The sequence below is a fragment of the Anas platyrhynchos genome, chromosome 37, assembly GCF_047663525.1.
Source record: "Anas platyrhynchos isolate ZD024472 breed Pekin duck chromosome 37, IASCAAS_PekinDuck_T2T, whole genome shotgun sequence".
Taxonomy (NCBI): Eukaryota; Metazoa; Chordata; class Aves; order Anseriformes; family Anatidae; genus Anas; species Anas platyrhynchos.
Genome location: NC_092625.1, coordinates 594,177 through 738,355, shown reverse-complemented (window position 1 = coordinate 738,355; position 144,179 = coordinate 594,177). Strand labels below are relative to the sequence as shown.

The 144,179-nt window shown below is 42.8% G+C and overlaps 1 long non-coding RNA gene across 1 annotated transcript; it reads left to right on the top strand.

Annotated features, from left to right (window-relative positions):
• The first annotated feature begins 134,543 nt into the window (after positions 1 to 134,543).
• On the top strand, positions 134,544 to 136,018 carry LOC140001061 (uncharacterized). The gene is made up of 3 exons (XR_011806229.1): positions 134,544 to 134,608; positions 135,236 to 135,371; positions 135,500 to 136,018. It is a non-coding gene; the product is annotated as an uncharacterized lncRNA (long non-coding RNA).
• Positions 136,019 to 144,179: the final 8,161 nt, after the last annotated feature.

Sequence of the window (144,179 nt, the reverse complement as noted above, 5' to 3'; positions counted from 1 at the left end):
ACAGGTTTACGTGTTTTATTCTATCACTACTTTATGTTTGGTCACCTCTAGACAAGTTACTTAAACTTACTTTATATCATAAGTTGAAAATGTTTAAGTGGAATTATTGTATTTCACCCCAAATTACAAATACAAATGTATTATTTGTAATTCACCCAAAATGTCATGGGGGTACTGTGGTATTTGAAAAAATTGGATCTGATCCCATGCCAGTATCCTGTGATTGGGTGATTGGCAGTTGTCACCAGTGGGATGTGTTTCTAAAGCTTTAAACAATCTGTAAAGATACTGGTATCTGTCATTCATTCACATACCTGTTTTTTAATACTGCTGCTTTTTAGAAAGTTTTTTTGTTTTGTTTTGTTTTAATACTTAACTACGTAACTGTGCAAAATGTGGCATGATGCAACGAGACAGACAAAATCATAATGAAGAGCAAATATTTTCAGTATAGATACCAGAATGGAAATGTTCCTTAGGTGGTCCATCATCTACAAGTTTTCAGCTTCTGCTGATACCTGGACTGTGGGAACTGGGTGGCGCTCCATGGAGGAGCACACAGGAGCTGCTGCTATTTTTTGCTTGACTATTTCGTTAGGGGTTTGCAGGGCCTTGTTCTCCCCGTGGGTTCTCTCCCTAGAGCTGCCACATATTTGGAGTCTTATATCTACTGATCGTACAGGGCATTACTGTATCAGAGGTCAAACCGCCTTACCTGCTGGTACCACATACCTACCATCTGCAAAGGTAAAACTCTGTGTGTTTGTTTTTTCCCCTAAGGGCTTCTTTTGCAAAGAAGAATGTGATTTTGATAACCGGTGTAGTCTTGTACAAAAGGTAAGAGTGGGAACTTAGCATCTCGATTTGTTCTTTATAAAGTCTGGTTTTTATTGTCTGTTTTTTGTAAAATTTTCCTTTGCATTTTCCTTTGTATACAAATTGTATGAGCCATAGAGAAGAATGCATTAAAGCATCAGGGTAAGGCAATACTACTGAATTGCTAATTGGAAATTGTTCAGCACTTTACCAGCCACAAACCCTGCCAGTTGGAAAATGGGTGTAAACATCCACACTTGAAGGTGTTACTGGGTGACACTTGCTTTTAACTTCTAATTCTCACTAAATGACTAAGGTTTAACTGCCATATTGTAGTGATGTATCAATGATTTGCTTCCTGATCCTTTTTTATTGTTTGACATAATAGATTGCGTGTTCTAATTATGACTGTTAGTCCCTGCTATCTTAAAGATCTGATTCTGTAAGTGCTGCAGGCCTCTAGCTCCTGCTGATCTAGGGAGAACAGAAGGTGCTGGCTGCCACAGGAAACAGACTTGAGGATGTTTCTGCATGCAGCTGTTAAGCTAAGCACCAGACGTCTGAATGTAAAGTACCATCAACCTCTAAGGGCATTTATTTAAAAAAAAAAAATCATCTAAGGAAAACAGTTTGTAAATAACTGAAATACAGGACAGAAGGTAACTTCTCTTTGAAGAGGAATAGCGTTTGGCTTCAGGAACACCTTTTTTCCTGACCAAAACCTGTCCTTCAAAATCTGATGCGTTTTTTTTTTTTTTTTCCCCTTTGGAGGAGCTGATAGATCTGTCTTTTGTGCTATTGATCAACAGAAAACTTGAGGAGAGTTCTATGCAAGCAACTTTCTTTTAAAAAGCAGAAAATATTGTACATTCCTAGTGTGCTTGCTACCTGTAAACAAAATTACAGGTTTGCAGATATCAAAGCTGATATCAAAAGATGATAAGACTGATAATTTGTAGTACAGTTCAAGAGATCTGTCTTCCAGATGTGTTTTAACTAGGGATGTATTACAGAGACCATGGTGCTTGGATTTCACAGTATGTCTGTATAAAGACTTTTTTTTCCTGATGGACATGCGTAATTAAAAAACACTTTCAATTAAGCAGACACGTTTTGTGTTTGAAGCGTCCCCCGAGCCAGCTTTTAAAATGAAAGCATTCTGTCCTCAGGAGATTCTAAAGCAGCAGAGTCTACGGATGTTTGAGCTGGTCCAGAAGCACCCGCCACACTGGCCTCCTTTCATACCTCCAACAAAACCAGAAGTGACAACCACAGGAGCAGGTAAGGCACCGATTAAAAGCCTAATTGTGCAATGTTATGTTCCTCGTTAGCAAATAAAAGAATAATCACAGGTAGAATAACTATCCTTTGTGAGTGTCAAGCAATATATAGCAGGCATGTATCCAAACAAGCCATACAATTGCTAGCACAGATTTTTTTTTTTCACTCTTACAAAGTACTTTTCTGGAATGCGTCTTTCAAAGTTTTTTTTTTTAAGTGAACAAAATCAGGCATGTCTTTAGAAGCATTTTTTTCTTTATCTTTTTTTACAGAACTCATTGAATCTACTGACAAGCTATTTGAATTGGAAGAAGAATTTGAAATCCTGAGTGTGTGAAGGAAACTGTGGTGACTCTTCTGAGTGTTGAATATATTGGTAATATTATTGCATTGACTTAAACAGCCATGTTAGCCCCGAAGTGCCTGAAATTATGGATAACAGAGCACAGAAATCTAGTAGCATCCAAAACTCCAAGGGCAGTTTAACACACAAGCTTCCCCGGGTGGAAAGGCAGTAAGAGATCTTGTGATAAGATGCTTAAAGGGAATCTCTTTTTAACGTACCTTACCTGGAGACAAACGGGCCTTTGAGATTAAGGCAAAAATACATGTATCACTGGGCACCATGTTTGGAGAAAGGGATAACCCAAATGGATATTTCTTGCTCTCATATAATAATGCAATAGTTTAGTTCTTCAAGCAAAACAGTCTTCAGTTCAGGAGGATGTTTACTTCTGTTCCCTCCTGTGGGCTGCGTCATAGGAAAAATACATTGTCTTGTTTAAAAGATTGACTGGATCAGGAGAAAATTGTTTCCTTGTTAAATATTTTAACATGTATTTGAGCAACCAGACTTTATTACAAAAATGTTTCTGTAAAAGGAACTATGTCTAATGGACACATTTTGCAATAGCCTTCCTGTTTCTGGGAGACCTCAAGAGGAACAGGAGCCTCAAATAGTTGATACAGATCACAACCACTGTTATAGTTATGGTATATTTCACCTTGACCTTAAAATTCAAATGATTAAAACTTAGGTTATTTCTTTCCGAGTTAAAACGAGTCAAAGGTGGTTTAACTGTACCTTATTTATTTTAGAATAGATTTACACAAGTTTCTCTGTTACAGCACTTTATCTGTGCATCTAATAAATTTCTTAAGCTTTTCTTAGGTTGTATGCTGCTATGTTTGGTTAATTTGTGTGAACTAAATATAAACCAGGTTATCTTAAAACTTAATATAGAAGCGTACACAGATTACTGAATTGTTGCTTTTTGACTTCTTGCCTTTTGAAATCTGTTTTGGTAGAAGTGCCTTAACCCTGCAGGTTTATCAGAACAGCCTGGGCAGTTTTATTTCTAAGGCAGAGAATCTCTCTCTAGTAGCCATAAGAAAAACAGTTCAGAATAAAGAAAGGCAAAGATTTTTAATCCATGCTGAAGTTCCTTTTCACTACCAGACAGTCCCCCTTGTGGTCATGTTGTCATGCTAGTGTAGTGAACATGAACTGCAGACTTTCATCTTCACCAATAAATGACAACATAGAGAAATACTGAATATTGTCTCCTCTCACTTGCACCTCTCGATCAGGGCCACTGTTTTTTCAAACAAAAGAGTTAACGAGATCCTATTGCATCTTGTTTAATGTTTATTAACTACAGTTTGGAAACCACAAACGTAGAAAAAAAATATCATTTCCTTATTTTATTAAAACATATATAAAACATATAAAAAACATATATAATATATATATATAACACATATTGTGTTGTAAAGCACACAATTCCCTACCAATGACAACAAAAACATCATCTAATTGAGCATGCAGTTTTCATTAACCTGTTTTTTGTTTCTTTTTTTTTTTTACAAATACCCAACAACACATACACATGTGTTGTGTTGTGTTTTTTTCCATCATTTCTCACTGAAGCAATACCCATCCCGTATCAGATCTGTGTCATTACTCTAATTTTTATTTCTAATGTACTTGAAAAACTTCTTAACTCTATTGATTGCAACAGTGGACTTTTTTCCCTCCGATCTTAACTCCATTTATCAATTACTTATTCTCTTAAAATCCTGCTTTTAAGAGATGGTTGGGTATTCACCATCTCTCACTCTTATTTATAGATTTTCTATTCTTTTTCAGTAGTTCAGCCCTAGTCAACATGGAGGTGTCATGTATTTGGCAATTTTATTTATGGTAGCAGTCCCCTCCCCTCCCCTCCCCTCCCCTCCCCTCCCCTCCCCTCCCCTCCCCTCCCCTCCCCTCCCCTCCCCTCCCCTCCCCTATCCTACCCTCTTTTGATTATCTCCCCAATTTTGCCTCCCCTCCCCTCCCCCCCATCCCCTCCCCTCCCCTCCCGTCTCCTCCCCTCCCCTACACCCCCTCCCCTATTCTCCCTGTCCCTATACTCTGCTACACTCCCCTCCCCTATACTACCCTACACACTCCTACACTCCCCTCCCCTATCCTACCCTAAACTCCCGTTCGCTACACTACCCTACATTACCCTATGCCCCCCTCCCCTACACTCTCCTACACTCCCCTCCCGTATCCTACCCTACACTCCCCTAAACTCCGATCCCCTACACTACCCTATACTCTCCTATGCTCCCCTCCCCTCTAACACGCTACACTACGCTATGCTACCCTACCCTACCCTACCCTACCCTACCCTACCCTACTCTACCCTACCCTACCCTACCCTACCCTACCCTACCCTACCCTACCCTACCCTACCCTACCCTACCCTACCCTACCCTATATTATCCTATCCTATCCTATCCTATCCTATCCTATCCTATCCTATCCTATCCTATCCTATCCTATCCTATCCTATCCTATCCTACCCTCCCCCTGCCCTCCCCTCCCCTGCCCTCCCTTCCTTTTATTCCCTCCCCTTCCCTCCCCTCTTGTCTTCTTCTCTCCACTCTTCTTTCTTTCGGGTAACTTCAAATCGCTTCAGTCGTTCTCATAGCTCCTGTCCCTGGCTGATTCACGGGAACCCATCAGCAGCAACCAGAAGCGCTCCAGCTGCTGTGTCACTGGTCGAGCAACAGTCTCCAACTGGGAATCGCTGACTTCGTTGTGTGGCTCAGACAGGTGCCTTGCAGTTCCACCGTGGCCTGGACGTTTCCTCTTGCTGTGTCCCCACCTACAGCGCACTTCTGCTTAGAAGCAGCAGCAGGCTTTGCAAGATGTCCCACTCCTTCCATTTTCAGCGGTTTAGCTTGGCTAGCCGGGTGGTGTCTGTCAATAGAAGACAACAACGAGATTTGGGTTAGAAACAGCTAACTGAGTAGTTCCTTCGCACAAGGGCAAGGAATATCTACCCCTTCCTACTGGAGGCTGCAGTGTCAGAGATAATGACGGGTCCTTCCGAGAGCTTTGAAATATCCCTTGGGGATGCTGAGTCCAGAGGACCAGAGCAAACCTGTCTAAAGTACACCGTGGAATCACTCGGAATGACTTCCTAGCAGAAGCATGTGTCTGATACGGCTTCAGCTGCTTGCAGTGTTCTTCTTCACCTCATACCTAAATTCAGATGAGAGATCTCAATGAAGATGGAAAGGTTGAGAAATAGAGAAATCACTGATGTGCTTTGAGAACTTCTAAGGACTGAGTACTGCATCAATCCCATGTTGTAACATTAAGGATTGGTTAGAAAAGCAAACGTTAAAAACAAGGAAAGGGGAAGAACAAGTAAGCTTTCTTAAAGTATCTATTCTATTTAAGGTATCTTTAAAGAAGTAAATAAGTACTGAAATATATGTGCAGATAGAGAGAGAGAGAGAGAGAGAGAGAGAGAGAGATACAGAAACCTAAGAGTCTGCTGTGCAGGTTAGCTTCTTGCTCTCTTTTCTAAAAGTCACAGTGAATGCAGCATCTGTGTGCGTTACAAGCATTACCCTCAGTCCAGCACAGGTACACACGAGAGGTCAGCCTGTAGGTTGCGGAGGCAAAGCAACTGCTCTGGTTGGATATGAAGAGCCAAGACAGAAGTTGCTGTCAGGGAAAAGATACACAGAGGGGATGAAAAAGACGGAGTGTGCTTCCGACCTTCACAACTTCTAAGCAAGCGGAGATGAGGTTGTGGAAGAAGCAAATAAGCTGTTGATCTAGAAGCAGCCTGAAGATTGTCCTTAAGCAGGGCCTTGCATTCTTCATTTTTACAGCATTGCTTGCCTTCAAGTGCACGACGATGATTTTATGAACTTTCTACCACTACAGAAATGCACCGGATTCTTTCACAAAACTTACGGGTGGTACTTGGCAATATTGGTCAGCATTCTCTATTTCCTTCTTCATCTCAATTCTCTTTTGGCCTGTGAAGCTTTCCAGATCAGAGGAGAAGATCCACGGTAATACGGAGCTTTGGATACTGCAAAGGAAATGAAGAATCCTACTGACAACTCTTTTCAACCTCGCCTGCAAGCATCACAGAAAAGAACACCGAAAGAACACCGCTTTATCATGGGAAGCATAAATTGGAGCATAGGTGTCCTATAGCTGAAGCGAGGTGAAGCAGGTTCCACACAAGGTGAAGGAGCACACCCATAAGCATTTCCGTAAAGCCGTGTTTTCAAACAAAGGGTTAAGATTTAGATTTTCTTACAAGTGAAGAATGAAGAAATAAAAGAAAAAGAAAATTACCAGGACATCCAGTTTTCCTCTAGCTTGCTTTGCTTCTTTCCGAATCTGAGTCTGGAGTGACAGTCAGGGAGCAGCGTTGTGCAGAAATGCCAAAGCCTCCCCAGCTGGTTGTACCTTCATCAGCAAGGGCTTTGATACTGCTGCCTCCTCAGCAACATCAGCCATTTCCGAGGAAAGCTGGTGTCCATCAGGTCAAATAGGAATGGGAAATCCCTCTTGCCACAACTTCACACTCACACCAGAGTTGGCAGGACAGGCCGATGGACAGAGAAGCGTCTGCAAGAGTGTTAGAAAACAGACTTTAGATTTCCGTCAACCCAGGAAGAATTACTTGCTCATCCCTTCAAAGTGAACTCTGAGTAGAAGGAGGGGATCCCAAGCTGCATTCCTGACATCTATGCTGCAAAGTCATCCAATGGGACATGTTACTGGACCAGCCTGTTACGAACAGAAACAGGACTTTGAGGTTATGCTGTTGGATTAGAATTAAGCTCAAAGAGTTAGTCCTTTGACGTGTTTTTGTTTGCAAGTGTTTTCACTGCTTCCCAGACAATGTCTCCAGCAAGCTAGCTGCTTGCTTCATTTGTTCTGTTCTGTTCTGTTCTTTTTGATTCTGTTTTGTTTTGTTTTCTCAGCCAGGATTCTTAGAGAAATGAGATTAAAGTGATCATATTGTATGTCCACCCATCCCTCCCTCCCCTTCGCTTGTCCAGAGCTTTTACCTCGTCCAGCAGCTTGAATGAACTCGGTCCTAGGCGCAGTTGTGTCCAAGCCATTCTGTTCCTAGACGTGTTGTGAGAACAGACAGCTAAGTAGTGGGGAGAGGACGTGCTGCTGTCTGCAGTGTGACCTCAGCGCTTACCAAACAGTAGGGAATACACAGAGAAGGGCCTTAGGAGAACTTCAAGCCCCAGATACGTTTTATGTGGAAACCATATTTCCCAAGATAACACTGGACGCAACTGCATAATCAAAAGGGATTCATTTCTTGGTTCATTCAACTCCTAGGTTTTAGTTTTAAAACATGTCTGTCTTGGCTTAAAGCACTCTTCCAATCTCTATTTCCAGTTCCTAGGATTTCCTGAAATAGGGAATCCCATTTTTTTCTTTGTACACTCTCCCAGCCTCTTTGTTTTCCTCTCCCCAAGAAACTTAGCACTGCTCTCTTCATACTTGACAACTAGATATGGAGCTGTATCAGCCAGAAGGAAGTTTCCTTCACACTTTCTGCTTCTTACGGTATCTGGGCTCTTACCTTTACACTTACTCACCCTTCCTACATTAGCACAAAGAAAGCTGTTTGGGAGATCTGATGTCTTGTTTTCCAGAAACTGCCCTGAATCACCTTTACGAGAGCTGTCCCACGCTGCGAGCACAAGTCTTGCAGTCTGGCCAGATATTTGCCTTCTAAGTCAATAACCAAATCTGTTACAAAGGTAAGAACATGTAATTAATGGAAAGGAAATCCTTTTATCCTTTTATTTTGATCCAAATTCACTTTTTTTTTTTTTTTTTTTTTTTTTTTTCTAGACCAAGAATGAATCGTGGAGAACCACCAAAACTCAGGTGAGAAATGAAATGACAAATGTTAAAGTCAGGCAGCTTGCCCACTGCCATTGCTACCCTGAAAGCAGATGGAGTGCATCTTCATACGCCACAGCCTGAGACACTAGTCGACAGGCCAGCCCGTGTGAGGAAGTCCATTGCTGCCTGAATTTTAACATGACAGGGGGACTCTTAAGCCTCTTGTTTATGCTTTAGTACTTGCGGTCTATGGGAGGACACTCCACAGCACACTCTTCTCTGTCTCCCCTTATTTGTTGATCGTCTGTAGGAAGAAGAGAACGTGCAGAGGCCCTCACCCGTACATTGGGTCTGTTCTCACTCTGTGCAGCTCCATCATTGAGCAAAGTACCAACCTTGAGGCTTCTGTAAGGACTTGACACAAACTACAGAATACTACAATGAAGCATTCACAACAAAACCACATTTTTTTCCTCAGCCAAGCATCAAAACACTTACAGAAGGGCATGGTCCCTCTCTGTGCACCTCAAGGGGAGATCCACAAATCCTCACGTGGTTTCATCGCATCCAGCACCCTTCTCTGTGCCTCCCAGCTAAACGTGCACAGAGGCAGCTGTTGCCAAAGTGCTGTGGTGACACAATTCAGTTCTGTTTCTGAAGTCATCACCGCAGGCGCCTCCCAGTGACGGCACAACACTCTCTGTTGCTAATGCGTCTGTCTCAGAAACAGCTAGGGAAGTACCACTATGCCCAAACTGACTTGAATTAGAGTAGTTCCCAAATTGTTCTCTGCTCCCCTACATCTGTGGAAGGTGGGTGATCAATCTTTTCCTTGAGAAAGGACTACAGAGCAAAAGAGCTTGATTCTGAGACGTTGCCCGTCCTTGTAGAGCAGTTCACCTTTGATTTGCATGTCAGAAAAAAGAAGGTGAAATCAACAATTCCCTTCCTCTGAGCTGGGAATAGGAAAGAAGCCCAATTCTCCAGGAAGCCTTCAAAAGGAAACTCTGCATTTCTTTGTTAAACACCTTGTTTAATTTCTTGAAAGAAATCTTTCCCAGGACTTTGCAACTGCGGTGGTTCAAAGCGGGTGGGCAGCCGAGTCCCACCACGGCCGCTCTCTCACTCCCCCTCCTCAAAGGGAAAGGGGGAGAAAATACGATGCAAAGGGCTCCAGGGCTGAGATAAGGACAGGGCGATGGCTCAACAAGTATCGTGACGGGCAAAGCAGACTCAGCAGAGTGACCCTCAGGGTCCCTCCCTGCCCCTGCTCCCCGTGGGGTCCCTCCCATGGGATGCCGCCCTTCCCCAGCTGATCCCACACGGGCTGCCCACAGGCAGCAGCTCCTCAAGCACTGCTCCCACACGGCTCCGTCCCACGGGCTCCATCCATCCATCCATCCCCCAGGAGCAAACTGCTCCAGCACGGCTCCCCCACGGCTGGGCGGCAGCTCCCCCCAGCCCCCCTGCTCCTGCGGGGGCTCCTCTCCATGGCTGCAGCTGCGGCCCGGGGCCTGCTCCTGCGGGGGCTCTCCACAGGCCGCAGCCTCCTCCAGGCCACAGCCACCTGCTCCACCGGGGGCTCCTCCACCCACAGGGGGGCAGCAGCGTGGAGATCTGCTCCATGTGGGACCCATGGGTGCAGGGGGACAGCCTGCTCCACCAGGGGCCTCTCCCTGCACAGCCCGCAGGGGAACTGCTGCTGTGAGCCTGGAGCACCTCCTGCCTCCTGCTGCACTCACCTTGGGGGCTGCAGGGCTGCTTCTCACTCCTTGCTCTTCCAGCTTCTGTTGTGCAGCAGTATTTCCCCCTGCTTACATCTGCTCTCCCAGAGGTGCAAACAACATCGCTTATTGGCTCAGCTCTGGCAAGCGCCGGGGCCCTTTTGGAGCTATCTGGAGCTGGCTGTTGTCTGGATTGTTCTCACAGACGCCATCCCTGCAGGCCCCTGCTACCAAACCCTTGCCACGTAAATCCGATCGAAGTGTATGCAGCAATTACAAAGCCGCTGTGCTTTGGGCTGTCACGATCCTTCTGCAAGTGCAGGGGAGGTGCAGGGTTGCTTTGCATTTCCAAAAGGAGGAAGAAAGCCTCCAACCCCACTGGACCTCAGCCACTTGCAGGATCCAAGCAACGCTCCCCACTTTCAGTTATCTCCCTCCCATGCACACAGTGGGAGCAAGGTTGAACAAGCACATTTTTGAAAATGTTTATCTTAATGAAGAATAAAAGAAGTCTACAACACCCAATCCCTCTGTGCACCCAAGGCAAAAATCGTGGACTATTCTGCCTCAACACTATTTTCAGACCCAATTTGTCAAGTCATCTAGCAGAGGATTTCTCTCTTGTTCACTCACTAGCTTAGTAGAGCACCAGTTTACATAGGTGCTGGAGCAGATTCCTCAACCATCTGAAGGGACTTGATCCCAGAAAAGTTCAAAACTGCAGATGACTCATGATTTTGTGGTGAAGCATCTATTAAATGAGAGCTGTTCCGCTTAGGGCACAGTGAGACAGTGTGAGAAGAACCCTGTATCTCACTGATTGAGGCTTTATAACTCTACAGAATTGTCAGTCAACAATAAATGGAAAGTGCAGGAGATATGTTCTTTCTTCCTCCTTTCCCTGCCATACATTAGCAGAGAGATTGTGGTGGGATATAGGTTCAGAGCCTCACAGAAGAAGGATTTGAACCCAGGCTCTCCACAGTCTGCACCACTGCCTTCCTGATGGCTTTTGACTATTTTATTTTATTTTATTTTATTTTATTTTATTTTATTTTATTTTATTTTATTTTATTTTATTTTATTTTATTAGTATTATTATTCTTCTTTTTCTGGGTGGTGTCTAAGTCTTGGGGGGAAGAACAAACTGTGGGAGGAGGGAATGCTACTACTGTCTGTGACAGTGGTGATTTCTGGACAGTGTTAGCAACAGAGCTTCTGCAGAGAAGAGAAAATGCCAGGCAGTCTCTGTTGGTATTCCATGTACTGAGTACTGAGTGCAGTTTTGGGCTCCACAGTATAAGAAAAAGACATAAACCTGTTAGAGAGTGTCGAAAGAAGGGCAACAAACAAGAGGGTCTCTTTTAACAGGGGGATTGAGGTTTGTGGCAAAGTTTTGGTAGCAATTTAGGGGCTGCACTGTGCTGGACACAGCAACAGACGCACCATAAGCCAAAGTCAGACAATAAGCCAAGGTGTGTTTACGTGTGGTTTACTGTGGTTTAACGTGGTTTACGTATAGAAGAAAGTTTTCGCCTATTGGTGAGTATACTGCAGATTTGCTGCATTGTTCTAAATTAAATAGCAAGATAAGTGATGGCATCGTAGGCTGGGAAAATATTTCTAGAGTATCAGCGCATTTTGAGCATCATTTTAACTGTTTATGCAAACATGAAGATTATTAAAATCAGTGTTTATTTATGTCTGTATGTAAACAGGTGATCATGTTGTATAGCATGCAGTAAATGGTTTGTGAATGCTGCTTGAAGAATGAAAAGAGTAAGTCAGCTCCACAAGGAATAAATGAATTTTGTTTATTTGTGCAATGCAGAGATTAGAATTAGACCAACAGCATGGAACCAAAGTCTTGCTGTGTGCCTTTTATCTGTAGGACAGTTCATGGAGGCTTCAGCAGCCCTATCTGTTTTCTAGCACTCTGAAATGTCCTCTGTGGTGCTGCACCCAGTTGAAAGCCTGCACTGATTGTGCTGAACTTTCCTAACAGGAGGCACGGGTCCTTCGTCGGACGCTGGCTGGGGATGTATGCTGCGATGCGGGCAGATGATGCTGGCCCAAGCACTGATCTGCAGACACTTAGGGAGAGGTGAGTGCTGGTCCTGAGGGAACTTCGGTATTGTCTGCAGACGCTTCTTCGTAAGTACTCCATTAAAAGCACAAACCCTGAATTTATTAGTGAGACTTTCTTTGATGCCCTGGTAACAGTTCCTAATGAATCAATTCATATTCAGCTGGGTGAAATCATCCCAGCCTGAAGCAGAGAAATAGGCATAGAAGGAGAACAAATGGGGAATCCTGTCGCCATTATTTTATAAAGCTTTTAGTGTAACACCCAAGTTGAGGCCAAGGGAAAACCTGCCACCGTGGGACAGTGCTCTTACCCTTCTCTTCACTACTCACTTGTCAGCAGCACGAGGTCCAAACCCCCCTGGTGCAAGCTCTTAAGCATGCATGTCACATCCCAGGATGCTGCCAGTGGAGTGTTTGGACTTTCTGTATGGATCTTATGTTGTTATTTAATGGGTGCTTAGAAATCCAACAAGGTCTAAACACAGCCTGTACTTTTAAATAATCTTGGAAGCTCAGAGATACTGGAATGGCTATCAACACGCAGCATGATCCGTCAGAATATGTTTGCAGTTGATGTTTTTGTTTTGTTTTATTTTCCCTGTTTTTACAATCTAGCCTATGATGATAAAGGGCAGCTTGATGATAAATAACAAGCTTGGAATTCTAGGAGCTCTACACAAAATGTAAATATTCGAGATGAATTGAAATGTCTTTTAACATCTCATTATAAAGCTTTCTGCTGTCTAGACATTTGATCAGTGTAATGAAAACGTCACCATTTTTTATTCTATATCAATTTTTCCTTTCAGATTGGCAATGGGAAAAACACAAAAAACAACCAGAAGAATATCACAGAATCCTACAATGCTTTCTCGACAGGAAGGCTTGCTGTTATTCAATCCACCAGATGGGTAAGAACAAACATAAACTTTCAGGTTTTTTCCACTGAAATTTCTACTGTGTTGAATCACTAATTTGCAGTATGTTAATTCATAATTTTAAAAAGTGGATGTGAAGACAAGGTGTATGCTTATACAAAAATAAAAAGGTATGCAGATGGGCGCAAAGACTAGTAGTACAGAAACATTCCCTGAGACCTAAATAAAGCCATGTACTAGAATGTAGCTCTTGATAAACTCTGTAAGCCTTGGGTACCAGAGTCAGTAATGTTAGAATAGACAGTCTTGTAGCTTATTGCTGTAATTTGTAATAAAGGGCACTAACATTTGTTAACTTGTAATTCTCATTGTAGTTTAGAAGCCTTTTGTTTATTAAAGAAACTGGCACTCCCTAAGTTTTGAAAAGAGCATAGATTGAGAAAATAATTGTTATTGCTAAATACAGATTGCAGTTACTCTAGAATGTTTGACAGTCACAGTATTTACTGTATATTGTTCCCACATTCTTTATGGTCTCATTTTTCTTTGATTTTGTGTACGTGTGTCTTTTTTTCACTATGAAAACAGCACAGGTGGGTGTTGGAGAGGGGAAGTCAATTGGAGAATGGTTTGGACCAAATACAGTTGCTCAAGTACTAAAGTAAGTGAGATCATACCAGTCTCATTCAGAACGTACTCCCCTGGGGCAGCCAAGAGAAGGCCCAGGCAGAGTTTTGAAGGCTGCATCTCCCCCTGTCCCACAGTCAGGAATGTACTTGCCATCTATTTACAAGTGCAGCATGGAGTGTCATGCCACAGCTCGGTGTGCAGGTACTGAGTTGGGAATGGGTGACCTCTAAATTTTAATAAAGGAAGAGCCTGAGGAGAAGAAACTGCAGGAAAGTCTCCTGCTACGCCGTCTGCATGCCCTCACCAGTCACACCACAGATGTATATTCCTTTCTGCACAGTGGCACAGCTCTGGCAGGTCGAGAGTGCCACCGTGTAGGTCGGAGTGGTGGTGTGAAACATCAGAGAGAAGCCATCTCGGCTGAGGAGGGAACTGAGCTGCAATTCCTCCCTTTCTGAGCAGCAGTTCTGCCAGCAAGGCTACTGGATAAAGATGGGCAGCTCCTCATAGTCTGGGAGCCACACTGAAAGGAACTGAGGCTGCTCAGTTCTCCAGGGGTACGTGGAGGTGTCTTACCTCAGGCAGGGGCTAGGCTACAGGTCCTGCGAGCTCAGCAGCAAGTCTTTGACACCCTGGAACAGGCACATGATCTGAAGAGGGAGGGGAGCTGAAGCATGCCCTGGACTCCAGATCTTTCATGGCCAAGTTTTTCATGGTGAAACGCTCACCCCCATTTCTTTCTGGCTTATTTGAAACAGCTAATTCTGCCAGTGCAGCTTAAGAGTGTAGCTCCCTTCCGCAAAGGTTTGGATTTTGCAGAAGTGGACATAAAACTGTGTGCTGCTGTCTCCCACTGAAGTTTAGGTGCCCCAAACCCTTAGCTGATTTAGCTTTTAACGCCCCATTTCTGCTGTGCACGCAGGCTCAGGCAGAAGTAATTCCACTGAATTCAGTGGAATTTCTTAAGCAAAAAGTAATCTGCAAAACTGGCATAGGAATTTTTTTCTTTTCCAGATGAGAAAAGACACAATTGGGCAAGAACCCATTGCAGAGACTGTTGAGTGCAATAAAAAGTAATAAACTTGATGTAGTTGAACTGTTACTGTCACTGCACTTAGCAGTAAGACAAAACAGTTTGCACATGGTGTAGCGCATATGTTTTTCCTGGTACCACTCAGTACCTATTTTTCTAAAGATATTAAACATTTAATGTTTAAAGTTTTCTTTTTCTTACATGGAGACTTTAAAAAATGCAGAAAGGATGTTTTTTCTTAAGAAAAAAAAAAATAAATAAATGGTTCTGAGTGTAAAGCTACCCTTTTGATCCAACTAGTTTATATTAATTAGTACCTTAATGTTTTCTAGGAAGCTTGCTTTATTTGATGAATGGAATTCATTAGCAGTTTATGTATCTATGGGCAATACGGTGGTCATTGAAGACATCAGGAAGTGACACCTCATCAGTTTTCTGGTAACAGTTTCTGATTTGACTCCATTTGCCAGCATGTATCTAAACATGAACAAATACTTGGGGGGGCATGGGTTTGTCTTGCAAGGGTAAGAAGAGGGAAGAAGGACATACAAACTCAGTTGTGTTTTTTTGATCCCTGATGCCAACTTCGTGCTCACATCACTGGATGTGAAGAGCTCCTTGAAGAATTTCTACTGTCATCATTGCTGCCATTTCATTTCTCTGGCGTTTTATAGGCAAAGCTTGACACTATTAATAACATTAATAGGACATGTCACTGCAGTCTTAAATTGTCATCCCCCAATCATTGATCTAACGTCTCACTTGGACGTGCCAGCACATACTGTCTGCTAGAATTACTTCTACTAAATAGCTGTAATTGCCATGCCCGGCTCGTTTTGTCTTGGGTGCCCTATAAAGATCCCTGGCAAACTAGCTTAATTCACTACTGAGAGGAAGATCTGCTTTGTGTTCCTCTGTGCGTTGACTGATTTCTAGTTTTATTCCCGCAGAAAAAATGTGCTGGTCCCCTCCTCAGAGCAGCAGCGCGTCCCACAGCAGTGCACATTTGCACAGAAGTGCTCTTGGCCGAAGCAAGAAGGCAGGAGGACTCTGCACAGGCTGGAAAGCCCTCTTGCTTATTATACCTCTACGACTAGGGATAAATCACATAAATCCCGTATATATTGATGCATTTAAAGTAAGGTTTTCTTTCAGTTCATTGCTCGTTACTGTCAAATAAGTTTGGGTATCTGTGATGTCAGTAAAGAAATGAATGACAATTTCCTTTATTCCTTTTGAACTCCTAGGAATGCTTTAAGATGCCACAGTCTTTGGGAGCATTAGGAGGGAAACCAAATAATGCCTTTTATTTCATAGGATTTTTAGGTAAGGAAAAAAGAAACTTATTCCAAATGTGCAGATGATCAAAAGAGAACATTTTTTGAAGGGGAAATAGTAAGGGGTCTAAGCGTGAACCTCTAGAAGTAAAGAAAGATGAGAATAGAATAAAATAAATGAAGAAGCATATCTAAAAGAGTTTAGAAACAGTATGAGATGATCCTTAACAGGAGCAGAAAGTTAACAGCAAAGCTAGGTGTAAAAATAAGTGATGACATCAACAAGAGCAACATACTGAGAATAGCTGATAGCATTTGACAAGTGTATTGGTCAAATGTCACTTTTATTTTCTTGTATTTCAAAACTGTTTCTGATAGCAGTATCTTTTTCACCTTTTGCATACCTTCTGTTATTAAGTATTGCTCTAATTAATTTAAAATGCATTCCTTCAGATTTCACCCCACTTTGGGCCAAAATTTTGCAACCCTATTTTGTCCTTTTGTAAAACCTAACCTGTTTTAGTTAGGCTTTTTTGTTCCAATTTCTGAATGAATGCCTAATGGGATTACAGATTGCATCTGTGAACATCCTGTACCTTTTAATCTGTCAAATGTTAGTGTTTACAACACTTGAGATTTAAAAAAAAAAAAAAAAAAAAAAGTACTGGATCTCACATGGAAAAATAAAAGTATGCGACAAAGATAGAACATAACCAACCAAAAAATTACAGTAATAGGTGACAATAGGAAGTTATACTAAATACCCTGTGGGAAACGCTGTGTCTAAACCTTCCGATTCTCTTAAAGAATCCCTAGCTGGAAAGTCTAGATTATACTGACTGCGATGGCAATCTAATTTCTATTTTACAGTTCTGGACCAAGTGCTTATTAATGTCACTTGCTTATTTTTAACATACGGCTTTTACCCATCCAGGCAATGAGCTGATCTATCTGGACCCTCACACCACTCAAAGCTTTGTAGATTCAGAAGAAAATGGCACGGTTGACGATGAGAGTTTCCACTGCCAGGAAGCCCCACATAGAATGAAGATCATGAATTTGGACCCTTCAGTAGCTTTAGTAAGTGTCAGGAAATCTTGAATGCATGTACTTTATCTCAAAGTAATGTCTCTCTACATTGGTAAGGGCAGCAATGCATCTCCTTGAACAGAACCAAGATCACAAAGCTGTCTTCTGTGATCAACACATAGTAGTTTGTACATAACTACATGGAGAATCTTAGGGCAAGTGGGGAGCTGTCTGTACTGTAGGGAGCTCGCTTTGTTTTCTTTACTGAGCAGCTTTTACTTCTTTCAAGAGGCATTATAATGGTCAGAGCAAGGAACTGAAACAGGTTTACGTGTTTTATTCTATCACTACTTTATGTTTGGTCACCTCTAGACAAGTTACTTAAACTTACTTTATATCATAAGTTGAAAATGTTTAAGTGGAATTATTGTATTTCACCCCAAATTACAAATACAAATGTATTATTTGTAATTCACCCAAAATGTCATGGGGGTACTGTGGTATTTGAAAAAGTTGGATCTGATCCCATGCCAGTATCCTGTGATTGGGTGATTGGCAGTTGTCACCAGTGGGATGTGTTTCTAAAGCTTTAAACAATCTGTAAAGATACCGGTATCTGTCATTCATTCACATACCTGTTTTTTAATACTGCTGCTTTTTAGAAAGTTTTTTTGTTTTGTTTTAATACTTAACTACGTAACTGTGCAAAATGTGGCATGATGCAACGAGACAGACAAAATCATAATGAAGAGCAAATATTTTCAGTATAGATACCAGAATGGAAATGTTCCTTAGGTGGTCCATCATCTACAAGTTTTCAGCTTCTGCTGATACCTGGACTGTGGGAACTGGGTGGCGCTCCATGGAGGAGCACACAGGAGCTGCTGCTATTTTTTGCTTGACTATTTCGTTAGGGGTTTGCAGGGCCTTGTTCTCCCCGTGGGTTCTCTCCCTAGAGCTGCCACATATTTGGAGTCTTATATCTACTGATCGTACAGGGCATTACTGTATCAGAGGTCAAACCGCCTTACCTGCTGGTACCACATACCTACCATCTGCAAAGGTAAAACTCTGTGTGTTTGTTTTTTCCCCTAAGGGCTTCTTTTGCAAAGAAGAATGTGATTTTGATAACCGGTGTAGTCTTGTACAAAAGGTAAGAGTGGGAACTTAGCATCTCGATTTGTTCTTTATAAAGTCTGGTTTTTATTGTCTGTTTTTTGTAAAATTTTCCTTTGCATTTTCCTTTGTATACAAATTGTATGAGCCATAGAGAAGAATGCATTAAAGCATCAGGGTAAGGCAATACTACTGAATTGCTAATTGGAAATTGTTCAGCACTTTACCAGCCACAAACCCTGCCAGTTGGAAAATGGGTGTAAACATCCACACTTGAAGGTGTTACTGGGTGACACTTGCTTTTAACTTCTAATTCTCACTAAATGACTAAGGTTTAACTGCCATATTGTAGTGATGTATCAATGATTTGCTTCCTGATCCTTTTTTATTGTTTGACATAATAGATTGCGTGTTCTAATTATGACTGTTAGTCCCTGCTATCTTAAAGATCTGATTCTGTAAGTGCTGCAGGCCTCTAGCTCCTGCTGATCTAGGGAGAACAGAAGGTGCTGGCTGCCACAGGAAACAGACTTGAGGATGTTTCTGCATGCAGCTGTTAAGCTAAGCACCAGACGTCTGAATGTAAAGTACCATCAACCTCTAAGGGCATTTATTAAAAAAAAAAAATCATCTAAGGAAAACAGTTTGTAAATAACTGAAATACAGGACAGAAGGTAACTTCTCTTTGAAGAGGAATAGCGTTTGGCTTCAGGAACACCTTTTTTCCTGACCAAAACCTGTCCTTCAAAATCTGATGCGTTTTTTTTTTTTTTTTTCCCCTTTGGAGGAGCTGATAGATCTGTCTTTTGTGCTATTGATCAACAGAAAACTTGAGGAGAGTTCTATGCAAGCAACTTTCTTTTAAAAAGCAGAAAATATTGTACATTCCTAGTGTGCTTGCTACCTGTAAACAAAATTACAGGTTTGCAGATATCAAAGCTGATATCAAAAGATGATAAGACTGATAATTTGTAGTACAGTTCAAGAGATCTGTCTTCCAGATGTGTTTTAACTAGGGATGTATTACAGAGACCATGGTGCTTGGATTTCACAGTATGTCTGTATAAAGACCTTTTTTTCCTGATGGACATGCGTAATTAAAAAACACTTTCAATTAAGCAGACACGTTTTGTGTTTGAAGCGTCCCCCGAGCCAGCTTTTAAAATGAAAGCATTCTGTCCTCAGGAGATTCTAAAGCAGCAGAGTCTACGGATGTTTGAGCTGGTCCAGAAGCACCCGCCACACTGGCCTCCTTTCATACCTCCAACAAAACCAGAAGTGACAACCACAGGAGCAGGTAAGGCACCGATTAAAAGCCTAATTGTGCAATGTTATGTTCCTCGTTAGCAAATAAAAGAATAATCACAGGTAGAATAACTATCCTTTGTGAGTGTCAAGCAATATATAGCAGGCATGTATCCAAACAAGCCATACAATTGCTAGCACAGATTTTTTTTTTTCACTCTTACAAAGTACTTTTCTGGAATGCGTCTTTCAAAGTTTTTTTTTTTAAGTGAACAAAATCAGGCATGTCTTTAGAAGCATTTTTTTCTTTATCTTTTTTTACAGAACTCATTGAATCTACTGACAAGCTATTTGAATTGGAAGAAGAATTTGAAATCCTGAGTGTGTGAAGGAAACTGTGGTGACTCTTCTGAGTGTTGAATATATTGGTAATATTATTGCATTGACTTAAACAGCCATGTTAGCCCCGAAGTGCCTGAAATTATGGATAACAGAGCACAGAAATCTAGTAGCATCCAAAACTCCAAGGGCAGTCTAACACACAAGCTTCCCCGGGTGGAAAGGCAGTAAGAGATCTTGTGATAAGATGCTTAAAGGGAATCTCTTTTTAACGTACCTTACCTGGAGACAAACGGGCCTTTGAGATTAAGGCAAAAATACATGTATCACTGGGCACCATGTTTGGAGAAAGGGATAACCCAAATGGATATTTCTTGCTCTCATATAATAATGCAATAGTTTAGTTCTTCAAGCAAAACAGTCTTCAGTTCAGGAGGATGTTTACTTCTGTTCCCTCCTGTGGGCTGCGTCATAGGAAAAATACATTGTCTTGTTTAAAAGATTGACTGGATCAGGAGAAAATTGTTTCCTTGTTAAATATTTTAACATGTATTTGAGCAACCAGACTTTATTACAAAAATGTTTCTGTAAAAGGAACTATGTCTAATGGACACATTTTGCAATAGCCTTCCTGTTTCTGGGAGACCTCAAGAGGAACAGGAGCCTCAAATAGTTGATACAGATCACAACCACTGTTATAGTTATGGTATATTTCACCTTGACCTTAAAATTCAAATGATTAAAACTTAGGTTATTTCTTTCCGAGTTAAAACGAGTCAAAGGTGGTTTAACTGTACCTTATTTATTTTAGAATAGATTTACACAAGTTTCTCTGTTACAGCACTTTATCTGTGCATCTAATAAATTTCTTAAGCTTTTCTTAGGTTGTATGCTGCTATGTTTGGTTAATTTGTGTGAACTAAATATAAACCAGGTGATCTTAAAACTTAATATAGAAGCGTACACAGATTACTGAATTGTTGCTTTTTGACTTCTTGCCTTTTGAAATCTGTTTTGGTAGAAGTGCCTTAACCCTGCAGGTTTATCAGAACAGCCTGGGCAGTTTTATTTCTAAGGCAGAGAATCTCTCTCTAGCAGCCATAAGAAAAACAGTTCAGAATAAAGAAAGGCAAAGATTTTTAATCCATGCTGAAGTTCCTTTTCACTACCAGACAGTCCCCCTTGTGGTCATGTTGTCATGCTAGTGTCATGAACATGAACTGCAGACTTTCATCTTCACCAATAAATGACAACATAGAGAAATACTGAATATTGTCTCCTCTCACTTGCACCTCTCGATCAGGGCCACTGTTTTTTCAAACAAAAGAGCTAACGAGATCCTATTGCATCTTGTTTAATGTTTATTAACTACAGTTTGGAAACCACAAACGTAGAAAAAAAATATCATTTCCTTATTTTATTAAAACATATATAAAACATATATAATATATATATATAACACATATTGTGTTGTAAAGCCCACAATTCCATACCAATGACAACAAAAAAATCATCTAATTGAGCATGCAGTTTTCATTAACCTGTTTTTTGTTTCTTTTTTTTTTTTTACAAATACCCAACAACACATACACATGTGTTGTGTTGTGTTTTTTTCCATCATTTCTCACTGAAGCAATACCCATCCCGTATCAGATCTGTGTCATTACTCTAATTTTTGTTCCTAATGTACTTGAAAAACTTCTTAACTCTATTGATTGCAACAGTGGACTTTTTTCCCTCCGATCTTAACTCCATTTATCAATTACTTATTCTCTTAAAATCCTGCTTTTAAGAGATGGTTGGGTATTCACCATCTCTCACTTTTATTTATAGATTTTCTTTTCTTTTTCAGTAGTTCAGCCCTAGTCAACTCGGAGGTGGGCAGCAGCAGCTTCTATGGAGCAGCTATGCTGGAAAAAAAAAAAAAAAAAAGTTGAGCCTTGAGGGAAAAGGAAGGTGGGAGAGCCAGATGGGGCAAGAGGAAGGGAGGTGGTTTGACCAGGACACCTTGAGGGTCTGGGAAGAGAAGAAATGGATGGGTGCTTAAGAAATGAGCAGCATCACAGCCTACATACGGAAGAATTGTGACGAGCAGTTTAGAAATGTGAGCGATTGGTGGTCTTGTGTTGATCGGCAGCTGTGCTCCATGGTTATAGCTGTAATTTCAGCAGGTTACTGTGTAAGCCGCATGTTGCCACTTCCTTGATCAAGGCAATGCTGTTCAGTTGCAGGGAAGAGGGGCAAGACTCAGGGAAGAAACGGAACGGAGAAAACTCTACACTGTGGATATGCACACGTAGCCATAAAATCAGTGCTGGACAGAAAGAGAGAAAGAGAGACAGACAGACAGAGAGACAGAACGAAAGGAGGGAAGGAAGGAAGGAAGGAAGGAAGGAAGGAAGGAAGGAAGGAAGGAAGGAAGGAAGGAAGGAAGGAAGGAAGGAAGGAAGGAAGGAAGGAAGGAAGGAAGGAAGGAAGGAAGGGAGGGAGGGAGGGAGGGAGGAAGGTAAAGGGAGAAAGAAGGAATACCCCACACTCATAAAAGTGAGAAAGATCTAGGTGTAAAATTACGTAAAAGAAAGACAACTGTCATGTTGTGGTCTGATAGTTTCTGGGAGAAAGCAGAAACCCAGCAATTCTGTCTTTCCTACTCCTCCAAACCATTTCCGTTGACAACTCTGAATGCTTCCAGCTAGAAAAAAAAAGGAAGAATGAAGTGGAGGGCTCCTTGCCATCACTGTATTTCTGGAGCAGATTTCTGGATAGTCCCCGCAGCCAGCTGTAGGGCCTGTGCCAGGCTTGGAGTGGCTGCAGGGAACATGCCAGGGGCTCGAGGTGCTGCAGGGAACATGCCAGGGGCTGGAGGGGCTGCAGGGCGAGTGACACGGGTTTGAGGGGCCTCAGGTCCCAGCGCAGTGGTTGAAGTCGATGCAGGGAACATCAGAGTTGTTGGAGGGGCTGCAGGTAAAATGCCAGGGGTTGCGGGGGCTGCAGGGTGCTGAGTCACAGCTTTGCATCAGGTCAAGACGCATTTTCCTAGAACCATCCATTTCCTCCTGAAGGGGCTGAATAGCATGGAACGGTCTTCAAAATGCACAGAGCAGACCCCAGCAAACGTAGGGATGCTGCTAGCAAGTAGGGAACTTTTTTGTTGATGTTGTTAACATTGTTTCACGACAATAGATGCAAACATGTATCTTGAGTTGAGGGCAAAGGTTACCTTGGATCTGAAGCACACAGGCATTCACTAATGTCCCCCCATCCGGAGTGAATCCACAACGACTCGGAAGGAAAACTAAAGTCCAAAGCAGTGCACTGGGATAAAGAGAGTTTAATAGGGTAGAAAAGGAATAAAAACAATATAATAAATATTAATATTTATAATTTATAATATAATAACGTATAAAAATTGTTTAATTAATAAGATTAAATAATAATCATCATAATTTTATAGTAATAAAACAACGCCATACTGTACAACACAGTCAATAAAGTGGATTTAATGCAATAAAAATAAAACCCATTTATCCCATCCCAATGAGTTCCTATCCCCATCATCACTTCCCATCCCACTGATCATTTCCTATCCCAACAACGTCCCAGTTCTGATCCCAAGGCTGAATTCCCAACTCCCACCCACCCATCCAGCCAGCCATGCACCCATTTTCTGCATTTTCAGGTCACAAGACTCTGATGAAGGCCACCTCAGCCTTTTCCCCGAAAAAAAAGCTGCTCTTTATTGTGAAAAACTTCACTTTTGCACAACACTGCAGACCCAGCCAAGATGGTCCTGCAAGACAAGGTGAAACAAACATACAAAACCCATATGGAGGTAAATTGGTTCATCTAAACAAATTCCTACCACGAAATCCTGATCCTCAATCTCAGCACCGATGAAAAAAGAGGATACAGTTCCCTCCTCCAAGGTCCCTCTCTGCCCCTGCTCCCCGTGGGCTCCTCTCCATGGCTGCAGCTGCGGCCCGGGGCCTGCTCCTGCGGGGGCTCTTTTTTGCACCTAAGTGCTGTTAACCATCCCAGGCATTTGTTGTTCACATGGTGAATAAGTGCTGTTTTGGATTTACAGAGATAATCTGTAGATTTGGTTCCAAAGGGGTTCAAATTCAGGCAAGGCAGTGAGAGCTTTGTGGGCTGCAGGAGAACCAAAATGCAGGAACTGTCAGGGCTCATCCTCACCCGTGACCAACTCTCATTTGGTCTTCTTTGGAGAGAAAGCCAAGCCAGCCAGATGGCTTCCACTACTTCTATGGGAGTGACATTGGGATTGATCTTTAAAATGAAATGAAGCAGAAGGCTGTGGGTTCTCCAACCTTCAAGATATGCAGCACTTGGCTGGGAAGGTTTCTTCCGTTCCTATGGATTTGAAGAATTAGGGCTGAAAGAAGCAGCAGGACCCTAGGGCCATATTCTGTCATCTCTATGGAAACTCCTGACGGGAATTACCTCCCTACTGGTGTCAAACTGCAGGCAGGCAAACGGGTGTGGTCTCCTCTCTGTGCAACTCCCCAATCCATGGTGTCTCTTTGCATGTGTGAAATTGCATGTGTATAGGGGGTGTGGTGGCAGAAGAGTGAAAGCCTCTTCTGATGGCTCCTAAAGCTGTGAGTCTGACCCTTCTGTGACTGTGCTGAAAGCGATCCTGGGGATAGAAGGGGGAGTGATCCAGCTGCACATCATGAGACGGGGAAGAGACAGAGGCTCTGGCGTGCACTGCTGACTGGTTTGCCTCGGTGGGGTTGGAGTGAGGAAGCTGTACCCTCCTCTGTTAGCACAAAGGAGAGGAGTTATTCCACGCTATTTTTCCTCCTCTGTGTATGAATGGACAGACTGCACAGTTGGTTAAGGCCGTAGCTACTGAAGACAAGAACTCGATTGTCTGCTGCTCTTCAGGCAGAAGGCAGAAGGAATCAAGAGACAGGACTGGCTCTGTCTGCATACTGCAGTAGACGCACTTTTTTGCATCTTCTGTGCGTGAAAAAGTATGTTTTAATTGATAAGAATCCCAAGGGCCTAGAAATACTGCAGTTTTAGGACAAATCTGGTATAAACTGAGTGTCCTGAGGATTTTGAGTACTCCATTTCCGTGGCCAGACCAACAGAAACTCCAGGGCAATAGGAAACACAACTTTCTCTCTCTTATCCTAAATTTCTCCACTTGTTATCTCCTGACCAGCAATTTACAGGAAAGTTACAGGAAAGTGAGGGAAAATATTTGAACTATTTATACACCAGTGCAGGTGGTGCCATGTTAACTTCACTCTTTTGCAAGATCTTGTTTGCTAACAGCAAGTTATGGCCCCTAGGGATGTTTTACCTTGAGGGAGGGAATGGGGGCACACCAAAACAAGTAGAACAAGCAAAATACTGTGGGGTGGAGCTGACAAAACAACAAACAAACAAACAAACAACAAAAAAACAACTACCACCACAGACCACCCACTAGTGCCGTGCTTTTCATCCTGAAGTGAGGAAAGAGCAGAGCATCCTTGCAGTAACTTCATGCCTCAAAACCCTCCTTTGTCACTCTTCCTGCACTTGTGTAACAGTTGCTTGCAGGTCTGTTTCCTTTCTTATTTCAGGACTGGAAGATGGCTTCATGGACAAAACAGACTTGGCTTGGGGAAGAGTAATTGAATTTATTGCCAACTGATCACAAAGTAGGACAGTGAGAATTTAAAAACTTTAAAACCAACCAACCAACCAACCAACCAACCAACCAACCAACCAACCAACCAACCAAACAGAAAACCACCTCGCCACACTACCTCCATCCCAGGCTAAACCTCAGTCTTGATTCTTCTATCTATTTCCCACGGAGCAGTGGGGGGTGGTTGGAGGATGCTGGGGACTGGAGGTTGCAGGCTCTGCTGCTCCTTCATCGTATTTGGCAATTTTATTGATGGTAGCGCTCCCCACCCCTCCCATCCCCTCTTTTCCCTTCCCTCCACTCCCCTGCCCTCCCCTATGCTCCCTGTTCTTTCTGACCAACAGTATGATAGATTCGGGTGGGTGGTCAGCACGTGGGGCTACGGAGAGGACATGTACACAAAGATTTGGCTCCAGATCCAAAATGTCATGTATTTGGCAATTTTATTTATGGTAGCACTCCCCTCCCCTCCCCTCCCCTCCCCTCCCCTCCCCTCCCCTCCCCTACCCTCCCCTACCCTCTTTTGCCTCCTCTCCCCAATTTTGCCTCCCCTCCCCCCATCCCCTCCCCTCCCCTCCCGTCTCCTCCCCTCCCCTACACCCCCTCCCCTATGCTCCCTGTCCCTATACTCTGCTACACTCCCCTCCCCTATACTACCCTACACACTCCTACACTCCCCTCCCCTATCCTACCCTAAACTCCCGTTCGCTACACTACCCTACATTACCCTATGCCCCCCTCCCCTACACTCTCCTACACTCCCCTCCCGTATCCTACCCTACACTCCCCTAAACTCCGATCCCCTACACTACCCTATACTCTCCTATGCTCCCCTCCCCTCTAACACGCTACACTACGCTATGCTACCCTACCCTACCCTACCCTACCCTACCCTACCCTACCCTACCCTACCCTACCCTACCCTACCCTACCCTACCCTACCCTACCCTACCCTACCCTACCCTACCCTACCCTATCCTATCCTATCCTATCCTATCCTATCCTACCCTATCCTATCCTATCCTATCCTATCCTATCCTATCCTATCCTATCCTATCCTATCCTATCCTATCCTACCCTCCCCCTGCCCTCCCCTCCCCTCCCCTCCCTTCCTTTTATTCCCTCCCCTTCCCTCCCCTCTTGTCTTCTTCTCTCCTCTCTTCTTTCTTTCGGGTAACTTCAAATCGCTTCAGTCGTTCTCATAGCTCCTGTCCCTGGCTGATTCACGGGAACCCATCAGCAGCAACCAGAAGCGCTCCAGCTGCTGTGTCACTGGTCGAGCAACAGTCTCCAACTGGGAATCGCTGACTTCGTTGTGTGGCTCAGACAGGTGCCTTGCAGTTCCACCGTGGCCTGGACGTTTCCTCTTGCTGTGTCCCCACCTACAGCGCACTTCTGCTTAGAAGCAGCAGCAGGCTTTGCAAGATGTCCCACTCCTTCCATTTTCAGTGGTTTAGCTTGGCTAGCCGGGTGGTGTCTGTCAATAGAAGACAACAACGAGATTTGGGTTAGAAACAGCTAACTGAGTAGTTCCTTCGCACAAGGGCAAGGAATATCTACCCCTTCCTACTGGAGGCTGCAGTGTCAGAGATAATGACGGGTCCTTCCGAGAGCTTTGAAATATCCCTTGGGGATGCTGAGTCCAGAGGACCAGAGCAAACCTGTCTAAAGTACACCGTGGAATCACTCGGAATGACTTCCTAGCAGAAGCATGTGTCTGATACGGCTTCAGCTGCTTGCAGTGTTCTTCTTCACCTCATACCTAAATTCAGATGAGAGATCTCAATGAAGATGGAAAGGTTGAGAAATAGAGAAATCACTGATGTGCTTTGAGAACTTCTAAGGACTGAGTACTGCATCAATCCCATGTTGTAACATTAAGGATTGGTTAGAAAAGCAAACGTTAAAAACAAGGAAAGGGGAAGAACAAGTAAGCTTTCTTAAGGTATCTATTCTATTTAAGGTATCTTTAAAGAAGTAAATAAGTACTGAAATATATGTGCAGATAGAGAGAGAGAGAGAGAGAGAGAGAGAGAGAGATACAGAAACCTAAGAGTCTGCTGTGCAGGTTAGCTTCTTGCTCTCTTTTCTAAAAGTCACAGTGAATGCAGCATCTGTGTGCGTTACAAGCATTACCCTCAGTCCAGCACAGGTACACACGAGAGGTCAGCCTGCAGGTTGCGGAGGCAAAGCAACTGCTCTGGCTGGATGTGAAGAGCCAAGACAGAAGTTGCTGTCAGGGAAAAGATACACAGAGGGGATGAAAAAGACGGAGTGTGCTTCCGACCTTCACAACTTCTAAGCAAGCGGAGATGAGGTTGTGGAAGAAGCAAATAAGCTGTTGATCTAGAAGCAGCCTGAAGATTGTCCTTAAGCAGGGCCTTGCATTCTTCATTTTTACAGCATTGCTTGCCTTCAAGTGCACGACGATGATTTTATGAACTTTCTACCACTACAGAAATGCACCGGATTCTTTCACAAAACTTACGGGTGGTACTTGGCAATATTGGTCAGCATTCTCTATTTCCTTCTTCATCTCAATTCTCTTTTGGCCTGTGAAGCTTTCCAGATCAGAGGAGAAGATCCACGGTAATACGGAGCTTTGGATACTGCAAAGGAAACGAAGAATCCTACTGACAACTCTTTTCAACCTCGCCTGCAAGCATCACAGAAAAGAACACCGAAAGAACACCGCTTTATCATGGGAAGCATAAATTGGAGCATAGGTGTCCTATAGCTGAAGCGAGGTGAAGCAGGTTCCACACAAGGTGAAGGAGCACACCCATAAGCATTTCCGTAAAGCCGTGTTTTCAAACAAAGGGTTAAGATTTAGATTTTCTTACAAGTGAAGAATGAAGAAATAAAAGAAAAAGAAAATTACCAGGACATCCAGTTTTCCTCTAGCTTGCTTTGCTTCTTTCCGAATCTGAGTCTGGAGTGACAGTCAGGGAGCAGCGTTGTGCAGAAATGCCAAAGCCTCCCCAGCTGGTTGTACCTTCATCAGCAAGGGCTTTGATACTGCTGCCTCCTCAGCAACATCAGCCATTTCCGAGGAAAGCTGGTGTCCATCAGGTCAAATAGGAATGGGAAATCCCTCTTGCCACAACTTCACACTCACACCAGAGTTGGCAGGACAGGCCGATGGACAGAGAAGCGTCTGCAAGAGTGTTAGAAAACAGACTTTAGATTTCCGTCAACCCAGGAAGAATTACTTGCTCATCCCTTCAAAGTGAACTCTGAGTAGAAGGAGGGGATCCCAAGCTGCATTCCTGACATCTATGCTGCAAAGTCATCCAATGGGACATGTTACTGGACCAGCCTGTGTGGTGTAAATGCCTGAAGTAACTAGGAAAATAAAACTAACATTCACACTTTTAAGGAAAAGGTACAGGATTGAAGAGGCTTTCAGGGTAGGGCATAACTGCATTATCTGAGCATTCCCTAGGCTCCCAACCTTAGATGCTATCGCGCTGGGGAAACTTGGTGTGCTAGCTCTAAGGAACACCACGGAGCGTGGAGTGGAGTGGAGACACCACGGCTAGGCTCTGTAATCAGGTGGGGCCTCAATTGTTCTTGTGCACAAAGCTGCACTTTTTGCCACCCTAAGCCAAAGACCTGTCATGTTTTGACAAATGCTGTACCCTAGTGTACTTTTTGCTCATTATAATATCATTATAATACCAAAACACACCTCCATCCCAAAAGCTACCCGCCTCCAAGGTGCGACCACCCCTCACTGAGCATGCGCTCTGAATTTCTCGGAGCCTATTACTTTAAACGGAGACGGGAAAACTTTACACCAATCATAACTAAGATATGCTTGACTAGAGCCACTCAAGCTCCACCTAAAAGATAGAAAATAATATAAATTGGCCCAAGAGAGAGGGGATGTTAGGGAAGATACCATCGTCAGGGGAGATACCATCCCGAGGACATACAACATCCTTAGGACCTCCTGACTCCTGGGATCAGTCGACGGGCTGAGCCTCTCTTCCCCCCCCATTGGGACGCCTTTTGGGTGAGATCTGAATATTTGCTCATAAATCTCTATAGAGTCTTTGATCCTTTTAACGCGTTTATTTCTAGGCTGCGCACCTGTAACACCTGTAACACCTGTAACACCTATAACACCTATAACACCTATAACATCTGTAACATCTATAACATCTATAACATCTGTAACATCTGTGACATCTGTAACATCTGTAACACCTATAACACCCGTGTATTTCATGCATACTAGCTTGCTTTTGCAGACAGTCACTATCACCGGCAATCCAAAAGAACCTGATTATCTGTTGCTGTAATAAACCATACTTGATTGCATTGTGATAGCTTTCATTAATGTGACTTGGGTGAGGGTGATTATCCGTGATAATTCAGTGTTCTGAATCTAACCAGACACCCAGACGGTTAATGCATTGTTGGTGAATGTCTGAACGGACCCCCAGGTGGTTAATACGTTTTTGGTGAATGTCTGAGTGGACCCCCAGGCGGTTATTACGTTTTTGGTGATTGTCCGAACGGACCCCCAGTTTTGGTGAATGTCCGACTGGTTCAGTACTCTGAATCCAAACGGGCCCGTGACGGTTAATCAGCTACACCCCTTTAACGCGACAGCCTGTTACGAACAGAAACAGGACTTTGAGGTTATGCTGTTGGATTAGAATTAAGCTCAAAGAGTTAGTCCTTTGACGTGTTTTTGTTTGCAAGTGTTTTCACTGCTTCCCAGACAATGTCTCCAGCAAGCTAGCTGCTTGCTTCATTTGTTCTGTTCTGTTCTGTTCTGTTCTTTTTGATTCTGTTTTGTTTTGTTTTCTCAGCCAGGATTCTTAGAGAAATGAGATTAAAGTGATCATATTGTATGTCCACCCATCCCTCCCTCCCCTTCGCTTGTCCAGAGCTTTTACCTCGTCCAGCAGCTTGAATGAACTCGGTCCTAGGCGCAGTTGTGTCCAAGCCATTCTGTTCCTAGACGTGTTGTGAGAACAGACAGCTAAGTAGTGGGGAGGGGACGTGCTGCTGTCTGCAGTGTGACCTCAGCGCTTACCAAACAGTAGGGAATACACAGAGAAGGGCCTTAGGAGAACTTCAAGCCCCAGATACGTTTTATGTGGAAACCATATTTCCCAAGATAACACTGGACGCAACTGCATAATCAAAAGGGATTCATTTCTTGGTTCATTCAACTCCTAGGTTTTAGTTTTAAAACATGTCTGTCTTGGCTTAAAGCACTCTTCCAATCTCTATTTCCAGTTCCTAGGATTTCCTGAAATAGGGAATCCCATTTTTTTCTTTGTACACTCTCCCAGCCTCTTTGTTTTCCTCTCCCCAAGAAACTTAGCACTGCTCTCTTCATACTTGACAACTAGATATGGAGCTGTATCAGCCAGAAGGAAGTTTCCTTCACACTTTCTGCTTCTTACGGTATCTGGGCTCTTACCTTTACACTTACTCACCCTTCCTACATTAGCACAAAGAAAGCTGTTTGGGAGATCTGATGTCTTGTTTTCCAGAAACTGCCCTGAATCACCTTTACGAGAGCTGTCCCACGCTGCGAGCACAAGTCTTGCAGTCTGGCCAGATATTTGCCTTCTAAGTCAATAACCAAATCTGTTACAAAGGTAAGAACATGTAATTAATGGAAAGGAAATCCTTTTATCCTTTTATTTTGATCCAAATTCACTTTTTTTTTTTTTTTTTTTTTTTTTTTCTCTAGACCAAGAATGAATCGTGGAGAACCACCAAAACTCAGGTGAGAAATGAAATAATGAAATGACAAATGTTAAGGTCAGGCAGCTTGCCCACTGCCATTGCTACCCTGAAAGCAGATGGAGTGCATCTTCATACGCCACAGCCTGAGACACTAGTCGACAGGCCAGCCCGTGTGAGGAAGTCCATTGCTGCCTGAATTTTAACATGACAGGGGGACTCTTAAGCCTCTTGTTTATGCTTTAGTACTTGCGGTCTATGGGAGGACCACAGCACACTCTTCTCTGTCTCCCCTTATTTGTTGATCGTCTGTAGGAAGAAGAGAACGTGCAGAGGCCCTCACCCGTACATTGGGTCTGTTCTCACTCTGTGCAGCTCCATCATTGAGCAAAGTACCAACCTTGAGGCTTCTGTAAGGACTTGACACAAACTACAGAATACTACAATGAAGCATTCACAACAAAACCACATTTTTTTCCTCAGCCAAGCATCAAAACACTTACAGAAGGGCATGGTCCCTCTCTGTGCACCTCAAGGGGAGATCCACAAATCCTCACGTGGTTTCATCGCATCCAGCACCCTTCTCTGTGCCTCCCAGCTAAACGTGCACAGAGGCAGCTGTTGCCAAAGTGCTGTGGTGACACAATTCAGTTCTGTTTCTGAAGTCATCACCGCAGGCGCCTCCCAGTGACGGCACAACACTCTCTGTTGCTAATGCGTCTGTCTCAGAAACAGCTAGGGAAGTACCACTATGCCCAAACTGACTTGAATTAGAGTAGTTCCCAAATTGTTCTCTGCTCCCCTACATCTGTGGAAGGTGTGTGATCAATCTTTTCCTTGAGAAAGGACTACAGAGCAAAAGAGCTTGATTCTGAGACGTTGCCCGTCCTTGTAGAGCAGTTCACCTTTGATTTCCATGTCAGAAAAAAGAAGGTGAAATCAACAATTCCCTTCCTCTGAGCTGGGAATAGGAAAGAAGCCCAATTCTCCAGGAAGCCTTCAAAAGGAAACTCTGCATTTCTTTGTTAAACACCTTGTTTAATTTCTTGAAAGAAATCTTTCCCAGGACTTTGCAACTGCGGTGGTTCAAAGCGGGTGGGCAGCCGAGTTTCACCACGGCCGCTCTCTCACTCCCCCTCCTCAAAGGGAAAGGGGGAGAAAATACGATGCAAAGGGCTCCAGGGCTGAGATAAGGACAGGGCGATGGCTCAACAAGTATCGTGACGGGCAAAGCAGACTCAGCAGAGTGACCCTCAGGGTCCCTCCCTGCCCCTGCTCCCCGTGGGGTCCCTCCCATGGGATGCCGCCCTTCCCCAGCTGATCCCACACGGGCTGCCCACAGGCAGCAGCTCCTCAAGCACTGCTCCCACACGGCTCCGTCCCACGGGCTCCATCCATCCATCCATCCCCCAGGAGCAAACTGCTCCAGCACGGCTCCCCCACGGCTGGGCGGCAGCTCCCCCCAGCCCCCCTGCTCCTGCGGGGGCTCCTCTCCATGGCTGCAGCTGCGGCCCAGGGCCTGCTCCTGCGGGGACTCTCCACAGGCCGCAGCCTCCTCCAGGCCACAGCCACCTGCTCCACCGGGGGCTCCTCCACCCACAGGGGGGCAGCAGCGTGGAGATCTGCTCCATGTGGGACCCATGGGTGCAGGGGGACAGCCTGCTCCACCAGGGGCCTCTCCCTGCACAGCCCGCAGGGGAACTGCTGCTGTGAGCCTGGAGCACCTCCTGCCTCCTGCTGCACTCACCTTGGGGGCTGCAGGGCTGCTTCTCACTCCTTGCTCTTCCAGCTTCTGTTGTGCAGCAGTATTTCCCCCTGCTTACATCTGCTCTCCCAGAGGTGCAAACAACATCGCTTATTGGCTCAGCTCTGGCAAGCGCCGGGGCCCTTTTGGAGCTATCTGGAGCTGGCTGTTGTCTGGATTGTTCTCACAGACGCCATCCCTGCAGGCCCCTGCTACCAAACCCTTGCCACGTAAATCCGATCGAAGTGTGTGCAGCAATTACAAAGCCGCTGTGCTTTGGGCTGTCACGATCCTTCTGCAAGTGCAGGGGAGGTGCAGGGTTGCTTTGCATTTCCAAAAGGAGGAAGAAAGCCTCCAACCCCACTGGACCTCAGCCACTTGCAGGATCCAAGCAACGCTCCCCACTTTCAGTTATCTCCCTCCCATGCACACAGTGGGAGCAAGGTTGAACAAGCACATTTTTGAAAATGTTTATCTTAATGAAGAATAAAAGAAGTCTACAACACCCAATCCCTGTGTGCACCCAAGGCAAAAATCGTGGAGTATTCTGCCTCAACACTATTTTCAGACCCAATTTGTCAAGTCATCTAGCAGAGGATTTCTCTCTTGTTCACTCACTAGCTTAGTAGAGCACCAGTTTACATAGGTGCTGGAGCAGATTCCTCAACCATCTGAAGGGACTTGATCCCAGAAAAGTTCAAAACTGCAGATGACTCATGATTTTGTGGTGAAGCATCTATTAAATGAGAGCTGTTCCGCTTAGGGCACAGTGAGACAGTGTGAGAAGAACCCTGTATCTCACTGATTGAGGCTTTATAACTCTACAGAATTGTCAGTCAACAATAAATGGAAAGTGCAGGAGATATGTTCTTTCTTCCTCCTTTCCCTGCCATACATTAGCAGAGAGATTGTGGTGGGATATAGGTTCAGAGCCTCACAGAAGAAGGATTTGAACCCAGGCTCTCCACAGTCTGCACCACTGCCTTCCTGATGGCTTTTGACTATTTTATTTTATTTTATTTTATTTTATTTTATTTTATTTTATTTTATTTTATTTTATTTTATTTTATTTTATTTTATTTTATTTTATTTTATTAGTATTATTATTCTTCTTTTTCTGGGTGGTGTCTAAGTCTTGGGGGGAAGAACAAACTGTGGGAGGAGGGAATGCTACTACTGTCTGTGACAGTGGTGATTTCTGGACAGTGTTAGCAACAGAGCTTCTGCAGAGAAGAGAAAATGCCAGGCGGTCTCTGTTGGTATTCCATGTACTGAGTACTGAGTGCAGTTTTGGGCTCCACAGTATAAGAAAAAGACATAAACCTGTTAGAGAGTGTCGAAAGAAGGGCAACAAACAAGAGGGTCTCTTTTAACAGGGGGATTGAGGTTTGTGGCAAGGTTTTGGTAGCAATTTAGGGGCTGCACTGTGCTGGACACAGCAACAGACGCACCATAAGCCAAAGTCAGACAATAAGCCAAGGTGTGTTCACGCGTGGTTTACTGTGGTTTCCGTGTGGTTTACGTATAGAAGAAAGTTTTTGCCTATTGGTGAGTATACTGCAGATTTGCTGCATTGTTCTAAATTAAATAGCAAGATAAGTGATGGCATCGTAGGCTGGGAAAATATTTCTAGAGTATCAGCGCATTTTGAGCATCATTTTAACTGTTTATGCAAACATGAAGATTATTAAAATCAGTGTTTATTTATGTCTGTATGTAAACAGGTGATCATGTTGTATAGCATGCAGTAAATGGTTTGTGAATGCTGCTTGAAGAATGAAAAGAGTAAGTCAGCTCCACAAGGAATAAATGAATTTTGTTTATTTGTGCAATGCAGAGATTAGAATTAGACCAACAGCATGGAACCAAAGTCTTGCTGTGTGCCTTTTATCTGTAGGACAGTTCATGGAGGCTTCAGCAGCCCTATCTGTTTTCTAGCAGTCTGAAATGTCCTCTGTGGTGCTGCACCCAGTTGAAAGCCTGCACTGATTGTGCTGAACTTTCCTAACAGGAGGCACGGGTCCTTCGTCGGACGCTGGCTGGGGATGTATGCTGCGATGCGGGCAGATGATGCTGGCCCAAGCACTGATCTGCAGACACTTAGGGAGAGGTGAGTGCTGGTCCTGAGGGAACTTCGGTATTGTCTGCAGACGCTTCTTCGTAAGTACTCCATTAAAAGCACAAACCCTGAATTTATTAGTGAGACTTTCTTTGATGCCCTGGTAACAGTTCCTAATGAATCAATTCATATTCAGCTGGGTGAAATCATCCCAGCCTGAAGCAGAGAAATAGGCATAGAAGGAGAACAAATGGGGAATCCTGTCGCCATTATTTTATAAACCTTTTAGTGTAACACCCAAGTTGAGGCCAAGGGAAAACCTGCCACCGTGGGACAGTGCTCTTACCCTTCTCTTCACTACTCACTTGTCAGCAGCACGAGGTCCAAACCCCCCTGGTGCAAGCTCGTAAGCATGCATGTCACATCCCAGGATGCTGCCAGTGGAGTGTTTGGACTTTCTGTATGGATCTTATGTTGTTATTTAATGGGTGCTTAGAAATCCAACAAGGTCTAAACACAGCCTGTACTTTTAAATAATCTTGGAAGCTCAGAGATACTGGAATGGCTATCAACACGCAGCATGATCCGTCAGAATATGTTTGCAGTTGATGTTTTTGTTTTGTTTTATTTTCCCTGTTTTTACACTCTAGCCTATGATGATAAAGGGCAGCTTGATGATAAATAACAAGCTTGGAATTCTAGGAGCTCTACACAAAATGTAAATATTCGAGATGAATTGAAATGTCTTTTAACATCTCATTATAAAGCTTTCTGCTGTCTAGACATTTGATCAGTGTAATGAAAACGTCACCATTTTTTATTCTATATCAATTTTTCCTTTCAGATTGGCAATGGGAAAAACACAAAAAACAACCAGAAGAATATCACAGAATCCTACGATGCTTTCTCGACAGGAAGGCTTGCTGTTATTCAATCCACCAGATGGGTAAGAACAAACATAAACTTTCAGGTTTTTTCCACTGAAATTTCTACTGTGTTGAATCACTAATTTGCAGTATGTTAATTCATAATTTTAAAAAGTGGATGTGAAGACAAGGTGTATGCTTATACAAAAATAAAAAGGTATGCAGATGGGCGCAAAGACTAGTAGTACAGAAACATTCCCTGAGACCTAAATAAAGCCATGTACTAGAATGTAGCTCTTGATAAACTCTGTAAGCCTTGGGTACCAGAGTCAGTAATGTTAGAATAGACAGTCTTGTAGCTTATTGCTGTAATTTGTAATAAAGGGCACTAACATTTGTTAACTTGTAATTCTCATTGTAGTTTAGAAGCCTTTTGTTTATTAAAGAAACTGGCACTCCCTAAGTTTTGAAAAGAGCATAGATTGAGAAAATAATTGTTATTGCTAAATACAGATTGCAGTTACTCTAGAATGTTTGACAGTCACAGTATTTACTGTATATTGTTCCCACATTCTTTATGGTCTCATTTTTCTTTGATTTTGTGTACGTGTGTCTTTTTTTCACTATGAAAACAGCACAGGTGGGTGTTGGAGAGGGGAAGTCAATTGGAGAATGGTTTGGACCAAATACAGTTGCTCAAGTACTAAAGTAAGTGAGATCATACCAGTCTCATTCAGAACGTACTCCCCTGGGGCAGCCAAGAGAAGGCCCAGGCAGAGTTTTGAAGGCTGCATCTCCCCCTGTCCCACAGTCAGGAATGTACTTGCCATCTATTTACAAGTGCAGCATGGAATGTCATGCCACAGCTCGGTGTGCAGGTACTGAGTTGGGAATGGGTGACCTCTAAATTTTAATAAAGGAAGAGCCTGAGGAGAAGAAACTGCAGGAAAGTCTCCTGCTACGCCGTCTGCATGCCCTCACCAGTCACACCACAGATGTATATTCCTTTCTGCACAGTGGCACAGCTCTGGCAGGTCGAGAGTGCCACCGTGTAGGTCGGAGTGGTGGTGTGAAACATCAGAGAGAAGCCATCTCGGCTGAGGAGGGAACTGAGCTGCAATTCCTCCCTTTCTGAGCAGCAGTTCTGCCAGCAAGGCTACTGGATAAAGATGGGCAGCTCCTCATAGTCTGGGAGCCACACTGAAAGGAACTGAGGCTGCTCAGTTCTCCAGGGGTACGTGGAGGTGTCTTACCTCAGGCAGGGGCTAGGCTACAGGTCCTGCGAGCTCAGCAGCAAGTCTTTGACACCCTGGAACAGGCACATGATCTGAAGAGGGAGGGGAGCTGAAGCATGCCCTGGACTCCAGATCTTTCATGGCCAAGTTTTTCATGGTGAAACGCTCACCCCCATTTCTTTCTGGCTTATTTGAAACAGCTAATTCTGCCAGTGCAGCTTAAGAGTGTAGCTCCCTTCCCCAAAGGTTTGGATTTTGCAGAAGTGGACATAAAACTGTGTGCTGCTGTCTCCCACTGAAGTTTAGGTGCCCCAAACCCTTAGCTGATTTAGCTTTTAACGCCCCATTTCTGCTGTGCACGCAGGCTCAGGCAGAAGTAATTCCACTGAATTCAGTGGAATTTCTTAAGCAAAAAGTAATCTGCAAAACTGGCATAGGAATTTTTTTCTTTCCCAGATGAGAAAAGACACAATTGGGCAAGAACCCAGTGCAGAGACTGTCGAGTGCAATAAAAAGTAATAAACTTGATGTAGTTGAACTGTTACTGTCACTGCACTTAGCAGTAAGACAAAACAGTTTGCACATGGTGCAGCGCATATGTTTTTCCTGGTACCACTCAGTACCTATTTTTCTAAAGATATTAAACGTTTAATGTTTAAAGTTTTCTTTTTCTTACATGGAGACTTTAAAAAATGCAGAAAGGATGTTTTTTCTTAAGAAAAAAAGAATAAATAAATGGTTCTGAGTGTAAAGCTACCCTTTTGATCCAACTAGTTTATATTAATTAGTACCTTAATGTTTTCTAGGAAGCTTGCTTTATTTGATGAATGGAATTCATTAGCAGTTTATGTATCTATGGGCAATACGGTGGTCATTGAAGACATCAGGAAGTGACACCTCATCAGTTTTCTGGTAACAGTTTCTGATTTGACTCCATTTGCCAGCATGTATCTAAACATGAACAAATACTTGGGGGGGCATGGGTTTGTCTTGCAAGGGTAAGAAGAGGGAAGAAGGACATACAAACTCAGTTGTGTTTTTTTGATCCCTGATGCCAACTTCGTGCTCACATCACTGGATGTGAAGAGCTCCTTGAAGAATTTCTACTGTCATCATTGCTGCCATTTCATTTCTCTGGCGTTTTATAGGCAAAGCTTGACACTATTAATAACATTAATAGGACATGTCACTGCAGTCTTAAATTGTCATCCCCCAATCATTGATCTAACGTCTCACTTGGACGTGCCAGCACATACTGTCTGCTAGAATTACTTCTACTAAATAGCTGTAATTGCCATGCCCGGCTCGTTTTGTCTTGGGTGCCCTATAAAGATCCCTGGCAAACTAGCTTAATTCACTACTGAGAGGAAGATCTGCTTTGTGTTCCTCTGTGCGTTGACTGATTTCTAGTTTTATTCCCGCAGAAAAAATGTGCTGGTGCCCTCCTCAGAGCAGCAGCGCGTCCCACAGCAGTGCACATTTGCACAGAAGTGCTCTTGGCCGAAGCAAGAAGGCAGGAGGACTCTGCACAGGCTGGAAAGCCCTCTTGCTTATTATACCTCTACGACTAGGGATAAATCACATAAATCCCGTATATATTGATGCATTTAAAGTAAGGTTTTCTTTCAATTCATTGCTCGTTACTGTCAAATAAGTTTGGGTATCTGTGATGTCAGTAAAGAAATGAATGACAATTTCCTTTATTCCTTTTGAACTCCTAGGAATGCTTTAAGATGCCACAGTCTTTGGGAGCATTAGGAGGGAAACCAAAGAATGCCTATTATTTCATAGGATTTTTAGGTAAGGAAAAAAGAAACTTATTCCAAATGTGCAGATGATCCAAAGAGAACATTTTTTGAAGGGGAAATAGTAAGGGGTCTAAGCGTGAACCTCTAGAAGTAAAGAAAGATGAGAATAGAATAAAATAAATGAAGAAGCATATCTAAAAGAGTTTAGAAACAGTATGAGATGATCCTTAACAGGAGCAGAAAGTTAACAGCAAAGCTAGGTGTAAAAATAAGTGATGACATCAACAAGAGCAACATACTGAGAATAGCTGATAGCATTTGACAAGTGTATTGGTCAAATGTCACTTTTATTTTCTTGTATTTCAAAACTGTTTCTGATAGCAGTATCTTTTTCACCTTTTGCATACCTTCTGTTATTAAGTATTGCTCTAATTAATTTAAAATGCATTCCTTCAGATTTCACCCCACTTTGGGCCAAAATTTTGCAACCCTATTTTGTCCTTTTGTAAAACCTAACCTGTTTTAGTTAGGCTTTTTTGTTCCAATTTCTGAATGAATGCCTAATGGGATTACAGATTGCATCTGTGAACATCCTGTACTTTTTAATCTGTCAAATGTTAGTGTTTACAACACTTGAGATTTAAAAAAAAAAAAAAAAAAAAGTACTGGATCTCACATGGAAAAATAAAAGTATGCGACAAAGATAGAACATAACCAACCAAAAAATTACAGTAATAGGTGACAATAGGAAGTTATACTAAATACCCTGTGGGAAACGCTGTGTCTAAACCTTCCGATTCTCTTAAAGAATCCCTAGCTGGAAAGTCTAGATTATACTGACTGCGATGGCAATCTAATTTCTATTTTACAGTTCTGGACCAAGTGCTTATTAATGTCACTTGCTTATTTTTAACATACGGCTTTTACCCATCCAGGCAATGAGCTGATCTATCTGGACCCTCACACCACTCAAAGCTTTGTAGATTCAGAAGAAAATGGCACGGTTGACGATGAGAGTTTCCACTGCCAGGAAGCCCCACATAGAATGAAGATCATGAATTTGGACCCTTCAGTAGCTTTAGTAAGTGTCAGGAAATCTGGAATGCATGTACTTTATCTCAAAGTAATGTCTCTCTACATTGGTAAGGGCAGCAATGCATCTCCTTGAACAGAACCAAGATCACAAAGCTGTCTTCTGTGATCAACACATAGTAGTTTGTACATAACTACATGGAGAATCTTAGGGCAAGTGGGGAGCTGTCTGTACTGTAGGGAGCTCGCTTTGTTTTCTTTACTGAGCAGCTTTTACTTCTTTCAAGAGGCATTATAATGGTCAGAGCAAGGAACTGAAACAGGTTTACGTGTTTTATTCTATCACTACTTTATGTCTGGTCACCTCTAGACAAGTTACTTAAACTTACTTTCTATCATAAGTTGAAAATGTTTAAGTGGAATTATTGTATTTCACCCCAAATTACAAATACAAATGTATTATTTGTAATTCACCCAAAATGTCATGGGGGTACTGTGGTATTTGAAAAAGTTGGATCTGATCCCATGCCAGTATCCTGTGATTGGGTGATTGGCAGTTGTCACCAGTGGGATGTGTTTCTAAAGCTTTAAACAATCTGTAAAGATACCGGTATCTGTCATTCATTCACATACCTGTTTTTTAATACTGCTGCTTTTTAGAAAGTTTTTTTGTTTTGTTTTAATACTTAACTACGTAACTGTGCAAAATGTGGCATGATGCAACGAGACAGACAAAATCATAATGAAGAGCAAATATTTTCAGTATAGATACCAGAATGGAAATGTTCCTTAGGTGGTCCATCATCTACAAGTTTTCAGCTTCTGCTGATACCTGGACTGTAGGAACTGGGTGGCGCTCCATGGAGGAGCACACAGGAGCTGCTGCTATTTTTTGCTTGACTATTTCGTTAGGGGTTTGCAGGGCCTTGTTCTCCCCGTGGGTTCTCTCCCTAGAGCTGCCACATATTTGGAGTCTTATATCTACTGATCGTACAGGGCATTACTGTATCAGAGGTCAAACCGCCTTACCTGCTGGTACCACATACCTACCATCTGCAAAGGTAAAACTCTGTGTGTTTGTTTTTTCCCCTAAGGGCTTCTTTTGCAAAGAAGAATGTGATTTTGATAACCGGTGTAGTCTTGTACAAAAGGTAAGAGTGGGAACTTAGCATCTCGATTTGTTCTTTATAAAGTCTGGTTTTTATTGTCTGTTTTTTGTAAAATTTTCCTTTGCATTTTCCTTTGTATACAAATTGTATGAGCCATGGAGAAGAATGCATTAAAGCATCAGGGTAAGGCAATACTACTGAATTGCTAATTGGAAATTGTTCAGCACTTTACCAGCCACAAACCCTGCCAGTTGGAAAATGGGTGTAAACATCCACACTTGAAGGTGTTACTGGGTGACACTTGCTTTTAACTTCTAATTCTCACTAAATGACTAAGGTTTAACTGCCATATTGTAGTGATGTATCAATGATTTGCTTCCTGATCCTTTCTTATTGTTTGACATAGTAGATTGCGTGTTCTAATTATGACTGTTAGTCCCTGCTATCTTAAAGATCTGATTCTGTAAGCGCTGCAGGCCTCTAGCTCCTGCTGATCTAGGGAGAACAGAAGGTGCTGGCTGCCACAGGAAACAGACTTGAGGATGTTTCTGCATGCAGCTGTTAAGCTAAGCACCAGACGTCTGAATGTAAAGTACCATCAACCTCTAAGGGCATTTATTTAAAAAAAAAAAATCATCTAAGGAAAACAGTTTGTAAATAACTGAAATACAGGACAGAAGGTAACTTCTCTTTGAAGAGGAATAGCGTTTGGCTTCAGGAACACCTTTTTTCCTGACCAAAACCTGTCCTTCAAAATCTGATGCGTTTTTTTTTTTTTTCCCCCTTTGGAGGAGCTGATAGATCTGTCTTTTGTGCTATTGATCAACAGAAAACTTGAGGAGAGTTCTATGCAAGCAACTTTCTTTTAAAAAGCAGAAAATATTGTACATTCCTAGTGTGCTTGCTACCTGTAAACAAAATTACAGGTTTGCAGATATCAAAGCTGATATCAAAAGATGATAAGACTGATAATTTGTAGTACAGTTCAAGAGATCTGTCTTCCAGATGTGTTTTAACTAGGGATGTATTACAGAGACCATGGTGCTTGGATTTCACAGTAGGTCTGTATAAAGACCTTTTTTTCCTGATGGACATGCGTAATTAAAAAACACTTTCAATTAAGCAGACACGTTTTGTGTTTGAAGCGTCTCCCGAGCCAGCTTTTAAAATGAAAGCATTCTGTCCTCAGGAGATTCTAAAGCAGCAGAGTCTACGGATGTTTGAGCTGGTCCAGAAGCACCCGCCACACTGGCCTCCTTTCATACCTCCAACAAAACCAGAAGTGACAACCACAGGAGCAGGTAAGGCACCGATTAAAAGCCTAATTGTGCAATGTTATGTTCCTCGTTAGCAAATAAAAGAATAATCACAGGTAGAATAACTATCCTTTGTGAGTGTCAAGCAATATATAGCAGGCATGTATCCAAACAAGCCATACAATTGCTAGCACAGATTTTTTTTTTCACTCTTACAAAGTACTTTTCTGGAATGCGTCTTTCAAAGTTTTTTTTTTTAAGTGAACAAAATCAGGCATGTCTTTAGAAGCATTTTTTTCTTTATCTTTTTTTACAGAACTCATTGAATCTACTGACAAGCTATTTGAATTGGAAGAAGAATTTGAAATCCTGAGTGTGTGAAGGAAACTGTAGTGACTCTTCTGAGTGTTGAATATATTGGTAATATTATTGCATTGACTTAAACAGCCATGTTAGCCCCGAAGTGCCTGAAATTATGGATAACAGAGCACAGAAATCTAGTAGCATCCAAAACTCCAAGGGCAGTCTAACACACAAGCTTCCCCGGGTGGAAAGGCAGTAAGAGATCTTGTGATAAGATGCTTAAAGGGAATCTCTTTTTAACGTACCTTACCTGGAGACAAACGGGCCTTTGAGATTAAGGCAAAAATACATGTATCACTGGGCACCATGTTTGGAGAAAGGGATAACCCAAATGGATATTTCTTGCTCTCATATAATAATGCAATAGTTTAGTTCTTCAAGCAAAACAGTCTTCAGTTCAGGAGGATGTTTACTTCTGTTCCCTCCTGTGGGCTGCGTCATAGGAAAAATACATTGTCTTGTTTAAAAGATTGACTGGATCAGGAGAAAATTGTTTCCTTGTTAAATATTTTAACATGTATTTGAGCAACCAGACTTTATTACAAAAATGTTTCTGTAAAAGGAACTATGTCTAATGGACACATTTTGCAATAGCCTTCCTGTTTCTGGGAGACCTCAAGAGGAACAGGAGCCTCAAATAGTTGATACAGATCACAACCACTGTTATAGTTATGGTATATTTCACCTTGACCTTAAAATTCAAATGATTAAAACTTAGGTTATTTCTTTCCGAGTTAAAACGAGTCAAAGGTGGTTTAACTGTACCTTATTTATTTTAGAATAGATTTACACAAGTTTCTCTGTTACAGCACTTTATCTGTGCATCTAATACATTTCTTAAGCTTTTCTTAGGTTGTATGCTGCTATGTTTGGTTAATTTGTGTGAACTAAATATAAACCAGGTTATCTTAAAACTTAATATAGAAGCGTACACAGATTACTGAATTGTTGCTTTTTGACTTCTTGCCTTTTGAAATCTGTTTTGGTAGAAGTGCCTTAACCCTACAGGTTTATCAGAACAGCCTGGGCAGTTTTATTTCTAAGGCAGAGAATCTCTCTCTAGCAGCCATAAGAAAAACAGTTCAGAATAAAGAAAGGCAAAGATTTTTAATCCATGCTGAAGTTCCTTTTCACTACCAGACAGTCCCCCTTGTGGTCATGTTGTCATGCTAGTGTAGTGAACATGAACTGCAGACTTTCATCTTCACCAATAAATGACAACATAGAGAAATACTGAATATTGTCTCCTCTCACTTGCACCTCTCGATCAGGGCCACTGTTTTTTCAAACAAAAGAGTTAACGAGATCCTATTGCATCTTGTTTAATGTTTATTAACTACAGTTTGGAAACCACAAACGTAGAAAAAAAATATCATTTCCTTATTTTATTAAAACATATATAAAACATATAAAAAACATATATAATATATATATATAACACATATTGTGTTGTAAAGCACACAATTCCCTACCAATGACAACAAAAACATCATCTAATTGAGCATGCAGTTTTCATTAACCTGTTTGTTTTTTTTTTGTTTGTTTGTTTTTTTACAAATACCCAACAACACATACACATGTGTTGTGTTGTGTTTTTTTCCATCATTTCTCACTGAAGCAATACCCATCCCGTATCAGATCTGTGTCATTACTCTAATTTTTGTTCCTAATGTACTTGAAAAACTTCTTAACTCTATTGATTGCAACAGTGGACTTTTTTCCCTCCGATCTTAACTCCATTTATCAATTACTTATTCTCTTAAAATCCTGCTTTTAAGAGATGGTTGGGTATTCACCATCTCTCACTTTTATTTATAGATTTTCTTTTCTTTTTCAGTAGTTCAGCCCTAGTCAACTCGGAGGTGGGCAGCAGCAGCTTCTATGGAGCTCCTATGCTGGAAAAAAAAAAAAAAAAGTTGAGCCTTGAGGGAAAAGGAAGGTGGGAGAGCCAGATGGGGCAAGAGGAAGGGAGGTGGTTTGACCAGGACACCTTGAGGGTCTGGGAAGAGAAGAAATGGATGGGTGCTTAAGAAATGAGCAGCATCACAGCCTACATACGGAAGAATTGTGACGAGCAGTTTAGAAATGTGAGCGATTGGTGGTCTTGTGTTGATCGGCAGCTGTGCTCCATGGTTATAGCTGTAATTTCAGCAGGTTACTGTGTAAGCCGCATGTTGCCACTTCCTTGATCAAGGCAATGCTGTTCAGTTGCAGGGAAGAGGGGCAAGACTCAGGGAAGAAACGGAACGGAGAAAACTCTACACTGTGGATATGCACACGTAGCCATAAAATCAGTGCTGGACAGAAAGAGAGAAAGAGAGAGAGACAGACAGAGAGACAGAACGAAAGGAGGGAAGGAAGGAAGGAAGGAAGGAAGGAAGGAAGGAAGGAAGGAAGGAAGGAAGGAAGGAAGGAAGGAAGGAAGGAAGGAAGGAAGGAAGGGAGGGAGGGAGGGAGGGAGGAAGGTAAAGGGAGAAAGAAGGAATACCCCACACTCATAAAAGTGAGAAAGATCTAGGTGTAAAATTACGTAAAAGAAAGACAACTGTCATGTTGTGGTCTGATAGTTTCTGGGAGAAAGCAGAAACCCAGCAATTCTGTCTTTCCTACTCCTCCAAACCATTTCCGTTGACAACTCTGAATGCTTCCAGCTAGAAAAAAAAAGGAAGAATGAAGTGGAGGGCTCCTTGCCATCACTGTATTTCTGGAGCAGATTTCTGGATAGTCCCCGCAGCCAGCTGTAGGGCCTGTGCCAGGCTTGGAGTGGCTGCAGGGAACATGCCAGGGGCTCGAGGTGCTGCAGGGAACATGCCAGGGGCTGGAGGGGCTGCAGGGCGAGTGACACGGGTTTGAGGGGCCTCAGGTCCCAGCGCAGTGGTTGAAGTCGATGCAGGGAACATCAGAGTTGTTGGAGGGGCTGCAGGTAAAATGCCAGGGGTTGCGGGGGCTGCAGGGTGCTGAGTCACAGCTTTGCATCAGGTCAAGACGCATTTTCCTAGAACCATCCATTTCCTCCTGAAGGGGCTGAATAGCATGGAACGGTCTTCAAAATGCACAGAGCAGACCCCAGCAAACGTAGGGATGCTGCTAGCAAGTAGGGAACTTTTTTGTTGATGTTGTTAACATTGTTTCACGACAATAGATGCAAACATGTATCTTGAGTTGAGGGCAAAGGTTACCTTGGATCTGAAGCACACAGGCGTTCACTAATGTCCCCCCATCCGGAGTGAATCCACAACGACTCGGAAGGAAAACTAAAGTCCAAAGCAGTGCACTGGGATAAAGAGAGTTTAATAGGGTAGAAAAGGAATAAAAACAATATAATAAATATTAATATTTATAATTTATAATATAATAACGTATAAAAATTGTTTAATTAATAAGATTAAATAATAATCATCATAATTTTATAGTAATAAAACAACGCCATACTGTACAACACAGCCAATAAAGTGGATTTAATGCAATAAAAATAAAACCCATTTATCCCATCCCAATGAGTTCCTATCCCCATCATCACTTCCCATCCCACTGATCATTTCCTATCCCAACAACGTCCCAGTTCTGATCCCAAGGCTGAATTCCCAACTCCCACCCACCCATCCAGCCAGCCATGCACCCATTTTCTGCATTTTCAGGTCACAAGACTCTGATGAAGGCCACCTCAGCCTTTTCCCCGAAAAAAAAGCTGCTCTTTATTGTGAAAAACTTCACTTTTGCACAACACTGCAGACCCAGCCAAGATGGTCCTGCAAGACAAGGTGAAACAAACATACAAAACCCATATGGAGGTAAATTGGTTCATCTAAACAAATTCCTACCACGAAATCCTGATCCTCAATCTCAGCACCGATGAAAAAAGAGGATACAGTTCCCTCCTCCAAGGTCCCTCTCTGCCCCTGCTCCCCGTGGGCTCCTCTCCATGGCTGCAGCTGCGGCCCGGGGCCTGCTCCTGCGGGGGCTCTTTTTTGCACCTAAGTGCTGTTAACCATCCCAGGCATTTGTTGTTCACATGGTGAATAAGTGCTGTTTTGGATTTACAGAGATAATCTGTAGATTTGGTTCCAAAGGGGTTCAAATTCAGGCAAGGCAGTGAGAGCTTTGTGGGCTGCAGGAGAACCAAAATGCAGGAACTGTCAGGGCTCATCCTCACCCGTGACCAACTCTCATTTGGTCTTCTTTGGAGAGAAAGCCAAGCCAGCCAGATGGCTTCCACTACTTCTATGGGAGTGACATTGGGATTGATCTTTAAAATGAAATGAAGCAGAAGGCTGTGGGTTCTCCAACCTTCAAGATATGCAGCACTTGGCTGGGAAGGTTTCTTCCGTTCCTATGGATTTGAAGAATTAGGGCTGAAAGAAGCAGCAGGACCCTAGGGCCATATTCTGTCATCTCTATGGAAACTCCTGACGGGAATTACCTCCCTACTGGTGTCAAACTGCAGGCAGGCAAACGGGTGTGGTCTCCTCTCTGTGCAACTCCCCAATCCATGGTGTCTCTTTGCATGTGTGAAATTGCATGTGTATAGGGGGTGTGGTGGCAGAAGAGTGAAAGCCTCTTCTGATGGCTCCTAAAGCTGTGAGTCTGACCCTTCTGTGACTGTGCTGAAAGCGATCCTGGGGATAGAAGGGAGAGTGATCCAGCTGCACATCATGAGACGGGGAAGAGACAGAGGCTCTGGCGTGCACTGCTGACTGGTTTGCCTCGGTGGGGTTGGAGTGAGGAAGCTGTACCCTCCTCTGTTAGCACAAAGGAGAGGAGTTATTCCACGCTATTTTTCCTCCTCTGTGTATGAATGGACAGACTGCACAGTTGGTTAAGGCCATAGCTACTGAAGACAAGAACTCGATTGTCTGCTGCTCTTCAGGCAGAAGGCAGAAGGAATCAAGAGACAGGACTGGCTCTGTCTGCATACTGCAGTAGACGCACTTTTTTGCATCTTCTGTGCGTGAAAAAGTATGTTTTAATTGATAAGAATCCCAAGGGCCTAGAAATACTGCAGTTTTAGGACAAATCTGGTATAAACTGAGTGTCCTGAGGATTTTGAGTACTCCATTTCCGTGGCCAGACCAACAGAAACTCCAGGGCAATAGGAAACACAACTTTCTCTCTCTTATCCTAAATTTCTCCACTTGTTATCTCCTGACCAGCAATTTACAGGAAAGTTACAGGAAAGTGAGGGAAAATATTTGAACTATTTATACACCAGTGCAGGTGGTGCCATGTTAACTTCACTCTTTTGCAAGATCTTGTTTGCTAACAGCAAGTTATGGCCCCTAGGGATGTTTTACCTTGAGGGAGGGAATGGGGGCACACCAAAACAAGTAGAACAAGCAAAATACTGTGGGGTGGAGCTGACAAAACAACAAACAAACAAACAAACAACAAAAAAACAACTACCACCACAGACCACCCACTAGTGCCGTGCTTTTCATCCTGAAGTGAGGAAAGAGCAGAGCATCCTTGCAGTAACTTCATGCCTCAAAACCCTCCTTTGTCACTCTTCCTGCACTTGTGTAACAGTTGCTTGCAGGTCTGTTTCCTTTCTTATTTCAGGACTGGAAGATGGCTTCATGGACAAAACAGACTTGGCTTGGGGAAGAGTAATTGAATTTATTGCCAACTGATCACAAAGTAGGACAGTGAGAATTTAAAAACTTTAAAACCAACCAACCAACCAACCAACCAACCAACCAACCAAACAGAAAACCACCTCGCCACACTACCTCCATCCCAGGCTAAACCTCAGTCTTGATTCTTCTATCTATTTCCCACGGAGCAGTGGGGGGTGGTTGGAGGATGCTGGGGACTGGAGGTTGCAGGCTCTGCTGCTCCTTCATCGTATTTGGCAATTTTATTGATGGTAGCGCTCCCCACCCCTCCCATCCCCTCTTTTCCCTTCCCTCCACTCCCCTGCCCTCCCCTATGCTCCCTGTTCTTTCTGACCAACAGTATGATAGATTCGGGTGGGTGGTCAGCACGTGGGGCTACGGAGAGGACATGTACACAAAGATTTGGCTCCAGATCCAAAATGTCATGTATTTGGCAATTTTATTTATGGTAGCACTCCCTTCCCCTCCCCTCCCCTCCCCTCCCCTCCCCTCCCCTCCCCTCCCCTCCCCTACCCACTTTTGCCTCCTCACCCCACTTTTGCCTCCCCTCCCCCCCATCCTCTCCCCTCCCCTCCCGTCTCCTCCCCTCCCCTACACCCCCTCCCCTATGCTCCCTGTCCCTATACTCTGCTACACTCCCCTCCCCTATACTACCCTACACACTCCTACACTCCCCTCCCCTATCCTACCCTAAACTCCCGTTCGCTACACTACCCTACATTACCCTATGCCCCCCTCCCCTACACTCTCCTACACTCCCCTCCCGTATCCTACCCTACACTCCCCTAAACTCCGATCCCCTACACTACCCTATACTCTCCTATGCTCCCCTCCTCTCTAACACGCTACACTACGCTATGCTACCCTACCCTACCCTACCCTACCCTACCCTACCCTACCCTACCCTACCCTACCCTACCCTACCCTACCCTACCCTACCCTACCCTACCCTACCCTACCCTACCCTACCCTACCCTACCCTACCCTACCCTACCCTACCCTACCCTACCCTACCCTACCCTACCCCACCCTATCCTATCCTATCCTATCCTATCCTATCCTATCCTATCCTATCCTATCCTATCCTATCCTATCCTATCCTATCCTATCCTATCCTACCCTATCCTATCCTATCCTATCCTATCCTATCCTATCCTATCCTATCCTATCCTATCCTACCCTCCCCCTGCCCTCCCCTCCCCTCCCCTCCCTTCCTTTTATTCCCTCCCCTTCCCTCCCCTCTTGTCTTCTTCTCTCCTCTCTTCTTTCTTTCGGGTAACTTCAAATCGCTTCAGTCGTTCTCATAGCTCCTGTCCCTGGCTGATTCACGGGAACCCATCAGCAGCAACCAGAAGCGCTCCAGCTGCTGTGTCACTGGTCGAGCAACAGTCTCCAACTGGGAATCGCTGACTTCGTTGTGTGGCTCAGACAGGTGCCTTGCAGTTCCACCGTGGCCTGGACGTTTCCTCTTGCTGTGTCCCCACCTACAGCGCACTTCTGCTTAGAAGCAGCAGCAGGCTTTGCAAGATGTCCCACTCCTTCCATTTTCAGTGGTTTAGCTTGGCTAGCCGGGTGGTGTCTGTCAATAGAAGACAACAACGAGATTTGGGTTAGAAACAGCTAACTGAGTAGTTCCTTCGCACAAGGGCAAGGAATATCTACCCCTTCCTACTGGAGGCTGCAGTGTCAGAGATAATGATGGGTCCTTCCGAGAGCTTTGAAATATCCCTTGGGGATGCTGAGTCCAGAGGACCAGAGCAAACCTGTCTAAAGTACACCGTGGAATCACTCGGAATGACTTCCTAGCAGAAGCATGTGTCTGATACGGCTTCAGCTGCTTGCAGTGTTCTTCTTCACCTCATACCTAAATTCAGATGAGAGATCTCAATGAAGATGGAAAGGTTGAGAAATAGAGAAATCACTGATGTGCTTTGAGAACTTCTAAGGACTGAGTACTGCATCAATCCCATGTTGTAACATTAAGGATTGGTTAGAAAAGCAAACGTTAAAAACAAGGAAAGGGGAAGAACAAGTAAGCTTTCTTAAAGTATCTATTCTATTTAAGGTATCTTTAAAGAAGTAAATAAGTACTGAAATATATGTGCAGATAGAGAGAGAGAGAGAGAGAGAGAGAGAGAGAGAGATACAGAAACCTAAGAGTCTGCTGTGCAGGTTAGCTTCTTGCTCTCTTTTCTAAAAGTCACAGTGAATGCAGCATCTGTGTGCGTTACAAGCATTACCCTCAGTCCAGCACAGGTACACACGAGAGGTCAGCCTGTAGGTTGCGGAGGCAAAGCAACTGCTCTGGTTGGATATGAAGAGCCAAGACAGAAGTTGCTGTCAGGGAAAAGATACACAGAGGGGATGAAAAAGACGGAGTGTGCTTCCGACCTTCACAACTTCTAAGCAAGCGGAGATGAGGTTGTGGAAGAAGCAAATAAGCTGTTGATCTAGAAGCAGCCTGAAGATTGTCCTTAAGCAGGGCCTTGCATTCTTCATTTTTACAGCATTGCTTGCCTTCAAGTGCACGACGATGATTTTATGAACTTTCTACCACTACAGAAATGCACCGGATTCTTTCACAAAACTTACGGGTGGTACTTGGCAATATTGGTCAGCATTCTCTATTTCCTTCTTCATCTCAATTCTCTTTTGGCCTGTGAAGCTTTCCAGATCAGAGGAGAAGATCCACGGTAATACGGAGCTTTGGATACTGCAAAGGAAATGAAGAATCCTACTGACAACTCTTTTCAACCTCGCCTGCAAGCATCACAGAAAAGAACACCGAAAGAACACCGCTTTATCATGGGAAGCATAAATTGGAGCATAGGTGTCCTATAGCTGAAGCGAGGTGAAGCAGGTTCCACACAAGGTGAAGGAGCACACCCATAAGCATTTCCGTAAAGCCGTGTTTTCAAACAAAGGGTTAAGATTTAGATTTTCTTACAAGTGAAGAATGAAGAAATAAAAGAAAAAGAAAATTACCAGGACATCCAGTTTTCCTCTAGCTTGCTTTGCTTCTTTCCGAATCTGAGTCTGGAGTGACAGTCAGGGAGCAGCGTTGTGCAGAAATGCCAAAGCCTCCCCAGCTGGTTGTACCTTCATCAGCAAGGGCTTTGATACTGCTGCCTCCTCAGCAACATCAGCCATTTCCGAGGAAAGCTGGTGTCCATCAGGTCAAATAGGAATGGGAAATCCCTCTTGCCACAACTTCACACTCACACCAGAGTTGGCAGGACAGGCCGATGGACAGAGAAGCGTCTGCAAGAGTGTTAGAAAACAGACTTTAGATTTCCGTCAACCCAGGAAGAATTACTTGCTCATCCCTTCAAAGTGAACTCTGAGTAGAAGGAGGGGATCCCAAGCTGCATTCCTGACATCTATGCTGCAAAGTCATCCAATGGGACATGTTACTGGACCAGCCTGTTACGAACAGAAACAGGACTTTGAGGTTATGCTGTTGGATTAGAATTAAGCTCAAAGAGTTAGTCCTTTGACGTGTTTTTGTTTGCAAGTGTTTTCACTGCTTCCCAGACAATGTCTCCAGCAAGCTAGCTGCTTGCTTCATTTGTTCTGTTCTGTTCTGTTCTGTTCTTTTTGATTCTGTTTTGTTTTGTTTTCTCAGCCAGGATTCTTAGAGAAATGAGATTAAAGTGATCATATTGTATGTCCACCCATCCCTCCCTCCCCTTCGCTTGTCCAGAGCTTTTACCTCGTCCAGCAGCTTGAATGAACTCGGTCCTAGGCGCAGTTGTGTCCAAGCCATTCTGTTCCTAGACGTGTTGTGAGAACAGACAGCTAAGTAGTGGGGAGGGGACGTGCTGCTGTCTGCAGTGTGACCTCAGCGCTTACCAAACAGTAGGGAATACACAGAGAAGGGCCTTAGGAGAACTTCAAGCCCCAGATACGTTTTATGTGGAAACCATATTTCCCAAGATAACACTGGACGCAACTGCATAATCAAAAGGGATTCATTTCTTGGTTCATTCAACTCCTAGGTTTTAGTTTTAAAACATGTCTGTCTTGGCTTAAAGCACTCTTCCAATCTCTATTTCCAGTTCCTAGGATTTCCTGAAATAGGGAATCCCATTTTTTTCTTTGTACACTCTCCCAGCCTCTTTGTTTTCCTCTCCCCAAGAAACTTAGCACTGCTCTCTTCATACTTGACAACTAGATATGGAGCTGTATCAGCCAGAAGGAAGTTTCCTTCACACTTTCTGCTTCTTACGGTATCTGGGCTCTTACCTTTACACTTACTCACCCTTCCTACATTAGCACAAAGAAAGCTGTTTGGGAGATCTGATGTCTTGTTTTCCAGAAACTGCCCTGAATCACCTTTACGAGAGCTGTCCCACGCTGCGAGCACAAGTCTTGCAGTCTGGCCAGATATTTGCCTTCTAAGTCAATAACCAAATCTGTTACAAAGGTAAGAACATGTAATTAATGGAAAGGAAATCCTTTTATCCTTTTATTTTGATCCAAATTCACTTTTTTTTTTTTTTTTTTTTTCTCTAGACCAAGAATGAATCGTGGAGAACCACCAAAACTCAGGTGAGAAATGAAATAATGAAATGACAAATGTTAAGGTCAGGCAGCTTGCCCACTGCCATTGCTACCCTGAAAGCAGATGGAGTGCATCTTCATACGCCACAGCCTGAGACACTAGTCGACAGGCCAGCCCGTGTGAGGAAGTCCATTGCTGCCTGAATTTTAACATGACAGGGGGACTCAAGCCTCTTGTTTATGCTTTAGTACTTGCGGTCTATGGGAGGACCACAGCACACTCTTCTCTGTCTCCCCTTATTTGTTGATCGTCTGTAGGAAGAAGAGAACGTGCAGAGGCCCTCACCCGTACATTGGGTCTGTTCTCACTCTGTGCAGCTCCATCATTGAGCAAAGTACCAACCTTGAGGCTTCTGTAAGGACTTGACACAAACTACAGAATACTACAATGAAGCATTCACAACAAAACCACATTTTTTTCCTCAGCCAAGCATCAAAACACTTACAGAAGGGCATGGTCCCTCTCTGTGCACCTCAAGGGGAGATCCACAAATCCTCACGTGGTTTCATCGCATCCAGCACCCTTCTCTGTGCCTCCCAGCTAAACGTGCACAGAGGCAGCTGTTGCCAAAGTGCTGTGGTGACACAATTCAGTTCTGTTTCTGAAGTCATCACCGCAGGCGCCTCCCAGTGACGGCACAACACTCTCTGTTGCTAATGCGTCTGTCTCAGAAACAGCTAGGGAAGTACCACTATGCCCAAACTGACTTGAATTAGAGTAGTTCCCAAATTGTTCTCTGCTCCCCTACATCTGTGGAAGGTGTGTGATCAATCTTTTCCTTGAGAAAGGACTACAGAGCAAAAGAGCTTGATTCTGAGACGTTGCCCGTCCTTGTAGAGCAGTTCACCTTTGATTTCCATGTCAGAAAAAAGAAGGTGAAATCAACAATTCCCTTCCTCTGAGCTGGGAATAGGAAAGAAGCCCAATTCTCCAGGAAGCCTTCAAAAGGAAACTCTGCATTTCTTTGTTAAACACCTTGTTTAATTTCTTGAAAGAAATCTTTCCCAGGACTTTGCAACTGCGGTGGTTCAAAGCGGGTGGGCAGCCGAGTTCCACCACGGCCGCTCTCTCACTCCCCCTCCTCAAAGGGAAAGGGGGAGAAAATACGATGCAAAGGGCTCCAGGGCTGAGATAAGGACAGGGCGATGGCTCAACAAGTATCGTGACGGGCAAAGCAGACTCAGCAGAGTGACCCTCAGGGTCCCTCCCTGCCCCTGCTCCCCGTGGGGTCCCTCCCATGGGATGCCGCCCTTCCCCAGCTGATCCCACACGGGCTGCCCACAGGCAGCAGCTCCTCAAGCACTGCTCCCACACGGCTCCGTCCCACGGGCTCCATCCATCCATCCATCCCCCAGGAGCAAACTGCTCCAGCACGGGTCCCCCACGGCTGGGCGGCAGCTCCCCCCAGCCCCCCTGCTCCTGCGGGGGCTCCTCTCCATGGCTGCAGCTGCGGCCCGGGGCCTGCTCCTGCGGGGGCTCTCCACAGGCCGCAGCCTCCTCCAGGCCACAGCCACCTGCTCCACCGGGGGCTCCTCCACCCACAGGGGGGCAGCAGCGTGGAGATCTGCTCCATGTGGGACCCATGGGTGCAGGGGGACAGCCTGCTCCACCAGGGGCCTCTCCCTGCACAGCCCGCAGGGGAACTGCTGCTGTGAGCCTGGAGCACCTCCTGCCTCCTGCTGCACTCACCTTGGGGGCTGCAGGGCTGCTTCTCACTCCTTGCTCTTCCAGCTTCTGTTGTGCAGCAGTATTTCCCCCTGCTTACATCTGCTCTCCCAGAGGTGCAAACAACATCGCTTATTGGCTCAGCTCTGGCAAGCGCCGGGGCCCTTTTGGAGCTATCTGGAGCTGGCTGTTGTCTGGACTGTTCTCACAGACGCCATCCCTGCAGGCCCCTGCTACCAAACCCTTGCCATGTAAATCCGATCGAAGTGTATGCAGCAATTACAAAGCCGCTGTGCTTTGGGCTGTCACGATCCTTCTGCAAGTGCAGGGGAGGTGCAGGGTTGCTTTGCATTTCCAAACGGAGGAAGAAAGCCTCCAACCCCACTGGACCTCAGCCACTTGCAGGATCCAAGCAACGCTCCCCACTTTCAGTTATCTCCCTCCCATGCACACAGTGGGAGCAAGGTTGAACAAGCACATTTTTGAAAATGTTTATCTTAATGAAGAATAAAAGAAGTCTACAACACCCAATCCCTCTGTGCACCCAAGGCAAAAATCGTGGAGTATTCTGCCTCAACACTATTTTCAGACCCAATTTGTCAAGTCATCTAGCAGAGGATTTCTCTCTTGTTCACTCACTAGCTTAGTAGAGCACCAGTTTACATAGGTGCTGGAGCAGATTCCTCAACCATCTGAAGGGACTTGATCCCAGAAAAGTTCAAAACTGCAGATGACTCATGATTTTGTGGTGAAGCATCTATTAAATGAGAGCTGTTCCGCTTAGGGCACAGTGAGACAGTGTGAGAAGAACCCTGTATCTCACTGATTGAGGCTTTATAACTCTACAGAATTGTCATTCAACAATAAATGGAAAGTGCAGGAGATATGTTCTTTCTTCCTCCTTTCCCTGCCATACATTAGCAGAGAGATTGTGGTGGGATATAGGTTCAGAGCCTCACAGAAGAAGGATTTGAACCCAGGCTCTCCACAGTCTGCACCACTGCCTTCCTGATGGCTTTTGACTATTTTATTTTATTTTATTTTATTTTATTTTATTTTATTTTATTTTATTTTATTTTATTTTATTTTATTTTATTTTATTAGTATTATTATTCTTCTTTTTCTGGGTGGTGTCTAAGTCTTGGGGGGAAGAACAAACTGTGGGAGGAGGGAATGCTACTACTGTCTGTGACAGTGGTGATTTCTGGACAGTGTTAGCAACAGAGCTTCTGCAGAGAAGAGAAAATGCCAGGCAGTCTCTGTTGGTATTCCATGTACTGAGTACTGAGTGCAGTTTTGGGCTCCACAGTATAAGAAAAAGACATAAACCTGTTAGAGAGTGTCGAAAGAAGGGCAACAAACAAGAGGGTCTCTTTTAACAGGGGGATTGAGGTTTGTGGCAAAGTTTTGGTAGCAATTTAGGGGCTGCACTGTGCTGGACACAGCAACAGACGCACCATAAGCCAAAGTCAGACAATAAGCCAAGGTGTGTTTACGTGTGGTTTACTGTGGTTTAACGTGGTTTACGTATAGAAGAAAGTTTTTGCCTATTGGTGAGTATACTGCAGATTTGCTGCATTGTTCTAAATTAAATAGCAAGATAAGTGATGGCATCGTAGGCTGGGAAAATATTTCTAGAGTATCAGCGCATTTTGAGCATCATTTTAACTGTTTATGCAAACATGAAGATTATTAAAATCAGTGTTTATTTATGTCTGTATGTAAACAGGTGATCATGTTGTATAGCATGCAGTAAATGGTTTGTGAATGCTGCTTGAAGAATGAAAAGAGTAAGTCAGCTCCACAAGGAATAAATGAATTTTGTTTATTTGTGCAATGCAGAGATTAGAATTAGACCAACAGCATGGAACCAAAGTCTTGCTGTGTGCCTTTTATCTGTAGGACAGTTCATGGAGGCTTCAGCAGCCCTATCTGTTTTCTAGCAGTCTGAAATGTCCTCTGTGGTGCTGCACCCAGTTGAAAGCCTGCACTGATTGTGATGAACTTTCCTATATTCAGCTGGGTGAAATCATCCCAGCCTGAAGCAGAGAAATAGGCATAGAAGGAGGACAAATGGGGAATCCTGTCGCCATTATTTTATAAACCTTTTAGTGTAACACCCAAGTTGAGGCCAAGGGAAAACCTGCCACCGTGGGACAGTGCTCTTACCCTTCTCTTCACTACTCACTTGTCAGCAGCACGAGGTCCAAACCCCCCTGGTGCAAGCTCGTAAGCATGCATGTCACATCCCAGGATGCTGCCAGTGGAGTGTTTGGACTTTCTGTATGGATCTTATGTTGTTATTTAATGGGTGCTTAGAAATCCAACAAGGTCTAAACACAGCCTGTACTTTTAAATAATCTTGGAAGCTCAGAGATACTGGAATGGCTATCAACACGCAGCATGATCCGTCAGAATATGTTTGCAGTTGATGTTTTTGTTTTGTTTTATTTTCCCTGTTTTTACACTCTAGCCTATGATGATAAAGGGCAGCTTGATGATAAATAACAAGCTTGGAATTCTAGGAGCTCTACACAAAATGTAAATATTCGAGATGAATTGAAATGTCTTTTAACATCTCATTATAAAGCTTTCTGCTGTCTAGACATTTGATCAGTGTAATGAAAACGTCACCATTTTTTATTCTATATCAATTTTTCCTTTCAGATTGGCAATGGGAAAAACACAAAAAACAACCAGAAGAATATCACAGAATCCTACGATGCTTTCTCGACAGGAAGGCTTGCTGTTATTCAATCCACCAGATGGGTAAGAACAAACATAAACTTTCAGGTTTTTTCCACTGAAATTTCTACTGTGTTGAATCACTAATTTGCAGTATGTTAATTCATAATTTTAAAAAGTGGATGTGAAGACAATGTGTATGCTTATATAAAAATAAAAAGGTATGCAGATGGGCGCAAAGACTAGTAGTACAGAAACATTCCCTGAGACCTAAATAAAGCCATGTACTAGAATGTAGCTCTTGATAAACTCTGTAAGCCTTGGGTACCAGAGTCAGTAATGTTAGAATAGACAGTCTTGTAGCTTATTGCTGTAATTTGTAATAAAGGGCACTAACATTTGTTAACTTGTAATTCTCATTGTAGTTTAGAAGCCTTTTGTTTATTAAAGAAACTGGCACTCCCTAAGTTTTGAAAAGAGCATAGATTGAGAAAATAATTGTTATTGCTAAATACAGATTGCAGTTACTCTAGAATGTTTGACAGTCACAGTATTTACTGTATATTGTTCCCACATTCTTTATGGTCTCATTTTTCTTTGATTTTGTGTACGTGTGTCTTTTTTTCACTATGAAAACAGCACAGGTGGGTGTTGGAGAGGGGAAGTCAATTGGAGAATGGTTTGGACCAAATACAGTTGCTCAAGTACTAAAGTAAGTGAGATCATACCAGTCTCATTCAGAACGTACTCCCCTGGGGCAGCCAAGAGAAGGCCCAGGCAGAGTTTTGAAGGCTGCATCTCCCCCTGTCCCACAGTCAGGAATGTGCTTGCCATCTATTTACAAGTGCAGCATGGAATGTCATGCCACAGCTCGGTGTGCAGGTACTGAGTTGGGAATGGGTGACCTCTAAATTTTAATAAAGGAAGAGCCTGAGGAGAAGAAACTGCAGGAAAGTCTCCTGCTACGCCGTCTGCATGCCCTCACCAGTCACACCACAGATGTATATTCCTTTCTGCACAGTGGCACAGCTCTGGCAGGTCGAGAGTGCCACCGTGTAGGTCGGAGTGGTGGTGTGAAACATCAGAGAGAAGCCATCTCGGCTGAGGAGGGAACTGAGCTGCAATTCCTCCCTTTCTGAGCAGCAGTTCTGCCAGCAAGGCTACTGGATAAAGATGGGCAGCTCCTCATAGTCTGGGAGCCACACTGAAAGGAACTGAGGCTGCTCAGTTCTCCAGGGGTACGTGGAGGTGTCTTACCTCAGGCAGGGGCTAGGCTACAGGTCCTGCGAGCTCAGCAGCAAGTCTTTGACACCCTGGAACAGGCACATGATCTGAAGAGGGAGGGGAGCTGAAGCATGCCCTGGACTCCAGATCTTTCATGGCCAAGTTTTTCATGGTGAAACGCTCACCCCCATTTCTTTCTGGCTTATTTGAAACAGCTAATTCTGCCAGTGCAGCTTAAGAGAGTAGCTCCCTTCCCCAAAGGTTTGGATTTTGCAGAAGTGGACATAAAACTGTGTGCTGCTGTCTCCCACTGAAGTTTAGGTGCCCCAAACCCTTAGCTGATTTAGCTTTTAACGCCCCATTTCTGCTGTGCACGCAGGCTCAGGCAGAAGTAATTCCACTGAATTCAGTGGAATTTCTTAAGCAAAAAGTAATCTGCAAAACTGGCATAGGAATTTTTTTCTTTCCCAGATGAGAAAAGACACAATTGGGCAAGAACCCAGTGCAGAGACTGTCGAGTGCAATAAAAAGTAATAAACTTGATGTAGTTGAACTGTTACTGTCACTGCACTTAGCAGTAAGACAAAACAGTTTGCACATGGTGCAGCGCATATGTTTTTCCTGGTACCACTCAGTACCTATTTTTCTAAAGATATTAAACATTTAATGTTTAAAGTTTTCTTTTTCTTACATGGAGACTTTAAAAAATGCAGAAAGGATGTTTTTTCTTAAGAAAAAAAGAATAAATAAATGGTTCTGAGTGTAAAGCTACCCTTTTGATCCAACTAGTTTATATTAATTAGTACCTTAATGTTTTCTAGGAAGCTTGCTTTATTTGATGAATGGAATTCATTAGCAGTTTATGTATCTATGGGCAATACGGTGGTCATTGAAGACATCAGGAAGTGACACCTCATCAGTTTTCTGGTAACAGTTTCTGATTTGACTCCATTTGCCAGCATGTATCTAAACATGAACAAATACTTGGGGGGGCATGGGTTTGTCTTGCAAGGGTAAGAAGAGGGAAGAAGGACATACAAACTCAGTTGTGTTTTTTTGATCCCTGATGCCAACTTCGTGCTCACATCACTGGATGTGAAGAGCTCCTTGAAGAATTTCTACTGTCATCATTGCTGCCATTTCATTTCTCTGGCGTTTTATAGGCAAAGCTTGACACTATTAATAACATTAATAGGACATGTCACTGCAGTCTTAAATTGTCATCCCCCAATCATTGATCTAACGTCTCACTTGGACGTGCCAGCACATACTGTCTGCTAGAATTACTTCTACTAAATAGCTGTAATTGCCATGCCCGGCTCGTTTTGTCTTGGGTGCCCTATAAAGATCCCTGGCAAACTAGCTTAATTCACTACTGAGAGGAAGATCTGCTTTGTGTTCCTCTGTGCGTTGACTGATTTCTAGTTTTATTCCCGCAGAAAAAATGTGCTGGTGCCCTCCTCAGAGCAGCAGCGCGTCCCACAGCAGTGCACATTTGCACAGAAGTGCTCTTGGCCGAAGCAAGAAGGCAGGAGGACTCTGCACAGGCTGGAAAGCCCTCTTGCTTATTATACCTCTACGACTAGGGATAAATCACATAAATCCCGTATATATTGATGCATTTAAAGTAAGGTTTTCTTTCAATTCATTGCTCGTTACTGTCAAATAAGTTTGGGTATCTGTGATGTCAGTAAAGAAATGAATGACAATTTCCTTTATTCCTTTTGAACTCCTAGGAATGCTTTAAGATGCCACAGTCTTTGGGAGCATTAGGAGGGAAACCAAATAATGCCTATTATTTCATAGGATTTTTAGGTAAGGAAAAAAGAAACTTATTCCAAATGTGCAGATGATCCAAAGAGAACATTTTTTGAAGGGGAAATAGTAAGGGGTCTAAGCGTGAACCTCTAGAAGTAAAGAAAGATGAGAATAGAATAAAATAAATGAAGAAGCATATCTAAAAGAGTTTAGAAACAGTATGAGATGATCCTTAACAGGAGCAGAAAGTTAACAGCAAAGCTAGGTGTAAAAATAAGTGATGACATCAACAAGAGCAACATACTGAGAATAGCTGATAGCATTTGACAAGTGTATTGGTCAAATGTCATTTTTATTTTCTTGTATTTCAAAACTGTTTCTTATTTGCAGTATCTTTTTCACCTTTTGCATACCTTCTGTTATTAAGTATTGCTCTAATTAATTTAAAATGCATTCCTTCAGATTTCACCCCACTTTGGGCCAAAATTTTGCAACCCTATTTTGTCCTTTTGTAAAACCTAACCTGTTTTAGTTAGGCTTTTTTGTTCCAATTTCTGAATGAATGCCTAATGGGATTACAGATTGCATCTGTGAACATCCTGTACCTTTTAATCTGTCAAATGTTAGTGTTTACAACACTTGAGATTTAAAAAAAAAAAAAAAAAAAAAAGTACTGGATCTCACATGGAAAAATAAAAGTATGTGACAAAGATAGAACATAACCAACCAAAAAATTACAGTAATAGGTGACAATAGGAAGTTATACTAAATACCCTGTGGGAAACGCTGTGTCTAAACCTTCCGATTCTCTTAAAGAATCCCTAGCTGGAAAGTCTAGATTATACTGACTGCGATGGCAATCTAATTTCTATTTTACAGTTCTGGACCAAGTGCTTATTAATGTCACTTGCTTATTTTTAACATACGGCTTTTACCCATCCAGGCAATGAGCTGATCTATCTGGACCCTCACACCACTCAAAGCTTTGTAGATTCAGAAGAAAATGGCACGGTTGACGATGAGAGTTTCCACTGCCAGGAAGCCCCACATAGAATGAAGATCATGAATTTGGACCCTTCAGTAGCTTTAGTAAGTGTCAGGAAATCTTGAATGCATGTACTTTATCTCAAAGTAATGTCTCTCTACATTGGTAAGGGCAGCAATGCATCTCCTTGAACAGAACCAAGATCACAAAGCTGTCTTCTGTGATCAACACATAGTAGTTTGTACATAACTACATGGAGAATCTTAGGGCAAGTGGGGAGCTGTCTGTACTGTAGGGAGCTCGCTTTGTTTTCTTTACTGAGCAGCTTTTACTTCTTTCAAGAGGCATTATAATGGTCAGAGCAAGGAACTGAAACAGGTTTACGTGTTTTATTCTATCACTACTTTATGTTTGGTCACCTCTAGACAAGTTACTTAAACTTACTTTATATCATAAGTTGAAAATGTTTAAGTGGAATTATTGTATTTCACCCCAAATTACAAATACAAATGTATTATTTGTAATTCACCCAAAATGTCATGGGGGTACTGTGGTATTTGAAAAAGTTGGATCTGATCCCATGCCAGTATCCTGTGATTGGGTGATTGGCAGTTGTCACCAGTGGGATGTGTTTCTAAAGCTTTAAACAATCTGTAAAGATACCGGTATCTGTCATTCATTCACATACCTGTTTTTTAATACTGCTGCTTTTTAGAAAGTTTTTTTGTTTTGTTTTGTTTTAATACTTAACTACGTAACTGTGCAAAATGTGGCATGATGCAACGAGACAGACAAAATCATAATGAAGAGCAAATATTTTCAGTATAGATACCAGAATGGAAATGTTCCTTAGGTGGTCCATCATCTACAAGTTTTCAGCTTCTGCTGATACCTGGACTGTAGGAACTGGGTGGCGCTCCATGGAGGAGCACACAGGAGCTGCTGCTATTTTTTGCTTGACTATTTCGTTAGGGGTTTGCAGGGCCTTGTTCTCCCCGTGGGTTCTCTCCCTAGAGCTGCCACATATTTGGAGTCTTATATCTACTGATCGTACAGGGCATTACTGTATCAGAGGTCAAACCGCCTTACCTGCTGGTACCACATACCTACCATCTGCAAAGGTAAAACTCTGTGTGTTTGTTTTTTCCCCTAAGGGCTTCTTTTGCAAAGAAGAATGTGATTTTGATAACCGGTGTAGTCTTGTACAAAAGGTAAGAGTGGGAACTTAGCATCTCGATTTGTTCTTTATAAAGTCTGGTTTTTATTGTCTGTTTTTTGTAAAATTTTCCTTTGCATTTTCCTTTGTATACAAATTGTATGAGCCATGGAGAAGAATGCATTAAAGCATCAGGGTAAGGCAATACTACTGAATTGCTAATTGGAAATTGTTCAGCACTTTACCAGCCACAAACCCTGCCAGTTGGAAAATGGGTGTAAACATCCACACTTGAAGGTGTTACTGGGTGACACAATTGAACTTCTAATTCTCACTAAATGACTAAGGTTTAACTGCCATATTGTAGTGATGTATCAATGATTTGCTTCCTGATCCTTTTTTATTGTTTGACATAGTAGATTGCGTGTTCTAATTATGACTGTTAGTCCCTGCTATCTTAAAGATCTGATTCTGTAAGTGCTGCAGGCCTCTAGCTCCTGCTGATCTAGGGAGAACAGAAGGTGCTGGCTGCCACAGGAAACAGACTTGAGGATGTTTCTGCATGCAGCTGTTAAGCTAAGCACCAGACGTCTGAATGTAAAGTACCATCAACCTCTAAGGGCATTTATTAAAAAAAAAAAATCATCTAAGGAAAACAGTTTGTAAATAACTGAAATACAGGACAGAAGGTAACTTCTCTTTGAAGAGGAATAGCGTTTGGCTTCAGGAACACCTTTTTTCCTGACCAAAACCTGTCCTTCAAAATCTGATGTGTTTTTTTTTTTTTTTTCCCCTTTGGAGGAGCTGATAGATCTGTCTTTTGTGCTATTGATCAACAGAAAACTTGAGGAGAGTTCTATGCAAGCAACTTTCTTTTAAAAAGCAGAAAATATTGTACATTCCTAGTGTGCTTGCTACGTGTAAACAAAATTACAGGTTTGCAGATATCAAAGCTGATATCAAAAGATGATAAGACTGATAATTTGTAGTACAGTTCAAGAGATCTGTCTTCCAGATGTGTTTTAACTAGGGATGTATTACAGAGACCATGGTGCTTGGATTTCACAGTATGTCTGTATAAAGACTTTTTTTTCCTGATGGACATGCGTAATTAAAAAACACTTTCAATTAAGCAGACACGTTTTGTGTTTGAAGCGTCCCCCGAGCCAGCTTTTAAAATGAAAGCATTCTGTCCTCAGGAGATTCTAAAGCAGCAGAGTCTACGGATGTTTGAGCTGGTCCAGAAGCACCCGCCACACTGGCCTCCTTTCATACCTCCAACAAAACCAGAAGTGACAACCACAGGAGCAGGTAAGGCACCGATTAAAAGCCTAATTGTGCAATGTTATGTTCCTCGTTAGCAAATAAAAGAATAATCACAGGTAGAATAACTATCCTTTGTGAGTGTCAAGCAATATATAGCAGGCATGTATCCAAACAAGCCATACAATTGCTAGCACAGATTTTTTTTTTCACTCTTACAAAGTACTTTTCTGGAATGCGTCTTTCAAAGTTTTTTTTTTTAAGTGAACAAAATCAGGCATGTCTTTAGAAGCATTTTTTTCTTTATCTTTTTTTACAGAACTCATTGAATCTACTGACAAGCTATTTGAATTGGAAGAAGAATTTGAAATCCTGAGTGTGTGAAGGAAACTGTGGTGACTCTTCTGAGTGTTGAATATATTGGTAATATTATTGCATTGACTTAAACAGCCATGTTAGCCCCGAAGTGCCTGAAATTATGGATAACAGAGCACAGAAATCTAGTAGCATCCAAAACTCCAAGGGCAGTTTAACACACAAGCTTCCCCGGATGGAAAGGCAGTAAGAGATCTTGTGATAAGATGCTTAAAGGGAATCTCTTTTTAACGTACCTTACCTGGAGACAAACGGGCCTTTGAGATTAAGGCAAAAATACATGTATCACTGGGCACCATGTTTGGAGAAAGGGATAACCCAAATGGATATTTCTTGCTCTCATATAATAATGCAATAGTTTAGTTCTTCAAGCAAAACAGTCTTCAGTTCAGGAGGATGTTTACTTCTGTTCCCTCCTGTGGGCTGCGTCATAGGAAAAATACATTGTCTTGTTTAAAAGATTGACTGGATCAGGAGAAAATTGTTTCCTTGTTAAATATTTTAACATGTATTTGAGCAACCAGACTTTATTACAAAAATGTTTCTGTAAAAGGAACTATGTCTAATGGACACATTTTGCAATAGCCTTCCTGTTTCTGGGAGACCTCAAGAGGAACAGGAGCCTCAAATAGTTGATACAGATCACAACCACTGTTATAGTTATGGTATATTTCACCTTGACCTTAAAATTCAAATGATTAAAACTTAGGTTATTTCTTTCCGAGTTAAAACGAGTCAAAGGTGGTTTAACTGTACCTTATTTATTTTAGAATAGATTTACACAAGTTTCTCTGTTACAGCACTTTATCTGTGCATCTAATACATTTCTTAAGCTTTTCTTAGGTTGTATGCTGCTATGTTTGGTTAATTTGTGTGAACTAAATATAAACCAGGTGATCTTAAAACTTAATATAGAAGCGTACACAGATTACTGAATTGTTGCTTTTTGACTTCTTGCCTTTTGAAATCTGTTTTGGTAGAAGTGCCTTAACCCTGCAGGTTTATCAGAACAGCCTGGGCAGTTTTATTTCTAAGGCAGAGAATCTCTCTCTAGCAGCCATAAGAAAAACAGTTCAGAATAAAGAAAGGCAAAGATTTTTAATCCATGCTGAAGTTCCTTTTCACTACCAGACAGTCCCCCTTGTGGTCATGTTGTCATGCTAGTGTCATGAACATGAACTGCAGACTTTCATCTTCACCAATAAATGACAACATAGAGAAATACTGAATATTGTCTCCTCTCACTTGCACCTCTCGATCAGGGCCACTGTTTTTTCAAACAAAAGAGTTAACGAGATCCTATTGCATCTTGTTTAATGTTTATTAACTACAGTTTGGAAACCACAAACGTAGAAAAAAAATATCATTTCCTTATTTTATTAAAACATATATAAAACATATATAATATATATATATAACACATATTGTGTTGTAAAGCCCACAATTCCATACCAATGACAACAAAAAAATCATCTAATTGAGCATGCAGTTTTCATTAACCTGTTTTTTGTTTCTTTTTTTTTTTTACAAATACCCAACAACACATACACATGTGTTGTGTTGTGTTTTTTTCCATCATTTCTCACTGAAGCAATACCCATCCCGTATCAGATCTGTGTCATTACTCTAATTTTTGTTCCTAATGTACTTGAAAAACTTCTTAACTCTATTGATTGCAACAGTGGATTTTTTTTCCCTCCGATCTTAACTCCATTTATCAATTACTTATTCTCTTAAAATCCTGCTTTTAAGAGATGGTTGGGTATTCACCATCTCTCACTTTTATTTATAGATTTTCTTTTCTTTTTCAGTAGTTCAGCCCTAGTCAACTCGGAGGTGGGCAGCAGCAGCTTCTATGGAGCAGCTATGCTGGAAAAAAAAAAAAAAAAAAGTTGAGCCTTGAGAGAAAAGGAAGGTGGGAGAGCCAGATGGGGCAAGAGGAAGGGAGGTGGTTTGACCAGGACACCTTGAGGGTCTGGGAAGAGAAGAAATGGATGGGTGCTTAAGAAATGAGCAGCATCACAGCCTACATACGGAAGAATTGTGACGAGCAGTTTAGAAATGTGAGCGATTGGTGGTCTTGTGTTGATCGGCAGCTGTGCTCCATGGTTATAGCTGTAATTTCAGCAGGTTACTGTGTAAGCCGCATGTTGCCACTTCCTTGATCAAGGCAATGCTGTTCAGTTGCAGGGAAGAGGGGCAAGACTCAGGGAAGAAACGGAACGGAGAAAACTCTACACTGTGGATATGCACACGTAGCCATAAAATCAGTGCTGGACAGAAAGAGAGAAAGAGAGAGAGACAGACAGAGAGACAGAACGAAAGGAGGGAAGGAAGGAAGGAAGGAAGGAAGGAAGGAAGGAAGGAAGGAAGGAAGGAAGGAAGGAAGGAAGGAAGGAAGGAAGGAAGGAAGGAAGGAAGGAAGGGAGGGAGGGAGGGAGGGAGGGAGGAAGGTAAAGGGAGAAAGAAGGAATACCCCACACTCATAAAAGTGAGAAAGATCTAGGTGTAAAATTACGTAAAAGAAAGACAACTGTCATGTTGTGGTCTGATAGTTTCTGGGAGAAAGCAGAAACCCAGCAATTCTGTCTTTCCTACTCCTCCAAACCAATTCCGTTGACAACTCTGAATGCTTCCAGCTAGAAAAAAAAGGAAGCATGAAGTGGAGGGCTCCTTGCCATCACTGTATTTCTGGAGCAGATTTCTGGATAGTCCCCGCAGCCAGCTGTAGGGCCTGTGCCAGGCTTGGAGTGGCTGCAGGGAACATGCCAGGGGCTCGAGGTGCTGCAGGGAACATGCCAGGGGCTGGAGGGGCTGCAGGGCGAGTGACACGGGTTTGAGGGGCCTCAGGTCCCAGCGCAGTGGTTGAAGTCGATGCAGGGAACATCAGAGTTGTTGGAGGGGCTGCAGGTAAAATGCCAGGGGTTGCGGGGGCTGCAGGGTGCTGAGTCACAGCTTTGCATCAGGTCAAGACGCATTTTCCTAGAACCATCCATTTCCTCCTGAAGGGGCTGAATAGCATGGAACGGTCTTCAAAATGCACAGAGCAGACCCCAGCAAACGTAGGGATGCTGCTAGCAAGTAGGGAACTTTTTTGTTGATGTTGTTAACATTGTTTCACGACAATAGATGCAAACATGTATCTTGAGTTGAGGGCAAAGGTTACCTTGGATCTGAAGCACACAGGCGTTCACTAATGTCCCCCCATCCGGAGTGAATCCACAACGACTCGGAAGGAAAACTAAAGTCCAAAGCAGTGCACTGGGATAAAGAGAGTTTAATAGGGTAGAAAAGGAATGAAAACAATATAATAAATATTAATATTTATAATTTATAATATAATAACGTATAAAAATTGTTTAATTAATAAGATTAAATAATAATCATCATAATTTTATAGTAATAAAACAACGCCATACTGTACAACACAGTCAATAAAGTGGATTTAATGCAATAAAAATAAAACCCATTTATCCCATCCCAATGAGTTCCTATCCCCATCATCACTTCCCATCCCACTGATCATTTCCTATCCCAACAACGTCCCAGTTCTGATCCCAAGGCTGAATTCCCAACTCCCACCCACCCATCCAGCCAGCCATGCACCCATTTTCTGCATTTTCAGGTCACAAGACTCTGATGAAGGCCACCTCAGCCTTTTCCCCGAAAAAAAAGCTGCTCTTTATTGTGAAAAACTTCACTTTTGCACAACACTGCAGACCCAGCCAAGATGGTCCTGCAAGACAAGGTGAAACAAACATACAAAACCCATATGGAGGTAAATTGGTTCATCTAAACAAATTCCTACCACGAAATCCTGATCCTCAATCTCAGCACCGATGAAAAAAGAGGATACAGTTCCCTCCTCCAAGGTCCCTCTCTGCCCCTGCTCCCCGTGGGCTCCTCTCCATGGCTGCAGCTGCGGCCCGGGGCCTGCTCCTGCGGGGGCTCTTTTTTGCACCTAAGTGCTGTTAACCATCCCAGGCATTTGTTGTTCACATGGTGAATAAGTGCTGTTTTGGATTTACAGAGATAATCTGTAGATTTGGTTCCAAAGGGGTTCAAATTCAGGCAAGGCAGTGAGAGCTTTGTGGGCTGCAGGAGAACCAAAATGCAGGAACTGTCAGGGCTCATCCTCACCCGTGACCAACTCTCATTTGGTCTTCTTTGGAGAGAAAGCCAAGCCAGCCAGATGGCTTCCACTACTTCTATGGGAGTGACATTGGGATTGATCTTTAAAATGAAATGAAGCAGAAGGCTGTGGGTTCTCCAACCTTCAAGATATGCAGCACTTGGCTGGGAAGGTTTCTTCCGTTCCTATGGATTTGAAGAATTAGGGCTGAAAGAAGCAGCAGGACCCTAGGGCCATATTCTGTCATCTCTATGGAAACTCCTGACGGGAATTACCTCCCTACTGGTGTCAAACTGCAGGCAGGCAAACGGGTGTGGTCTCCTCTCTGTGCAACTCCCCAATCCATGGTGTCTCTTTGCATGTGTGAAATTGCATGTGTATAGGGGGTGTGGTGGCAGAAGAGTGAAAGCCTCTTCTGATGGCTCCTAAAGCTGTGAGTCTGACCCTTCTGTGACTGTGCTGAAAGCGATCCTGGGGATAGAAGGGAGAGTGATCCAGCTGCACATCATGAGACGGGGAAGAGACAGAGGCTCTGGCGTGCACTGCTGACTGGTTTGCCTCGGTGGGGTTGGAGTGAGGAAGCTGTACCCTCCTCTGTTAGCACAAAGGAGAGGAGTTATTCCACGCTATTTTTCCTCCTCTGTGTATGAATGGACAGACTGCACAGTTGGTTAAGGCCGTAGCTACTGAAGACAAGAACTCGATTGTCTGCTGCTCTTCAGGCAGAAGGCAGAAGGAATCAAGAGACAGGACTGGCTCTGTCTGCATACTGCAGTAGACGCACTTTTTTGCATCTTCTGTGCGTGAAAAAGTATGTTTTAATTGATAAGAATCCCAAGGGCCTAGAAATACTGCAGTTTTAGGACAAATCTGGTATAAACTGAGTGCCCTGAGGATTTTGAGTACTCCATTTCCGTGGCCAGACCAACAGAAACTCCAGGGCAATAGGAAACACAACTTTCTCTCTCTTATCCTAAATTTCTCCACTTGTTATCTCCTGACCAGCAATTTACAGGAAAGTTACAGGAAAGTGAGGGAAAATATTTGAACTATTTATACACCAGTGCAGGTGGTGCCATGTTAACTTCACTCTTTTGCAAGATCTTGTTTGCTAACAGCAAGTTATGGCCCCTAGGGATGTTTTACCTTGAGGGAGGGAATGGGGGCACACCAAAACAAGTAGAACAAGCAAAATACTGTGGGGTGGAGCTGACAAAACAACAAACAAACAAACAAACAACAAAAAAACAACTACCACCACAGACCACCCACTAGTGCCGTGCTTTTCATCCTGAAGTGAGGAAAGAGCAGAGCATCCTTGCAGTAACTTCATGCCTCAAAACCCTCCTTTGTCACTCTTCCTGCACTTGTGTAACAGTTGCTTGCAGGTCTGTTTCCTTTCTTATTTCAGGACTGGAAGATGGCTTCATGGACAAAACAGACTTGGCTTGGGGAAGAGTAATTGAATTTATTGCCAACTGATCACAAAGTAGGACAGTGAGAATTTAAAAACTTTAAAACCAACCAACCAACCAACCAACCAACCAACCAACCAACCAACCAACCAACCAAACAGAAAACCACCTCGCCACACTACCTCCATCCCAGGCTAAACCTCAGTCTTGATTCTTCTATCTATTTCCCACGGAGCAGTGGGGGGTGGTTGGAGGATGCTGGGGACTGGAGGTTGCAGGCTCTGCTGCTCCTTCATCGTATTTGGCAATTTTATTGATGGTAGCGCTCCCCACCCCTCCCATCCCCTCTTTTCCCTTCCCTCCACTCCCCTGCCCTCCCCTATGCTCCCTGTTCTTTCTGACCAACAGTATGATAGATTCGGGTGGGTGGTCAGCACGTGGGGCTACGGAGAGGACATGTACACAAAGATTTGGCTCCAGATCCAAAATGTCATGTATTTGGCAATTTTATTTATGGTAGCACTTCCCTCCCCTCCCCTCCCCTCCCCTCCCCTCCCCTCCCCTCCCCTCCCCTCCCCTCCCCTCCCCTCCCCTCCCCTCCCCTCCCCTCCCCTCCCCTCCCCTCCCCTCCCCTCCCCTACTCTCTTTTGCCTCCTCTCCCCACTTTTGCCTCCCCTCCCCCCCATCCCCTCCCCTCCCCTCCCGTCTCCTCCCCTCCCCTACACCCCCTCCCCTATGCTCCCTGTCCCTATACTCTGCTACACTCCCCTCCCCTATACTACCCTACACACTCCTACACTCCCCTCCCCTATCCTACCCTAAACTCCTGTTCGCTACACTACCCTACATTACCCTATGCCCCCCTCCCCTACACTCTCCTACACTCCCCTCCCGTATCCTACCCTACACTCCCCTAAACTCCGATCCCCTACACTACCCTATACTCTCCTATGCTCCCCTCCCCTCTAACACGCTACACTACGCTATGCTACCCTACCCTACCCTACCCTACCCTACCCTACCCTACCCTACCCTACCCTACCCTACCCTACCCTACCCTACCCTACCCTACCCTATCCTATCCTATCCTATCCTATCCTATCCTACCCTATCCTATCCTATCCTATCCTATCCTATCCTATCCTATCCTATCCTATCCTATCCTATCCTATCCTATCCTATCCTATCCTATCCTATCCTACCCTCCCCCTGCCCTCCCCTCCCCTCCCCTCCCTTCCTTTTATTCCCTCCCCTTCCCTCCCCTCTTGTCTTCTTCTCTCCTCTCTTCTTTCTTTCGGGTAACTTCAAATCGCTTCAGTCGTTCTCATAGCTCCTGTCCCTGGCTGATTCACGGGAACCCATCAGCAGCAACCAGAAGCGCTCCAGCTGCTGTGTCACTGGTCGAGCAACAGTCTCCAACTGGGAATCGCTGACTTCGTTGTGTGGCTCAGACAGGTGCCTTGCAGTTCCACCGTGGCCTGGACGTTTCCTCTTGCTGTGTCCCCACCTACAGCGCACTTCTGCTTAGAAGCAGCAGCAGGCTTTGCAAGATGTCCCACTCCTTCCATTTTCAGTGGTTTAGCTTGGCTAGCCGGGTGGTGTCTGTCAATAGAAGACAACAACGAGATTTGGGTTAGAAACAGCTAACTGAGTAGTTCCTTCGCACAAGGGCAAGGAATATCTACCCCTTCCTACTGGAGGCTGCAGTGTCAGAGATAATGACGGGTCCTTCCGAGAGCTTTGAAATATCCCTTGGGGATGCTGAGTCCAGAGGACCAGAGCAAACCTGTCTAAAGTACACCGTGGAATCACTCGGAATGACTTCCTAGCAGAAGCATGTGTCTGATACGGCTTCAGCTGCTTGCAGTGTTCTTCTTCACCTCATACCTAAATTCAGATGAGAGATCTCAATGAAGATGGAAAGGTTGAGAAATAGAGAAATCACTGATGTGCTTTGAAAACTTCTAAGGACTGAGTACTGCATCAATCCCATGTTGTAACATTAAGGATTGGTTAGAAAAGCAAACGTTAAAAACAAGGAAAGGGGAAGAACAAGTAAGCTTTCTTAAAGTATCTATTCTATTTAAGGTATCTTTAAAGAAGTAAATAAGTACTGAAATATATGTGCAGATAGAGAGAGAGAGAGAGAGAGAGAGAGAGAGAGATACAGAAACCTAAGAGTCTGCTGTGCAGGTTAGCTTCTTGCTCTCTTTTCTAAAAGTCACAGTGAATGCAGCATCTGTGTGCGTTACAAGCATTACCCTCAGTCCAGCACAGGTACACACGAGAGGTCAGCCTGCAGGTTGCGGAGGCAAAGCAACTGCTCTGGCTGGATGTGAAGAGCCAAGACAGAAGTTGCTGTCAGGGAAAAGATACACAGAGGGGATGAAAAAGACGGAGTGTGCTTCCGACCTTCACAACTTCTAAGCAAGCGGAGATGAGGTTGTGGAAGAAGCAAATAAGCTGTTGATCTAGAAGCAGCCTGAAGATTGTCCTTAAGCAGGGCCTTGCATTCTTCATTTTTACAGCATTGCTTGCCTTCAAGTGCACGACGATGATTTTATGAACTTTCTACCACTACAGAAATGCACCGGATTCTTTCACAAAACTTACGGGTGGTACTTGGCAATATTGGTCAGCATTCTCTATTTCCTTCTTCATCTCAATTCTCTTTTGGCCTGTGAAGCTTTCCAGATCAGAGGAGAAGATCCACGGTAATACGGAGCTTTGGATACTGCAAAGGAAACGAAGAATCCTACTGACAACTCTTTTCAACCTCGCCTGCAAGCATCACAGAAAAGAACACCGAAAGAACACCGCTTTATCATGGGAAGCATAAATTGGAGCATAGGTGTCCTATAGCTGAAGCGAGGTGAAGCAGGTTCCACACAAGGTGAAGGAGCACACCCATAAGCATTTCCGTAAAGCCGTGTTTTCAAACAAAGGGTTAAGATTTAGATTTTCTTACAAGTGAAGAATGAAGAAATAAAAGAAAAAGAAAATTACCAGGACATCCAGTTTTCCTCTAGCTTGCTTTGCTTCTTTCCGAATCTGAGTCTGGAGTGACAGTCAGGGAGCAGCGTTGTGCAGAAATGCCAAAGCCTCCCCAGCTGGTTGTACCTTCATCAGCAAGGGCTTTGATACTGCTGCCTCCTCAGCAACATCAGCCATTTCCGAGGAAAGCTGGTGTCCATCAGGTCAAATAGGAATGGGAAATCCCTCTTGCCACAACTTCACACTCACACCAGAGTTGGCAGGACAGGCCGATGGACAGAGAAGCGTCTGCAAGAGTGTTAGAAAACAGACTTTAGATTTCCGTCAACCCAGGAAGAATTACTTGCTCATCCCTTCAAAGTGAACTCTGAGTAGAAGGAGGGGATCCCAAGCTGCATTCCTGACATCTATGCTGCAAAGTCATCCAATGGGAATGTTACTGGACCAGCCTGTTACGAACAGAAACAGGACTTTGAGGTTATGCTGTTGGATTAGAATTAAGCTCAAAGAGTTAGTCCTTTGACGTGTTTTTGTTTGCAAGTGTTTTCACTGCTTCCCAGACAATGTCTCCAGCAAGCTAGCTGCTTGCTTCATTTGTTCTGTTCTGTTCTGTTCTGTTCTTTTTGATTCTGTTTTGTTTTGTTTTCTCAGCCAGGATTCTTAGAGAAATGAGATTAAAGTGATCATATTGTATGTCCACCCATCCCTCCCTCCCCTTCGCTTGTCCAGAGCTTTTACCTCGTCCAGCAGCTTGAATGAACTCGGTCCTAGGCGCAGTTGTGTCCAAGCCATTCTGTTCCTAGACGTGTTGTGAGAACAGACAGCTAAGTAGTGGGGAGGGGACGTGCTGCTGTCTGCAGTGTGACCTCAGCGCTTACCAAACAGTAGGGAATACACAGAGAAGGGCCTTAGGAGAACTTCAAGCCCCAGATACGTTTTATGTGGAAACCATATTTCCCAAGATAACACTGGACGCAACTGCATAATCAAAAGGGATTCATTTCTTGGTTCATTCAACTCCTAGGTTTTAGTTTTAAAACATGTCTGTCTTGGCTTAAAGCACTCTTCCAATCTCTATTTCCAGTTCCTAGGATTTCCTGAAATAGGGAATCCCATTTTTTTCTTTGTACACTCTCCCAGCCTCTTTGTTTTCCTCTCCCCAAGAAACTTAGCACTGCTCTCTTCATACTTGACAACTAGATATGGAGCTGTATCAGCCAGAAGGAAGTTTCCTTCACACTTTCTGCTTCTTACGGTATCTGGGCTCTTACCTTTACACTTACTCACCCTTCCTACATTAGCACAAAGAAAGCTGTTTGGGAGATCTGATGTCTTGTTTTCCAGAAACTGCCCTGAATCACCTTTACGAGAGCTGTCCCACGCTGCGAGCACAAGTCTTGCAGTCTGGCCAGATATTTGCCTTCTAAGTCAATAACCAAATCTGTTACAAAGGTAAGAACATGTAATTAATGGAAAGGAAATCCTTTTATCCTTTTATTTTGATCCAAATTCACTTTTTTTTTTTTTTTTTTTTTTTTTTTCTAGACCAAGAATGAATCGTGGAGAACCACCAAAACTCAGGTGAGAAATGAAATAATGAAATGACAAATGTTAAGGTCAGGCAGCTTGCCCACTGCCATTGCTACCCTGAAAGCAGATGGAGTGCATCTTCATACGCCACAGCCTGAGACACTAGTCGACAGGCCAGCCCGTGTGAGGAAGTCCATTGCTGCCTGAATTTTAACATGACAGGGGGACTCAAGCCTCTTGTTTATGCTTTAGTACTTGCGGTCTATGGGAGGACCACAGCACACTCTTCTCTGTCTCCCCTTATTTGTTGATCGTCTGTAGGAAGAAGAGAACGTGCAGAGGCCCTCACCCGTACATTGGGTCTGTTCTCACTCTGTGCAGCTCCATCATTGAGCAAAGTACCAACCTTGAGGCTTCTGTAAGGACTTGACACAAACTACAGAATACTACAATGAAGCATTCACAACAAAACCACATTTTTTTCCTCAGCCAAGCATCAAAACACTTACAGAAGGGCATGGTCCCTCTCTGTGCACCTCAAGGGGAGATCCACAAATCCTCACGTGGTTTCATCGCATCCAGCACCCTTCTCTGTGCCTCCCAGCTAAACGTGCACAGAGGCAGCTGTTGCCAAAGTGCTGTGGTGACACAATTCAGTTCTGTTTCTGAAGTCATCACCGCAGGCGCCTCCCAGTGACGGCACAACACTCTCTGTTGCTAATGCGTCTGTCTCAGAAACAGCTAGGGAAGTACCACTATGCCCAAACTGACTTGAATTAGAGTAGTTCCCAAATTGTTCTCTGCTCCCCTACATCTGTGGAAGGTGTGTGATCAATCTTTTCCTTGAGAAAGGACTACAGAGCAAAAGAGCTTGATTCTGAGACGTTGCCCGTCCTTGTAGAGCAGTTCACCTTTGATTTCCATGTCAGAAAAAAGAAGGTGAAATCAACAATTCCCTTCCTCTGAGCTGGGAATAGGAAAGAAGCCCAATTCTCCAGGAAGCCTTCAAAAGGAAACTCTGCATTTCTTTGTTAAACACCTTGTTTAATTTCTTGAAAGAAATCTTTCCCAGGACTTTGCAACTGCGGTGGTTCAAAGCGGGTGGGCAGCCGAGTTCCACCACGGCCGCTCTCTCACTCCCCCTCCTCAAAGGGAAAGGGGGAGAAAATACGATGCAAAGGGCTCCAGGGCTGAGATAAGGACAGGGCGATAGCTCAACAAGTATCGTGACGGGCAAAGCAGACTCAGCAGAGTGACCCTCAGGGTCCCTCCCTGCCCCTGCTCCCCGTGGGGTCCCTCCCATGGGATGCCACCCTTCCCCAGCTGATCCCACACGGGCTGCCCACAGGCAGCAGCTCCTCAAGCACTGCTCCCACACGGCTCCGTCCCACGGGCTCCATCCATCCATCCATCCCCCAGGAGCAAACTGCTCCAGCACGGCTCCCCCACGGCTGGGCGGCAGCTCCCCCCAGCCCCCCTGCTCCTGCGGGGGCTCCTCTCCATGGCTGCAGCTGCGGCCCGGGGCCTGCTCCTGCGGGGGCTCTCCACAGGCCGCAGCCTCCTCCAGGCCACAGCCACCTGCTCCACCGGGGGCTCCTCCACCCACAGGGGGGCAGCAGCGTGGAGATCTGCTCCATGTGGGACCCATGGGTGCAGGGGGACAGCCTGCTCCACCAGGGGCCTCTCCCTGCACAGCCCGCAGGGGAACTGCTGCTGTGAGCCTGGAGCACCTCCTGCCTCCTGCTGCACTCACCTTGGGGGCTGCAGGGCTGCTTCTCACTCCTTGCTCTTCCAGCTTCTGTTGTGCAGCAGTATTTCCCCCTGCTTACATCTGCTCTCCCAGAGGTGCAAACAACATCGCTTATTGGCTCAGCTCTGGCAAGCGCCGGGGCCCTTTTGGAGCTATCTGGAGCTGGCTGTTGTCTGGACTGTTCTCACAGACGCCATCCCTGCAGGCCCCTGCTACCAAACCCTTGCCACGTAAATCCGATCGAAGTGTGTGCAGCAATTACAAAGCCGCTGTGCTTTGGGCTGTCACGATCCTTCTGCAAGTGCAGGGGAGGTGCAGGGTTGCTTTGCATTTCCAAAAGGAGGAAGAAAGCCTCCAACCCCACTGGACCTCAGCCACTTGCAGGATCCAAGCAACGCTCCCCACTTTCAGTTATCTCCCTCCCATGCACACAGTGGGAGCAAGGTTGAACAAGCACATTTTTGAAAATGTTTATCTTAATGAAGAATAAAAGAAGTCTACAACACCCAATCCCTCTGTGCACCCAAGGCAAAAATCGTGGACTATTCTGCCTCAACACTATTTTCAGACCCAATTTGTCAAGTCATCTAGCAGAGGATTTCTCTCTTGTTCACTCACTAGCTTAGTAGAGCACCAGTTTACATAGGTGCTGGAGCAGATTCCTCAACCATCTGAAGGGACTTGATCCCAGAAAAGTTCAAAACTGCAGATGACTCATGATTTTGTGGTGAAGCATCTATTAAATGAGAGCTGTTCCGCTTAGGGCACAGTGAGACAGTGTGAGAAGAACCCTGTATCTCACTGATTGAGGCTTTATAACTCTACAGAATTGTCATTCAACAATAAATGGAAAGTGCAGGAGATATGTTCTTTCTTCCTCCTTTCCCTGCCATACATTAGCAGAGAGATTGTGGTGGGATATAGGTTCAGAGCCTCACAGAAGAAGGATTTGAACCCAGGCTCTCCACAGTCTGCACCACTGCCTTCCTGATGGCTTTTGACTATTTTATTTTATTTTATTTTATTTTATTTTATTTTATTTTATTTTATTTTATTTTATTTTATTTTATTTTATTTTATTAGTATTATTATTCTTCTTTTTCTGGGTGGTGTCTAAGTCTTGGGGGGAAGAACAAACTGTGGGAGGAGGGAATGCTACTACTGTCTGTGACAGTGGTGATTTCTGGACAGTGTTAGCAACAGAGCTTCTGCAGAGAAGAGAAAATGCCAGGCAGTCTCTGTTGGTATTCCATGTACTGAGTACTGAGTGCAGTTTTGGGCTCCACAGTATAAGAAAAAGACATAAACCTGTTAGAGAGTGTCGAAAGAAGGGCAACAAACAAGAGGGTCTCTTTTAACAGGGGGATTGAGGTTTGTGGCAAAGTTTTGGTAGCAATTTAGGGGCTGCACTGTGCTGGACACAGCAACAGACGCACCATAAGCCAAAGTCAGACAATAAGCCAAGGTGTGTTTACGTGTGGTTTACTGTGGTTTAACGTGGTTTACGTATAGAAGAAAGTTTTCGCCTATTGGTGAGTATACTGCAGATTTGCTGCATTGTTCTAAATTAAATAGCAAGATAAGTGATGGCATCGTAGGCTGGGAAAATATTTCTAGAGTATCAGCGCATTTTGAGCATCATTTTAACTGTTTATGCAAACATGAAGATTATTAAAATCAGTGTTTATTTATGTCTGTATGTAAACAGGTGATCATGTTGTATAGCATGCAGTAAATGGTTTGTGAATGCTGCTTGAAGAATGAAAAGAGTAAGTCAGCTCCACAAGGAATAAATGAATTTTGTTTATTTGTGCAATGCAGAGATTAGAATTAGACCAACAGCATGGAACCAAAGTCTTGCTGTGTGCCTTTTATCTGTAGGACAGTTCATGGAGGCTTCAGCAGCCCTATCTGTTTTCTAGCACTCTGAAATGTCCTCTGTGGTGCTGCACCCAGTTGAAAGCCTGCACTGATTGTGCTGAACTTTCCTAACAGGAGGCACGGGTCCTTCGTCGGACGCTGGCTGGGGATGTATGCTGCGATGCGGGCAGATGATGCTGGCCCAAGCACTGATCTGCAGACACTTAGGGAGAGGTGAGTGCTGGTCCTGAGGGAACTTCGGTATTGTCTGCAGACGCTTCTTCGTAAGTACTCCATTAAAAGCACAAACCCTGAATTTATTAGTGAGACTTTCTTTGATGCCCTGGTAACAGTTCCTAATGAATCAATTCATATTCAGCTGGGTGAAATCATCCCAGCCTGAAGCAGAGAAATAGGCATAGAAGGAGAACAAATGGGGAATCCTGTCGCCATTATTTTATAAACCTTTTAGTGTAACACCCAAGTTGAGGCCAAGGGAAAACCTGCCACCGTGGGACAGTGCTCTTACCCTTCTCTTCACTACTCACTTGTCAGCAGCACGAGGTCCAAACCCCCCTGGTGCAAGCTCGTAAGCATGCATGTCACATCCCAGGATGCTGCCAGTGGAGTGTTTGGACTTTCTGTATGGATCTTATGTTGTTATTTAATGGGTGCTTAGAAATCCAACAAGGTCTAAACACAGCCTGTACTTTTAAATAATCTTGGAAGCTCAGAGATACTGGAATGGCTATCAACACGCAGCATGATCCGTCAGAATATGTTTGCAGTTGATGTTTTTGTTTTGTTTTATTTTCCCTGTTTTTACAATCTAGCCTATGATGATAAAGGGCAGCTTGATGATAAATAACAAGCTTGGAATTCTAGGAGCTCTACACAAAATGTAAATATTCGAGATGAATTGAAATGTCTTTTAACATCTCATTATAAAGCTTTCTGCTGTCTAGACATTTGATCAGTGTAATGAAAACGTCACCATTTTTTATTCTATATCAATTTTTCCTTTCAGATTGGCAATGGGAAAAACACAAAAAACAACCAGAAGAATATCACAGAATCCTACGATGCTTTCTCGACAGGAAGGCTTGCTGTTATTCAATCCACCAGATGGGTAAGAACAAACATAAACTTTCAGGTTTTTTCCACTGAAATTTCTACTGTGTTGAATCACTAATTTGCAGTATGTTAATTCATAATTTTAAAAAGTGGATGTGAAGACAAGGTGTATGCTTATACAAAAATAAAAAGGTATGCAGATGGGCGCAAAGACTAGTAGTACAGAAACATTCCCTGAGACCTAAATAAAGCCATGTACTAGAATGTAGCTCTTGATAAACTCTGTAAGCCTTGGGTACCAGAGTCAGTAATGTTAGAATAGACAGTCTTGTAGCTTATTGCTGTAATTTGTAATAAAGGGCACTAACATTTGTTAACTTGTAATTCTCATTGTAGTTTAGAAGCCTTTTGTTTATTAAAGAAACTGGCACTCCCTAAGTTTTGAAAAGAGCATAGATTGAGAAAATAATTGTTATTGCTAAATACAGATTGCAGTTACTCTAGAATGTTTGACAGTCACAGTATTTACTGTATATTGTTCCCACATTCTTTATGGTCTCATTTTTCTTTGATTTTGTGTACGTGTGTCTTTTTTTCACTGTGAAAACAGCACAGGTGGGTGTTGGAGAGGGGAAGTCAATTGGAGAATGGTTTGGACCAAATACAGTTGCTCAAGTACTAAAGTAAGTGAGATCATACCAGTCTCATTCAGAACGTACTCCCCTGGGGCAGCCAAGACAAGGCCCAGGCAGAGTTTTGAAGGCTGCATCTCCCCCTGTCCCACAGTCAGGAATGTACTTGCCATCTATTTACAAGTGCAGCATGGACTGTCATGCCACAGCTCGGTGTGCAGGTACTGAGTTGGGAATGGGTGACCTCTAAATTTTAATAAAGGAAGAGCCTGAGGAGAAGAAACTGCAGGAAAGTCTCCTGCTACGCCGTCTGCATGCCCTCACCAGTCACACCACAGATGTATATTCCTTTCTGCACAGTGGCACAGCTCTGGCAGGTCGAGAGTGCCACCGTGTAGGTCGGAGTGGTGGTGTGAAACATCAGAGAGAAGCCATCTCGGCTGAGGAGGGAACTGAGCTGCAATTCCTCCCTTTCTGAGCAGCAGTTCTGCCAGCAAGGCTACTGGATAAAGATGGGCAGCTCCTCATAGTCTGGGAGCCACACTGAAAGGAACTGAGGCTGCTCAGTTCTCCAGGGGTACGTGGAGGTGTCTTACCTCAGGCAGGGGCTAGGCTACAGGTCCTGCGAGCTCAGCAGCAAGTCTTTGACACCCTGGAACAGGCACATGATCTGAAGAGGGAGGGGAGCTGAAGCATGCCCTGGACTCCAGATCTTTCATGGCCAAGTTTTTCATGGTGAAACGCTCACCCCCATTTCTTTCTGGCTTATTTGAAACAGCTAATTCTGCCAGTGCAGCTTAAGAGTGTAGCTCCCTTCCCCAAAGGTTTGGATTTTGCAGAAGTGGACATAAAACTGTGTGCTGCTGTCTCCCACTGAAGTTTTGGTGCCCCAAACCCTTAGCTGATTTAGCTTTTAACGCCCCATTTCTGCTGTGCACGCAGGCTCAGGCAGAAGTAATTCCACTGAATTCAGTGGAATTTCTTAAGCAAAAAGTAATCTGCAAAACTGGCATAGGAATTTTTTTCTTTCCCAGATGAGAAAAGACACAATTGGGCAAGAACCCATTGCAGAGACTGTCGAGTGCAATAAAAAGTAATAAACTTGATGTAGTTGAACTGTTACTGTCACTGCACTTAGCAGTAAGACAAAACAGTTTGCACATGGTGCAGCGCATATGTTTTTCCTGGTACCACTCAGTACCTATTTTTCTAAAGATATTAAACATTTAATGTTTAAAGTTTTCTTTTTCTTACATGGAGACTTTAAAAAATGCAGAAAGGATGTTTTTTCTTAAGAAAAAATAAATAAATAAATGGTTCTGAGTGTAAAGCTACCCTTTTGATCCAACTAGTTTATATTAATTAGTACCTTAATGTTTTCTAGGAAGCTTGCTTTATTTGATGAATGGAATTCATTAGCAGTTTATGTATCTATGGGCAATACGGTGGTCATTGAAGACATCAGGAAGTGACACCTCATCAGTTTTCTGGTAACAGTTTCTGATTTGACTCCATTTGCCAGCATGTATCTAAACATGAACAAATACTTGGGGGGGCATGGGTTTGTCTTGCAAGGGTAAGAAGAGGGAAGAAGGACATACAAACTCAGTTGTGTTTTTTTGATCCCTGATGCCAACTTCGTGCTCACATCACTGGATGTGAAGAGCTCCTTGAAGAATTTCTACTGTCATCATTGCTGCCATTTCATTTCTCTGGCGTTTTATAGGCAAAGCTTGACACTATTAATAACATTAATAGGACATGTCACTGCAGTCTTAAATTGTCATCCCCCAATCATTGATCTAACGTCTCACTTGGACGTGCCAGCACATACTGTCTGCTAGAATTACTTCTACTAAATAGCTGTAATTGCCATGCCCGGCTCGTTTTGTCTTGGGTGCCCTATAAAGATCCCTGGCAAACTAGCTTAATTCACTACTGAGAGGAAGATCTGCTTTGTGTTCCTCTGTGCGTTGACTGATTTCTAGTTTTATTCCCGCAGAAAAAATGTGCTGGTGCCCTCCTCAGAGCAGCAGCGCGTCCCACAGCAGTGCACATTTGCACAGAAGTGCTCTTGGCCGAAGCAAGAAGGCAGGAGGACTCTGCACAGGCTGGAAAGCCCTCTTGCTTATTATACCTCTACGACTAGGGATAAATCACATAAATCCCGTATATATTGATGCATTTAAAGTAAGGTTTTCTTTCAATTCATTGCTCGTTACTGTCAAATAAGTTTGGGTATGTGTGATGTCAGTAAAGAAATGAATGACAATTTCCTTTATTCCTTTTGAACTCCTAGGAATGCTTTAAGATGCCACAGTCTTTGGGAGCATTAGGAGGGAAACCAAATAATGCCTATTATTTCATAGGATTTTTAGGTAAGGAAAAAAGAAACTTATTCCAAATGTGCAGATGATCCAAAGAGAACATTTTTTGAAGGGGAAATAGTAAGGGGTCTAAGCGTGAACCTCTAGAAGTAAAGAAAGATGAGAATAGAATAAAATAAATGAAGAAGCATATCTAAAAGAGTTTAGAAACAGTATGAGATGATCCTTAACAGGAGCAGAAAGTTAACAGCAAAGCTAGGTGTAAAAATAAGTGATGACATCAACAAGAGCAACATACTGAGAATAGCTGATAGCATTTGACAAGTGTATTGGTCAAATGTCACTTTTATTTTCTTGTATTTCAAAACTGTTTCTGATAGCAGTATCTTTTTCACCTTTTGCATACCTTCTGTTATTAAGTATTGCTCTAATTAATTTAAAATGCATTCCTTCAGATTTCACCCCACTTTGGGCCAAAATTTTGCAACCCTATTTTGTCCTTTTGTAAAACCTAACCTGTTTTAGTTAGGCTTTTTTGTTCCAATTTCTGAATGAATGCCTAATGGGATTACAGATTGCATCTGTGAACATCCTGTACTTTTTAATCTGTCAAATGTTAGTGTTTACAACACTTGAGATTTAAAAAAAAAAAAAAAAAAAAGTACTGGATCTCACATGGAAAAATAAAAGTATGCGACAAAGATAGAACATAACCAACCAAAAAATTACAGTAATAGGTGACAATAGGAAGTTATACTAAATACCCTGTGGGAAACGCTGTGTCTAAACCTTCCGATTCTCTTAAAGAATCCCTAGCTGGAAAGTCTAGATTATACTGACTGCGATGGCAATCTAATTTCTATTTTACAGTTCTGGACCAAGTGCTTATTAATGTCACTTGCTTATTTTTAACATACGGCTTTTACCCATCCAGGCAATGAGCTGATCTATCTGGACCCTCACACCACTCAAAGCTTTGTAGATTCAGAAGAAAATGGCACGGTTGACGATGAGAGTTTCCACTGCCAGGAAGCCCCACATAGAATGAAGATCATGAATTTGGACCCTTCAGTAGCTTTAGTAAGTGTCAGGAAATCTGGAATGCATGTACTTTATCTCAAAGTAATGTCTCTCTACATTGGTAAGGGCAGCAATGCATCTCCTTGAACAGAACCAAGATCACAAAGCTGTCTTCTGTGATCAACACATAGTAGTTTGTACATAACTACATGGAGAATCTTAGGGCAAGTGGGGAGCTGTCTGTACTGTAGGGAGCTCGCTTTGTTTTCTTTACTGAGCAGCTTTTACTTCTTTCAAGAGGCATTATAATGGTCAGAGCAAGGAACTGAAACAGGTTTACGTGTTTTATTCTATCACTACTTTATGTTTGGTCACTTCTAGACAAGTTACTTAAACTTACTTTATATCATAAGTTGAAAATGTTTAAGTGGAATTATTGTATTTCACCCCAAATTACAAATACAAATGTATTATTTGTAATTCACCCAAAATGTCATGGGGGTACTGTGGTATTTGAAAAAGTTGGATCTGATCCCATGCCAGTATCCTGTGATTGGGTGATTGGCAGTTGTCACCAGTGGGATGTGTTTCTAAAGCTTTAAACAATCTGTAAAGATACCGGTATCTGTCATTCATTCACATACCTGTTTTTTAATACTGCTGCTTTTTAGAAAGTTTTTTTGTTTTGTTTTAATACTTAACTACGTAACTGTGCAAAATGTGGCATGATGCAACGAGACAGACAAAATCATAATGAAGAGCAAATATTTTCAGTATAGATACCAGAATGGAAATGTTCCTTAGGTGGTCCATCATCTACAAGTTTTCAGCTTCTGCTGATACCTGGACTGTAGGAACTGGGTGGCGCTCCATGGAGGAGCACACAGGAGCTGCTGCTATTTTTTGCTTGACTATTTCGTTAGGGGTTTGCAGGGTCTTGTTCTCCCCGTGGGTTCTCTCCCTAGAGCTGCCACATATTTGAAGTCTTATATCTACTGATCGTACAGGGCATTACTGTATCAGAGGTCAAACCGCCTTACCTGCTGGTACCACATACCTACCATCAGCAAAGGTAAAACTCTGTGTGTTTGTTTTTTCCCCTAAGGGCTTCTTTTGCAAAGAAGAATGTGATTTTGATAACCGGTGTAGTCTTGTACAAAAGGTAAGAGTGGGAACTTAGCATCTCGATTTGTTCTTTATAAAGTCTGGTTTTTATTGTCTGTTTTTTGTAAAATTTTCCTTTGCATTTTCCTTTGTATACAAATTGTATGAGCCATAGAGAAGAATGCATTAAAGCATCAGGGTAAGGCAATACTACTGAATTGCTAATTGGAAATTGTTCAGCACTTTACCAGCCACAAACCCTGCCAGTTGGAAAATGGGTGTAAACATCCACACTTGAAGGTGTTACTGGGTGACACTTGCTTTTAACTTCTAATTCTCACTAAATGACTAAGGTTTAACTGCCATATTGTAGTGATGTATCAATGATTTGCTTCCTGATCCTTTTTTATTGTTTGACATAATAGATTGCGTGTTCTAATTATGACTGTTAGTCCCTGCTATCTTAAAGATCTGATTCTGTAAGTGCTGCAGGCCTCTAGCTCCTGCTGATCTAGGGAGAACAGAAGGTGCTGGCTGCCACAGGAAACAGACTTGAGGATGTTTCTGCATGCAGCTGTTAAGCTAAGCACCAGACGTCTGAATGTAAAGTACCATCAACCTCTAAGGGCATTTATTTAAAAAAAAAAAATCATCTAAGGAAAACAGTTTGTAAATAACTGAAATACAGGACAGAAGGTAACTTCTCTTTGAAGAGGAATAGCGTTTGGCTTCAGGAACACCTTTTTTCCTGACCAAAACCTGTCCTTCAAAATCTGATGCGTTTTTTTTTTTTTTTCCCCCTTTGGAGGAGCTGATAGATCTGTCTTTTGTGCTATTGATCAACAGAAAACTTGAGGAGAGTTCTATGCAAGCAACTTTCTTTTAAAAAGCAGAAAATATTGTACATTCCTAGTGTGCTTGCTACCTGTAAACAAAATTACAGGTTTGCAGATATCAAAGCTGATATCAAAAGATGATAAGACTGATAATTTGTAGTACAGTTCAAGAGATCTGTCTTCCAGATGTGTTTTAACTAGGGATGTATTACAGAGACCATGGTGCTTGGATTTCACAGTATGTCTGTATAAAGACTTTTTTTTCCTGATGGACATGCGTAATTAAAAAACACTTTCAATTAAGCAGACACGTTTTGTGTTTGAAGCGTCTCCCGAGCCAGCTTTTAAAATGAAAGCATTCTGTCCTCAGGAGATTCTAAAGCAGCAGAGTCTACGGATGTTTGAGCTGGTCCAGAAGCACCCGCCACACTGGCCTCCTTTCATACCTCCAACAAAACCAGAAGTGACAACCACAGGAGCAGGTAAGGCACCGATTAAAAGCCTAATTGTGCAATGTTATGTTCCTCGTTAGCAAATAAAAGAATAATCACAGGTAGAATAACTATCCTTTGTGAGTGTCAAGCAATATATAGCAGGCATGTATCCAAACAAGCCATACAATTGCTAGCACAGATTTTTTTTTTTCACTCTTACAAAGTACTTTTCTGGAATGCGTCTTTCAAAGTTTTTTTTTTTTAAGTGAACAAAATCAGGCATGTCTTTAGAAGCATTTTTTTCTTTATTTTTTTTTACAGAACTCATTGAATCTACTGACAAGCTATTTGAATTGGAAGAAGAATTTGAAATCCTGAGTGTGTGAAGGAAACTGTGGTGACTCTTCTGAGTGTTGAATATATTGGTAATATTATTGCATTGACTTAAACAGCCATGTTAGCCCCGAAGTGCCTGAAATTATGGATAACAGAGCACAGAAATCTAGTAGCATCCAAAACTCCAAGGGCAGTCTAACACACAAGCTTCCCCGGGTGGAAAGGCAGTAAGAGATCTTGTGATAAGATGCTTAAAGGGAATCTCTTTTTAACGTACCTTACCTGGAGACAAACGGGCCTTTGAGATTAAGGCAAAAATACATGTATCACTGGGCACCATGTTTGGAGAAAGGGATAACCCAAATGGATATTTCTTGCTCTCATATAATAATGCAATAGTTTAGTTCTTCAAGCAAAACAGTCTTCAGTTCAGGAGGATGTTTACTTCTGTTCCCTCCTGTGGGCTGCGTCATAGGAAAAATACATTGTCTTGTTTAAAAGATTGACTGGATCAGGAGAAAATTGTTTCCTTGTTAAATATTTTAACATGTATTTGAGCAACCAGACTTTATTACAAAAATGTTTCTGTAAAAGGAACTATGTCTAATGGACACATTTTGCAATAGCCTTCCTGTTTCTGGGAGACCTCAAGAGGAACAGGAGCCTCAAATAGTTGATACAGATCACAACCACTGTTATAGTTATGGTATATTTCACCTTGACCTTAAAATTCAAATGATTAAAACTTAGGTTATTTCTTTCCGAGTTAAAACGAGTCAAAGGTGGTTTAACTGTACCTTATTTATTTTAGAATAGATTTACACAAGTTTCTCTGTTACAGCACTTTATCTGTGCATCTAATACATTTCTTAAGCTTTTCTTAGGTTGTATGCTGCTATGTTTGGTTAATTTGTGTGAACTAAATATAAACCAGGTGATCTTAAAACTTAATATAGAAGCGTACACAGATTACTGAATTGTTGCTTTTTGACTTCTTGCCTTTTGAAATCTGTTTTGGTAGAAGTGCCTTAACCCTACAGGTTTATCAGAACAGCCTGGGCAGTTTTATTTCTAAGGCAGAGAATCTCTCTCTAGCAGCCATAAGAAAAACAGTTCAGAATAAAGAAAGGCAAAGATTTTTAATCCATGCTGAAGTTCCTTTTCACTACCAGACAGTCCCCCTTGTGGTCATGTTGTCATGCTAGTGTCATGAACATGAACTGCAGACTTTCATCTTCACCAATAAATGACAACATAGAGAAATACTGAATATTGTCTCCTCTCACTTGCACCTCTCGATCAGGGCCACTGTTTTTTCAAACAAAAGAGTTAACGAGATCCTATTGCATCTTGTTTAATGTTTATTAACTACAGTTTGGAAACCACAAACGTAGAAAAAAAATATCATTTCCTTATTTTATTAAAACATATATAAAACATATATAAAACATATATAATATATATATATAACACATATTGTGTTGTAAAGCCCACAATTCCATACCAATGACAACAAAAAAATCATCTAATTGAGCATGCAGTTTTCATTAACCTGTTTTTTGTTTCTTTTTTTTTTTTACAAATACCCAACAACACATACACGTGTTGTGTTGTGTTTTTTTCCATCATTTCTCACTGAAGCAATACCCATCCCGTATCAGATCTGTGTCATTACTCTAATTTTTGTTCCTAATGTACTTGAAAAACTTCTTAACTCTATTGATTGCAACAGTGGATTTTTTTTCCCTCCGATCTTAACTCCATTTATCAATTACTTATTCTCTTAAAATCCTGCTTTTAAGAGATGGTTGGGTATTCACCATCTCTCACTTTTATTTATAGATTTTCTTTTCTTTTTCAGTAGTTCAGCCCTAGTCAACTCGGAGGTGGGCAGCAGCAGCTTCTATGGAGCAGCTATGCTGGAAAAAAAAAAAAAAAAAAAGTTGAGCCTTGAGGGAAAAGGAAGGTGGGAGAGCCAGATGGGGCAAGAGGAAGGGAGGTGGTTTGACCAGGACACCTTGAGGGTCTGGGAAGAGAAGAAATGGATGGGTGCTTAAGAAATGAGCAGCATCACAGCCTACATACGGAAGAATTGTGACGAGCAGTTTAGAAATGTGAGCGATTGGTGGTCTTGTGTTGATCGGCAGCTGTGCTCCATGGTTATAGCTGTAATTTCAGCAGGTTACTGTGTAAGCCGCATGTTGCCACTTCCTTGATCAAGGCAATGCTGTTCAGTTGCAGGGAAGAGGGGCAAGACTCAGGGAAGAAACGGAACGGAGAAAACTCTACACTGTGGATATGCACACGTAGCCATAAAATCAGTGCTGGACAGAAAGAGAGAAAGAGAGACAGACAGACAGAGAGACAGAACGAAAGGAGGGAAGGAAGGAAGGAAGGAAGGAAGGAAGGAAGGAAGGAAGGAAGGAAGGAAGGAAGGAAGGAAGGAAGGAAGGAAGGAAGGAAGGAAGGGAGGGAGGGAGGGAGGGAGGGAGGGAGGGAGGGAGGAAGGTAAAGGGAGAAAGAAGGAATACCCCACACTCATAAAAGTGAGAAAGATCTAGGTGTAAAATTACGTAAAAGAAAGACAACTGTCATGTTGTGGTCTGATAGTTTCTGGGAGAAAGCAGAAACCCAGCAATTCTGTCTTTCCTACTCCTCCAAACCAATTCCGTTGACAACTCTGAATGCTTCCAGCTAGAAAAAAAAGGAAGCATGAAGTGGAGGGCTCCTTGCCATCACTGTATTTCTGGAGCAGATTTCTGGATAGTCCCCGCAGCCAGCTGTAGGGCCTGTGCCAGGCTTGGAGTGGCTGCAGGGAACATGCCAGGGGCTCGAGGTGCTGCAGGGAACATGCCAGGGGCTGGAGGGGCTGCAGGGCGAGTGACACGGGTTTGAGGGGCCTCAGGTCCCAGCGCAGTGGTTGAAGTCGATGCAGGGAACATCAGAGTTGTTGGAGGGGCTGCAGGTAAAATGCCAGGGGTTGCGGGGGCTGCAGGGTGCTGAGTCACAGCTTTGCATCAGGTCAAGACGCATTTTCCTAGAACCATCCATTTCCTCCTGAAGGGGCTGAATAGCATGGAACGGTCTTCAAAATGCACAGAGCAGACCCCAGCAAACGTAGGGATGCTGCTAGCAAGTAGGGAACTTTTTTGTTGATGTTGTTAACATTGTTTCACGACAATAGATGCAAACATGTATCTTGAGTTGAGGGCAAAGGTGACCTTGGATCTGAAGCACACAGGCGTTCACTAATGTCCCCCCATCCGGAGTGAATCCACAACGACTCGGAAGGAAAACTAAAGTCCAAAGCAGTGCACTGGGATAAAGAGAGTTTAATAGGGTAGAAAAGGAATGAAAACAATATAATAAATATTAATATTTATAATTTATAATATAATAACGTATAAAAATTGTTTAATTAATAAGATTAAATAATATTCATCATAATTTTATAGTAATAAAACAACGCCATACTGTACAACACAGTCAATAAAGTGGATTTAATGCAATAAAAATAAAACCCATTTATCCCATCCCAATGAGTTCCTATCCCCATCATCACTTCCCATCCCACTGATCATTTCCTATCCCAACAACGTCCCAGTTCTGATCCCAAGGCTGAATTCCCAACTCCCACCCACCCATCCAGCCAGCCATGCACCCATTTTCTGCATTTTCAGGTCACAAGACTCTGATGAAGGCCACCTCAGCCTTTTCCCCGAAAAAAAAGCTGCTCTTTATTGTGAAAAACTTCACTTTTGCACAACACTGCAGACCCAGCCAAGATGGTCCTGCAAGACAAGGTGAAACAAACATACAAAACCCATATGGAGGTAAATTGGTTCATCTAAACAAATTCCTACCACGAAATCCTGATCCTCAATCTCAGCACCGATGAAAAAAGAGGATACAGTTCCCTCCTCCAAGGTCCCTCTCTGCCCCTGCTCCCCGTGGGCTCCTCTCCATGGCTGCAGCTGCGGCCCGGGGCCTGCTCCTGCGGGGGCTCTTTTTTGCACCTAAGTGCTGTTAACCATCCCAGGCATTTGTTGTTCACATGGTGAATAAGTGCTGTTTTGGATTTACAGAGATAATCTGTAGATTTGGTTCCAAAGGGGTTCAAATTCAGGCAAGGCAGTGAGAGCTTTGTGGGCTGCAGGAGAACCAAAATGCAGGAACTGTCAGGGCTCATCCTCACCCGTGACCAACTCTCATTTGGTCTTCTTTGGAGAGAAAGCCAAGCCAGCCAGATGGCTTCCACTACTTCTATGGGAGTGACATTGGGATTGATCTTTAAAATGAAATGAAGCAGAAGGCTGTGGGTTCTCCAACCTTCAAGATATGCAGCACTTGGCTGGGAAGGTTTCTTCCGTTCCTATGGATTTGAAGAATTAGGGCTGAAAGAAGCAGCAGGACCCTAGGGCCATATTCTGTCATCTCTATGGAAACTCCTGACGGGAATTACCTCCCTACTGGTGTCAAACTGCAGGCAGGCAAACGGGTGTGGTCTCCTCTCTGTGCAACTCCCCAATCCATGGTGTCTCTTTGCATGTGTGAAATTGCATGTGTATAGGGGGTGTGGTGGCAGAAGAGTGAAAGCCTCTTCTGATGGCTCCTAAAGCTGTGAGTCTGACCCTTCTGTGACTGTGCTGAAAGCGATCCTGGGGATAGAAGGGAGAGTGATCCAGCTGCACATCATGAGACGGGGAAGAGACAGAGGCTCTGGCGTGCACTGCTGACTGGTTTGCCTCGGTGGGGTTGGAGTGAGGAAGCTGTACCCTCCTCTGTTAGCACAAAGGAGAGGAGTTATTCCACGCTATTTTTCCTCCTCTGTGTATGAATGGACAGACTGCACAGTTGGTTAAGGCCGTAGCTACTGAAGACAAGAACTCGATTGTCTGCTGCTCTTCAGGCAGAAGGCAGAAGGAATCAAGAGACAGGACTGGCTCTGTCTGCATACTGCAGTAGACGCACTTTTTTGCATCTTCTGTGCGTGAAAAAGTATGTTTTAATTGATAAGAATCCCAAGGGCCTAGAAATACTGCAGTTTTAGGACAAATCTGGTATAAACTGAGTGTCCTGAGGATTTTGAGTACTCCATTTCCGTGGCCAGACCAACAGAAACTCCAGGGCAATAGGAAACACAACTTTCTCTCTCTTATCCTAAATTTCTCCACTTGTTATCTCCTGACCAGCAATTTACAGGAAAGTTACAGGAAAGTGAGGGAAAATATTTGAACTATTTATACACCAGTGCAGGTGGTGCCATGTTAACTTCACTCTTTTGCAAGATCTTGTTTGCTAACAGCAAGTTATGGCCCCTAGGGATGTTTTACCTTGAGGGAGGGAATGGGGGCACACCAAAACAAGTAGAACAAGCAAAATACTGTGGGGTGGAGCTGACAAAACAACAAACAAACAAACAAACAACAAAAAAACAACTACCACCACAGACCACCCACTAGTGCCGTGCTTTTCATCCTGAAGTGAGGAAAGAGCAGAGCATCCTTGCAGTAACTTCATGCCTCAAAACCCTCCTTTGTCACTCTTCCTGCACTTGTGTAACAGTTGCTTGCAGGTCTGTTTCCTTTCTTATTTCAGGACTGGAAGATGGCTTCATGGACAAAACAGACTTGGCTTGGGGAAGAGTAATTGAATTTATTGCCAACTGATCACAAAGTAGGACAGTGAGAATTTAAAAACTTTAAAACCAACCAACCAACCAACCAACCAACCAACCAACCAACCAAACAGAAAACCACCTCGCCACACTACCTCCATCCCAGGCTAAACCTCAGTCTTGATTCTTCTATCTATTTCCCACGGAGCAGTGGGGGGTGGTTGGAGGATGCTGGGGACTGGAGGTTGCAGGCTCTGCTGCTCCTTCATCGTATTTGGCAATTTTATTGATGGTAGCGCTCCCCACCCCTCCCATCCCCTCTTTTCCCTTCCCTCCACTCCCCTGCCCTCCCCTATGCTCCCTGTTCTTTCTGACCAACAGTATGATAGATTCGGGTGGGTGGTCAGCACGTGGGGCTACGGAGAGGACATGTACACAAAGATTTGGCTCCAGATCCAAAATGTCATGTATTTGGCAATTTTATTTATGGTAGCACTCCCCTCCCCTCCCCTCCCCTCCCCTCCCCTCCCCTCCCCTACCCTCCCCTACCCTCTTTTGCCTCCTCTCCCCAATTTTGCCTCCCCTCCCCCCATCCCCTCCCCTCCCCTCCCGTCTCCTCCCCTCCCCTACACCCCCTCCCCTATGCTCCCTGTCCCTATACTCTGCTACACTCCCCTCCCCTATACTACCCTACACACTCCTACACTCCCCTCCCCTATCCTACCCTAAACTCCCGTTCGCTACACTACCCTACATTACCCTATGCCCCCCTCCCCTACACTCTCCTACACTCCCCTCCAGTATCCTACTCTACACTCCCCTAAACTCCGATCCCCTACACTACCCTATACTCTCCTATGCTCCCCTCCTCTCTAACACGCTACACTACGCTATGCTACCCTACCCTACCCTACCCTACCCTACCCTACCCTACCCTACCCTACCCTACCCTACCCTACCCTACCCTACCCTACCCTACCCTACCCTACCCTACCCTACCCTACCCTACCCTACCCCACCCTATCCTATCCTATCCTATCCTATCCTATCCTATCCTATCCTATCCTATCCTATCCTATCCTATCCTATCCTACCCTATCCTATCCTATCCTATCCTATCCTACCCTCCCCCTGCCCTCCCCTCCCCTCCCCTCCCTTCCTTTTATTCCCTCCCCTTCCCTCCCCTCTTGTCTTCTTCTCTCCTCTCTTCTTTCTTTCGGGTAACTTCAAATCGCTTCAGTCGTTCTCATAGCTCCTGTCCCTGGCTGATTCACGGGAACCCATCAGCAGCAACCAGAAGCGCTCCAGCTGCTGTGTCACTGGTCGAGCAACAGTCTCCAACTGGGAATCGCTGACTTCGTTGTGTGGCTCAGACAGGTGCCTTGCAGTTCCACCGTGGCCTGGACGTTTCCTCTTGCTGTGTCCCCACCTACAGCGCACTTCTGCTTAGAAGCAGCAGCAGGCTTTGCAAGATGTCCCACTCCTTCCATTTTCAGTGGTTTAGCTTGGCTAGCCGGGTGGTGTCTGTCAATAGAAGACAACAACGAGATTTGGGTTAGAAACAGCTAACTGAGTAGTTCCTTCGCACAAGGGCAAGGAATATCTACCCCTTCCTACTGGAGGCTGCAGTGTCAGAGATAATGACGGGTCCTTCCGAGAGCTTTGAAATATCCCTTGGGGATGCTGAGTCCAGAGGACCAGAGCAAACCTGTCTAAAGTACACCGTGGAATCACTCGGAATGACTTCCTAGCAGAAGCATGTGTCTGATACGGCTTCAGCTGCTTGCAGTGTTCTTCTTCACCTCATACCTAAATTCAGATGAGAGATCTCAATGAAGATGGAAAGGTTGAGAAATAGAGAAATCACTGATGTGCTTTGAGAACTTCTAAGGACTGAGTACTGCATCAATCCCATGTTGTAACATTAAGGATTGGTTAGAAAAGCAAACGTTAAAAACAAGGAAAGGGGAAGAACAAGTAAGCTTTCTTAAAGTATCTATTCTATTTAAGGTATCTTTAAAGAAGTAAATAAGTACTGAAATATATATGCAGATAGAGAGAGAGAGAGAGAGAGAGAGAGAGAGAGAGATACAGAAACCTAAGAGTCTGCTGTGCAGGTTAGCTTCTTGCTCTCTTTTCTAAAAGTCACAGTGAATGCAGCATCTGTGTGCGTTACAAGCATTACCCTCAGTCCAGCACAGGTACACACGAGAGGTCAGCCTGCAGGTTGCGGAGGCAAAGCAACTGCTCTGGCTGGATGTGAAGAGCCAAGACAGAAGTTGCTGTCAGGGAAAAGATACACAGAGGGGATGAAAAAGACGGAGTGTGCTTCCGACCTTCACAACTTCTAAGCAAGCGGAGATGAGGTTGTGGAAGAAGCAAATAAGCTGTTGATCTAGAAGCAGCCTGAAGATTGTCCTTAAGCAGGGCCTTGCATTCTTCATTTTTACAGCATTGCTTGCCTTCAAGTGCACGACGATGATTTTATGAACTTTCTACCACTACAGAAATGCACCGGATTCTTTCACAAAACTTACGGGTGGTACTTGGCAATATTGGTCAGCATTCTCTATTTCCTTCTTCATCTCAATTCTGTTTTGGCCTGTGAAGCTTTCCAGATCAGAGGAGAAGATCCACGGTAATACGGAGCTTTGGATACTGCAAAGGAAACGAAGAATCCTACTGACAACTCTTTTCAACCTCGCCTGCAAGCATCACAGAAAAGAACACCGAAAGAACACCGCTTTATCATGGGAAGCATAAATTGGAGCATAGGTGTCCTATAGCTGAAGCGAGGTGAAGCAGGTTCCACACAAGGTGAAGGAGCACACCCATAAGCATTTCCATAAAGCCGTGTTTTCAAACAAAGGGTTAAGATTTAGATTTTCTTACAAGTGAAGAATGAAGAAATAAAAGAAAAAGAAAATTACCAGGACATCCAGTTTTCCTCTAGCTTGCTTTGCTTCTTTCCGAATCTGAGTCTGGAGTGACAGTCAGGGAGCAGCGTTGTGCAGAAATGCCAAAGCCTCCCCAGCTGGTTGTACCTTCATCAGCAAGGGCTTTGATACTGCTGCCTCCTCAGCAACATCAGCCATTTCCGAGGAAAGCTGGTGTCCATCAGGTCAAATAGGAATGGGAAATCCCTCTTGCCACAACTTCACACTCACACCAGAGTTGGCAGGACAGGCCGATGGACAGAGAAGCGTCTGCAAGAGTGTTAGAAAACAGACTTTAGATTTCCGTCAACCCAGGAAGAATTACTTGCTCATCCCTTCAAAGTGAACTCTGAGTAGAAGGAGGGGATCCCAAGCTGCATTCCTGACATCTATGCTGCAAAGTCATCCAATGGGACATGTTACTGGACCAGCCTGTTACGAACAGAAACAGGACTTTGAGGTTATGCTGTTGGATTAGAATTAAGCTCAAAGAGTTAGTCCTTTGACGTGTTTTTGTTTGCAAGTGTTTTCACTGCTTCCCAGACAATGTCTCCAGCAAGCTAGCTGCTTGCTTCATTTGTTCTGTTCTGTTCTGTTCTGTTCTTTTTGATTCTGTTTTGTTTTGTTTTCTCAGCCAGGATTCTTAGAGAAATGAGATTAAAGTGATCATATTGTATGTCCACCCATCCCTCCCTCCCCTTCGCTTGTCCAGAGCTTTTACCTCGTCCAGCAGCTTGAATGAACTCGGTCCTAGGCGCAGTTGTGTCCAAGCCATTCTGTTCCTAGACGTGTTGTGAGAACAGACAGCTAAGTAGTGGGGAGGGGACGTGCTGCTGTCTGCAGTGTGACCTCAGCGCTTACCAAACAGTAGGGAATACACAGAGAAGGGCCTTAGGAGAACTTCAAGCCCCAGATACGTTTTATGTGGAAACCATATTTCCCAAGATAACACTGGACGCAACTGCATAATCAAAAGGGATTCATTTCTTGGTTCATTCAACTCCTAGGTTTTAGTTTTAAAACATGTCTGTCTTGGCTTAAAGCACTCTTCCAATCTCTATTTCCAGTTCCTAGGATTTCCTGAAATAGCTCATCCCATTTTTTTCTTTGTACACTCTCCCAGCCTCTTTGTTTTCCTCTCCCCAAGAAACTTAGCACTGCTCTCTTCATACTTGACAACTAGATATGGAGCTGTATCAGCCAGAAGGAAGTTTCCTTCACACTTTCTGCTTCTTACGGTATCTGGGCTCTTACCTTTACACTTACTCACCCTTCCTACATTAGCACAAAGAAAGCTGTTTGGGAGATCTGATGTCTTGTTTTCCAGAAACTGCCCTGAATCACCTTTACGAGAGCTGTCCCACGCTGCGAGCACAAGTCTTGCAGTCTGGCCAGATATTTGCCTTCTAAGTCAATAACCAAATCTGTTACAAAGGTAAGAACATGTAATTAATGGAAAGGAAATCCTTTTATCCTTTTATTTTGATCCAAATTCACTTTTTTTTTTTTTTTTTTTTTTTTTTTTCTCTAGACCAAGAATGAATCGTGGAGAACCACCAAAACTCAGGTGAGAAATGAAATAATGAAATGACAAATGTTAAGGTCAGGCAGCTTGCCCACTGCCATTGCTACCCTGAAAGCAGATGGAGTGCATCTTCATACGCCACAGCCTGAGACACTAGTCGACAGGCCAGCCCGTGTGAGGAAGTCCATTGCTGCCTGAATTTTAACATGACAGGGGGACTCTTAAGCCTCTTGTTTATGCTTTAGTACTTGCGGTCTATGGGAGGACCACAGCACACTCTTCTCTGTCTCCCCTTATTTGTTGATCGTCTGTAGGAAGAAGAGAACGTGCAGAGGCCCTCACCCGTACATTGGGTCTGTTCTCACTCTGTGCAGCTCCATCATTGAGCAAAGTACCAACCTTGAGGCTTCTGTAAGGACTTGACACAAACTACAGAATACTACAATGAAGCATTCACAACAAAACCACATTTTTTTCCTCAGCCAAGCATCAAAACACTTACAGAAGGGCATGGTCCCTCTCTGTGCACCTCAAGGGGAGATCCACAAATCCTCACGTGGTTTCATCGCATCCAGCACCCTTCTCTGTGCCTCCCAGCTAAACGTGCACAGAGGCAGCTGTTGCCAAAGTGCTGTGGTGACACAATTCAGTTCTGTTTCTGAAGTCATCACCGCAGGCGCCTCCCAGTGACGGCACAACACTCTCTGTTGCTAATGCGTCTGTCTCAGAAACAGCTAGGGAAGTACCACTATGCCCAAACTGACTTGAATTAGAGTAGTTCCCAAATTGTTCTCTGCTCCCCTACATCTGTGGAAGGTGTGTGATCAATCTTTTCCTTGAGAAAGGACTACAGAGCAAAAGAGCTTGATTCTGAGACGTTGCCCGTCCTTGTAGAGCAGTTCACCTTTGATTTCCATGTCAGAAAAAAGAAGGTGAAATCAACAATTCCCTTCCTCTGAGCTGGGAATAGGAAAGAAGCCCAATTCTCCAGGAAGCCTTCAAAAGGAAACTCTGCATTTCTTTGTTAAACACCTTGTTTAATTTCTTGAAAGAAATCTTTCCCAGGACTTTGCAACTGCGGTGGTTCAAAGCGGGTGGGCAGCCGAGTTCCACCACGGCCGCTCTCTCACTCCCCCTCCTCAAAGGGAAAGGGGGAGAAAATACGATGCAAAGGGCTCCAGGGCTGAGATAAGGACAGGGCGATGGCTCAACAAGTATCGTGACGGGCAAAGCAGACTCAGCACAGTGACCCTCAGGGTCCCTCCCTGCCCCTGCTCCCCGTGGGGTCCCTCCCATGGGATGCCGTCCTTCCCCAGCTGATCCCACACGGGCTGCCCACAGGCAGCAGCTCCTCAAGCACTGCTCCCACACGGCTCCGTCCCACGGGCTCCATCCATCCATCCATCCCCCAGGAGCAAACTGCTCCAGCACGGCTCCCCCACGGCTGGGCGGCAGCTCCCCCCAGCCCCCCTGCTCCTGCGGGGGCTCCTCTCCATGGCTGCAGCTGCGGCCCGGGGCCTGCTCCTGCGGGGGCTCTCCACAGGCCGCAGCCTCCTCCAGGCCACAGCCACCTGCTCCACCGGGGGCTCCTCCACCCACAGGGGGGCAGCAGCGTGGAGATCTGCTCCATGTGGGACCCATGGGTGCAGGGGGACAGCCTGCTCCACCAGGGGCCTCTCCCTGCACAGCCCGCAGGGGAACTGCTGCTGTGAGCCTGGAGCACCTCCTGCCTCCTGCTGCACTCACCTTGGGGGCTGCAGGGCTGCTTCTCACTCCTTGCTCTTCCAGCTTCTGTTGTGCAGCAGTATTTCCCCCTGCTTACATCTGCTCTCCCAGAGGTGCAAACAACATCGCTTATTGGCTCAGCTCTGGCAAGCGCCGGGGCCCTTTTGGAGCTATCTGGAGCTGGCTGTTGTCTGGACTGTTCTCACAGACGCCATCCCTGCAGGCCCCTGCTACCAAACCCTTGCCACGTAAATCCGATCGAAGTGTGTGCAGCAATTACAAAGCCGCTGTGCTTTGGGCTGTCACGATCCTTCTGCAAGTGCAGGGGAGGTGCAGGGTTGCTTTGCATTTCCAAAAGGAGGAAGAAAGCCTCCAACCCCACTGGACCTCAGCCACTTGCAGGATCCAAGCAACGCTCCCCACTTTCAGTTATCTCCCTCCCATGCACACAGTGGGAGCAAGGTTGAACAAGCACATTTTTGAAAATGTTTATCTTAATGAAGAATAAAAGAAGTCTACAACACCCAATCCCTCTGTGCACCCAAGGCAAAAATCGTGGACTATTCTGCCTCAACACTATTTTCAGACCCAATTTGTCAAGTCATCTAGCAGAGGATTTCTCTCTTGTTCACTCACTAGCTTAGTAGAGCACCAGTTTACATAGGTGCTGGAGCAGATTCCTCAACCATCTGAAGGGACTTGATCCCAGAAAAGTTCAAAACTGCAGATGACTCATGATTTTGTGGTGAAGCATCTATTAAATGAGAGCTGTTCCGCTTAGGGCACAGTGAGACAGTGTGAGAAGAACCCTGTATCTCACTGATTGAGGCTTTATAACTCTACAGAATTGTCAGTCAACAATAAATGGAAAGTGCAGGAGATATGTTCTTTCTTCCTCCTTTCCCTGCCATACATTAGCAGAGAGATTGTGGTGGGATATAGGTTCAGAGCCTCACAGAAGAAGGATTTGAACCCAGGCTCTCCACAGTCTGCACCACTGCCTTCCTGATGGCTTTTGACTATTTTATTTATTTTATTTTATTTTATTTTATTTTATTTTATTTTATTTTATTTTATTTTATTTTATTTTATTTTATTTTATTTTATTTTATTTTATTTTATTTTATTTTATTTTATTAGTATTATTATTCTTCTTTTTCTGGGTGGTGTCTAAGTCTTGGGGGGAAGAACAAACTGTGGGAGGAGGGAATGCTACTACTGTCTGTGACAGTGGTGATTTCTGGACAGTGTTAGCAACAGAGCTTCTGCAGAGAAGAGAAAATGCCAGGCGGTCTCTGTTGGTATTCCATGTACTGAGTACTGAGTGCAGTTTTGGGCTCCACAGTATAAGAAAAAGACATAAACCTGTTAGAGAGTGTCGAAAGAAGGGCAACAAACAAGAGGGTCTCTTTTAACAGGGGGATTGAGGTTTGTGGCAAGGTTTTGGTAGCAATTTAGGGGCTGCACTGTGCTGGACACAGCAACAGACGCACCATAAGCCAAAGTCAGACAATAAGCCAAGGTGTGTTCACGCGTGGTTTACTGTGGTTTACGTGTGGTTTACGTATAGAAGAAAGTTTTTGCCTAGTGGTGAGTATACTGCAGATTTGCTGTATTGTTCTAAATTAAATAGCAAGATAAGTGATGGCATCGTAGGCTGGGAAAATATTTCTAGAGTATCAGCGCATTTTGAGCATCATTTTAACTGTTTATGCAAACATGAAGATTATTAAAATCAGTGTTTATTTATGTCTGTATGTAAACAGGTGATCATGTTGTATAGCATGCAGTAAATGGTTTGTGAATGCTGCTTGAAGAATGAAAAGAGTAAGTCAGCTCCACAAGGAATAAATGAATTTTGTTTATTTGTGCAATGCAGAGATTAGAATTAGACCAACAGCATGGAACCAAAGTCTTGCTGTGTGCCTTTTATCTGTAGGACAGTTCATGGAGGCTTCAGCAGCCCTATCTGTTTTCTAGCAGTCTGAAATGTCCTCTGTGGTGCTGCACCCAGTTGAAAGCCTGCACTGATTGTGATGAACTTTCCTAACAGGAGGCACGGGTCCTTCGTCGGACGCTGGCTGGGGATGTATGCTGCGATGCGGGCAGATGATGCTGGCCCAAGCACTGATCTGCAGACACTTAGGGAGAGGTGAGTGCTGGTCCTGAGGGAACTTCGGTATTGTCTGCAGACGCTTCTTCGTAAGTACTCCATTAAAAGCACAAACCCTGAATTTATTAGTGAGACTTTCTTTGATGCCCTGGTAACAGTTCCTAATGAATCAATTCATATTCAGCTGGGTGAAATCATCCCAGCCTGAAGCAGAGAAATAGGCATAGAAGGAGAACAAATGGGGAATCCTGTCGCCATTCTTTTATAAACCTTTTAGTGTAACACCCAAGTTGAGGCCAAGGGAAAACCTGCCACCGTGGGACAGTGCTCTTACCCTTCTCTTCACTACTCACTTGTCAGCAGCACGAGGTCCAAACCCCCCTGGTGCAAGCTCGTAAGCATGCATGTCACATCCCAGGATGCTGCCAGTGGAGTGTTTGGACTTTCTGTATGGATCTTATGTTGTTATTTAATGGGTGCTTAGAAATCCAACAAGGTCTAAACACAGCCTGTACTTTTAAATAATCTTGGAAGCTCAGAGATACTGGAATGGCTATCAACACGCAGCATGATCCGTCAGAATATGTTTGCAGTTGATGTTTTTGTTTTGTTTTATTTTCCCTGTTTTTACACTCTAGCCTATGATGATAAAGGGCAGCTTGATGATAAATAACAAGCTTGGAATTCTAGGAGCTCTACACAAAATGTAAATATTCGAGATGAATTGAAATGTCTTTTAACATCTCATTATAAAGCTTTCTGCTGTCTAGACATTTGATCAGTGTAATGAAAACGTCACCATTTTTTATTCTATATCAATTTTTCCTTTCAGATTGGCAATGGGAAAAACACAAAAAACAACCAGAAGAATATCACAGAATCCTACGATGCTTTCTCGACAGGAAGGCTTGCTGTTATTCAATCCACCAGATGGGTAAGAACAAACATAAACTTTCAGGTTTTTTCCACTGAAATTTCTACTGTGTTGAATCACTAATTTGCAGTATGTTAATTCATAATTTTAAAAAGTGGATGTGAAGACAAGGTGTATGCTTATACAAAAATAAAAAGGTATGCAGATGGGCGCAAAGACTAGTAGTACAGAAACATTCCCTGAGACCTAAATAAAGCCATGTACTAGAATGTAGCTCTTGATAAACTCTGTAAGCCTTGGGTACCAGAGTCAGTAATGTTAGAATAGACAGTCTTGTAGCTTATTGCTGTAATTTGTAATAAAGGGCACTAACATTTGTTAACTTGTAATTCTCATTGTAGTTTAGAAGCCTTTTGTTTATTAAAGAAACTGGCACTCCCTAAGTTTTGAAAAGAGCATAGATTGAGAAAATAATTGTTATTGCTAAATACAGATTGCAGTTACTCTAGAATGTTTGACAGTCACAGTATTTACTGTATATTGTTCCCACATTCTTTATGGTCTCATTTTTCTTTGATTTTGTGTACGTGTGTCTTTTTTTCACTATGAAAACAGCACAGGTGGGTGTTGGAGAGGGGAAGTCAATTGGAGAATGGTTTGGACCAAATACAGTTGCTCAAGTACTAAAGTAAGTGAGATCATACCAGTCTCATTCAGAACGTACTCCCCTGGGGCAGCCAAGAGAAGGCCCAGGCAGAGTTTTGAAGGCTGCATCTCCCCCTGTCCCACAGTCAGGAATGTACTTGCCATCTATTTACAAGTGCAGCATGGAATGTCATGCCACAGCTCGGTGTGCAGGTACTGAGTTGGGAATGGGTGACCTCTAAATTTTAATAAAGGAAGAGCCTGAGGAGAAGAAACTGCAGGAAAGTCTCCTGCTACGCCGTCTGCATGCCCTCACCAGTCACACCACAGATGTATATTCCTTTCTGCACAGTGGCACAGCTCTGGCAGGTCGAGAGTGCCACCGTGTAGGTCGGAGTGGTGGTGTGAAACATCAGAGAGAAGCCATCTCGGCTGAGGAGGGAACTGAGCTGCAATTCCTCCCTTTCTGAGCAGCAGTTCTGCCAGCAAGGCTACTGGATAAAGATGGGCAGCTCCTCATAGTCTGGGAGCCACACTGAAAGGAACTGAGGCTGCTCAGTTCTCCAGGGGTACGTGGAGGTGTCTTACCTCAGGCAGGGGCTAGGCTACAGGTCCTGCGAGCTCAGCAGCAAGTCTTTGACACCCTGGAACAGGCACATGATCTGAAGAGGGAGGGGAGCTGAAGCATGCCCTGGACTCCAGATCTTTCATGGCCAAGTTTTTCATGGTGAAACGCTCACCCCCATTTCTTTCTGGCTTATTTGAAACAGCTAATTCTGCCAGTGCAGCTTAAGAGTGTAGCTCCCTTCCGCAAAGGTTTGGATTTTGCAGAAGTGGACATAAAACTGTGTGCTGCTGTCTCCCACTGAAGTTTTGGTGCCCCAAACCCTTAGCTGATTTAGCTTTTAACGCCCCATTTCTGCTGTGCACGCAGGCTCAGGCAGAAGTAATTCCACTGAATTCAGTGGAATTTCTTAAGCAAAAAGTAATCTGCAAAACTGGCATAGGAATTTTTTTCTTTTCCAGATGAGAAAAGACACAATTGGGCAAGAACCCAGTGCAGAGACTGTCGAGTGCAATAAAAAGTAATAAACTTGATGTAGTTGAACTGTTACTGTCACTGCACTTAGCAGTAAGACAAAACAGTTTGCACATGGTGCAGCGCATATGTTTTTCCTGGTACCACTCAGTACCTATTTTTCTAAAGATATTAAACATTTAATGTTTAAAGTTTTCTTTTTCTTACATGGAGACTTTAAAAAATGCAGAAAGGATGTTTTTTCTTAAGAAAAAATAAATAAATAAATGGTTCTGAGTGTAAAGCTACCCTTTTGATCCAACTAGTTTATATTAATTAGTACCTTAATGTTTTCTAGGAAGCTTGCTTTATTTGATGAATGGAATTCATTAGCAGTTTATGTATCTATGGGCAATACGGTGGTCATTGAAGACATCAGGAAGTGACACCTCATCAGTTTTCTGGTAACAGTTTCTGATTTGACTCCATTTGCCAGCATGTATCTAAACATGAACAAATACTTGGGGGGGCATGGGTTTGTCTTGCAAGGGTAAGAAGAGGGAAGAAGGACATACAAACTCAGTTGTGTTTTTTTGATCCCTGATGCCAACTTCGTGCTCACATCACTGGATGTGAAGAGCTCCTTGAAGAATTTCTACTGTCATCATTGCTGCCATTTCATTTCTCTGGCGTTTTATAGGCAAAGCTTGACACTATTAATAACATTAATAGGACATGTCACTGCAGTCTTAAATTGTCATCCTCCAATCATTGATCTAACGTCTCACTTGGACGTGCCAGCACATACTGTCTGCTAGAATTACTTCTACTAAATAGCTGTAATTGCCATGCCCGGCTCGTTTTGTCTTGGGTGCCCTATAAAGATCCCTGGCAAACTAGCTTAATTCACTACTGAGAGGAAGATCTGCTTTGTGTTCCTCTGTGCGTTGACTGATTTCTAGTTTTATTCCCGCAGAAAAAATGTGCTGGTCCCCTCCTCAGAGCAGCAGCGCGTCCCACAGCAGTGCACATTTGCACAGAAGTGCTCTTGGCCGAAGCAAGAAGGCAGGAGGACTCTGCACAGGCTGGAAAGCCCTCTTGCTTATTATACCTCTACGACTAGGGATAAATCACATAAATCCCGTATATATTGATGCATTTAAAGTAAGGTTTTCTTTCAATTCATTGCTTGTTACTGTCAAATAAGTTTGGGTATCTGTGATGTCAGTAAAGAAATGAATGACAATTTCCTTTATTCCTTTTGAACTCCTAGGAATGCTTTAAGATGCCACAGTCTTTGGGAGCATTAGGAGGGAAACCAAATAATGCCTATTATTTCATAGGATTTTTAGGTAAGGAAAAAAGAAACTTATTCCAAATGTGCAGATGATCAAAAGAGAACATTTTTTGAAGGGGAAATAGTAAGGGGTCTAAGCGTGAACCTCTAGAAGTAAAGAAAGATGAGAATAGAATAAAATAAATGAAGAAGCATATCTAAAAGAGTTTAGAAACAGTATGAGATGATCCTTAACAGGAGCAGAAAGTTAACAGCAAAGCTAGGTGTAAAAATAAGTGATGACATCAACAAGAGCAACATACTGAGAATAGCTGATAGCATTTGACAAGTGTATTGGTCAAATGTCACTTTTATTTTCTTGTATTTCAAAACTGTTTCTGATAGCAGTATCTTTTTCACCTTTTGCATACCTTCTGTTATTAAGTATTGCTCTAATTAATTTAAAATGCATTCCTTCAGATTTCACCCCACTTTGGGCCAAAATTTTGCAACCCTATTTTGTCCTTTTGTAAAACCTAACCTGTTTTAGTTAGGCTTTTTTGTTCCAATTTCTGAATGAATGCCTAATGGGATTACAGATTGCATCTGTGAACATCCTGTACCTTTTAATCTGTCAAATGCTAGTGTTTACAACACTTGAGATTTAAAAAAAAAAAAAGTACTGGATCTCACATGGAAAAATAAAAGTATGTGACAAAGATAGAACATAACCAACCAAAAAATTACAGTAATAGGTGACAATAGGAAGTTATACTAAATACCCTGTGGGAAACGCTGTGTCTAAACCTTCCGATTCTCTTAAAGAATCCCTAGCTGGAAAGTCTAGATTATACTGACTGCGATGGCAATCTAATTTCTATTTTACAGTTCTGGACCAAGTGCTTATTAATGTCACTTGCTTATTTTTAACATACGGCTTTTACCCATCCAGGCAATGAGCTGATCTATCTGGACCCTCACACCACTCAAAGCTTTGTAGATTCAGAAGAAAATGGCACGGTTGACGATGAGAGTTTCCACTGCCAGGAAGCCCCACATAGAATGAAGATCATGAATTTGGACCCTTCAGTAGCTTTAGTAAGTGTCAGGAAATCTTGAATGCATGTACTTTATCTCAAAGTAATGTCTCTCTACATTGGTAAGGGCAGCAATGCATCTCCTTGAACAGAACCAAGATCACAAAGCTGTCTTCTGTGATCAACACATAGTAGTTTGTACATAACTACATGGAGAATCTTAGGGCAAGTGGGGAGCTGTCTGTACTGTAGGGAGCTCGCTTTGTTTTCTTTACTGAGCAGCTTTTACTTCTTTCAAGAGGCATTATAATGGTCAGAGCAAGGAACTGAAACAGGTTTACGTGTTTTATTCTATCACTACTTTATGTTTGGTCACCTCTAGACAAGTTACTTAAACTTACTTTATATCATAAGTTGAAAATGTTTAAGTGGAATTATTGTATTTCACCCCAAATTACAAATACAAATGTATTATTTGTAATTCACCCAAAATGTCATGGGGGTACTGTGGTATTTGAAAAAGTTGGATCTGATCCCATGCCAGTATCCTGTGATTGGGTGATTGGCAGTTGTCACCAGTGGGATGTGTTTCTAAAGCTTTAAACAATCTGTAAAGATACCGGTATCTGTCATTCATTCACATACCTGTTTTTTAATACTGCTGCTTTTTAGAAAGTTTTTTTGTTTTGTTTTGTTTTAATACTTAACTACGTAACTGTGCAAAATGTGGCATGATGCAACGAGACAGACAAAATCATAATGAAGAGCAAATATTTTCAGTATAGATACCAGAATGGAAATGTTCCTTAGGTGGTCCATCATCTACAAGTTTTCAGCTTCTGCTGATACCTGGACTGTAGGAACTGGGTGGCGCTCCATGGAGGAGCACACAGGAGCTGCTGCTATTTTTTGCTTGACTATTTCGTTAGGGGTTTGCAGGGCCTTGTTCTCCCCGTGGGTTCTCTCCCTAGAGCTGCCACATATTTGGAGTCTTATATCTACTGATCGTACAGGGCATTACTGTATCAGAGGTCAAACCGCCTTACCTGCTGGTACCACATACCTACCATCAGCAAAGGTAAAACTCTGTGTGTTTGTTTTTTCCCCTAAGGGCTTCTTTTGCAAAGAAGAATGTGATTTTGATAACCGGTGTAGTCTTGTACAAAAGGTAAGAGTGGGAACTTAGCATCTCGATTTGTTCTTTATAAAGTCTGGTTTTTATTGTCTGTTTTTTGTAAAATTTTCCTTTGCATTTTCCTTTGTATACAAATTGTATGAGCCATGGAGAAGAATGCATTAAAGCATCAGGGTAAGGCAATACTACTGAATTGCTAATTGGAAATTGTTCAGCACTTTACCAGCCACAAACCCTGCCAGTTGGAAAATGGGTGTAAACATCCACACTTGAAGGTGTTACACTTGCTTTTAACTTCTAATTCTCACTAAATGACTAAGGTTTAACTGCCATATTGTAGTGATGTATCAATGATTTGCTTCCTGATCCTTTCTTATTGTTTGACATAATAGATTGCGTGTTCTAATTATGACTGTTAGTCCCTGCTATCTTAAAGATCTGATTCTGTAAGTGCTGCAGGCCTCTAGCTCCTGCTGATCTAGGGAGAACAGAAGGTGCTGGCTGCCACAGGAAACAGACTTGAGGATGTTTCTGCATGCAGCTGTTAAGCTAAGCACCAGACGTCTGAATGTAAAGTACCATCAACCTCTAAGGGCATTTATTAAAAAAAAAAAAAATCATCTAAGGAAAACAGTTTGTAAATAACTGAAATACAGGACAGAAGGTAACTTCTCTTTGAAGAGGAATAGCGTTTGGCTTCAGGAACACCTTTTTTCCTGACCAAAACCTGTCCTTCAAAATCTGATGCGTTTTTTTTTTTTTTTTTTTCCCCTTTGGAGGAGCTGATAGATCTGTCTTTTGTGCTATTGATCAACAGAAAACTTGAGGAGAGTTCTATGCAAGCAACTTTCTTTTAAAAAGCAGAAAATATTGTACATTCCTAGTGTGCTTGCTACCTGTAAACAAAATTACAGGTTTGCAGATATCAAAGCTGATATCAAAAGATGATAAGACTGATAATTTGTAGTACAGTTCAAGAGATTTGTCTTCCAGATGTGTTTTAACTAGGGATGTATTACAGAGACCATGGTGCTTGGATTTCACAGTATGTCTGTATAAAGACTTTTTTTTCCTGATGGACATGCGTAATTAAAAAACACTTTCAATTAAGCAGACACGTTTTGTGTTTGAAGCGTCCCCCGAGCCAGCTTTTAAAATGAAAGCATTCTGTCCTCAGGAGATTCTAAAGCAGCAGAGTCTACGGATGTTTGAGCTGGTCCAGAAGCACCCGCCACACTGGCCTCCTTTCATACCTCCAACAAAACCAGAAGTGACAACCACAGGAGCAGGTAAGGCACCGATTAAAAGCCTAATTGTGCAATGTTATGTTCCTCGTTAGCAAATAAAAGAATAATCACAGGTAGAATAACTATCCTTTGTGAGTGTCAAGCAATATATAGCAGGCATGTATCCAAACAAGCCATACAATTGCTAGCACAGATTTTTTTTTTCACTCTTACAAAGTACTTTTCTGGAATGCGTCTTTCAAAGTTTTTTTTTTAAGTGAACAAAATCAGGCATGTCTTTAGAAGCATTTTTTTCTTTATCTTTTTTTACAGAACTCATTGAATCTACTGACAAGCTATTTGAATTGGAAGAAGAATTTGAAATCCTGAGTGTGTGAAGGAAACTGTGGTGACTCTTCTGAGTGTTGAATATATTGGTAATATTATTGCATTGACTTAAACAGCCATGTTAGCCCCGAAGTGCCTGAAATTATGGATAACAGAGCACAGAAATCTAGTAGCATCCAAAACTCCAAGGGCAGTTTAACACACAAGCTTCCCCGGATGGAAAGGCAGTAAGAGATCTTGTGATAAGATGCTTAAAGGGAATCTCTTTTTAACGTACCTTACCTGGAGACAAACGGGCCTTTGAGATTAAGGCAAAAATACATGTATCACTGGGCACCATGTTTGGAGAAAGGGATAACCCAAATGGATATTTCTTGCTCTCATATAATAATGCAATAGTTTAGTTCTTCAAGCAAAACAGTCTTCAGTTCAGGAGGATGTTTACTTCTGTTCCCTCCTGTGGGCTGCGTCATAGGAAAAATACATTGTCTTGTTTAAAAGATTGACTGGATCAGGAGAAAATTGTTTCCTTGTTAAATATTTTAACATGTATTTGAGCAACCAGACTTTATTACAAAAATGTTTCTGTAAAAGGAACTATGTCTAATGGACACATTTTGCAATAGCCTTCCTGTTTCTGGGAGACCTCAAGAGGAACAGGAGCCTCAAATAGTTGATACAGATCACAACCACTGTTATAGTTATGGTATATTTCACCTTGACCTTAAAATTCAAATGATTAAAACTTAGGTTATTTCTTTCCGAGTTAAAACGAGTCAAAGGTGGTTTAACTGTACCTTATTTATTTTAGAATAGATTTACACAAGTTTCTCTGTTACAGCACTTTATCTGTGCATCTAATACATTTCTTAAGCTTTTCTTAGGTTGTATGCTGCTATGTTTGGTTAATTTGTGTGAACTAAATATAAACCAGGTGATCTTAAAACTTAATATAGAAGCGTACACAGATTACTGAATTGTTGCTTTTTGACTTCTTGCCTTTTGAAATCTGTTTTGGTAGAAGTGCCTTAACCCTACAGGTTTATCAGAACAGCCTGGGCAGTTTTATTTCTAAGGCAGAGAATCTCTCTCTAGCAGCCATAAGAAAAACAGTTCAGAATAAAGAAAGGCAAAGATTTTTAATCCATGCTGAAGTTCCTTTTCACTACCAGACAGTCCCCCTTGTGGTCATGTTGTCATGCTAGTGTCATGAACATGAACTGCAGACTTTCATCTTCACCAATAAATGACAACATAGAGAAATACCGAATATTGTCTCCTCTAACTTGCACCTCTCGATCAGGGCCACTGTTTTTTCAAACAAAAGAGTTAACGAGATCCTATTGCATCTTGTTTAATGTTTATTAACTACAGTTTGGAAACCACAAACGTAGAAAAAAAATATCATTTCCTTATTTTATTAAAACATATATAAAACATATATAAAACATATATAATATATATATATAACACATATTGTGTTGTAAAGCCCACAATTCCATACCAATGACAACAAAAAAATCATCTAATTGAGCATGCAGTTTTCATTAACCTGTTTTTTGTTTGTTTGTTTTTTTACAAATACCCAACAACACATACACATGTGTTGTGTTGTGTTTTTTTCCATCATTTCTCACTGAAGCAATACCCATCCCGTATCAGATCTGTGTCATTACTCTAATTTTTGTTCCTAATGTACTTGAAAAACTTCTTAACTCTATCGATTGCAACAGTGGATTTTTTTCCCTCCGATCTTAACTCCATTTATCAATTACTTATTCTCTTAAAATCCTGCTTTTAAGAGATGGTTGGGTATTCACAATCTCTCACTCTTATTTATAGATTTTCTTTTCTTTTTCAGTAGTTCAGCCCTAGTCAACTCGGAGGTGGGCAGCAGCAGCTTCTATGGAGCAGCTATGCTGGAAAAAAAAAAAAAAAAAAGTTGAGCCTTGAGGGAAAAGGAAGGTGGGAGAGCCAGATGGGGCAAGAGGAAGGGAGGTGGTTTGACCAGGACACTTTGAGGGTCTGGGAAGAGAAGAAATGGATGGGTGCTTAAGAAATGAGCAGCATCACAGCCTACATACGGAAGAATTGTGACGAGCAGTTTAGAAATGTGAGCGATTGGTGGTCTTGTGTTGATCGGCAGCTGTGCTCCATGGTTATAGCTGTAATTTCAGCAGTTTACTGTGTAAGCCGCATGTTGCCACTTCCTTGATCAAGGCAATGCTGTTCAGTTGCAGGGAAGAGGGGCAAGACTCAGGGAAGAAACGGAACGGAGAAAAACTGTACACTGTGGATATGCACACGTAGCCATAAAATCAGTGCTGGACAGAAAGAGAGAAAGAGAGACAGACAGACAGAGAGACAGAACGAAAGGAGGGAAGGAAGGAAGGAAGGAAGGAAGGAAGGAAGGAAGGAAGGAAGGAAGGAAGGAAGGAAGGAAGGAAGGAAGGAAGGAAGGAAGGAAGGAAGGAAGGAAGGAAGGAAGGAAGGGAGGGAGGGAGGGAGGAAGGTAAAGGGAGAAAGAAGGAATACCCCACACTCATAAAAGTGAGAAAGATCCAGGTGTAAAATTACGTAAAAGAAAGACAACTGTCATGTTGTGGTCTGATAGTTTCTGGGAGAAAGCAGAAACCCAGCAATTCTGTCTTTCCTACTCCTCCAAACCAATTCCGTTGACAACTCTGAATGCTTCCAGCTAGAAAAAAAAGGAAGCATGAAGTGGAGGGCTCCTTGCCATCACTGTATTTCTGGAGCAGATTTCTGGATAGTCCCCGCAGCCAGCTGTAGGGCCTGTGCCAGGCTTGGAGTGGCTGCAGGGAACATGCCAGGGGCTCGAGGTGCTGCAGGGAACATGCCAGGGGCTGGAGGGGCTGCAGGGCGAGTGACACGGGTTTGAGGGGCCTCAGGTCCCAGCGCAGTGGTTGAAGTCGATGCAGGGAACATCAGAGTTGTTGGAGGGGCTGCAGGTAAAATGCCAGGGGTTGCGGCGGCTGCAGGGTGCTGAGTCACAGCTTTGCATCAGGTCAAGACGCATTTTCCTAGAACCATCCATTTCCTCCTGAAGGGGCTGAATAGCATGGAACGGTCTTCAAAATGCACAGAGCAGACCCCAGCAAACGTAGGGATGCTGCTAGCAAGTAGGGAACTTTTTTGTTGATGTTGTTAACATTGTTTCACGACAATAGATGCAAACATGTATCTTGAGTTGAGGGCAAAGGTTACCTTGGATCTGAAGCACACAGGCATTCACTAATGTCCCCCCATCCGGAGTGAATCCACAACGACTCGGAAGGAAAACTAAAGTCCAAAGCAGTGCACTGGGATAAAGAGAGTTTAATAGGGTAGAAAAGGAATAAAAACAATATAATAAATATTAATATTTATAATTTATAATATAATAACGTATAAAAATTGTTTAATTAATAAGATTAAATAATAATCATCATAATTTTATAGTAATAAAACAACGCCATACTGTACAACACAGTCAATAAAGTGGATTTAATGCAATAAAAATAAAACCCATTTATCCCATCCCAATGAGTTCCTATCCCCATCATCACTTCCCATCCCACTGATCATTTCCTATCCCAACAACGTCCCAGTTCTGATCCCAAGGCTGAATTCCCAACTCCCACCCACCCATCCAGCCAGCCATGCACCCATTTTCTGCATTTTCAGGTCACAAGACTCTGATGAAGGCCACCTCAGCCTTTTCCCCGAAAAAAAAGCTGCTCTTTATTGTGAAAAACTTCACTTTTGCACAACACTGCAGACCCAGCCAAGATGGTCCTGCAAGACAAGGTGAAACAAACATACAAAACCCATATGGAGGTAAATTGGTTCATCTAAACAAATTCCTACCACGAAATCCTGATCCTCAATCTCAGCACCGATGAAAAAAGAGGATACAGTTCCCTCCTCCAAGGTCCCTCTCTGCCCCTGCTCCCCGTGGGCTCCTCTCCATGGCTGCAGCTGCGGCCCGGGGCCTGCTCCTGCGGGGGCTCTTTTTTGCACCTAAGTGCTGTTAACCATCCCAGGCATTTGTTGTTCACATGGTGAATAAGTGCTGTTTTGGATTTACAGAGATAATCTGTAGATTTGGTTCCAAAGGGGTTCAAATTCAGGCAAGGCAGTGAGAGCTTTGTGGGCTGCAGGAGAACCAAAATGCAGGAACTGTCAGGGCTCATCCTCACCCGTGACCAACTCTCATTTGGTCTTCTTTGGAGAGAAAGCCAAGCCAGCCAGATGGCTTCCACTACTTCTATGGGAGTGACATTGGGATTGATCTTTAAAATGAAATGAAGCAGAAGGCTGTGGGTTCTCCAACCTTCAAGATATGCAGCACTTGGCTGGGAAGGTTTCTTCCGTTCCTATGGATTTGAAGAATTAGGGCTGAAAGAAGCAGCAGGACCCTAGGGCCATATTCTGTCATCTCTATGGAAACTCCTGACGGGAATTACCTCCCTACTGGTGTCAAACTGCAGGCAGGCAAACGGGTGTGGTCTCCTCTCTGTGCAACTCCCCAATCCATGGTGTCTCTTTGCATGTGTGAAATTGCATGTGTATAGGGGGTGTGGTGGCAGAAGAGTGAAAGCCTCTTCTGATGGCTCCTAAAGCTGTGAGTCTGACCCTTCTGTGACTGTGCTGAAAGCGATCCTGGGGATAGAAGGGAGAGTGATCCAGCTGCACATCATGAGATGGGGAAGAGACAGAGGCTCTGGCGTGCACTGCTGACTGGTTTGCCTCGGTGGGGTTGGAGTGAGGAAGCTGTACCCTCCTCTGTTAGCACAAAGGAGAGGAGTTATTCCACGCTATTTTTCCTCCTCTGTGTATGAATGGACAGACTGCACAGTTGGTTAAGGCCGTAGCTACTGAAGACAAGAACTCGATTGTCTGCTGCTCTTCAGGCAGAAGGCAGAAGGAATCAAGAGACAGGACTGGCTCTGTCTGCATACTGCAGTAGACGCACTTTTTTGCATCTTCTGTGCGTGAAAAAGTATGTTTTAATTGATAAGAATCCCAAGGGCCTAGAAATACTGCAGTTTTAGGACAAATCTGGTATAAACTGAGTGCCCTGAGGATTTTGAGTACTCCATTTCCGTGGCCAGACCAACAGAAACTCCAGGGCAATAGGAAACACAACTTTCTCTCTCTTATCCTAAATTTCTCCACTTGTTATCTCCTGACCAGCAATTTACAGGAAAGTTACAGGAAAGTGAGGGAAAATATTTGAACTATTTATACACCAGTGCAGGTGGTGCCATGTTAACTTCACTCTTTTGCAAGATCTTGTTTGCTAACAGCAAGTTATGGCCCCTAGGGATGTTTTACCTTGAGGGAGGGAATGGGGGCACACCAAAACAAGTAGAACAAGCAAAATACTGTGGGGTGGAGCTGACAAAACAACAAACAAACAAACAAACAACAAAAAAACAACTACCACCACAGACCACCCACTAGTGCCGTGCTTTTCATACTGAAGTGAGGAAAGAGCAGAGCATCCTTGCAGTAACTTCATGCCTCAAAACCCTCCTTTGTCACTCTTCCTGCACTTGTGTAACAGTTGCTTGCAGGTCTGTTTCCTTTCTTATTTCAGGACTGGAAGATGGCTTCATGGACAAAACAGACTTGGCTTGGGGAAGAGTAATTGAATTTATTGCCAACTGATCACAAAGTAGGACAGTGAGAATTTAAAAACTTTAAAACCAACCAACCAACCAACCAACCAACCAACCAACCAAACAGAAAACCACCTCGCCACACTACCTCCATCCCAGGCTAAACCTCAGTCTTGATTCTTCTATCTATTTCCCACGGAGCAGTGGGGGGTGGTTGGAGGATGTTGGGGACTGGAGGTTGCAGGCTCTGCTGCTCCTTCATCGTATTTGGCAATTTTATTGATGGTAGCGCTCCCCACCCCTCCCATCCCCTCTTTTCCCTTCCCTCCACTCCCCTGCCCTCCCCTATGCTCCCTGTTCTTTGTGACCAACAGTATGATAGATTCGGGTGGGTGGTCAGCACGTGGGGCTACGGAGAGGACATGTACACAAAGATTTGGCTCCAGATCCAAAATGTCATGTATTTGGCAATTTTATTTATGGTAGCACTCCCCTCCCCTCCCCTCCCCTCCCCTCCCCTCCCCTCCCCTCCCCTCCCCTCCCCTCCCCTCCCCTCCCCTCCCCTCCCCTCCCTTCCCCTCCCCTCCCCTCCCCTCCCCTCTTTTGCCTCCTCTCCCCACTTTTGCCTCCCCTCCCCTCCCCCCCATCCTCTCCCCTCCCCTCCCGTCTCCTCCCCTCCCCTACACCCCCTCCCCTATGCTCCCTGTCCCTACACTCTGTACACTCCCCTCCCCTATACTACCCTACACACTCCTACACTCCCCTCCCCTATCCTACCCTAAACTCCCGTTCGCTACACTACCCTACATTACCCTATGCCCCCCTCCCCTACACTCTCCTACACTCCCCTCCCGTATCCTACCCTACACTCCCCTAAACTCCGATCCCCTACACTACCCTATACTCTCCTATGCTCCCCTCCCCTCTAACACGCTACACTACGCTATGCTACCCTACCCTACCCTACCCTACCCTACCCTACCCTACCCTACCCTACCCTACCCTACCCTACCCTACCCTACCCTACCCCACCCCACCCCACCCCACCCCATCCCATCCCATCCTATCCTATCCTATCCTATCCTATCCTATCCTATCCTATCCTATCCTATCCTATCCTATCCTATCCTATCCTATCCTATCCTATCCTATCCTACCCTCCCCCTGCCCTCCCCTCCCCTGCCCTCCCCTCCCTTCCTTTTATTCCCTCCCCTTCCCTCCCCTCTTGTCTTCTTCTCTCCTCTCTTCTTTCTTTCGGGTAACTTCAAATCGCTTCAGTCGTTCTCATAGCTCCTGTCCCTGGCTGATTCACGGGAACCCATCAGCAGCAACCAGAAGCGCTCCAGCTGCTGTGTCACTGGTCGAGCAACAGTCTCCAACTGGGAATCGCTGACTTCGTTGTGTGGCTCAGACAGGTGCCTTGCAGTTCCACCGTGGCCTGGACGTTTCCTCTTGCTGTGTCCCCACCTACAGCGCACTTCTGCTTAGAAGCAGCAGCAGGCTTTGCAAGATGTCCCACTCCTTCCATTTTCAGCGGTTTAGCTTGGCTAGCCGGGTGGTGTCTGTCAATAGAAGACAACAACGAGATTTGGGTTAGAAACAGCTAACTGAGTAGTTCCTTCGCACAAGGGCAAGGAATATCTACCCCTTCCTACTGGAGGCTGCAGTGTCAGAGATAATGACGGGTCCTTCCGAGAGCTTTGAAATATCCCTTGGGGATGCTGAGTCCAGAGGACCAGAGCAAACCTGTCTAAAGTACACCGTGGAATCACTCGGAATGACTTCCTAGCAGAAGCATGTGTCTGATACGGCTTCAGCTGCTTGCAGTGTTCTTCTTCACCTCATACCTAAATTCAGATGAGAGATCTCAATGAAGATGGAAAGGTTGAGAAATAGAGAAATCACTGATGTGCTTTGAGAACTTCTAAGGACTGAGTACTGCATCAATCCCATGTTGTAACATTAAGGATTGGTTAGAAAAGCAAACGTTAAAAACAAGGAAAGGGGAAGAACAAGTAAGCTTTCTTAAAGTATCTATTCTATTTAAGGTATCTTTAAAGAAGTAAATAAGTACTGAAATATATATGCAGATAGAGAGAGAGAGAGAGAGAGAGAGAGAGAGAGATACAGAAACCTAAGAGTCTGCTGTGCAGGTTAGCTTCTTGCTCTCTTTTCTAAAAGTCACAGTGAATGCAGCATCTGTGTGCGTTACAAGCATTACCCTCAGTCCAGCACAGGTACACACGAGAGGTCAGCCTGCAGGTTGCGGAGGCAAAGCAACTGCTCTGGCTGGATGTGAAGAGCCAAGACAGAAGTTGCTGTCAGGGAAAAGATACACAGAGGGGATGAAAAAGACGGAGTGTGCTTCCGACCTTCACAACTTCTAAGCAAGCGGAGATGAGGTTGTGGAAGAAGCAAATAAGCTGTTGATCTAGAAGCAGCCTGAAGATTGTCCTTAAGCAGGGCCTTGCATTCTTCATTTTTACAGCATTGCTTGCCTTCAAGTGCACGACGATGATTTTATGAACTTTCTACCACTACAGAAATGCACCGGATTCTTTCACAAAACTTACGGGTGGTACTTGGCAATATTGGTCAGCATTCTCTATTTCCTTCTTCATCTCAATTCTGTTTTGGCCTGTGAAGCTTTCCAGATCAGAGGAGAAGATCCACGGTAATACGGAGCTTTGGATACTGCAAAGGAAACGAAGAATCCTACTGACAACTCTTTTCAACCTCGCCTGCAAGCATCACAGAAAAGAACACCGAAAGAACACCGCTTTATCATGGGAAGCATAAATTGGAGCATAGGTGTCCTATAGCTGAAGCGAGGTGAAGCAGGTTCCACACAAGGTGAAGGAGCACACCCATAAGCATTTCCATAAAGCCGTGTTTTCAAACAAAGGGTTAAGATTTAGATTTTCTTACAAGTGAAGAATGAAGAAATAAAAGAAAAAGAAAATTACCAGGACATCCAGTTTTCCTCTAGCTTGCTTTGCTTCTTTCCGAATCTGAGTCTGGAGTGACAGTCAGGGAGCAGCGTTGTGCAGAAATGCCAAAGCCTCCCCAGCTGGTTGTACCTTCATCAGCAAGGGCTTTGATACTGCTGCCTCCTCAGCAACATCAGCCATTTCCGAGGAAAGCTGGTGTCCATCAGGTCAAATAGGAATGGGAAATCCCTCTTGCCACAACTTCACACTCACACCAGAGTTGGCAGGACAGGCCGATGGACAGAGAAGCGTCTGCAAGAGTGTTAGAAAACAGACTTTAGATTTCCGTCAACCCAGGAAGAATTACTTGCTCATCCCTTCAAAGTGAACTCTGAGTAGAAGGAGGGGATCCCAAGCTGCATTCCTGACATCTATGCTGCAAAGTCATCCAATGGGACATGTTACTGGACCAGCCTGTTACGAACAGAAACAGGACTTTGAGGTTATGCTGTTGGATTAGAATTAAGCTCAAAGAGTTAGTCCTTTGACGTGTTTTTGTTTGCAAGTGTTTTCACTGCTTCCCAGACAAGGTCTCCAGCAAGCTAGCTGCTTGCTTCATTTGTTCTGTTCTGTTCTGTTCTGTTCTTTTTGATTCTGTTTTGTTTTGTTTTCTCAGCCAGGATTCTTAGAGAAATGAGATTAAAGTGATCATATTGTATGTCCACCCATCCCTCCCTCCCCTTCGCTTGTCCAGAGCTTTTACCTCGTCCAGCAGCTTGAATGAACTCGGTCCTAGGCGCAGTTGTGTCCAAGCCATTCTGTTCCTAGACGTGTTGTGAGAACAGACAGCTAAGTAGTGGGGAGGGGACGTGCTGCTGTCTGCAGTGTGACCTCAGCGCTTACCAAACAGTAGGGAATACACAGAGAAGGGCCTTAGGAGAACTTCAAGCCCCAGATACGTTTTATGTGGAAACCATATTTCCCAAGATAACACTGGACGCAACTGCATAATCAAAAGGGATTCATTTCTTGGTTCATTCAACTCCTAGGTTTTAGTTTTAAAACATGTCTGTCTTGGCTTAAAGCACTCTTCCAATCTCTATTTCCAGTTCCTAGGATTTCCTGAAATAGGGAATCCCATTTTTTTCTTTGTACACTCTCCCAGCCTCTTTGTTTTCCTCTCCCCAAGAAACTTAGCACTGCTCTCTTCATACTTGACAACTAGATATGGAGCTGTATCAGCCAGAAGGAAGTTTCCTTCACACTTTCTGCTTCTTACGGTATCTGACCTTTACACTTACTCACCCTTCCTACATTAGCACAAAGAAAGCTGTTTGGGAGATCTGATGTCTTGTTTTCCAGAAACTGCCCTGAATCACCTTTACGAGAGCTGTCCTACGCTGCGAGCACAAGTCTTGCAGTCTGGCCAGATATTTGCCTTCTAAGTCAATAACCAAATCTGTTACAAAGGTAAGAACATGTAATTAATGGAAAGGAAATCCTTTTATCCTTTTATTTTGATCCAAATTCACTTTTTTTTTTTTTTTTTTTTTTTTTTCTCTAGACCAAGAATGAATCGTGGAGAACCACCAAAACTCAGGTGAGAAATGAAATGACAAATGTTAAGGTCAGGCAGCTTGCCCACTGCCATTGCTACCCTGAAAGCAGATGGAGTGCATCTTCATACGCCACAGCCTGAGACACTAGTCGACAGGCCAGCCCATGTGAGGAAGTCCATTGCTGCCTGAATTTTAACATGACAGGGGGACTCTTAAGCCTCTTGTTTATGCTTTAGTACTTGCGGTCTATGGGAGGACCACAGCACACTCTTCTCTGTCTCCCCTTATTTGTTGATCGTCTGTAGGAAGAAGAGAACGTGCAGAGGCCCTCACCCGTACATTGGGTCTGTTCTCACTCTGTGCAGCTCCATCATTGAGCAAAGTACCAACCTTGAGGCTTCTGTAAGGACTTGACACAAACTACAGAATACTACAATGAAGCATTCACAACAAAACCACATTTTTTTCCTCAGCCAAGCATCAAAACACTTACAGAAGGGCATGGTCCCTCTCTGTGCACCTCAAGGGGAGATCCACAAATCCTCACGTGGTTTCATCGCATCCAGCACCCTTCTCTGTGCCTCCCAGCTAAACGTGCACAGAGGCAGCTGTTGCCAAAGTGCTGTGGTGACACAATTCAGTTCTGTTTCTGAAGTCATCACCGCAGGCGCCTCCCAGTGACGGCACAACACTCTCTGTTGCTAATGCGTCTGTCTCAGAAACAGCTAGGGAAGTACCACTATGCCCAAACTGACTTGAATTAGAGTAGTTCCCAAATTGTTCTCTGCTCCCCTACATCTGTGGAAGGTGTGTGATCAATCTTTTCCTTGAGAAAGGACTACAGAGCAAAAGAGCTTGATTCTGAGACGTTGCCCGTCCTTGTAGAGCAGTTCACCTTTGATTTCCATGTCAGAAAAAAGAAGGTGAAATCAACAATTCCCTTCCTCTGAGCTGGGAATAGGAAAGAAGCCCAATTCTCCAGGAAGCCTTCAAAAGGAAACTCTGCATTTCTTTGTTAAACACCTTGTTTAATTTCTTGAAAGAAATCTTTCCCAGGACTTTGCAACTGCGGTGGTTCGAAGCGGGTGGGCAGCCGAGTTCCACCACGGCCGCTCTCTCACTCCCCCTCCTCAAAGGGAAAGGGGGAGAAAATACGATGCAAAGGGCTCCAGGGCTGAGATAAGGACAGGGCGATGGCTCAACAAGTATCGTGACGGGCAAAGCAGACTCAGCACAGTGACCCTCAGGGTCCCTCCCTGCCCCTGCTCCCCGTGGGGTCCCTCCCATGGGATGCCGTCCTTCCCCAGCTGATCCCACACGGGCTGCCCACAGGCAGCAGCTCCTCAAGCACTGCTCCCACACGGCTCCGTCCCACGGGCTCCATCCATCCATCCATCCCCCAGGAGCAAACTGCTCCAGCACGGCTCCCCCACGGCTGGGCGGCAGCTCCCCCCAGCCCCCCTGCTCCTGCGGGGGCTCCTCTCCATGGCTGCAGCTGCGGCCCGGGGCCTGCTCCTGCGGGGGCTCTCCACAGGCCGCAGCCTCCTCCAGGCCACAGCCACCTGCTCCACCGGGGGCTCCTCCACCCACAGGGGGGCAGCAGCGTGGAGATCTGCTCCATGGGGGACCCATGGGTGCAGGGGGACAGCCTGCTCCACCAGGGGCCTCTCCCTGCACAGCCCGCAGGGGAACTGCTGCTGTGAGCCTGGAGCACCTCCTGCCTCCTGCTGCACTCACCTTGGGGGCTGCAGGGCTGCTTCTCACTCCTTGCTCTTCCAGCTTCTGTTGTGCAGCAGTATTTCCCCCTGCTTACATCTGCTCTCCCAGAGGTGCAAACAACATCGCTTATTGGCTCAGCTCTGGCAAGCGCCGGGGCCCTTTTGGAGCTATCTGGAGCTGGCTGTTGTCTGGATTGTTCTCACAGACGCCATCCCTGCAGGCCCCTGCTACCAAACCCTTGCCACGTAAATCCGATCGAAGTGTATGCAGCAATTACAAAGCCGCTGTGCTTTGGGCTGTCACGATCCTTCTGCAAGTGCAGGGGAGGTGCAGGGTTGCTTTGCATTTCCAAAAGGAGGAAGAAAGCCTCCAACCCCACTGGACCTCAGCCACTTGCAGGATCCAAGCAACGCTCCCCACTTTCAGTTATCTCCCTCCCATGCACACAGTGGGAGCAAGGTTGAACAAGCACATTTTTGAAAATGTTTATCTTAATGAAGAATAAAAGAAGTCTACAACACCCAATCCCTCTGTGCACCCAAGGCAAAAATCGTGGACTATTCTGCCTCAACACTATTTTCAGACCCAATTTGTCAAGTCATCTAGCAGAGGATTTCTCTCTTGTTCACTCACTAGCTTAGTAGAGCACCAGTTTACATAGGTGCTGGAGCAGATTCCTCAACCATCTGAAGGGACTTGATCCCAGAAAAGTTCAAAACTGCAGATGACTCATGATTTTGTGGTGAAGCATCTATTAAATGAGAGCTGTTCCGCTTAGGGCACAGTGAGACAGTGTGAGAAGAACCCTGTATCTCACTGTTTGAGGCTTTATAACTCTACAGAATTGTCATTCAACAATAAATGGAAAGTGCAGGAGATATGTTCTTTCTTCCTCCTTTCCCTGCCATACATTAGCAGAGAGATTGTGGTGGGATATAGGTTCAGAGCCTCACAGAAGAAGGATTTGAACCCAGGCTCTCCACAGTCTGCACCACTGCCTTCCTGATGGCTTTTGACTATTTTATTTTATTTTATTTTATTTTATTTTATTTTATTTTATTTTATTTTATTTTATTTTATTTTATTTTATTAGTATTATTATTCTTCTTTTTCTGGGTGGTGTCTAAGTCTTGGGGGGAAGAACAAACTGTGGGAGGAGGGAATGCTACTACTGTCTGTGACAGTGGTGATTTCTGGACAGTGTTAGCAACAGAGCTTCTGCAGAGAAGAGAAAATGCCAGGCAGTCTCTGTTGGTATTCCATGTACTGAGTACTGAGTGCAGTTTTGGGCTCCACAGTATAAGAAAAAGACATAAACCTGTTAGAGAGTGTCGAAAGAAGGGCAACAAACAAGAGGGTCTCTTTTAACAGGGGGATTGAGGTTTGTGGCAAAGTTTTGGTAGCAATTTAGGGGCTGCACTGTGCTGGACACAGCAACAGACACACCATAAGCCAAAGTCAGACAATAAGCCAAGGTGTGTTTACGTGTGGTTTACTGTGGTTTAACGTGGTTTACGTATAGAAGAAAGTTTTTGCCTATTGGTGAGTATACTGCAGATTTGCTGCATTGTTCTAAATTAAATAGCAAGATAAGTGATGGCATCGTAGGCTGGGAAAATATTTCTAGAGTATCAGCGCATTTTGAGCATCATTTTAACTGTTTATGCAAACATGAAGATTATTAAAATCAGTGTTTATTTATGTCTGTATGTAAACAGGTGATCATGTTGTATAGCATGCAGTAAATGGTTTGTGAATGCTGCTTGAAGAATGAAAAGAGTAAGTCAGCTCCACAAGGAATAAATGAATTTTGTTTATTTGTGCAATGCAGAGATTAGAATTAGACCAACAGCATGGAACCAAAGTCTTGCTGTGTGCCTTTTATCTGTAGGACAGTTCATGGAGGCTTCAGCAGCCCTATCTGTTTTCTAGCACTCTGAAATGTCCTCTGTGGTGCTGCACCCAGTTGAAAGCCTGCACTGATTGTGCTGAACTTTCCTAACAGGAGGCACGGGTCCTTCGTCGGACGCTGGCTGGGGATGTATGCTGCGATGCGGGCAGATGATGCTGGCCCAAGCACTGATCTGCAGACACTTAGGGAGAGGTGAGTGCTGGTCCTGAGGGAACTTCGGTATTGTCTGCAGACGCTTCTTCGTAAGTACTCCATTAAAAGCACAAACCCTGAATTTATTAGTGAGACTTTCTTTGATGCCCTGGTAACAGTTCCTAATGAATCAATTCATATTCAGCTGGGTGAAATCATCCCAGCCTGAAGCAGAGAAATAGGCATAGAAGGAGAACAAATGGGGAATCCTGTCGCCATTATTTTATAAACCTTTTAGTGTAACACCCAAGTTGAGGCCAAGGGAAAACCTGCCACCGTGGGACAGTGCTCTTACCCTTCTCTTCACTACTCACTTGTCAGCAGCACGAGGTCCAAACCCCCCTGGTGCAAGCTCTTAAGCATGCATGTCACATCCCAGGATGCTGCCAGTGGAGTGTTTGGACTTTCTGTATGGATCTTATGTTGTTATTTAATGGGTGCTTAGAAATCCAACAAGGTCTAAACACAGCCTGTACTTTTAAATAATCTTGGAAGCTCAGAGATACTGGAATGGCTATCAACACGCAGCATGATCCGTCAGAATATGTTTGCAGTTGATGTTTTTGTTTTGTTTTATTTTCCCTGTTTTTACAATCTAGCCTATGATGATAAAGGGCAGCTTGATGATAAATAACAAGCTTGGAATTCTAGGAGCTCTACACAAAATGTAAATATTCGAGATGAATTGAAATGTCTTTTAACATCTCATTATAAAGCTTTCTGCTGTCTAGACATTTGATCAGTGTAATGAAAACGTCACCATTTTTTATTCTATATCATTTTTTCCTTTCAGATTGGCAATGGGAAAAACACAAAAAACAACCAGAAGAATATCACAGAATCCTACGATGCTTTCTCGACAGGAAGGCTTGCTGTTATTCAATCCACCAGATGGGTAAGAACAAACATAAACTTTCAGGTTTTTTCCACTGAAATTTCTACTGTGTTGAATCACTAATTTGCAGTATGTTAATTCATAATTTTAAAAAGTGGATGTGAAGACAAGGTGTATGCTTATACAAAAATAAAAAGGTATGCAGATGGGCGCAAAGACTAGTAGTACAGAAACATTCCCTGAGACCTAAATAAAGCCATGTACTAGAATGTAGCTCTTGATAAACTCTGTAAGCCTTGGGTACCAGAGTCAGTAATGTTAGAATAGACAGTCTTGTAGCTTATTGCTGTAATTTGTAATAAAGGGCACTAACATTTGTTAACTTGTAATTCTCATTGTAGTTTAGAAGCCTTTTGTTTATTAAAGAAACTGGCACTCCCTAAGTTTTGAAAAGAGCATAGATTGAGAAAATAATTGTTATTGCTAAATACAGATTGCAGTTACTCTAGAATGTTTGACAGTCACAGTATTTACTGTATATTGTTCCCACATTCTTTATGGTCTCATTTTTCTTTGATTTTGTGTACGTGTGTCCTTTTTTCACTGTGAAAACAGCACAGGTGGGTGTTGGAGAGGGGAAGTCAATTGGAGAATGGTTTGGACCAAATACAGTTGCTCAAGTACTAAAGTAAGTGAGATCATACCAGTCTCATTCAGAACGTACTCCCCTGGGGCAGCCAAGACAAGGCCCAGGCAGAGTTTTGAAGGCTGCATCTCCCCCTGTCCCACAGTCAGGAATGTACTTGCCATCTATTTACAAGTGCAGCATGGACTGTCATGCCACAGCTCGGTGTGCAGGTACTGAGTTGGGAATGGGTGACCTCTAAATTTTAATAAAGGAAGAGCCTGAGGAGAAGAAACTGCAGGAAAGTCTCCTGCTACGCCGTCTGCATGCCCTCACCAGTCACACCACAGATGTATATTCCTTTCTGCACAGTGGCACAGCTCTGGCAGGTCGAGAGTGCCACCGTGTAGGTCGGAGTGGTGGTGTGAAACATCAGAGAGAAGCCATCTCGGCTGAGGAGGGAACTGAGCTGCAATTCCTCCCTTTCTGAGCAGCAGTTCTGCCAGCAAGGCTACTGGATAAAGATGGGCAGCTCCTCATAGTCTGGGAGCCACACTGAAAGGAACTGAGGCTGCTCAGTTCTCCAGGGGTACGTGGAGGTGTCTTACCTCAGGCAGGGGCTAGGCTACAGGTCCTGCGAGCTCAGCAGCAAGTCTTTGACACCCTGGAACAGGCACATGATCTGAAGAGGGAGGGGAGCTGAAGCATGCCCTGGACTCCAGATCTTTCATGGCCAAGTTTTTCATGGTGAAACGCTCACCCCCATTTCTTTCTGGCTTATTTGAAACAGCTAATTCTGCCAGTGCAGCTTAAGAGTGTAGCTCCCTTCCGCAAAGGTTTGGATTTTGCAGAAGTGGACATAAAACTGTGTGCTGCTGTCTCCCACTGAAGTTTTGGTGCCCCAAACCCTTAGCTGATTTAGCTTTTAACGCCCCATTTCTGCTGTGCACGCAGGCTCAGGCAGAAGTAATTCCACTGAATTCAGTGGAATTTCTTAAGCAAAAAGTAATCTGCAAAACTGGCATAGGAATTTTTTTCTTTTCCAGATGAGAAAAGACACAATTGGGCAAGAACCCAGTGCAGAGACTGTCGAGTGCAATAAAAAGTAATAAACTTGATGTAGTTGAACTGTTACTGTCACTGCACTTAGCAGTAAGACAAAACAGTTTGCACATGGTGCAGCGCATATGTTTTTCCTGGTACCACTCAGTACCTATTTTTCTAAAGATATTAAACATTTAATGTTTAAAGTTTTCTTTTTCTTACATGGAGACTTTAAAAAATGCAGAAAGGATGTTTTTTCTTAAGAAAAAATAAATAAATAAATGGTTCTGAGTGTAAAGCTACCCTTTTGATCCAACTAGTTTATATTAATTAGTACCTTAATGTTTTCTAGGAAGCTTGCTTTATTTGATGAATGGAATTCATTAGCAGTTTATGTATCTATGGGCAATACGGTGGTCATTGAAGACATCAGGAAGTGACACCTCATCAGTTTTCTGGTAACAGTTTCTGATTTGACTCCATTTGCCAGCATGTATCTAAACATGAACAAATACTTGGGGGGGCATGGGTTTGTCTTGCAAGGGTAAGAAGAGGGAAGAAGGACATACAAACTCAGTTGTGTTTTTTTGATCCCTGATGCCAACTTCGTGCTCACATCACTGGATGTGAAGAGCTCCTTGAAGAATTTCTACTGTCATCATTGCTGCCATTTCATTTCCCTGGCGTTTTATAGGCAAAGCTTGACACTATTAATAACATTAATAGGACATGTCACTGCAGTCTTAAATTGTCATCCCCCAATCATTGATCTAACGTCTCACTTGGACGTGCCAGCACATACTGTCTGCTAGAATTACTTCTACTAAATAGCTGTAATTGCCATGCCCGGCTCGTTTTGTCTTGGGTGCCCTATAAAGATCCCTGGCAAACTAGCTTAATTCACTACTGAGAGGAAGATCTGCTTTGTGTTCCTCTGTGCGTTGACTGATTTCTAGTTTTATTCCCGCAGAAAAAATGTGCTGGTCCCCTCCTCAGAGCAGCAGCGCGTCCCACAGCAGTGCACATTTGCACAGAAGTGCTCTTGGCCGAAGCAAGAAGGCAGGAGGACTCTGCACAGGCTGGAAAGCCCTCTTGCTTATTATACCTATACGACTAGGGATAAATCACATAAATCCCGTATATATTGATGCATTTAAAGTAAGGTTTTCTTTCAATTCATTGCTCGTTACTGTCAAATAAGTTTGGGTATCTGTGATGTCAGTAAAGAAATGAATGACAATTTCCTTTATTCCTTTTGAACTCCTAGGAATGCTTTAAGATGCCACAGTCTTTGGGAGCATTAGGAGGGAAACCAAATAATGCCTATTATTTCATAGGATTTTTAGGTAAGGAAAAAAGAAACTTATTCCAAATGTGCAGATGATCAAAAGAGAACATTTTTTGAAGGGGAAATAGTAAGGGGTCTAAGCGTGAACCTCTAGAAGTAAAGAAAGATGAGAATAGAATAAAATAAATGAAGAAGCATATCTAAAAGAGTTTAGAAACAGTATGAGATGATCCTTAACAGGAGCAGAAAGTTAACAGCAAAGCTAGGTGTAAAAATAAGTGATGACATCAACAAGAGCAACATACTGAGAATAGCTGATAGCATTTGACAAGTGTATTGGTCAAATGTCACTTTTATTTTCTTGTATTTCAAAACTGTTTCTGATAGCAGTATCTTTTTCACCTTTTGCATACCTTCTGTTATTAAGTATTGCTCTAATTAATTTAAAATGCATTCCTTCAGATTTCACCCCACTTTGGGCCAAAATTTTGCAACCCTATTTTGTCCTTTTGTAAAACCTAACCTGTTTTAGTTAGGCTTTTTTGTTCCAATTTCTGAATGAATGCCTAATGGGATTACAGATTGCATCTGTGAACATCCTGTACCTTTTAATCTGTCAAATGTTAGTGTTTACAACACTTGAGATTTAAAAAAAAAAAAGTACTGGATCTCACATGGAAAAATAAAAGTATGTGACAAAGATAGAACATAACCAACCAAAAAATTACAGTAATAGGTGACAATAGGAAGTTATACTAAATACCCTGTGGGAAACGCTGTGTCTAACCCTTCCGATTCTCTTAAAGAATCCCTAGCTGGAAAGTCTAGATTATACTGACTGCGATGGCAATCTAATTTCTATTTTACAGTTCTGGACCAAGTGCTTATTAATGTCACTTGCTTATTTTTAACATACGGCTTTTACCCATCCAGGCAATGAGCTGATCTATCTGGACCCTCACACCACTCAAAGCTTTGTAGATTCAGAAGAAAATGGCACGGTTGACGATGAGAGTTTCCACTGCCAGGAAGCCCCACATAGAATGAAGATCATGAATTTGGACCCTTCAGTAGCTTTAGTAAGTGTCAGGAAATCTGGAATGCATGTACTTTATCTCAAAGTAATGTCTCTCTACATTGGTAAGGGCAGCAATGCATCTCCTTGAACAGAACCAAGATCACAAAGCTGTCTTCTGTGATCAACACATAGTAGTTTGTACATAACTACATGGAGAATCTTAGGGCAAGTGGGGAGCTGTCTGTACTGTAGGGAGCTCGCTTTGTTTTCTTTACTGAGCAGCTTTTACTTCTTTCAAGAGGCATTATAATGGTCAGAGCAAGGAACTGAAACAGGTTTACGTGTTTTATTCTATCACTACTTTATGTTTGGTCACCTCTAGACAAGTTACTTAAACTTACTTTATATCATAAGTTGAAAATGTTTAAGTGGAATTATTGTATTTCACCCCAAATTACAAATACAAATGTATTATTTGTAATTCACCCAAAATGTCATGGGGGTACTGTGGTATTTGAAAAAGTTGGATCTGATCCCATGCCAGTATCCTGTGATTGGGTGATTGGCAGTTGTCACCAGTGGGATGTGTTTCTAAAGCTTTAAACAATCTGTAAAGATACCGGTATCTGTCATTCATTCACATACCTGTTTTTTAATACTGCTGCTTTTTAGAAAGTTTTTTTGTTTTGTTTTAATACTTAACTACGTAACTGTGCAAAATGTGGCATGATGCAACGAGACAGACAAAATCATAATGAAGAGCAAATATTTTCAGTATAGATACCAGAATGGAAATGTTCCTTAGGTGGTCCATCATCTACAAGTTTTCAGCTTCTGCTGATACCTGGACTGTAGGAACTGGGTGGCGCTCCATGGAGGAGCACACAGGAGCTGCTGCTATTTTTTGCTTGACTATTTCGTTAGGGGTTTGCAGGGCCTTGTTCTCCCCGTGGGTTCTCTCCCTAGAGCTGCCACATATTTGGAGTCTTATATCTACTGATCGTACAGGGCATTACTGTATCAGAGGTCAAACCGCCTTACCTGCTGGTACCACATACCTACCATCAGCAAAGGTAAAACTCTGTGTGTTTGTTTTTTCCCCTAAGGGCTTCTTTTGCAAAGAAGAATGTGATTTTGATAACCGGTGTAGTCTTGTACAAAAGGTAAGAGTGGGAACTTAGCATCTCGATTTGTTCTTTATAAAGTCTGGTTTTTATTGTCTGTTTTTTGTAAAATTTTCCTTTGCATTTTCCTTTGTATACAAATTGTATGAGCCATGGAGAAGAATGCATTAAAGCATCAGGGTAAGGCAATACTACTGAATTGCTAATTGGAAATTGTTCAGCACTTTACCAGCCACAAACCCTGCCAGTTGGAAAATGGGTGTAAACATCCACACTTGAAGGTGTTACTGGGTGACACAATTGAACTTCTAATTCTCACTAAATGACTAAGGTTTAACTGCCATATTGTAGTGATGTATCAATGATTTGCTTCCTGATCCTTTTTTATTGTTTGACATAGTAGATTGCGTGTTCTAATTATGACTGTTAGTCCCTGCTATCTTAAAGATCTGATTCTGTAAGTGCTGCAGGCCTCTAGCTCCTGCTGATCTAGGGAGAACAGAAGGTGCTGGCTGCCACAGGAAACAGACTTGAGGATGTTTCTGCATGCAGCTGTTAAGCTAAGCACCAGACGTCTGAATGTAAAGTACCATCAACCTCTAAGGGCATTTATTAAAAAAAAAAAATCATCTAAGGAAAACAGTTTGTAAATAACTGAAATACAGGACAGAAGGTAACTTCTCTTTGAAGAGGAATAGCGTTTGGCTTCAGGAACACCTTTTTTCCTGACCAAAACCTGTCCTTCAAAATCTGATGCGTTTTTTTTTTTTTTTTCCCCTTTGGAGGAGCTGATAGATCTGTCTTTTGTGCTATTGATCAACAGAAAACTTGAGGAGAGTTCTATGCAAGCAACTTTCTTTTAAAAAGCAGAAAATATTGTACATTCCTAGTGTGCTTGCTACCTGTAAACAAAATTACAGGTTTGCAGATATCAAAGCTGATATCAAAAGATGATAAGACTGATAATTTGTAGTACAGTTCAAGAGATCTGTCTTCCAGATGTGTTTTAACTAGGGATGTATTACAGAGACCATGGTGCTTGGATTTCACAGTATGTCTGTATAAAGACTTTTTTTTCCTGATGGACATGCGTAATTAAAAAACACTTTCAATTAAGCAGACACGTTTTGTGTTTGAAGCGTCCCCCGAGCCAGCTTTTAAAATGAAAGCATTCTGTCCTCAGGAGATTCTAAAGCAGCAGAGTCTACGGATGTTTGAGCTGGTCCAGAAGCACCCGCCACACTGGCCTCCTTTCATACCTCCAACAAAACCAGAAGTGACAACCACAGGAGCAGGTAAGGCACCGATTAAAAGCCTAATTGTGCAATGATGAGATGAGTGAGCCTCGTTGTGCTCAGCAGCTGAGCTCTGCTGCCTGCTCTGCGGCTGCAGTTCCCTCAGCAAAGGCTTTGAGGTTCTCCGACTCGTGTTAGGCGATGCATTCCTGCACCATTCGCATCGAATGGGGACGCTTGACGCGGAAAAAAAGCAAAAAAAAAAACAAAAAAACACCAAACAATAAACTTAAAACCTCTGCAGCCCTTCCTCCCCTCAGCGCCCCCCTTCCTTCCCCTCGCCGTTCCTTCACGGACCGCGCTCTCCGCGCCCACCCCGCCGCGTTCTCCACAGCCTAAACTGAAACAAAACGCAAAGCCCTCGAAGCCGGGACCAGCAAGGAGGGCTCAGCACCCGTCCCTGCGGGGCTCGGAGCCCGATGGTGCCCGGCAGGACGGCGAGGGGCCGAGCCGCCCCCTCATGGCGGTTGGCGAAGCCGCCCTCAGGGCGCAGGGAGGGGGGCGGTGGAGCGGCTGTTGGAGGCGGCTCCTCGGTAGGCCTTGCGGGGTTGGAGCTGCCCGGGGGGAGCCTTCGGTCCCCTCAGCGCTAGGGTGGGCTGAAGGGGCGGCGGGGACCCTCCTGTGTTGGCATACTGCTCTCTGAAAAGAGTACTCACTTCTGGTAACTTTTCCAAACGCGCACCAGAAACAGCGCCCATCAGAAGATGGTGCTGGCTGGGGGGCATGCTCGCCTTGCAGCTGAGGCAATGGACTGGTGAGCTGCTGCCAGAATCACAGAATCACAGAATATCTAGGTTGGAAGAGACCTCAAGATCATCGAGTCCAACCTCTGACCTAACGCCAACAGTCCTGCTCCTTCCCCGCGCTCAGCTGTGTGCTCCTGCCCTCCTGTGCATTGGATACAAGAGCTGTGCAAGGACAGCGTGAGTTGGTGCAGCTGGATTGTCTGGCAGAACACTAATCCTGTCAGTAAACCAAAAAAATCTGTCAGGGCCTATCCATTTTGTCATAGTCAAAATGGGATATGAGGGTGTTTTCTTTTTTTTTTTTTAAGATGAGGTTGTTAACATATGTAGGATGTAAGTACCTTCAATACTTTGTCAAAACACACACACCACTTCACTATCCTTCAAATGTAGTGAGGTGTCCTGCAGATTTGAGAAAGTACTTCACAGGTGTTCTGAAACACCGAATAGCCTATGTAGTGTAGGTATCTTTTACTACATGCAGAATCCCTGCCAGCAAGTAGTTAGGTAGACAGTTGTAATTATAAAGTAGTATTTTAGTTTGTGAGACTGTTAGACTTCCATGAGGCTGAAATATCTGCTCATTTTCTGTTGGCTAAAGAAGCATTGAGTTCTGTGCTCTACTGTAGAAACATTTCAAAATAGCCATGACGTGAACTGGCAGAATAAAGGATGCTTGTGCATCTTTCTTCTTGAACCCATACTGATGCTGCTGCCTATCAACCCTGGGAACTTCAATCTACCTTTGTGCTAGTGCCATTTATTTATTTATTTTACATGTATATAGTTTTACCATGATATAGCCGTTGGAACACAGGAAGGTTTGGGGCACGGATATATTTTTTATATACACAATATCTTAACTGCTGTTCTTAGTTCTATCAGCGTGCTTGTTAACTAATTTGAACAGATGATAAAACTGTAAGTATGGAATGTAAGCTTAGTATTTCATGTTTTGTACTTCTGCTGCAACCCAAAAGAACTAAAATCATAGCACCGAGGACCGAATTGTACTGTGGTCATTTTGAACCCTGAGCTGTGCTGTCCTGCCGCTCCGTAGTGAGACAGAGGTGCGCTGTCCCACCGGCCTGAAGAGACAAGTCTGGGCAGAAGATAAACCAGGAACCAGAAGTAGAGAAATTCTCACAACCTTATTGTACACATATTTTGGATATTCATCTTCTAGCTTTTCAAGACTGTTCATTCAAAGTAGTTCAGCTTTTTACCTCAGTGTATTAAGTTCCAGGTGCCTCATTAGACCAAACTGAAAATGTCACTGATAGTTTCTGATCCCTGTTCTCCTTCCTGGGATAGCTCAATGCCTCCTGACGGATAGTGTAAGGTTAGTGGGGTAGGCTTTGGGAGATAATAGAAACAGAAGAGAAGTCCGTGTGAGTCCAGCTCAACATCCCCCTGGGTTTGTGTTCAGTTTGTCAGTACTTGAGACCAGTCCCTAGGGAAAAGTACGGGAACAGTGGGTGAACAAGAAGTTTAATCTCTAGTAAGATCTTCACGCTCTTTGGAATGATTTAATGTAGTGTGTTTCATCTTACACTTCAGATAACTTTCACTCAGAAACCTTTAGCAAGGCATCCACTCACAGTGGATCCACATAGCTAGTGCTTCTGCATCCTCCTCTTCACTTTGTATTCCAGGCAACGTTTAGCACCTGCTTCTCTGCCTAGCCTTATGAAAATTCAGGTACAGCATCGGTTTTATGGTTCATCTTAACCACCAGCTTGTGTATTGGTGGTGAAACATGCTGGCAGTAAGAGGCAGTGTAGTGCAGCTCGTTACAAGCTTGCGTTCTGCTGGAGGTGCCTACTAGAAACGCTCAGCGTCTAACAGAATTTAACGACCGGCAAAGGTGGGAAGGCTGTTTCACTCAGAAATGAGTAGTGACATTGTTTCTCAGGTAATCCAAATCTTCCCCTTTCTGAGGTGTATTTCTATTCAAACAGTATGCTGTTATAGGATTTCTTGAACTGGGCGAACTGGGCTTCAGAAGGGTGCTCCCTACCTTTGTCCCCCTCAAGTCTGAGAAAAATCGGTTGTTAGACCCTTCCTGATAATGTCTGCTCTCACTGTAGCAGGTATGGAAGACCAAAAGGGTCCATTTGGTTTGTGGTGAAATTAACCAAAGTTAAATTTCTGCATCCTTCCCAGGAAGCACATAGCTCTCTGCAGATGGGGCTGTGGGACTAATTCTGATTACAAAACCTTGCTAGCTAAAAACATCAGATAATAATGAAAAAATTAAGAAATCACAAACTGGTCAGTAGTCAAATGCAGATTTATGAGGAGAAAAAAGACTTTTGGGGAAGTAACTTTAGCTTTTCTAATCAGAACAACTTCATCTCAGGAGTTGTTTCTTGGTTTCCCTCGGAACCTTTGTGCTGTCACAACGAATGTGTCACGGTAACTCTGCCCACGGTAACTCTGATGTCCTGTAAACGAGACTTCTGGCAAACTGAAGTGGAGCACATCACGTTTGCTGGATGGAGAGTGTGTTTTGGCTTATTACGTTTTGCTGAATTGTTCCCGTCAGTGCCAAAATGTGGACAGGTGAAATGCAACCTACAGAAATGCTTGTTTTTAAAGTCCTGTGCAATTATAACTTCAGTATATGGAGTCTTCGCTTGTAATTTGTAAATTTTCTTGTGCATTATGTGTATTGTCAATATATTGATGTTAGAAAAAACATTAAATGGCAGTTTTGGATACTGTGAATGGAATAGTTGGTGGGAATTAAATAGCCGCAGTTGGAGCAATGGTTTTAATATTTAATTATTAAATATTATAGTATTAAATCTAGAGTTTAACTGGAAAGTAAATGAGAAGATCTGATAGTTTATAGCGACAGTGTGATACTCATACTAGCAACCAAATGGCTTGAACGTATATTTAAAATTTTAAGCAATTGATTTGTTGTTTAACTTGACTCTCTTTGCTTGCTCCTTAAAGTAGAAAGTTTGGAGCGAGGATTTCTGCTTAAATGTGAGATATGGGTTGTGTTGCTTTTTTTTTTTTTTTTAAAGACTTTGTGAAAATGTTTGTTTGTTTGTTTGTTTGTTTGTTTTGAAGCTTAATCATGAAGTCCAACTCAGGAATCTTTGAAGGTGGTGTCTTTTTTTTTTTTTTTTAATTTTCTTGCATAGCTTGTGACTGAGATTTTCAACCTTTACAACCAAAATGCAACTCTTTTAAACTCTTCGGACAGTCTCTGAGAAGTGCTCTCTGCAGGATCAAAGGCAAACTTCTTCTTAAAAAAGTCAACTTTTACACATTTTTTAAAAAGGCTTTAAAAAGGCTTTAAAAATGAATGGCTTAAATTATATACTTGGTAGTTCTCCAGAGGTATTTCACAGACTTCCTTATAGGTTGGCAGCTGGTCTTCATAAACAGGAAGTTATAATGTTAAGCATTTAATACTGCATTTTCTTCTTTGTTTTAACAGCTCAAAAGGAAGAGAAGAGAAAAAAAGATAAAGCGACAGAGTTTATAGGGGCATCAAAGAAAGCTATTGCTTCAGCATCTATGGTGGAGAAACATGCATCTTCCCTCACTAAAAATTTTTCTCCAAAGAAGTCCCCTTCCATGTCTAGCACATCGCTAATGAAGCAGACGCTTAAACCTGCTGGGAGTTTCAAAGGTGAAATTCCCAAGAAACCATGGCCTTCAACAGGTGGCGTTCCTTCAAAACAAGCAGCTTCTTCTCATGACTCGCCAGTTTCCAAAAAACTAGCTGCATCCAGTTTGGCTGGAGGACTCAAAAGGCCTTCGCTGTCTTCCGTTTCTACTGCATCTGGAAGTAGACAAGCAAAAACACAAGCTAGCCCTATCCAGTCGCAGCCCAACTCACAGATTCGACAACATATTCGTCAGTCCCTAAAAGAAATGTTATGGAAGAGGTGGGTGAGAATTCAAAGCACTTATTTTATATAGGAAACTACAACTAGAAGTAAAGGGTTAGCCTGCAGAGTTTTGTTTCTTTCTTGCTAAGTGATACTAAGGGATTTAATTTGTGCTAGAAATTACTACAAGTATTTTTAGCATTAGAGCTTTATTAAAAATAAAAAATCTGATGCCAAATAATTGGGCATGTGAAAAAGCCTTTAAAAAAAAGTCACTATCCCATTTGTAGTGAGAGACAATTACAGTTGAAGAATTAAATCACAGCATAGAGATGTTTATAATGCAGGTGACCTGAAGCTGATATCTGGCAATGGTGGTGTTTGGAGATGTAGGGGTTGTACGAAGCATAGTGTAGGGAATATCACAGTGAAAGGTTGGAAGGGCTTGCTGAGGCAGAGGTTCCTTCTTCTCCCAAAGTTAGCAACTGTATTACTATTTAAAAAAAAAAAAAAAAAAAAAAAAAAAAAAAAAAAAAGCTGAAACATTGTCCCACAAATATTAAAGCTCTTGTCAGCTGTCAAGACTTAGGCCACTGTGCTCTGGTAGTGTCTCTGAAATAGAAATGCTGTTCACAGTGGAGGGTCTAAGATTAAAACTGAAGTGTTTTAGCTCCCTCAGTAGCTCATGACAAAAAACAACAACAAAAAACTAATTGCAGTGTCATGAGTAGGAGTATTTGTAAGGACTGACCTGGCTTCAGTTCGTTAAGGCTGTCTTCCGTGGTCTTCTGTAGACAGTAGCAAAAGGTTGCCATTGTTGACATTTTGAGGTCCTGAGATAGACTTTGGCTTTGAAATGTGTTTTAAGGAAGTCCTCACTGAGTGAATAAAAGCGTGGTTAACTCCTTCCTCTGAAAATTTAGTTTTTATGAATGCTGCCTGAAGAATTTGTGCCTAACGTAAATGCGCATACCCTTTCTTGTTTTTGACAGAGTCAATGATAGTGATGATCTGGTCATGACAGAGAGTGAAGTAGGGAAAGTAGCACTCAATATTGAAAAGGAGATGTTTAATTTGTTTCAAGTTACGGACAACCGATACAAGAGTAAATACCGCAGCATCATGTTCAATCTCAAGGACCCAAAAAACCAGGTTTGGAATTTACTTAAACAGTAAACGTACTGAAATATATTCTGTTTTTTAAATAATACATCAATATGTAGTTTCAAGAGAGAGACTTATGAATTATGCTCTAAAAATTGTTTTAAAGCCATTCAAATATTAAATAATCCAGTTGGAATGGAAGTCCAGTTGGATCGCGTGTATTTATTAAGATTGGCCTTTGTAGTGAAATATTTGTTTATTGAATGGCATTCTTAGAAAAAAAATAAATGTTTTTCTTCTGTGACGTTCTGTGGTTTGTATGGGAGACCACTTGTGTACATGATAATTTATCTTTTAAAGGAAAAAGAAGCTGGTGCAGATGGGAATAGTGACTAGACAACGTAATTTTTAAAAAAAAAATTCTACTATAGATATGAAACAGGAGTGGCAGTTCATCTCTCAAAATTCCTGTTCAGTAGAATTGATAGTCTATTTTATGGTAATGTGGAAAATTCATACTTCATGATGATTTCATCATTAGTTTCTGGTTGCTGCACCGTGCTAAGTTTTCTTAAGATTAACTGGCATTTTTAATAGGGAATTAAGAAACCTGAAAGGGTTTTGACAGTCCAGCACTGCAAATCATGTTAGTTGCTTAAGTTATTCAGCATGGCAACAAAGTGTGTTTGTTTTTTTTTTTTTTTTAGGGACTTTTTCATCGTGTTCTTCGTGGAGAAATCTCAGTGTCAAAACTAGTGAGAATGAAACCCGAAGAACTTTTATCTAAAGAACTGTCTGTATGGAAGGAGAAACCAGCCAAAGCGGTAAGCAATACGATTCTCCAGTGTGTCCTTAGATATGAACTACCAGTAACTTCACCAGCCCTTACCACCCATAATTAATATATTGTTTTCTTCCTAATGAAATATGAATAACGTAAGCTTTTTCTCTTCCACTAGCCAACTGATAAGAAAATACAAAATAAAATTATAAAATCAGTATGCAGACTTGTTACTAAAGTGTTTTTGTTTCTCTCAGATGTTAGAGTCAAGAAACAAATCACACGAGATCAAGAAAGCAGCTGTAAAACGGGAACAAGTGCCAGATGTAAATATGGAAGATTCTCCCCCGGTGTCTGATTCTGATATAAGTATTAGCTATTGCTTTAGCATGGAGGTGCCAAGGGAGATAAATGCTAACTAGGGCCTCAAATTTTGTATCAGAAATGCAGGTTGTTTCAATGAACTGTAAGAATATCACCTAGTAGGTGTGCTATGAGCATTTTCCTTTTGGTTTGAAGGAATGCAACAACCTAATATCGGGCATATATCACATGTGCTTCTAAAATATCAGACGATGCGTGTTTTTCAGACCTTTGCCTCAGTTTACAGCAAAATCTTAGCCAATTGTTTTCCCCCCCAAAAATGTGATCAGTATTACAATTCTGTATTCTCAGGAAGCAGTTAATGTGATAGTATCTACTTCGGAATTACATGAAATGAAATGAGGACAAATACTATTTGAGAACTCTGTTTGACATGATATTCTTAAACAAATGATAAAAGGGGAAGAATATTTCAAAATTCCATCTTTTTGTAAGTGCTGCTCAGAGCAGTAGTTCTGCACAGCCCTTAATATCTTTTTAAAGAACTGGAATTAACGGTTTCAAAAGTATTTTTTTATGATTGAATTTAGCAATCAACCAGAATGTTTTCTGTGTTTGTTCATTTCCAGGAGCAGCAGAAGTCAACCCAAACTGTACAAAATGTAAATAGTGCTCCTTCTCCAGACGTTTTTAGCAGTATGTTGAAGGATACAACAAATGAACATCGAGCCCATCTTTTTGACCTGAACTGCAAAATCTGTACAGGTATCTACAGTGTTGACTTTGTCTGAAGTAAAAGAATTATTAAGAGCATTGCTTGCTTACTTGTTTTTCTCTTCAGACCTTTTCATTGTTAAACAGTAATCAAAAACACTTTAAAATTAATTTTGTAGGTCAGATTTCAGCATCTGAAGATGAATTACCACCGAAGAAGATAAAATTAATGGCTTCTGATAAAAAAGCAGTGTCAAAATCTAAACCAGAAGTTCAGAGAAAATATGAAAGTTCTGCACCATCAGCAGCAGCGGAGCCTGCTAAAGAGGCAGCCTCTGAAAACACAGAGGAAACCGAAGTTGCACCTGCAGCAGAAGCAGTTTCCCAGTCAAGCTTAGAAAGAACTTACATTCCTACAACCCAAGGCCATAACAACACAGATTCTTCATCTGAAGAACCTTCGACTTTTCCTGCCTCTTGCACTGGTGCAGTTGTCACAACTGTAACAGTTTCTGGCCGAGAGCCTAGAACACCAATGAGCGGCTCCTCTGGTACTACGACGACAGCCCTGCGTTCTGGTACTGCATCTGGTGAAGTTTTAACAGGGGAGACAAAGCAGGAAATGTCAAAACCAGTTATGACTGTTCCCAAATCAATATTAACAAAGCCATCGTCCTCACCAGATCCAAGATACTTAGCTGTTCATCAGTCACCCAATATCAGGTGTGTATATTTAATAGTAAGCTAAGCCACTGAATCTCTGGTCTCGCTATGGTCAGTTTGTTTGTCCCCCTTTGCTTCTTACCCTCCCCTGCCAATAATCAAAAGGCATGTTCAACTTTAAATGCGATCACCTGAACTTTAAATTTTTAATTCGTCATCTCCTTGTTTAACTTCTCTAGTTGGTAAAATTTTCTGAGCATCGTTATATATTGACAGTAAAAATTCTTCAATGTGTTTTAACAGATAAATAAAACTTATAAGATATTTGACTTTAAATCTGCATGTGCATTCAAATATATTGTTTGTGAGGGTTGGTTTAAAGCTGCTCCAGACTTTCATCCTATATTGGATGAAAGTGGAAAACATTAACAAAGCATTTACTAAGGCTTCTGTTACTTGCTTTTTTAAAATAAAGTAATTGATCAATAAGAGGAGGGAAGAAAAGAAGAAGAAGGAAGCATTCTTACTGTGCTCTATAACGTTTCTCTTTTGGATTTGTTTTGCAGTGTTGCTGAGCCACGCTCACCTCAAGGCAGCGATACTTCTCTCTTCCTCTCTCGCCTCAACACCATTTGGAAAGGATTTATTAATCTGCAGAGTGTGGCCAAATTTATCACTAAAGCATATCCTGTCTCCGGGTGCTTTGATTATCTTAGTGAGGTTAGCACTGACATGTTTATGCGTTTAGAATGTATTGCAGTTCCTGTTGTTAGAAAGGCTGGGGTCACTGTGTATGTTGTTATATTGGACGTGTAACAAAAAAAAAAAAATTGCATCCCTTTAGTAATCTCCTTTAGTAATAGGAACAGTAGCCTGAGGCAGGGGGGAGGAGAGAAAGCCTTTTAAAAAAAATTCCTCACGTATTTGTGAAGAATTCTCATGTCTGTTAATATGTTTATATATATGTTAGTATCTAACATAGAATAATAGCTTGATAATAGCAAGATCAGTTTTTGACGAGAAGCATCATCAGCATGTGTTTTGAAAGAGATGCCCTGTTCTGCTCACAAACAGATGGATGGATCACTGATGTGATCTATTAGAAAAGTTTGGCCATTTATTAAAAATATCATCCTTTGATTAACTTTGATGCAACTGCTTTTATATTTTGGGAGGGTGTACATTCAACTAATTAGGTAGTATGACAGCTTGTGATGAAACAACTGAGCAGTTATTTAACTTCTCTGAAGAAGTGTATTTGTTGTGATTGAGGGTTTCAGGCATGTAGTTTAGGTCTTTTCTTAGGAGGGTTGGTGGCTCTCTTGTTGTTTTTGCTAAAACAGGTTTCACTGTCATCATGACAGGAAGCTAACTAGAATTCATATGGGTGCAAAAATTTCAGATAAATTGAAAGCGTAGATAAAAGCTATACTACATATAACAGGTTCCCTGTAAAAGCAAAGCTAACAAATAGAATCGGCTGATAGGCATACAAAAGTATTTGACCTTCCACTGCTATCTTCGTCAGGCAGTGCTTTTTCTGTTTTGTGTGTACTGCCAGCCTTCCAGTAATATGCCATAATGAACTCCTTGCATTTTGGAAACAGCCTGTCTGAAATTAGGAATGTATATGTGCAAGTTTAGTAAAACATAGTACTGTATTATCGCCTAAGCTACTGGGATGGGGCAATCTGTGCTGGTTCAAAACTGTAGCCTCTCTTTCCTTTTCTTATACGACCATGTAATGCTTCTTGTTTAGGATTTACCAGACACGATTCATATTGGTGGGAAGATCTCACCGAAGGCAGTCTGGGATTATGTTGGCAAACTCAAATCTTCACTTTGTAAGGTATTTACTTAAAATCCTTTGGAAAACCAGGAAGAAATATACAGCAGCTTTTGATAGAATTTCCTTGTTACTAATTTATATTGATGTCGATCATACCTAGAAAACTACTGCTACCACTTATTCCATTGAAATTTTTGATTTATTGAAGAAACAGGTTTGCCTGTTGAGCTGCCAATCGTCTTTCCCCTGTGTAGTAGTTAAACATTCATACAACCTATTGTTTTTTAATGATTGAATATAAACAATCTATTTATTCAGTTACTGAAGATAGAAATTCAATTTTAAAAGACTAGGAAATTATTAGTAAGTGTATGTAATAAATTTTACTACTAAAACCCTTATGGATTTAGTAAAAATGAAGCACAGTATGCAAATATAATCTAAGAATTTTCCATTTCTTTCATAATTATTTGAATATTCTGAACCTAAAGAGGTGTAGCTTGATGTGAGATACGTAAATAGTTGGTATTTCTGAAAATGACAAAATTGATTCTGGTTTAATATTACCAATTGAATGACAGTATTTTCTTAAATCTTGGTTTAAAGCTGCTCCAGACTTTCATCCTATATTGGATGAAAGTGGAAAACAATTTTATTTGCTGATGTGTTACAGGTTGAATTTTTCCACTTTGATTTTGTATTTCAGGAATTGTTTTTGATTCGTTTGATTCGTTTCCATCCTGCCACAGAAGAAGAAGAAGTTGCCTATATCTCTCTCTACTCCTATTTTATCAGACGTGGTTGTTTTGGTGTTGTAACTAATAACAACAGACATGTCAAGAATCTCTACCTGATCCCACTGAGTTCTAAGGACCCAATTCCTTCCAACCTCTTGCCCTTTGAGGGACCAGGTAAGCACAAAATTTAGGGGAGGTTAACTGCTAGGTCAAATTACAAAACGAGTAAATCAGAGACCAATTGGTTTTGAATGTTTAATGTAAGCATAATTAAAAAATATATAATTTTATAAAAACATTTTAAAAGTGTGCATATAGGAAAAAATTGCAAAGTCAATCATCTCAAGGTGACATGGTCTGAAACTCACATAGCCTTTCCAACAAGATAAATCTCTGCTGTTAGGAGGATTTGTTTACCCATAAAATGGAGTACATAGAACAGCCACTATATTGAGACAAACAAGCAAACATTATCAGAACATTCAACCGACCCTACTTTCAACAACCCATAAATCCACCAAGTTTTAGGTCCCTACAAGCCATGTGCTGTCCCCTAAATCACATAGGAGACTCTTATCCCACAGAGCAGTCAAGAAATCTCTGAAGACAAAGGTAACGTGTATGGTTTCACTACATTGTTGTTATCTCATGGTATGTATTACGCTGTGCATGCAATATGCATGTACACGGGGTCTGAAATATTCTGTGCTACCTGGATCAAGTTCCAGACAAATCACTGACTTCAGAACATTGGTTTGCCTGGGAGCAGGCAAATTCCTTTTGCGTAGGTGGCAGACAGTAGGTGGTATAGGTTGGTATATATTACGCTCTTCTATTTTTAGTTAGAGTTATCAGCAGTAATGTATGGCTTGAATTTGCTCCATCTTTGTGCATTGAACATGGAAACAGAATGAAATGAGAATGAGTTCAGATGTGAAACACCTTTATATTACAAAATTTGAAGTCATCTTCATCTGAGGATGGAGGCGGTGCATATGCTTAGTTTCCAAATAAGTACCTTTTTTCATATAGAGTAACAGGTTGAGGAGCTTAAGAGCTACAGGTTACAATGAAGGCAATACTTCATTGTTGTAAGGATGGTTTGCAAAATACTAAACAGCGCAAAATAATTACACATTAAAACATGTAAGGAGCTGACCTTTCTGACAAGCTGACTGTCCTCTGCTACCCAAATACAAGTTTAGGACTAAACTCAATAAAGCATTCTCAGGGCTTATATTCATAAACAGAGGTGTCTTCTGCCTGGCCAGGTTTTCACATGTTAATGGCATACAACTTAAAAAACAATAACAGAAAAACACCACCAACAAGTAATGTAATGCTAGGAAAATACTCTTCTTTCCTGCATGAAATTGCAAAGGGCGCTTGCTTTGTGTTCTTGGACAAGATTTTTCTCATACACTCTGAGCCTGTCTTATCCATCCCTGAACAGTGCACAGTCTACGTCATTGTTTTCAGGCTACAGCTAAAAAGGCAGGCTTGTTGCTACCTTAAGTCATCATGTAGTCTCTATAAGCTGAATGTAAGCACCTGGTAGTCTTTAATTTACCCAGTTCTTGAAAAGTAGGCAAAAACTATTATTCCTGTTTTATAACCAAAAAACAAGAACATGTAAGTGTTAACACTTGGCACAGGGAGGCAGACAGAGTCCTAAACTGTGGGCTAGATTTTCCAGCCCGAATAACTGAAATACATTCCTTTCTGGACAGTAACATATAAGAATGAGTTTGCCATTGAATTGGCTACATCTGCAGTCTTCCGCTGTGCTTTTAACCTGCTCTAGGGAAGCATTTAAATGATCTTCCCCTCCTTGCATTCTTGAGCAAACATAGGCTGTCCTTGTACACTATCTTTTATATTTCTGTTGTAGATTTCATTTCAAATGAAGCTTTTAAAGTGGAGGCCTGGCAAAAGTAGACAGACTTGTTAGCATAGAAATGAGGCACGTCAGGCTGGTTTTTACAAAATGTAAATAGGAAAAGTTCTTTCAAAACTGGAGGTAATTGCCCAGAAGAAACATAGGTATAAACACTTGCAGGCATGTATTAATACCGCAGCGTAAAAGACTTGTAATACATACTTGTTACTGACATCTGATGGAATTTACTGTTTTTTATACCCAATAAAGATATTTTTTGGTAAGTGGTCATTATCTCCTTAAATTTGTGTACCTTCAAATAGTGTTTAGCAAGTACTCAAAAAACATGACAGTGTAAGATACTTTGATAAATATGACTGGGGGCGGGAGGAGGGAGAGGACAATAATCCCATCACTCCAGAAGTCCTAGTTGGAAGATATTCCAGCTGTCTCAACCAACTCCATCAGGTGTATACGGATTATGAATCTCTCCTGTTTTCTGATGGACTGGATTTGGAACACAACTGGGGACCTCTGACCTGCTGTAGTGCCTAGAAGATCTACAAAACTTTGTCATGGGTGATATAAATATAGAGGAACATGGAAGGATATTCACATCTATTCACTTCAACCACCTCAGATATTTATTACCAGATATTATGTGTTGGTGGGATGTTCAGCATTGTTTGTTTTTTTTTTTTTTTTTTTTTTTCTGGTAGTTTACTGTATGTGAATTTGTTTGTCTCGTTTCACATACACACAACACTATTTAGCACTTTCATCTCTACACTTTCATCTGGAATTTATCTTGAACGTGTGTTTAAGTTTTACTCTGTTTTTATTAGCGATGATCTCTGTCTCTTACAGGGATTCAGAACTGTTTTTTTTAACTTTTTGCTGTTAATTTTAGATACACAGTCCAATAGATTTTTGAAACCTGTTCGTTTCAATTAGTCAATGTTTGAGATGCATGTTGTGACTAGTTGGACAAATCACAGGTCTCTGCAGAAGAGCAGATAACCAATACGTTAATGACAGAAGAACAGTGAATGCTTACGAGGAGTTTTAGGGTGAACACAGATTTGAGAGATACTCTGCACGGGTCGATGCTGACCAAATGTGGAGTCATTACTCACATGCTGATAAAGAAAAAATGTAAAGCAGTCACTCAGAGTGAATCATACCTAACTATTGAGTCTCTTCAGAGTGTACACAGTCTTCCCAAGTAAGCTGTCTTTTGAGCTATGCCCTGATGTTATGCATTAATGTAACTTCATCTGGGGTAGTAAACTATAGTGATCAGAATTTCTAGGATTGCTTTTAGGCAGTGGGTTGAAAGGAGTTTTTAACTGGGTGAATCAAGGATTTGTGATCCTTTCCAAATAATCTTAGATTCACCAAAGATAATTACTTGTTTAGTTCCTGTCCTGCCTCCTTTCGTTGTACATCTTGCCGTCCCTGCCCTCTCACAAGGGCAATCTGTATAGAATTATAAGCAAACTAAATTATAAGCAAGTCTTAGTTTTGGTTAGTATAGCTAGGTCATTTTCTTGATGCATTTATGATTCATGTGTATATATATATATATATTTCTAACCATGGAAGAAAGTGAAAATTGGCAACACAAAATACTGAAATACTATATCTGGAGGAAAAAACTTGGCACTGAGTTTTAAATGTACAAGTAGGAAATAGTATAGAAGTTTATTTAAACCAACATGGCCAACATCCTCTCAACCACAGAACTATGTAAAACTCAAACACTGAACTTTGAAGTAATCTGAAATCAGCTGTGGAACTAGAATGCATTCAATCAAATTTCAGTGTTATTTTTTTTCAAAATACTTAAGATGAGAGCTGCTTCTGATAGGAAACTTCAAGTAGATTTTGCATTGGCCTCAATTTTTTCTGTCTTTTTGCAAAGACCTTCTAGTGAGTAACCAGATTTTGCTGGTCTCTCCATTATGTGGCTAAAACAGGCGTGCTGTACTATTACCAGTCACAGTCAGAAGAACACAGAATTTCAGAATTTAGGCAGGTTACTGCTTAATGAAATATTTATGCTTAATGAAGCTGTGTTGAAGAAGTCATCGTCTTGACTTACCTGGTTATAATCCTCTTGCTGAGGAAACCTCACATTGAACTTAAGAAATAGGCTTACCTCATTTAATTCTTTCTTAGCGTACGTGAATATAATTTCAGCTATACAAATAAAAACAGCTGATGTAATTTTCTCATAAGATAGTAAATTTAGGAGCCCCCTTAAAACTTTGAATTCAGTTGTTTCAGCAAAGGTTCATACTGATGACTGGTAATGGCAAATAGAATTTATCTGCAACTATGGGAAGTTTGGGGTTTTGCTGGTATCAAGAAGTTTTCAGTGGCAATAATTAGTTATTTATAAGTTGTTCCTTAGTGAGCAGTTGGTTTTGTTTAGTAAGAGACTAAAGATATACATAAATTCATATATTACACCTCTTTTAAACTCTTACTTAAGGGTCATGAATATAAGGGACAGTGTAGGTTTTAGAGTCCTCATCGTATAACCACAGTAAATCTCTTTGCTGTTAGTTTCGTTTCTATATTCCTGATTCCTAGCTGGATGCAAATATTAATATGGCTCCCAAATGAGGATCTCAAGTCACTAAATCCAGAAGTTAAAATCCTCTCTTTATATGTTTTTTCTACATTTGCCACTGACTGTATGTTAAAGGATTTATTCCCTGCTCTTTATTCTGGTTGTATTTGTCTTCCACGAGTGCCTGTGGGAAATGTGAATGTACAAGGAAGGAATACGATAATGTGAAACGGACCTTCAGCTGTTTGCATTTTTCCTCTTTATGGGAAACTTTCTGGTCATTTCTGGAAATGCTTCTCCAGGGATTCAAGCCTGAAGCTTTCACAATGGAGTAATTCTGCTCACATTTCTTACTTAGGGAAGGGTCTGTGGCATCAAACTCAATTCTACAACAGTGTTAAAAGTCACCTTGATGGAATGGTGTAAATGTCAGTCCGGTATTTTAGCACAGATTAGAACAGAAATGTAATTATTAAGTTTAACAATGCCTCGTGCTTTCTTTGTAACAGAAAGTGAAGTGTTTGTTGTTGTTGTTTGTCTGTTTGTTTGTTTTAATAGCATTAGTTTTTTTCTCTTTATTTCTAGTTCTTCAATTCCAACGTAGCCCTACAGAAAGTTAGATTGCTTGTCCAGGTTTTCTCACTTATCAGTATCTCTGTGTATATAAGGTATTTGCAAAGTATTTAGAAAGGAAATATTTGATTGGGGGAGGAAGTGGACAATAATAAGTAGAAAGTAATAATACAAAAATAGGAAAACTTTCTTTAATTTTTGAACAGCAGAGACATTTACAAGGACATCTTTCAGTAAGATTCACCTGTTACTGCAATATTAAAAAATATCAGGGAAAGAATTAAAACATTTTTAGTTACTGTATACAAATTTATATAAATAGTAATTAAATATAGACACATAGGCTTATGGGATAATGTCACTGCATGAAATTTAGAAGAACTGTTACTGTTATGACTCATAGCTGCCATTATATAAAATGATAAGTTCCTATTGAGAACACAGATAAAAAATAGTAGTTTTTTTACATATGCAATCTTTGTGTTTCCTTTCAGGTCTCGAGTCTTCACGTCCGAATTTAATTCTTGGATTGGTTGTCTGTCAGAAAGGGAAGCGTCCTGCTACTACCATGGATACAGACAAAATAGAGACAAAGCGCAGCCGAATTCAGGTGCAAGAGGAAACAGAAACATCGCTGTAC